Raw genomic sequence first — 144,179 nt, 5'->3', positions numbered from 1 at the left:
GTCTGACACATTAAAACAAAGAAGACAAACGAGTTGACCTGCCTGCCAATCAGCGATCAGCATACTTTGACAAAGATAAAGAGAGACTTCATTTGTAAAAAAAATCCACCCCTTTCGGCATCGATCCGCATATACGCGTATAAACGCGTTATAAATGGCAAGGAAATTCTGCGCTAGACAGGACATTTGCTCCTGCGACAGATGCTCCATTCTCATCTCCTCCAAGGAGTTTGGGTTAGGGTTGTGATAAGGTTTTAGTTTGCTGTGAGGATTAAGATTAGGGTTAGGGTTACGGTTATGTTTGTGGGTAGAATTTATGTTTTGCTTATCTCGCAGATAATTCATGGGAGCAATTGTCGCAGGAGCAAATGTCATGGAACTGATTCTGCGCAGTACCAAAAAATCACACAAACAAAAAACGATGGATGGAAATACCGCAGGGGAGAAAATCAGGAAAAAGAAGGGAGAGGCTGATGGATTAAAAGAAAACAAAATCATAATGGAATAATTATTGAACGCATAAAAAATATGAGAATCTTACTTATCAAATTATCGGACTTTCCAGCAAGAGTAATCCAGGTTTATTCCACTATGAATCCAACATTCGACGAGAAAATCGCTAAGTTTTGGGGTTGATGTTGCAGACCGCGGGTATCTTAGTGATGTTCTCCTAATGTGACAGACCTCATGAGTTGCGATGGACATTCGTGAAGTAATTATAGCAAACCTATAAAGACCCAAATCTTTAGGTCTATAAATAAACGGATATCCTTCTTCTTTTAAAACGTCATTTTAGTATAATCTTATGTTTGGGGGGAAGGGAAGAGGTAAATAATTAATCATGACGCTAAAAATAGCAAGCTGGGCCTCTGGTGGGCCATAGCAATATGCCAGCTCGGAACAATTAAAATCCGGGCTCTAGTTGAGGACCAGTGCAAAGCAATTCAGATTGGGAACAAACTTGGGAAGTACGCGGGGAAAACCAAAATATTGCACTTGATGGATTATCGAGGTCTGCGCTTGCACGCTTGCAGGCTTTGCGAAGAGCTCTTGAGCGGACTGGTTTTGCCATCCCCCAATGTCCTCTCTCAACATGTAGCAACTAAAGCCAATGACAGCTGACTTCTATGCACGCATTTGCAATCTTCGCAATCCTAGGGAGGCGTGAGCTCGACTTTCTTCCTCCCTCCAGGGCTACCACCTAGCTTCCTGCTAAAACATCAGGGCCCCATTTCATAAAATATGTTAGGATAGCAACTCTTGCTGGCATGGCAACTTGCCAGCTTACCATGACAATTGCCCTCCCAGCAAGAGTTGCTATCACATCAACTTTTTATGAAACGGGGCCCCAGGTTCCTCAGTGAAAAGTTTTTGAGCTGCAACATTGTGTCCTCCAATATGCTTTAACACAATTATCATTATAGGCCTACTTACCTGTATCAGGCATAACATTCGTTATAAAATGCTCCAACTGGAAATAGACAACTTTTTGATATACATGATATTGGCATACTGTTTTTCGAATGATCCACGTTTTACAAGCTCCGCTTTTCAGTAGATCACGCTTTTCCAGAGCAATACTTACATTAAATTATACAAACATTGATTAATTTTTGTATTTTCGCAAACAAACAAATGCCAAAGAATGCATGCTTGATGCAGAATGGAAATGGAATTAAAAACGTAGAATTCATGCAACCACTTTATTCTAAACTTTTCTCACTTTTTAGTGTATACATTCGACATGGCATTGCTTTATATCTTAACTTACAACGTATACGCGTACGTCTTCCTCAATTAATGTAAAATACCTATTGATACAACACAAAATGTGTGTTAATTTTACAAACACTGAAGCCGAAAACTTTTATGTCCTTGTATCACTGTGAAACGCAGTCTAAATAAAACTCTAAAACTGTATACTGAACAACAATGTTATTGACATTAATGATATAATAATTACAATATACCGCTAACACAATAACAACACTAAAATATGCTTGAACATTGAACAGTCACATCAACACCCACACCCACCCACACACACTCCCTCCTTCTCTTTCTGTAGAGGCCTATTATGATTATGTACACTGAAAGATAGGGAGAGACGGAGAGAGAGGGGGGAGAGGAGTAGAATTTATTTTGTTCTTCAAAGGATAAACATTATGTTATGAAAAAAAATAAATGTCCCTATATTCGGTCGTCCTAGTTGTAAATATACATTCGGAAAACGAAAGCAGGAAAGCGTTGTTACACGGTTACGTTATGGTTTTTAAGGTCTTATGAAACTGATAATGGATAACAATATTTGATATCCAACTCGGTAATGAGCATTTAGAATTGCATATAGTATAAGCCTAGATAACGACATGAACGATACACATGTCCTTATAGATAGGCCCTATCTGAAATGGACTTTGAGTTGTTAGAAAAAACCCTCAAGAACATCTGATAATGTAAATAGAATACTAGCTATCAAACACTTTAACGACACTGTTTACGTCAGCCAATATCAAACGGGACAGGTCAGAATGAGTCCCCATGTAGTAAAACCCGTACAATATTTAGACAAAGGATGTCGTGACGGCGTGTAATAATTATATAAAAATATGTATAGGTAATAAACAGAATTATTTGCAGAAAAACAAAGAAGATAATTAGACAGCGCACTTCAGACCTCATTCAGCGATGGAGTCAAAAGGTAAGTCGTGATGAAAAAATGATATCTTATGAAAGACAGGTCATAGAGCTAGATCAAAACATTTTCATATTACGTATTACTATTCATTGTTTAGCATGTTTAGTATCTAAAGTGTTTGTGTACATCATAGTATTGTTTGTTTTCAATTAATGATGCTCTGTGCGCTCTAATAGTAAAGTGAAGCAAAGATGCAGATGCTGTATACTTGAAAATTCTTCAAATAGCAAAAGGAGACTTGTTCAAACTCCTGTCGGTCCCTTATGTTTGAGACAACTGATAACTGATATTTCGTACACAAATCATACAAAAACATGTATCCATTTGCTCCATTTTTTCATTTTGGCACACCTATGGCAAGCTATATATAGATGGGGGAGAACAGTGTTAGCATGGTTACGAGAGTTGTTTCTTCTGATAAAATTCTACTAGGCAGAAGACACACAAACACACATAAACAAACATTAAGTTATCGCCATCAAGAACTGGTCAACCTAGAGTCAGAGCGTAGTTTGTCGTGGCAAACTAATGGTTTCCCAGAACATGTCCCTAAACCTTTAGACAAACAGAACCTAACTTAATGTAAACCCGTACATGTGTGTTGGCACAAAGATCAGGGTACAAACATCACGAACGATAAATTTGAGGAAAGCGACAAATATTGACGAATTTTCGATGAAGCTAGGAGGGAGGGGATCATTATACCCCGAGATTCCCCTGTCAAGTCCGACAATTGGAGAGGCTGCTGAGAATGAGGGCATAAAATGGGAGCCACCTAATAACAGGCTCAGAATATGGGAGGAATACAACTTTATCGGTCAACATGACAATAAACCTGAAGAGCAGTCGCCTAAGCTTTGTTCAAATAGCATGGCTGGCTATTTTGAACAAAAACACAGCTTTGCCATCGAGACATCATTTTCAGCCTACACTTATAACCTTCAAAATGTTAAACAGAAGTAAAGATAGCGCGTGATATGACATGTGATATAAATACAATATTGTATATATATAATATATATATATATATATATATATATATATATATATATATATATATATATATATATATAAAATCATATGAAGGGAGGTAGAAAGGGAGAGAGAGAGACCAAACCTACAAATATTGAACAACAAATATTGATCAAGCAAATAATACTGGTAGTATACAATAGATCGAGCAAAGTGTAAGAAAGGGCGAATCACTTAGGTGTGGAGCACACCTCATGTACGGACACGTGAATTCGACCAGGGAGGTGAGACTTCAACGCTTTGTTTTGAAGCGAGTTCACTGAGGCGCCCCTAGAAAACGCCACTGGACAAACACACACAACAATAGACACGGAAAATTGGAGGGAAAGTGTGTTTCCTCTCCGTGCATGACATCTGCATTGCACTACAATGTGGTTCCATGGTACTATCACCGAACTACTACCAACTCAAAACGTATCCCAAGCTGTAGCATACTAGTAGTTAAACTTCGTTCTTAAGCAGGGCTTTGGTTCAATATTCATCAAAGTAAAGCCAGGACTCGTAACTTTAATCAAAAAGATTGATCGTGAGCTTAGTACATACATTAAAAAAACCCAACTATTATTAGTCATAGACAAGAGTATAATACACACACACACACACACACACACACACATATAGATGTATATATATATATATATATATATATATATATATAGGCCTACATATATATATATATATATATATATATTTATATACATATATAGGCCTATATAATTTAGATATTACAATATTTACATTTATGTTTATATCCATTTAGAGACTTATATGATTTGTGTTTACATCTATATTCCATATCCATATTCATATTCATATTTAAACATACATATATAAAAACATATGCATAGGCCTATATACAAGAGTAATGATCCCTAGATGAATGAAACTATTAAACCTCTAACTCATTACGTGATGGCCCACACGCTGTTCTTCGTTTCACTCTCACTACTAACTATATCCTGCCCCACTCTCTTCCTTGAAATGTGTATCAAATTGAATTTAATGCGTTTCGTCTTCAACTGAAATCGAAGCCACTTAGTGTTTCCCCTATGTGCATAAAGTTTGTGTGAGAATAGACACCCGATTCTTGATCTTTATAGTTTGAGTAGGACTCGGAACATTAAGTTCACTGAAAAAAAAAGGGTGAAACAGAATCAGCAATATTAGATCAATTTTTCATGCGTCTTCCTCGCTTGGTGATTATTTATGACGTCACACCTCACACAAGTTAACAATTTTATACCTTGGCAAAATAACGCTCTCAATCATACTGTGAAGGTTCCTCTAGGCTTAACCAACGCTGCACACTCGCACCGGTCCGACGGTCCCTGACCAGTAAGAATCACTGCTGAAAACTTTAGAGATTTATTAGCCTGATTTTGTCTGTCTGTTTGTTTGTTTAACTGAACCTTTTTTCACAATGCCCTTTCTTTTGTTCCAGGTCCCACACAGGTCTGTCGCATAATTTTCTACAGATACTGCTTGCATTCTCGAAATCAAGGCTCGATATGGTTTTGACCAAGGCCTATACAGGCTTGGACTTTGGGGTCTGGGTCTGGCCTGGGTTCGGGTTATACTTAGGGGTCTGGAATCGGTCTAGGCTCGAGTTAGGTTTTAGCGATGAATTACATAGGCCTATATCATGCGCGCCTCCCAGCTCAGCTTGGGTCAAGCTTGCATGGGCTAGACTGGGTCAGGATTGGGCTAGACTGGGTCAGGCTTAGGCTAGACTGGGTCAGGATTGGGCTAAACTGGGTAAGGCTTTGCTAGACTGGGTCAGGTTTGGGCTAGACTTGATCAGGCTTGGAGTAGATTAGGCTGAGCCTACCCATTATGAGACCAACAGTAACAACAACAAAAAGCGCCCAGTGACTCGTTACCAGGCATTCAAAACACTGCCTCGATGGGCTCAGCATGTCGAAATCAGTCGTGTCGTATCATTGATTGATTGATTGCTTGCTTGATTGATTTATTGAAATGGTCTATTGATGACAACATGGTCCCGACCAAAGGTCGAATTATTTCAATACAGTTTTACATCACATGAATGAAACATGAAATTGATCCAAACAGCTCCCAATTATTGAAATGAATACATTCATGATAAAACAAAATGTAACATATGAATTAATTTATGGAATATGAAACATTATATTTGAGGGACATCCCGAGAAGGATATTGCACTAAGTATGTATTGTGAAATGCTTGCGCAATATACAGATGAACAAAACATTTTGTCAATCACTATGGCACTCAATGGAACAACTAAATGGAACAACTCAAACGGAAGAATAGGCATGTATTATGTTCAGTGAATTCAGACATTGAAAATAATCATCACAAAACAGCTGAGATTCAATTACCACTCTTTTGAAAAAAAAAGAACAGGGGGGCGTTTCATCAACGAGTTCGTCGGAGGTTTTCACCGACAAATTTGCTATCAGCCAATCAGACCCAAGGATTTTGGTAGCTTTTAACAGTTGTCAGTGTAAATCACTGACAAATAATATCTCATAGGAGGTCATACGTGACAATCATTGTCACGACTAACTTTTTCCTTCTTGAGCTTATGTCTAAAACATAATCTTACTGTATATGATACATGTTTGACTTTTACAATGGAAATAAAGCAAACAATAATATGCAAAAAATACACGTGAGCATATCAACTTCCTCACATTACTGTAGAATCTACTTCCTCGTAGATTCTTCATATTTCACATGTTTAATTTTCTTAAATGCTGTATTTGACAATGCATCCATGCATCTGTATTGTTATGTTTATGGTTTATTTGTTGAAATGTGGAATATGGAAAAATTAAAAAACAAACAAACAAAATTCAAAGCTTTCTCGTTTTTGTCTGATTTTGTGAAAATCTATTTGAAATATACTAGTACACCATCTTCAAAGTTTATATATCTATCTATCTATCTATCTATCTATCTATTTATATCTAAATCATCAAACCATTTAATCAGTAACGAAAGGTGGCTGATTACTTCGTTATAATCCCCCTCTCGTTATTGCTCGTGTATAAATCCGACGTAACATTATACGTTTATAGTCTTGATGGTTCGCAGTGGTGCGTGACTGACTAGACACAAGGTAATCGCCTATTCTACAGTCAAACCTGCCTTTTATAGCGGCCACCTGTCTGTAACGGCTACTCTAATCGTCTCTCTTGGGTGGCCGCTAGAGACAGGTTTGACTGTGATCGTTACCGACAGGTGTTTCATACCATACTATACCATAACATACCATACCATACTATACCATACCATACCATACCATACCGTACCATACAATACCACACGATACCATTCCATACCATATTATACCAGACCAGACCAGAGGGGTATTATGTTGTGTTAGCAGGAGTAAAGCGTATGAACTGCCTTTACGTCATGCACAAAAACTTTCCCCGCGAGTTGTCCTTTCGAAACCATGCACTTTCCGATTTGAGCAACCTCATGACTAGCAGAGCTTCCGAGTTGCTTTCCTTCCTTCCTGCGTTGTTTGGTTTAATTTCTCTTTTTGGTTTTGACTGAACATTGCTCAGTTTAGAATGATGTCATTTCATGGAGCTGAAAGTGATGGGTTAAAAAAAAATAACTTAAAGGGATGATATAGTTTTGATTGAGATGGGGGATTCGGATTTCAACATTTTTGAGAAATAATGAGAGACCTCTTCTGAAATATGAAAGAGCATACAATTCTAAAAGGAATACAAAGTTTATTTGATGATAATCGGTTCTGAAATGGATGAGATATCGAAAAAGAAAGAGGTCCTAGTCAAGGTGGGTCCAACCTCATTACTAGAACCTCTTTGTTACAACATAGCCATTTCAACACCAATTTTCATTTAAAAAAAATGAATTCCTCCTAAGAATTTTATGCTCCTTCATATTTTATAAGATAGTTCTCATTATCTCACAAAAAAGTTGGAAAAATTTGGAAGCCCCATTTCAACCAAAATTGTATACCAACTCTTTAACACGTTTAAGTGATGACTTTCGTTTTTAAGTTCATAGAATTTCCATTTGTGTCATCTATCTTGTGGTACACTCGTGACAGAAAAGTTTCAAAGAAGGGACGGTGTGTTAAAGTTAAATTTATAATCCATTAAGAGCTCTTCATTATTCATTACAGAGAAACAATCTCTCTGGAGCAAATAATCTTATATGTTGTTTCGAAAGAGAAAGCCCACTTTATTCAAGTTGACTTGGGTAAATATGACACAGGTACTCAAACCACTGTCAGTGTCAACACAGACTAATTAATTACAACATGTGTGAAATCCTGATAAAAAGGATGTACATATTATTTTGTAACTATACACTGATATCAATCGTTGTCACACATGCATAAGAGATGATGATGCCTTGGCTATTTAAAACGAAAACAACTTTAACTTTTTACAAACTCGTTCCTTTAATAGAATTGACATGAATCAAGATGAAGATCCTTGCATTAAATCATTGTTAAATTGTAACAAGTTAATAATGATTATTTCTCACTCTCTGTCTATAGCTCTCTCTTGTTTCTCTCCTGGAGTTTGGTATCGTTGCTAAATTATTAACAAAGTTTATGTGTGGGGTCCTTTTTTTTTCAAAGCAATGGAACAACGAATTTTTATACTTGGCTTCACTGATGTCAAGAACTTACAGAGTTGACATTTCTCAATCGTGTCGTAAGTTTGACAGCTGCAATGGATGAAATATCTATAAACAAAAATTGAATTGAGGCAGGCAACAACGAATTATGTCTCTTGAATTGAATTTACATTGTGAGATTAACTTTATTTTTCTCACTCCGATCGAGTCGATAATACTACTTTCTCTTTCGTGATCTCCGACTCAAATAAGACAATTATATCGAGTCACTACACAGCACATGAAGAACAAGTATAGCCAGAGCAAGTGCAAAGCGAAATACAATTCCTGTTTTGATATACTCATTATTCTGGCATGTCTGACAAGTCAGTGTAAAATAAATTTCTTATTTCCCCTTGAGCTCATACACACTCAAACGAACATACAATAATATAAATGCACATGCGCACACGGAATGATATGCATTCGTGATAATATGTAGATAATACTCTCAATATACTACATACGGGACCATAAACGTTATTATACATTTGAAAATTCTGTGCAATATACACTTCTATTGCCCAAGACGAGAAGTAGTGAGGCATCAGTCTGTGAACAGACAGAGTTATAAGTATAATGCCTTCTCTATAAGACAGAATCCAGAGGCGCGAACAACAAATGTGTCATCATGCAAAGGACAAAGGAAATGGGCAGACACAAAAGAAATTCGGAGAGACAGGCAGATGGGGGGGGGGGGGGGGCATGTGAGAGTGATGGTCAACTTCACTGTTAACATAACTTGATAAATATAATTATACCCCACTGGACTTCAAGAGAGGCACATGCATGGAACAGAATCTCTCTCAGACAGACCGCAGCCTATAGGACGGCAGAAAAGGAGTCATTTCTGTAGTCAGTCAAACTTAATTGAATGATTGAGAGCATTAACATGGAGCTTCCATGAAGACCAGATCATGCAAGAGGCAGTGAGACCAGGGAGGTGGAAGAGAGATGAGACTGATGATGAAACCGACGATGACGGCGGAAGATACAGAAAGACAAACAACAGATAAAAAAGAGAGAAAAGATAGATTAGAGAAACGGAGACCGAATGAGAGTTAGTGTGTAAGATAAACTATACGAGTTAATTCTGTAAATATCAGCAAAGAAAATGAGCGAGGTAATTAAGAGAACGAGAAACACCGTTTGTTTTTCTGTTTATGATCGAAATCATTGGTGGTTCTAGTGTTGATAGTGCAGAGGTAAGTAGACGATAGAAGTTAGGAATGTAATTCCGTCATGTATATTCCAACTGGAAGCCATCGGGGAAAAGTTCCATAATGAGAATTATAAAGAGGAGAAACTGGATTGAGTAAAGCTGGAATCGGTTGTTACGAGTTAGTTGACAGAGAAAAGAAACGCAGGATGACGGGGAATGGAGCATAGCAGTGAGTGCGTTTGGCTCGTGACTGAATGATTATAGAAATGAAGTCACCTCGTGTACGGTAAATTCTGCTTTCTGAGCTAGGTCCTTCTTTCAGCTGATGATCTCCTCTAGACCAGTGTGGAATCTTGGGTGTCCTGTATGATTCACACAGCTGGTCCTAGCCTGTGGTGACTAACAACAAGCTAAAGCCTGCCACGATACCAAGTCTCTCGTGTCTGGATGACTCACATGCAAGTGAAGAAGATGTGCAGTCCTCGGTGTAGCTATAAACAAAGCTGTTTCCTGGTCCTGGGTACTTGGGGCGACGCACGGTAGAATCTGCGGAGTGCATTGTGCAGCTCCTGTAGAGCATGCACGACCCGCTTTTTTCCCCGACCTCCCGAGATCCAATAGGCGTGGATCCATAACGTATAGGATACAACCAATACTAACAAAATAGTAGTAGTCCTCACTGCCCACACTGGTATTCCCATCAGGCACGCTCATCTTCTGTATAGCTATAGACAACGGTTAATTGTATATCTTTGTACTTTGCAAAGTAAAGAGTAACTGAAACATAAATGAAAACAAACGGATCGATTTCTGCACAGGACAAGCATTGGCTGGGTTTTTGCGAGTATAGAAAGCGCAAATGGAATTGATGATGGACAATGCTATAGTTGTTATGATGATGATAATGATGATGATGATGATGACAACATTACCAAGAACAACACCAATAACATGATGGCAATGATAACAAACATAGTGCTATTAATATTGATAATATCCGACGTAAGAATGATAAAGGCAGTAACACAAGAGAATGAATATACCCAATGATGACAATTATGTGTCATTATGATAGAAGCATAACTTGTGATCTGATAAACATTTCATTTTTAAGTCTAAAAAAATGTGGCATCAGAAAAGAACTTACACCATTATGTTTTCTTAACTTTCCATAATCATATACATGAAAAGAGTCAAAGCTTCAACTGTCTATCATGTTCAGTTTTGTTCAAGTTTTGCACTGACCTGGTGATCCTACATTCCAGGAAGCAAAACCACTTAGAAATATTAGGTCATTAGGATTAAGTTTTGTTTTGTCATCACAGTCGTTACATTGGGCATTTTCTGTTTGTGTTTTAAAGAATAAGACAGAATTAAGAGTTTGAATAGCCTTTATCTGAAAGGCGGGTGCTTTGATAGGATAATAAAAATCTATAAAATTGATACTCGCTAACATGATCAGTCTGCCAGTGAACATTCTGTGCAACCTGGCAGGATCTTTGGAAGAGGGCTGTTGATACTATTAAAGTACTTACCTTGGACAATCTAGAAAAAAATTTCATTATTATCATCATCTTTATCATAGTTGATTTGATTTTGATTAGACAATATTTTCCAGTGAATTGATAGAAGAGGTGTGATTATCCCTCTATGAGGTCTACTTTGAATATTAGAAATATAGAACATGAATTTTGAAGGACGCGTATTATCATTTGACCCAACAGTACCCTCGCTTATCAGCCAATGAGAAGGGACACCCGGGCCACTCGCTAAATGCGTGCTTCCCTGGGATTCCCAAAGCCTTTATATTTAGATGTTCTTTGTACACATTCATTGCGCATGAGCATGTCACACAAAAGATATCGCTCGTAGTCCCAATTTCCCCCTGCTAGTTTGTGTACAGCCTCACATCATGCATGAACACTATTTCACCCCCCCCCCCCCATACACACACAAACAAACTCAACCAATGGCTGTCGACAACGTATATGGGTAGCACTGCATGTAAATATCTGTCAAAAAAGCCATTGTGCGTTGAAGAATAGGTTTCATGGTTGGTTGGACCGTTTATCGTTTACCTTCTGCTGAAATCGCACATCGGAATAAAGGACGGGGTTTCCCATACTGGCCCCCGTAAACGATCCCGCGAAAAACACAGTACAAAAGCTCTTTCTTTTCATTTTATTAGGTGATCCGAGTATCCTCTCGGATCACCTTCTGTATCTGTACGGATTCTTTGTTCTTCTTCTTCTTCTTCTTTCTTTATTTCTGGACAAAAGTTGTGTATCTACGTACTCAGAAAGTACTCAGAGTATCAACTTCAAACTCATACCATATATGTATCATGTCCCAAAGACGACAAATCTAATGTATCATTGTGATTGGTTGATCGTGACGTCACTATGACGTCATTATATGAAAACACATTCTCAATCATATCTCATTAATGGAATGGAGTTTTTCAATGAAATTTACGTCACATATATTTCAAGTTATGCACATTCTACTCATATTCTCAAAATTCATATTTTCTCCTAAGACGTGCGCGTACGCGCGCGTTGAAATATTTGTATGCTCAAATCGAGCTCAAATTTTTTTTGCATACGTTTCAGACCATTTGGAGCATTTTTTGAAAAATTGAAAAAATTGGACGGACGCGTACGCGCGCGCTCATATACGCACGCACAGCTCACATGCAATAGAAATTTCCCGTTTTTTCACACTTATCGGCTGCCTGAAATGTCAAGGAATATTTCTACCAAGTTTCAAGTCAATCCGACTCAATATGAGGTCATACGGGCCCATCAAAGTTGAAATTCCGCGCGCGCGTCAATGGCGATATACAGTACAACTATGCCAAAAAACTGCCAATATTAAATCCGATTTTACTCGTCAGGATGGACGGTGACCCTCCATTTTCTGTACATATTTTGAAAGCTGATGAGTTGTACATGTCATTTCATGGGGTGGCAATGCTGACAAAATGATTAAAAGATATCAAATTTCTTAATAAAGTAAAAAAAGTAAATTTTCAAAATGACGTCATCAAATTTCAAGTTCATTCGAGCGTATCTCACTAGTCCTTTGTCAATTTTCACCCAGATTTCAGTATGATGTAGCTTATTAAATGTTCTTTCAAACATAAATTTACAATATTTTGATTGGATAATGGCATCACCTCGTAAAAATGGATTAAAAGTAATCTTGTCAAATTTGACCAGTTTACGTGTTATCTCTATGGGAGTGCAGTTTTTCTGGAAATGAAAATTGACATGACTATCTTTATCGAGCACTAGCTCACTTAAGCTTCGGTAAATTTCTCCCAGATTTTAATATGTTGTAGCTGAGACTTTACCCTACCGTAAGTGTGCCCTTTGTTTTTTCATACGATGTCGGAATCACGTCAAAAAATTGGGTTGAAAGTCAGGCTTATCTTCGATGTATTGAGATATTTCTTTCTTTCTGCAACTTTCTTTGCAATAACTCAAGAAAAACGGCCTCTATCACTTCTATATTTTGCACATGTTTAGTTCATGTCACGTACATTATTTCATAAAATAACAACTACTTGATCGGACACCATCTTGGGTATGTAAAGTAGGGTCAAAGGTCATAAGTGTTTCACCCTGTATCTTAGTGAATACATGTCCTATCTTTCCCATATTTTGCACACGCAAAGACCATGTTACAAGGATCATTTCACAAAATAATCACTTTTTACTCAGATGCCATCTTGTCGTTGCAAATTGAGGTCAAAGGTCATATGTACTTCTTTTTGTATCTTCGTTATGACGTGTTATCTCTATGGGAGGGAATTTTCTTTAATGTGAAAATTGACATGATTGTCTTTATCGAGCACTAGCTCACTTACCCTTCGGTGAATTTCTCCCAGATTTTAATATGTTGTAGCTGAGACTTTGCGCTATCGTTTTATTTCATTTGTTCTTTCATACGATGTCGGGATTACGATAAAAAATTGGTTGAAATTAAAGCTTATTTTCTATGTATTGAGATATTTCTTTCTTTCTGCAACTCTCTTTGCAATAACTCAAGAAAAACACGCCTTATCACCCCCATATTTTGCACATGTTTAGTTCATGTCTCGTACATTATTTCATAAAATAACAACTACTAGATCAGACAACATCTTGGGTATGTAAATTAGGGTCAAAGGTCATAAATGTTTCATCTTGTATCTTAGTGAATACCTGTCCTATCTTTCCTATATTTTCCACACGTATAGACGATGTCGCGAGAATCATTTCACAAAATAACCACTATTTCATCAGATGCAATCTTGGGAGTGCAAAGGTGGGTCAAAGGTCATATGTATTCATTGCTGTATCTTCGTTATTCAGTGTATACAGAATTTGGTACCAAAGATGGCAGATATGACTCCCTTTTCTAAATGAGAATGCAAACATCACACGGCCAATGTCTCTAAACACAGATGAAACTTGTATGGTCATGCCTATTGCGATTAGGACTCGAATCATTGATAAAAAAAAAATCGGATCACCTTAATTTGTCAGTGATGACAAATTACAATCTCTAGTTTTCTTTGCTCTTATTTGCTCAGAATGGGATAAAAAGTGCTAAGGCCTGTTCAAAAAGGATTATCAGTACGTAGATCTCTACGGGCCTCCCTACTATATACTAATATGGCATATGCATACATGCAGCTGTAACAAGCTAGTGATGTGTTTGTTTACTCTAAGGCATGAATTTTATTCTAGCTTCATTATGTTACACGGCGGACTCAAGTAAATCTCTATATGGCCTAAACGTGCATTGACACTGCTTCCATATTAGGCGTATATATGCGTATTATGTGTACCATACCCCACCACCATCGTCCAATCGTTCCACAATGAATGATACTAGTTTTTGCAATCACTTTCACTTTTCTATATATCTGTATTGTCTCCCTCTGCGAGGAAAATAAAACTGTAAAGGTATGGTATGATAACTATAAATATAACGCAGCGATATGACCAATATAAAAATATCTACCCCGACAAGTGGTAAAGTATGTATAAGAAAAAAACAACCCAGTGAACTAAGTCTGAATTAAGTGAGTCAATAGGCTATCAGTACTTAGACATGATACAAAATAATAACTATACTATAAGCACTGAAAGTTGTATAGCGTGAAAAAGAAGAAAGGCGATTCAAATTTTTTTTTCAATAGTTTATTTATTTCCATCATCACAAAGAAAAGAAAAGAAAAAGTTGACATAATCCAAAGTGATACAATTTTTTTTTTCATTTCTCTTACACTCGTCCGATAAAGGATTTTTTTTCAATACAATATAAATTATACACGAATGATGTCGTAAAAAAGAAACAATGCACTTTGTCATGGCAACAAAAATAGTAAATAATCACAATGATGGAAAACAGTGTTCCACTAAAAAAGCCACGCTTGTAAAACGTGGAACACTGGAACAAAACAACAACAGTACCAATTTGTTATACCAATAAGACATATTCATTTTAAATTCTTCTATATACTATTGTACATTTTACTCATTGATATAATGATGTTGATACTATGAACAATACTTACTAGGATTTTAGGATGCAAACGTATAAACTATATAACATATCACATTTGTGGCACAGACACTATGGGGCCAGGTGTGCCAGGAAAATTGAACTGAAAGGAAGATATGCAATCGGCCACAAAAAAAAACATAACGACGACAACAACAACAACAATAACACAATACACAGAAACAACAGAATTTGAGGAAATGCACTCAGACAGATACTGGACAACGAAGAACGAGGAAAAAGGAGCAGGGAAGAATAGAGAAGGAAAAGGAGAGGGATGGAAAAGGTCTGTGGACACACTACAAAATCTCAAGGAAAAGTGAAACATGACGGGTTTTTTCATTGAACAGAATTAACTGGTATATTTAGAAAACAAATATTTTTTGAGTTTATACCTAAATGTAATTAACTTCACAGATTCTTTTAGATAATTATCTAAGCTATTCCAAAATCTGGGTCCGGTATAAACAAATGTATTTTGAGTGTGTACAGTTCTAACTAAGGGAAGATGAAATTCTTTAGATTGTCTAGTGGGATAGTTATGTACGTGGCTGTTACGGTGAAATAAAGAATAAAATATTTTGGGTAGATGATTGCAGTTGTAATTAAACATAAATTGACCAAGTTGAAACAAATACAACTCTTTTATTTTCAGAATTTTGTGCTCAAGGAAAAGCTTGTCAGTATGTGCTCGGATATGAAGGTTAAAAACGATTCTGAGCGCCATCTTTTGCAGAAGAAAAAGTTTATCTAACAATGTCGAATATGTATTCCCCCAAGCAAGAATTCCGTAATTCAAGTACGGCAATACCAAACTTGAATAAAGCGTAATCAAAGCCGAAGAAGGAAGATAATATTTCAATCTATTCATTATGCCTATGTTACGTGCAATTACTTTACAAATATTGTTTATGTGACACTTCCATGATAACTTATTATCAACACAAACACCTAAGAATTTAATAGACGAAACCTCTTCTAGGGGATTAGTGTCAAATATAACATTACCTGGTAATCTATCTAAAGAATTACTGAAAAACATATACTTTGTCTTCTCAATATTCAGTGACAATTTATTTGCATATATCCATTGTGAGACATTCTTCAATTCATCATTCACTGTACTAATCAAAGTATTAGGGTCAGGGTGGGAATAAAAAAGATTGGAATCATCCGCGAATAATATGAAAGAGAGTTTATCTGAAGATCTATAAAAATCATTAATGTAAACTATAAATAACAGTGGGCCTAACAAACTTCCTTGCGGAACACCACATTCTATTTTCTTCATAGAAGAATCAAAACTGTTCACATGTACATATTGAAATCTGTCAGATAAATAACTCGTAAACCATTGCAAGGCTTTTCCGCGAATACCATAATGGGATAACTTAGAAAGAAGTATACCGTGATTAATCGTATCAAAAGCCTTTGAGAAGTCCAGGAAGATGCCTATTGTATGCGAGAATGTATCAAGTGCATGTGTAATCTTTTCCACAAAGGTAAGTAAAGCGTGGGTGGTGTTGTGATTTTCTCTGAATCCAAATTGAAAATTCGTAAATATATTACTCATATTGAAAAATTTTACAGTTCGGATATATACTATTCTTTCCAAAATTTTAGAAATTGAAGTTAATAACGATATTGGTCTGTAATTATTGACATCATTTTTCTCCCCTTTCTTATATGTAGGTATAACTTTGGCAGTCTTCATTTGACTTGGTACAAGCCCAGTACTAAGTGATAGATTAATAATATATACTAAAGGATCTATTATTTGAAGAATTATATTTTTCAACAAATAATTATCGATTCCATCACAACCTGGGCTTTTCCCTTCTTTCAAATTATTAATAATATCAATAACTTCTTCGTTATACGTAGGGTCCAAGAATATAGTTTTAGGATTAGGTATATCTAAAAAATCAAAAAACACTTTATTAGATGAAGGGATACTTTGTGATAAATTTTTCCCAATCGATGCAAAAAAATCATTAAAAATTTCGGCCATACCAGCAGGTACATTGCTTGAGGTATTACCCCATCGTACTTCTGAAATACTAGATGCATCATTAGATGTATTCATAACATCTTTTATTGTTTTCCAAGTATTCTTTATATCATTTTTATATTTCATTATCTGGTTGACATAAAATTTTCTCTTTTGTAAACGCAATAAATTAGTAAGCGTGTTTTTGTAAGTCACATATTTTTGTCTGTTTTTATCCGTAGGGTTACTCCTGTATTTATAAAACAAATTATTTTTTCTATTAATCGATCTTAAAAGTGATTGGGTTATCCACGGGAGTCTTGGAGTTCTTTTATAAGAACTTTTCCTTGTGCAAAACGGAATATGTTCATCAATTTTAGAAGTGATAGTTTTCATAAAATAATCATAACACAAATCAAGATCGGTATTGTTGTATACAAAAAACCAATCAATATCTTTTAAACTATTTTGCAAATTAATAAGATTATTGGCCGTAATCTTACGACGTCTCTGATAATTATTTTGCCTAGGAGATAACTTAATTGGCACTTGTGTAAAGATTGGATAATGATCAGAGATGTCAGATAAAACAATACCAGACTCGGGAATTGGGAGAATATTACAAAAAATATTATCAATCAAAGTGGCAGATCGGTCAGTAACACGGGTCGGCTTAGAAATTAACGGTAATAAAGAAACAGACATTAAGGTTTCTACAAATTCTTGCGAAATATGTTGGGAGTTACATTTCATAAGATCAATATTGAAATCACCCATTAAATATACATGTTTATTTGTAAAAATATAGTTCTGCATTAAATTTTGTACATACAACAAAAAATCATTCGGATTCGATCCAGGGGGTCTGTAAACAACTCCAATCAGTATGTTTTTCCCATTCGGGTTTACCATTTCAACAAAAAGAGATTCAACTACATCAGTCATGACATTCAATTCTTCGTGGATAGAATATTCAAATTTGTTGGGGATGTATAAACCCACGCCACCACCCATTCTTTCTTTTCTATTTCTGTACACGAAATCAAAGCCGGATATAGAAAATAAATGACTTATATTGGGAGTCAACCATGTTTCGGTCAGACCTATAACAGAACAGTTATTACCAGAGTTTTCTAAAAATAATCGCAACTTATCAAAATTTCTACTTATGCTTCGTATATTCAAATGAGCTAACAAAAGATTGTCATCATCACTATTCATAACATATTGTTCATACTGATTTACAGTCAGATAAACACATAATGAACTTTGCACAGGATCTTCAGGATCAAAATTATATTCAAATTCTTGTGCTGAAGCATTAAGTTTGTTCGATATGTATGCTTCATATAAGGTGGAAGTTTTGTTTTCCTGCGCGGACGTAAAAGAGCGCCCAACTGTATCATAAAATTCATCATCGTTCACAGAGTTGAAAACAAATGTTGGATTAGCCATAAGTATAAAGAAAATCACACCGGAATCGACAAAAGTTCCACTTAGACCTAGACCTGGAGATTGTAGTTATGTAGGAATGTACAGACCTGGAAGAAGAGAAAGAGAAACGCATATACACAAACATGAAACACATACAAGAAACACACACAAATGACAATCTACTGTGCATAGATCTATACATAGACACGAATCAACATTACAGTAATCATGCATGGTAAAGCATACAAAATCCCTCTATATACACCTCGTTATTAATTTTCGGACGTTCAATATTCCAAAGGTTCCTTCATTCTATGGTTCATCTCAATTTCGGAGTATAGCGAACCCTATTTCATGTTACGGATTAACTAAGCCTATCTCATCTTCAGATTTGATTTCGACCAGAATAACGAGCATTATCCGATCTTCTCTGAGTTCATCAGGCACTTTATAAAATATTTCTTCCCAAGACTTTACTTTATGTTTCCATAATCATTGCGACGAGAAATAATCGCCCGTGATTCGAAATCAAGAGCCATGTGGCTGTGATATTATTCTGTTATAGTATGCATTATGAAGTCCTGAGTTTCTGAGGATTTGTAGGTACCCTACTGGAAGGAACACAGTGTCACATAAGTGAGAAACACAGTGTGAAATGCCTTCACACTGTTAAATTCGAGCGTTTTAACAGTGTGTACACAATGTGAGTCATCAATTCACAGTGTGAAACAAAGCATTACTATGTGAACACTCTGTGAAAACCACACCACAGTGTGAAATTATCTTCATGTATTTTCACATAGTCGACTATGTGAACACACTGTGAACACACTGTGGGACACTGTGTTCTTTCACATAGGGTAGGCCAAAAAACAGAGAAAATAGAAGAATAAAAACAAAATATTGGTGAGGAAGAAGAAGGAGAATTAAAGAAACCCTTCATATTATGATGTGTGGTTACTTACTTCATAAAGATAAGACATTCAGAGTAAAATTGTGCACAAATGTCATGAGTCTATATTAAGTAGGCTTATCAATGCCTGTTGAGAAGTGCAAAGGTTTGTTAGCATGCGCTTGATATCATTATCTATAAACATCAGCAGCTTCGATATCCCGAATACATTCTAACTGTTGGTCATCAAGAGCACGATTGAAACGAATACAAAACAAAACATAGCGGTGGTTTTCCCCAGCTTATTATAAGTGTTCATCTCATTTGCCAACATCATTAATTTGTCTCAAAGCATTAACGACAAACACAAGGACGCACATGATGTAGTCTCGATCATGTGTTACACTACAATATTATTCAATTAAGCGTGCATGGAAAATCACCTATTTCTAGCCCCATACCATCAGCGTAAAAAAAGAAAAACTCCAAAACGAATAAAAACAAAGCAGGAAATCAACAATACAATGTCAAATAACACATGCATAATCTATACGGAGCTAAATTAAATGGTGGTAACCTGGTGCTGCACAATTAAGGGAAATGACAAAACGCTGAAAAGCATAAAGGTAGATACAAATAAAGTACTTAGATTATCATATCATCCGCCAACATGCGTGCTACCCCATTTCTGTACATGTATCCTATGGCAATACGTTTACAAGAAAACAAAAACAAAAACAAAACAAGACAAGACAAAAAGCATGGCCCATAGTTGGGAACATAGGTGATAGGGGTCTTTCAGTGGGTGAGTCGGAGGAAAGTCTGATATCGGGGGGGGGGGGCATTTCATAAAGCGTTTTGTCCGACAAAGTTGTCAGACAAATTTGCTCTCAGCCAATCAGATGCAAGGATTTCAGTAGCTTTAAGTATCTACAAAGACTTACAAAGGAGGTAGTGTCGCTGTCCGCAAAGCAGTAGGTGACAGGTTAAGTCCCACTGGGAAAGAAACTCACATCTGAACCTTCGGCCCTCTGAATGATATCTTTCTTTTATTTAAAAAGATGTTTTCAGTTTGTAAAATTTGAGCTGCCTAGGCCCTGTTTTATAATGAAGAGTTATAATTTATCATATAGTCGATTTCTCATATCATAAGTCTATGACAGCCTGTGTAATAAGGGATTTACAATCGATTATATCTTTTGATAAAACGGGGCCCAGGTCCTCCGTGCGACTATATATTCTGCGTAGTATTCCCTATAAACATGAAGTTGCGGTGATAAAGACTAAAACATCGAAAATGCTGTGTTGAAAAAAAAAGTGAGGTGGCTTTGAGTGTGCGAATAACTCTGATTTTTCTTATTTCCTTACACAGTGTGTGAAAGATGGTGATAATGATAAAACAAAAAGAATCTGAAATAGTTAACTATTTAGGGGAAATTTGTCAATAACATCTTGACAATGTTGACCGTGACAGCAAGAGTTTCAAAACAGTTCCATGCTTGATTGTTCTTATCCGATTAAGCAGCGCTCTACAGGTCAGTCAAAAAAAAAATCATTATTCAATGGTTTCTTTTTGTCATTTTTATTCGTCTTTTTTATTTTGGTAGCTAGACAGTCCATGTTAGTTTTTCTTCACTAGCATTATTCCCCTCACCTTCCTTTGATGTCCTCTCTTTTCTCTCTCAATTTGTGTCTTGGTCCTGAGACGTCTCCTCTTCCTCATACTCTCCTTTTCTTCTTCTTCTTCGTTTTCTTCTTCTTCTTCTTCTTCTTCTTCTTCTTCTTCTTCTTCTTCTTCTTCGTCTTCTTCTTCTTCTTCTTCTTCTCCTTCTTCTTCTTTTGTATGACACCTTTACTATTATATTTGTTTTCATTGTCTTCATTTTTGTCTTCTTCTTCATCAAATTTCTACATCGACATTATTGTCGTCCGTATTCCCCTTCCTTTTCTTTACTTTTCTGTCTCTCCTTTCTTCCTTTTCTCTCGGAGTTTGTCTTGACAATTCATCGTCCTTCGCCTGTGTTTTCTTTTTTTCTTGTTTTAGTTCCTCTTTTGCTCTTGCATATACATTGTACATTTGTTTTTATTTTGGTCTTTTCCCCTAACCCTGTTTGCCGCTTCTCCTCCTGCCGTCAATCTCTTCATCCTTGTCTTCGTTTTCTATCTTTGCTTCTCTGTTAATTTTGGTCCTAATCTTTGCACTTTCCCATCTCCTCCCTTCCTCCTCTCCTGTTTGTCTCCCTTGTCCACTGTTCTTTTCTTCCTTTTTCCTCTCCAACAAGCCCTTTTGCCTTCGTTCTGTTTTCTTCTTCTTCTTCTTTTTCTTTTTCTTCTTCTTCTTCTTCTTCTTCTTATTATTATTATTATTATTATTATTCTCCTCCTCCTCCTCCTCCTTCTTCTTCTTCTTCACTTCTGTGACATTCTTAGTCATTATCATATCACGTTCATTATCACCTTTGACGTTGTCCATTTAATTCCCTCTTTACTACTTCCTTGTGTCTTTTCTCTCAATTTTTTGGTTTTGGCTCTTGAAATTCCCCTCAACCTTGTCCTCATTATTAACCTGTCATCCCCCATTATTTTCTTGTTCTTCCCTTATTCTTCTTCTATTTGTTCTTTTTCAGTTAATACTTGTGAGCTATTCAAGGTGTGATATCAGACAGTGTAGGTTCGTTCATGCTCTAACGAAATCCCCGAGAAGATGACCTGAAATTCAAATAAAATTCAGTGTCAGCATAAACAGTCAAGTTCCACATGAGTCGATATCGTGGGATGAGTCAATACAAGCTCTACGAGGATACCAAGATACTCACCTTTACGAAAAAAAGGTTTTCTTCACTTGTTCGTCAAGTTTGTCTATTATTTGACAACCCTGCATTTATTCCTTCAGTGATATGTGTAGTGAAGTGACAACATCATTTCCACTGCTACAAACACTATTACCAGGGCCCCATTTCATAAAGAGTTGATTTGATGACAACTTTTTGCTGGAATGACTATTGTCATGGTAACGACAAGAATACAGCTTCCTGATTGACTGTTTGCTGTGGGAAGTTGTCATTCCAGCAAGAGTTGTTATCCTAACATCTTTTATGAAATGGGGCCCAGATTACCAGTTTGGCGCATGTACTTGTCATAACAATGATGACGATAACGGCGGTGACAATGAAAAATAATGATAATGATTTGATTGACAGCGGTGTTCATAGTGATGATGATTATGATGACATTTATGAGGATAATTATCGTAATGACAATAATATAAGCCAATGAATACTCTTATCACTGATTTTTGTTCCAGCAGAAATTGGATATAAAAAGTGAAAGAGATTTTTGTGTAATCATTTCCGATTTATCTAACCACGTACGGTGCATGGCAATAACGTACAGATATGATCAGTATATTATCATCCTTGAAGCGGGAAATTCACCACGAACAAAAGCTGTTTGCCATGCTTGCTTCCGTTACATTTCTTTCAGCCTTTTCCTCGAATTGATTGAAAGGCAGCATGGCTCTCATTAGGAAGTATTCGTCAAAAAAAAAATCCAGTTCAGACAATTACATACGTTTCCAGTTAATTGCATGAATTACTCAGTGACGACAAGATAAAAAAGGAGACAAATCAGTGTAGGGCTTAAATGTTTCTTTTTTTACTTTTTTTTAAACCTCTAACGACACCGACAGGAATCGAGGTTGCTGTTAGATTAACTTTCGATCTGATGATTGGATAGTTTTGGAAGCTTCCCCTATTGCCACGTCATCTTATTATGTAATCTATTGAAAAGAGTGAAAGCCATACGAATAGAAATTCAGGTAAAATCTTATCTTTTTTCCCCTTAAAGTGGAGGATTTGATCAATTAACTTGATTGTTCATCTTGTTTGAGGTTTATCGAACCCGTTTCCGTACAGGAACCTGGTGGCCTGTGTATCAAATCTATATGGGCATTTCAGAATAAAGTACTTATAGGAATGGCTTAAATCACTTCCATAAAACATTGAAAAACAAACATTATAATCAATTATGTAAATGAATGAGTGTTACGACAGAAACACAGAAACAAGGCAAATTACAATATGTAAGGAGGCAAGGAGGAGGGCAAAGCATTTAACTAATACATTTCTCTCTCCTAATAAAACAGTAACATTAATATATATCATCATGAATTATATATGTTGTTAAAAGCTATATGTTTATCATATTCCACAAAATATCCGTATACGCCATAGACATTATAATGCCATGGTGTGTAAGCAAATACAACGAGTCCTATTCACAGATTACAGATCCTATTCACAGGGTAACTCAACAAAAAGGGATTCCCGAAAACTCTGCACAATATCCGGTGTACAAGGACTCGAGCATTGAAATCGACTTTACCTTTCATATCATGCCTGACCTAATTTGCACGTCATGATGATTTATTTAAATACAGGAGCTTGGGAAACCCATGAAAATGCATTGTTGGAAAAGGAACGAGTGGAGAAAATGGAAGAAAAAAGAAAGAGGAAATGAAAATTTTCAAACTAATCATCTCCCCCCCCCCTTTCTCTCTCTCTCTCTCTCTCTCTCTCTCTCTCTCTCAAGTTATGCTATATTTCTTTTTCTTTTTTTTATCAAGAAGTTACCGGATAGCAGGTTTGTGGGAAAAAAATGATATAAGTTATTTTCAACACGAAAACAGAATTTTGAATGTCAACTTTTTATTTTAAAAAAGGAAATGAATATACGCCGATTATAAGTTGTTGTTGTTGTCCTTAACATGAGAAGACCCAGTGATTTAGCACTCAGCTTTTATATGACCTAAGTTGCAAGGACAACTGCAAAAAGGGGGCATGATGAAGAAGCAAAATCGGAGACTGCAGTCTAAAAAGATCACGTCCAGACATTGGCAATTTTCAATCTAACCTGTGGTGACTCTGCGATTGCAAACAGGAATACATGTATAGTTTGTTAATCTACCTATTATCAACAAAGATCAGAAGGGAAAATAGTGAAATCTTATAATCCTGGTTCATCTCACAACCATTGAAAAGAAAACATTCCCTCTATTCCCGCCTCCCCTCCTCCTAAAAAAAAAAAAAAAAAAAAATGAAATGAAAAACAAAATGAAACAAACACGGATGCAGGATCTCCTTTACGGACATTCCCATGCAAAGCCTGTAATATTTTCGCTTTATAATGAAAGCGGATATCATTACGTCATTCCCACACACACTTTAGTAAACTGTGGTTATCCTCAATGATAGTATCTGAGTTTCAAATTAACGATGGTTTTAAACGTTGATGGTGCAGATGTATATATATATATATATATATATATATATATATAACACAGTGCTTATATAGCGCATATCACTATTTTTTATAACACGTGGTGTCTTGTTGTTTTTCTTGATGATTGGACTCTTTCGACACAACTTCCAATCAGCAGAACGAAACCGACTGCACACAGCTCCACCTGCTGTGGGAAACAAACGCCCTGAAAAGTGTGCGCTTATTTTGCTCAAGTGTGGTAAAGTACGATGTAATGATAGTAGCAAGAAGTACATTTACAGGACGGTATGTTGGAGGTGTGTTAGAACATCAATCCCATGAGTGTATGAGGGCAGTACAATTTCAAGACGCACAAGAATCTTTCTGGCATTTAGAAAATCGTTTTACAATTCCTTACGGTTCCATTTTCAATTTGCCTCTACAAAATAGAGCTCATCGGGCCAGCAGAAATGGAGAAGTTTGAAGTTTTTAATTCATTTCGTAAACAGAAATGACAAAAATTGTATATTTCAGCTGTATAAATGTAAAGCTTGGCTTAAAACCATCCAAAATGAAAAAAAAAAAACAAAAACAAAAACACACGAGTGGTAACTGTTATATATCTTATATGGGAACATTCTTTTACTTGGATTTGCTAAAAATAACAATTTTCCAAAATTCATATACAACATACATAAAATTTGTGAGGGCAGATATGACATCAATAACTCGCTCATTTGACTGTGTTCCGAAAAAAAAAATGAAATTTCAAAATGTCACATTTTCCTTATTTCTCATCCCATTTTTGTCATTTTTTATATCGTTCTGCAGGAAATTATTTTTTCATGGCCAACCTTACACGAATTCAAAATTTAGATCGTGTAGAAATTAGAAATTTAGAAATATAGTTTCTGCATTTTGATAAGATTTATCACACTGTTGAAACAAGCTGTGTGTGTGTGTGTGTGTGTGTGTGTGTGTTCTTTTTTGTTTGTTTGTTTAATGCTCAGAAATAGTCTTGCATGTTAAAATTGGTCTTAGTTAGGCATCCAAATCTTGAATGTAAGTAGTAAACACTATTGATTTATTTGATTTATTAGATTTATTGGTGAAAGTCTTGTGCGGTACGTGAGTTAAAACCTATCCCGGTATTCGTACCAAATGTTATTCTCATTGGTAAAAAAAAGAAAGAAAAAAAAACTTTTAAAAGTATTTGATTTGAGTGTTTAAATTTTGAATAACAGTTCATGCGCCTTCATGCATTTATGGCAACATCGAAATTGGTTAGGTATACATTTGCCTCCCTCTGTTGTTTGTTTCTTTGGTTTACCACCCTGGTCATTTTAAGTCCGGATGGAAAAAGGACTGGTAATCCGTGTATATCCTTAATAATTTCCGCAGTCGCCTACTTTCATAAACAATCTGGTTTTGATATCATTTGATTTGCCTTCCCATATATATTGCTCTTAGACGTAAGGCTGGTGCAATACATTTGTGATGTTGAATTCTAGATTATTATATTTTGTGTAGTTACAGCTTGTGTCTGCAAATATTTTTTTTTTTTGTCGAGGTTATCACCTGACTAAATGAAATCGGAAACTGTGCGTATAAGACATTCGAGAATGTAACATTTTTACAGTCACAAGATTCGTCCCTTCTTAATTCGTAAAACCTAATTAAATTTTGAATAAACAAAACTAAATACCCAATATCAGTGAGTGTAATATCAATTGCGGCAGTCATTTCGTATCACTTTAATCACAAGATTCGTTCCTTAGCAATTCTTGAATTTTTATGACATTTTGAAGGTGATATCTTCATTTGAAAAGTGCATCGATTGTTGATATTCTTGGTTTTTTTTTCATTCTTTTTTGTTTGTTATTGTACCAGTCGGTCCTGTGCTATTTCGTCTGTTTGTTGTTTGCATTTCAGCTACGATATCAATCATTATTATATGCCAGTGAATTAAAACGGCAATTAAAATGGTTGTGGTTCGATTCAGGCATTTAATAAGGATTATAATTTCTAGTTGGGTCCATTATGGCTACCTATACATCCTCTTAATGGTCTACTCCCACCTTCTGGTATTTTGGGACGCTTACTGTTGTTGTTTGCTCCTATTTATTTGTGGATTTTCTAGGCCGAGGACCCAGTAAAATTTATTTGCTTGTTTGTTTGCTCTTATTCTTATGCCTCCGCCAGCGAGGTGGCCGGAGGCATTATGTTTTCGGGTCGTCCGTCCGTCCGTCCCGTTTTGTTTTTGTCGATATCTCAAGAACCGTGTGGTGGTTTTACATCAAACTTGGTATGAGGGTATATCCTGGGGGGATGATACTTTGTTTGGATTTTAGGGTCACGGGGTCAAAGGTCAAGGGTCAAAGGTTAGGGGGTCAAAGGAAGAGGTCAACTCATCAAATTGTCATTATTTCCCTCTCATCTATGCAATGCCTGTAGAATTTTTCCTTGAAACTTAGTGTATGCATGTATTACCCAATACAGATTCTCTTGGAAGTTTGTCAAAAGGTCAAAGGCCAAAAGGTCAAAGGCCAAAAGGTCAAAGGTCAAGAGAAAGTGCTAAATTTCACTTCTTCTTTAAACTTATAAAAGGGTCAAAAGTTGGGTACAAATCCCTAAATACCTGCACTCTTATTAGACAGTATAGCCATTCATCCAAATAAACCTAGTTCAAGGAAAGTAAACATTCAATGCATTTGTGACAAACCTGTCATTCTTAATATTTTGCCAGTCATGTGAAACTGTCATCACACATTGTCAAGACATTGTGCTATAGGCCTATTCGGAGAACCATGCATTATGGCGGAGGCATACCAGTCGCCATAGCGACATTTCTAGTTCATATAATGAAATTGTGTACACTTTGTATTCATAATTCTGTGTTCTAATGTTTTGTAAAGCTTCAAATATTTTTCCATTTGCTTCAGTGATTAAATTTGATTTGATGAATTCGTCATTGGGATATCAAATGAAGATAACGGGTAAGGGAAAATAAAGTTATCTAACTTGCTCAAAATTCCAATTAGGTAGATAAGTATTGGAATCCGGGAGTATCCTCCTTCCCCCCCCCCCCTCCATTTTTTTAAACCGATCGTTTCAATAATGCATTCCATTACTCTACATGGGTAACCATTTAGATGTAAATACATGTACGTGTACTTCAGTATTGCGATCGTTTTTTCAAGGATATGCTGGTCATTTGTTGCTGGGGAATAAGAAAGAATATCCTGGGATTATCACCAAAATGTGAATTAAATGTAACGTTTTAACAATAATTGCTGTAATTCCATGAATTCACAGATAACTTTCCACGGATCATTAAGTCTCTCTCCTTTTCCATCACACATATTTTTGAATAGTGAGTCAACACATACACTTCTCTCTATATCTATCTATCTATCTCCCGATTTTATATATATATATATATAATATATATATATATATATATATATGTACAAATATATATATGATATACAAATACATAGCATACATATATAAATAGACATAATATATATAAATATATATAATCATATATATATATACAACATAATAATGTATGTAATTAATTATGTTAATATGGTATACATACATGGTATATTATGCATTCATTAGTCTGTGGGAGGTAGAAGGAAAATTTTATATGTATAATTATACATGAATACATATGAATATTTTGTATTCACATGATTATGTATGTATATCACGTAATATGTAAAATATACTAAAATGCATGTATATCATATATGTGTATTTCTGTATATACAGATAATATTGTGCTCCCACCGCTCTCATTGACAGCTAAAATGATGATGTCTTGTGATGACGTCAGAGGCCCCCTCGTCTGCAGTTAAGTGGCCAAGTTCAGGATTTTTTGAGAGATGTTACATTACGTTGTAAACTATCAGCTCAAATGGATGTGACAGCAAAAGACGAGGTAAAGACAACGTACTTTATAGAGCTTTGTGGTGTGTAATGCAGAATTACTTTTAGAAATGTAAAAGGCTCCGTCATCAATAATTAAAAAAACAACAACAAATGTTTAATACAAGTAAATGAATAAAAATTATCTCGGAGAAAACAATATGCTGGAATGGTTATAGAGATACAACATGTACAGCAAAGTCTATTCGGCTCCCAAGGCTGTATAGCATAAATTACATGCGGCTTCTACGATCTAATCAATGAGGCATACTTGGATTAACTGTCCATTATCCTACTTTCACTTCAGGATTTTTCTTGATCCATCTCGCCAGAGATTATGGGATCTCAATGGATTCTACGAACAGTCTGTAGAAATTCATTCATGCCTATAATACGGAACAGGTTAGATGCTCTTGGCGAAGATGATAATAGAGATACATATACAGCAAAGTCCATTCGGCTCCCGAGGCTGTATGGCATAAATTACGTGCGGAATCTAGGATCTGCTCAAAAGGTATACAGGTGTACTTGGAATAACTGTCGATTATCTTACTTTCATTTAAGAATCTTCCTTGATCCATTCCGCCAGAGAAGAGATTCTGACAGGTACTACGCACAGTCTGTATAAATATATCATTATCTAGTACGGGACAGGTTAAATGCTCTTGGAGAAGATCCTCTCGTCTCCTAACTAAACTAGCCCCGTTGCCATTAACTGTCTTTGAATCACTGGAGGGAGGCTATAAGAGTCACGTAATATTTCACGGGGTTACCTTTACTTTTTTTTTACTGCATAATGAGAACCCATTTAAACCTCATAATACCTAAAGGTGAATAAATGAAAGACTTGGAAAATCAATATGATTATTGTTCGCCACTCAGCTCGTCACTGCCTTTTGATAATGTCATTTCAGTTTTATCGGTCGAAAGTTCAACAACATGAAACTACCAAGTAGTCTGTATCACAGCAAGATAAACGGGGACAGGAAAGGGAAAAAAACAACCAACCAAACAAACAAACAAACAGAAGCTCCACACAAAACACTTTCTCTGGCAAGATAACGCTCACTTTCCTTGAAACACTTGCATTCAGGTGTTCCTGCTTGGCGCAAAACGACCCGTTGCATATATATCTTTACCACTGTTCCTTATATATTTTTAACTCTGTCACTGCAAATGACAAATCTACGGTGTATGATATCTGTGACTCTTCTTAGCAGTTGTCTGCAGAGGATTAAATGGTGACGATAAAGTCATGGGAAAGGCAGTGTCAGCGTGACATGAATACATTAGAAACGGCGCGAAACACCGGATTGCAAGTGAAGCACTATGCAGGGCTCGGTTTCATAAAAAGCTGTTAGGATGGCAACTCTTGCTGGAATGGGAACTTCCCGTAGCAACAACCAATCAGGTAGCTGGATTCTTGTCGTTGCCATGACAAATGCCATTCAAGTAAGAGTTGCTATCATAGCAACTTTTATTATCATATTTGTCGATATTATCATTAAATGTGGCTCAGAATGGCTGACCCGCTGTCCATCTGAACGCGGAAACTTAAACCACCAAAGAAGAACTATATGGAAAAAAATCGGTGAATTATTGACAATGACACTACAGAGAGCCATATTTTTTCTGCATCCCTTAAGAGTACCTTAAACGCGTTGCTCGATGTTACAAAGGCAGCTTGCGCGTGCGGGGCAAGAGATATTAGAGAGAGAGCTTGTTTTTTAACATACCAGCCAGAATGGGCGAAGCACGTTGTACGCGCATGCTAATATAAGGACGAGGTTGTCTGTTTTGATAAGAGAATAGCCCCACACCTTCCATATAGTTCTTCTTCGGTGAATTGAAGGACAGACTTACACCTGCACAGGAGGCTTCTTTTCAGCTGCTTCTATCTCTTTTTCTTTCCATCCTGTGCTACTTTTGCAACCAAAATAATTGCGGAGTACGGGCGGTGCGTAAACGGCGCAAAACAAAAATAGTATCACGGTCGTGATCGACATGATTACGATCAAAGCGATGAATCCTGGCGAGGTAATACTAACATCCCCAGCTTGCTTGATATCGGGTTCGTCATTACCAGAGCGTGGTTTGGCATTGATTTGATTGGTAGATTCCGCGCGAAGTGGGTCTGTTGGGGGCGCCGGGGTTGTACAGAGTGTGGCCACGGAAACGATTGGTCTTTGAGCCATGGTTGGGGGCTCGCTGCAGAGAACGGTCGAGGCCCTTTCTCCCAGCTTTTCGGCCAAGGCCTGGCGAAAGGGATCGAGGGAGCAGTCACACAACCAAGGGTTACCAACAGCTCCAATCTCCTCCACTCCCTCCAACTCGACTTCGGACAATGAGAAGGTGGACAGGTGATTGTGGGAAATGTTCAGACGCACAAGATTGATTGAGGAAAACGTACCCGGCATGACACTAGTGAGTCTATTAACTGATAGATCGATCGTCCGTACGCTACTGAGCCCGGTGAAAACACCTCTGCGGAGGACTTGCAACCTGTTGTACGACAAATCGACAAAGTCGAGTTTTCTCAGGTCTTTGAAGATGCCCTCTGGGAGATCTTCTATGAAGTTGTTATCGAGGAGTAGCCTTCGGAGGTTCACAAGGCCCTTGAAGACATCCTGGTCGAGGTGGTGCAGCTTGTTGAAGTCTAGGTGAAGCATCTCGATCGTGGGGGACTCATGGAAGACACCAGTAGCAATGGATCGGATGCGGTTGTGGCTCAGGTACACCCACTTCAGACTGGAGGTGTCATTCAGGGCGTGAGCCGGGATGACTTGCAGCTCGTTCCAGAGAAAGTTGATGCACTTCAACCGATAAGCCCCGGCAAAAGAATTGCTAGAAATCTGTAGACAGTCAACACACACACACACACATACATACACACAAAAAGAAACAAAATAGCAGTCGTCAGGACATGTAGGAAACACATGGTATTCAATTATTGACAGATAACTTATTCGTGATGGCAATACAATTTACATCTCTCAAAAGAAAGCTACGACGTTCGATAGTTACAGATCATCATTCTTTCTCGTTCACTAAGTATGTATTTTACTGAACTGATGGTAAAGGCTCCAAGAGAATGAGACAGAAATAGACCGAGGGACAAAAAGAAAGACAGAAAAGGAAAAACCTGGGTTCCGTTTCATAAAACTTGTTATCAGTGACAACTGCCACATTTCTATGACAAACTTGCTCTTAGCCAATCAGATGCAAGAATTTCAGTTGCTTATAACAACTTTGACAACTTGTCACTGATGACAAGTTATATGAAACGGGCCCCTGGTCTCACACTTGGAACTTTCTTTACCGTTGTCACGTGGTTCTCCAGTATCTGTAGGTACTTCAAGTGCGAGAAGGTGCTGAACGTCCATGGTTGCACGGCGGTGATGTTATTCTGGTTAAGGTTGAGCACCTTCGCTGCGGAGCATTCCTGTGGGACGCTCATCAGGCGTCTGCGAGAGCAGTCCGCGTTTCTGGCCCATGAGACGTAGTGGCAGTGCCGGTTGCAGGGGTTTCCATCAGTGGCCTCGATCAGAAAGATGTTATTGTCGCACAGAAGTAAACAGAGGACCACGCGCAAAGCAAGGAGGCGAGATGTGAAGACTTTCTTATTGGGATTCATGTTCGACCTACCGAATGGGGAATTAAGAAGCAAAGTAGTATCATGCATGAGGAATATACACATACACAGACACAATCATGCTGGCATTTTATGCATACACACTCACATGAATGAAAGGCGACCACTTTCACAAAAACATGGTCGCATCATCGTACAGCACTAGTTACCAAGGTCACAGATGGGTATTAGCCAATCCAATGAGTTCCGAGTATTTTAGGTGTAACCAAGGTATCTGCAGTTTACTCCACCTGGGCCCTAATGCATACAAAAGTTGAGGCCACACATAAATCAGAAATTCAAATTCAAATCTTTGAATACTCAATTCTGATTGGCTGATGCCTGGTTATGTTTGATTTTCTGACTACCGTTTGATTTACATCTTTTTACGCAATAAGGCCCTGTTAGAAAAGGTTTTGCTTATCACATTGTGTTCTTTCAGCGTTCTGCACCCCTACCTGAAAATGGTACACATAATGTCCATGATTGTAATCATCATTGATTTTATCATCACGACAGTACGTATACTGTATATACCTTCGTAATCTGCTAGACGCTATTTTGATTATTAAGTTTTTCTTATCTCTCTCACGACCGCACGCGCGGCACCCCAGACGACACGTACGCATTAACGTTCACAAAAAAAAAATAATAATCTTATTCAAATCGATATGATTGACGTGAACCCGCAGTACTTGAAGGAATTTGCTGTTGCGGGAGATCCTGCACGAATTCAAATTTAATAATCATTGACATGGGCTCTCCACAGAGGTCCATCAAAGCTCCGAGTGGGTTTTCCCACTGCAAGTAAACAAGATTAGAGGAAGCCACTTTAACAGATTTCAAAACAATGCGACGAACGTTTACAGGCTAACCAACTGATATGTGGTGTGTGGTGATACATCTCAGATCTCCCACTTGCGATGTTCGTGTATGTTATCATGAATCCGACGTTTAAAGATTACTAGTGTAGTCACGACGAACTAACATCCTTATTTACTTTAGGCAAAGCATTATCTGGGCGGGAACACAGACCTCGCACTTCGCCATGTGATAAATAAAATAAGATAAACTTTAACCCGTCCAGATTGAATATAGTTACTTTCTTGATAAAAACTCACCAATGTGCACGTTGTTGGACAAAACAATCGAGAAATCGTGCTTTACAGGGGATGGTAACTGATCAGTGAGAATCAGTGGGAACTGGGGGATGATTGTTCCAATCCTTGTGGGATTCATTTAAGAGTACATTATACATCTATTGTTTTGTGAAAATTATTTGCTTCAGAATGGTCTCATATTCACGTAATGTGCAGTTCAATGTTTCCAGGTTAGCATGCCTGTACGGTGACGGGGTGATCGTTAACGGGCCGGGCCGTTAATGATCTCTCCGACACTGTACTGATCACTAGCGACAAGGTACGGTGGTTCTGGATAGATCAAACCGTACGAACGTCGTGGTCTCCACCAGCTACCGTTTTTAGGGCATGTTCTTAGTGGGTCGGATGTACAATTACTATGTATCGTATTCGGAACCACTCTCAATTTGTACGTTTTCCCTAGAGTATCAGCCCCACCTGACAGTACGAAATATGTAGCTTTTTCGTGAAATCATAGTGTTCCTTAAATTGCTAAAAGACCTCCCACTTAGATCTATATGTCCGGACTTTTTGGAGCAATATAAGCTCATTAGTGTACTTTATCGGAGCTCTCACGCGATGAATACGAGTAACATATGACTTTGGCTGGGTGTTAAGCGTGAAACATACCTATAGGTGTAGGACATCGTCGTTGTACACGTACGGAGAAGACAAAGTTTTGATGGGTTCACCTGCATCCCCCCCCCCCCCCCCCCGGTCCTCAACGAAAGAACATATAAGTAAAACAGGAAGGTAGAAAGAGACAGCCGCCCCCACTCCCTGGTTCCGCTGAGTCCAAATTTTGTTCCACTTCTTTCACCGCCGTTTTATTACGGAAACTTAGGCCTAGCGCCAGCTGTATTTTGAGCAACAACAAAAAAAGTCTCCGTTTTCAAAACAGCATCCTCGTAATTCCCAGTTCTCATGAGAATGAGCCAGTTCGTAATTAGCTCAAGTACACATTGGTACAAATGACCTTTCCTTTTTTCCTCTATTTTGGTTAGGCACTTCACTCGTTTTCAAAGCGACATAAATGCATAAGCTTCCCCGACGTATAACAATTTATGGAATTTATATTCAAACAAAGAATGAACTTGCGTTTATAGACCAGGTGACCAGAATGGCCGATTGACATTTCAGGACGCATCCATTTCATTGTTTTGTATTGAATGCATTAGCAACATTTTCTTCTGATATTGCCAAATACCAGCCTTGTTGACACAGGGATATATATGCTGCGGCAAGCACCATCTATATCAACATAAGGATACATGAATAATCATCACATCACAGATGCTTATCTCAGTGAATTTACAAACCAAAATGCCTGTTGGTACAGTACTACAACCATGGACCCTACGCTATAACTGACCTTTTTCTGCTCATGCACAAAGTGGACCTAAGAACTGGTCTATTGAGTTTATACGTGTAAATGGTTTTAGTAGGTATACGAATACGATGTTTACCCAAAGCAAACTTCCCCCAGCCCGTCAGCTCTGCCAACGCGTTCTCTCTAACCTTTAATTATGATATTCAACGAACCGCATTCTGCAATGAAAACTTCGATGCTCTACAACATTGTTGAGCTATAAAGAACATATCTATCAGCATGGACAAGGCCTGTTTTTCTGCCTTGACTTATGGCCACTTACCACCGGAGATTTCTGTTGCGTTGTGGGTTTATTGGTTGTAGAATGTTTCAAGCTTTTCGGGTTAGTTGCACAGGAGAATTCACATCGCGCCTTCTCTCCCTCTCAGCAGCTGCTTGAATAGGTACAATCAACGGCCACCCAAGGCTGCCTATAAAATCCAAACAAAAGGCGCGTCTCCCTACCATCGCACGCAATCCGTTCCGACCGTTGCACCTGGTTACACCATGCAGGGAGGTGAGAGACACGGTCTCACCTCCCTGCACCATGGGAGCTCCATGGTTGCACGCATATGTGCAGTCGTAAACAAGGTTCTGTTATTGACAGTTTGAATATACGCAAAAAATACGAGGGGAAGCCCCGACGCCGTCATCAGTTTCTGTATATACAGAGTATATGCCGAATATTTCGAGAGGTTTATTTTCGTGTTGGGCAACATGCATCAATTCCTTTTTGATAAAAAAAGTATCATTGCAAAAAAAAAGAGTCGTTGAGAGTAATCTCTAAAACCCTATTCCCACCGGAGGGGGGGGGGGGGGCATTTTGCCACCCCCGCTGAACCAACAAATGTCAAAACGCCCACTAATGTAAAAACGCCCACAAAATGTAAAAATACATCGCCCACAAATGTAAAAATCGCCCACAAATGTAGAAAACATCGCCCACAAATGTAAAAACTTCAACCACAAATGTAAAAAACGCCCACTAATTTAGTAAAAAAAATCATACATCAACCACAAATGCATAGAAAATTTCTACATTTGTGGTTGACGTATTTCTACGTTAGTGGCCGTTTATGGTTCTTTTTTTGTTCTTCTTCTTCATTTTTTTTTTCTGTTAATTTTGGGGGTCCTGAACACAGGGGCTGATCCAGCTGAATTCTGTAAGTAAGGGTCGGGGGAGCCTTTACAAATTTTAAGGCCCTGTCACACCTTTCCGGGCAAGCTACGCGGGCTTGTTGCGACCTGTTACTTGCGTGTATTCCGTGTGACCTGCGTGAGAGCTTAGAAACCGATCCGTTTTCAGTTACGAGCGCCATTCGGGGACTGTACCTGCGTTACAGCTGCAGGTACCTGAGTGGGATTTGCCTGCGACTGAGGTGCTGCCGCCATAATTAAGGGCCTCCCACTGTTCTGCCTGTACCTCTGTGGGCAAACCCCCGCGAGCGAGTTTTTAGCATGCTCAAGGCCTTGTCACTGGTGTCTGGGGAAGCCTTGCGGGTTGACTTGCGGGGAAATTTTTTGCCTCCGGAACTCCCCGCAGTTGGCCCACACCTGACAGTAGCCCAGCGATAGCACGTATCTCGCCCGTACAGTTGCCCGGAGGCGCGCACGCAAGTCCGATTTACCAGCAGCCAAGTTTTGAGCATAACCAAAACTTGTTGCGGATGATTCGCATGGGGTCTGCCCGTAGAAGGTACATGCAGAACACCGTAGGCCTACAGGAGGCCCTTATAGCGTTTACAATAGAGCAGCGAAGTACCTTCCTCGTATGTCGCTTGTAAACTGAAAACGGATCTGTTTCGAAGCTCTTCACGTCACCGCAGGTCACACAGAATACACGCAAGTAGCAGGTAAGTAGCACGCATCTAGTAGGTAAGACGCAAGTACGACCTACGGAACTCGCCAACATCCTTGTCCGCACGCAGAACGCCACCTGCGTGCTGGAAAATCCCTACTGTACTCGCAACAAACCCGCGTAGCTTGCCCGGAAAGGTGTGACACGCAGCACACCGCAACACATTTACAGACATGCATACAGACACACAATGATCTCCCCACCGTACGCACACATGCACGCATAGTCGTACACATTATTTTACAAGCGCAGCCCTGCTAACGTAGGTCCATCAACGTATTTGACTTTTTTACATTTGTGGGCGATGTCCAATTTATACATTTGTGGGTGATTTTCTACATAAGTGGGCGATGTATTTTTACATTTGGTGGCGTTTTTACGTTTGTGGGCGTTTTTACATTTGTGGATTCAACAACCCCCCCCCCCCCCCCGACGTTTCGCGTAGTTATTCCGCAACGCGTGATACTCTCGCCGCGACATTTCATGACTTTTTTTCTTTCAAGTATCGCGCAACTTTTGAGACCAACGCCCCCTTGAAAATAATTTGTCGACCCAAAAATTGCTCAAAAACATGAGTTTGTGTACAAATCCAATGTAAGTTGTGTTTTTGCAATAAATTCATATAGAAATAAATATTTTTACTTTCAATGGCTGATTATGATTTATTTTAGCCTGATTATGCTTCAAAAAGTTTTTACAACTTTTGACGAAAAAACAACAAAACAAAAAGTAAAAAACAAGGAAATACATAAGAAATTCAATAAACAATAGAATACATAAGAAATTCAATAAACATTAAAATACATAAGAAATAATTATGAAGCCGAATTTTTGCTTCAATATCATTGTTGAGAATATTGAAAAGAATATGTACACCAAAAATTAAAAGTCTTGGAGCATTATCTTTTCATTTATAGGCCAAAAAAAATATTTTTGCATAAATAGCATAAATTAATTAATATGAAATACATAAATGGGGGGGGGGGGGGGGCAAAAAGCCCCCCGTGGTTTCAAGTCCCTCAAAAAACCCGATGGGATTAGGTTTAAATCCGCGTGCTCATACTAAGAATTTGTTTTGTGATAATGACTTATTAAAGATAAATTATTTATACTTATCACAGTTTGAATCTTATCCAAAATAATGATGATGAAGATGAGGATAATAATAATAATGATAATTATAATAATTATAATAATAATGATAACGATAATAATAACAATAATAATAACAATACCACTACTACTACTACTACTACTAATAATAATAATAATAATGATAGTGCATTGGCAGATAAAAATATTAAACATTATGTTCCATATTTGTATAAACTTTTATATTACAAAAGTGATTATAAGGGAATTATAAATTTACAAGTCAACATGCATTTGCATCGCATAGCTCCATTTTAAAGAAATTCGAGTCAAATAACCACCCGCTCCTTGCCGCAGTGAAACATGGATCTAAAACATGACAGACAAATTATTAACATTTTTGTATATTTCATACAATTTGTTGAAGATGTTGCTTTCAACATAAAATATCTGCGTTGAGAATTATTTACCATCAATGCAAGACCTTAAACAAAATTCAATTTTAGAAAGGAGGCGTGAACGGTACTATGATAGCTACACCACAGTTGGATTTTCACCTTCTGGGAAAGTGCTCCTGACCGTGATCTCCAACCTCAAATTACAACTGCGTACCAGCCTATTAACCCCAGCATTCACAGTTACATACGACGAAAGTGGATATATCTTCCTGGTTACACCCTCTATTCTGTCATCCATTTCCTACCCCCACCCCTTTCCCGGCTCTGTCTGACTGTCTGTCTCTCTGTTTGTCTCTCTCTCTCTCTCTCTCTCTCTCCCTCTCTCCCTCTATTTCTCTTTAATTTGTGAGGATGGCCCAATTCTACTGTTGACAGAGAATGAAAAAAACACAACAGGTATTTTCTATCGTGTATTCTTCTTTTAACAAATGTACACGTCACAATAGAGTATATTGTGAGAGTATGGTGTAATCGATAATCACTGAATACAGCTAGCGTCGCGAGGACCCCGGGGCGTAACGTACATGATTGTATTGTTCTCAGCGATCACCATCTATTCATGCTAAGATAACAAAGGACTTTATACCAATGGAAAAAGAAAGTGACAGGTTGTTTTTTTTTCTGTGTGAGAACTATTTTTGGTCCCAATTTAGATTATGAGTCTCAGGGTCGACCATTTGGAAGGGAGGGGGATTCCCTTATACGCCACGTCATGATGACATCACTCAAAATCGGCACAAACATGAAGAAGGTTTATCAAGTATAAATATAACGTTCTTATAAGAGGAGAAAGATTGGGGAAAAAAGAAGATAGTCTAGTATCATTACAACATCAACTGCATGCATGGCTGCTAATGATCAACAAATCATCATTTAACAAAATTTAACCCGTTCCATTCGGGATCCTGGTGGCCTGTGTATCAAGTCTATGGGGACTTCAGAATTTAGTATGGAACTGGTCAAGTTATTCTGAATTTTCAAGTACCTTTACATTACTATGTATTTCCTTTTTCAGAGTCTAATGATACAGTCTTTAGCTCGCATGCGGTTCTATGAATATCACAATCTGTGTAATCATAAACAATACATAATCATACAGAAATCATATACACAATATTCATACACAGTGTATCTTTTTTATCTATCATTTGTTCGTGGTTTATATGTAATTTTGATTGTTGAATGTGTATTTTATTAGGTATTTAGGTATTAGGTATTTAGGTCTGTATTTATTTTTGTCTTTCCCTTGTGTCTTCTGTTCAATCCAGGATGCAACCTAGGCCTTTCACGTCTAATTGGTTATTTATATAATAAAGAACGTCGAAAAACACCATTCGTTAGTATTATGATTCAATCTGTCCTCGCTTGCAAAAACATTTGACTCATCTATAACATTTTGACAATGACGTGGAAATCTACCCTCCATTATACGGCGTACAAGTCATAGCCGCACGAGGAGGTGAGACAATACTGGACCTACTCGAAATAATGTTGGGGAGTAAATCGCGGAGTAAAAGGCTTTTTTTAACACCGATACTGAAAGAAGTCAAACAAGGAAGTACATACCAGACATGGTTTGGGGCATGCTCATCCTCATTAATGAGTATACACGTATCGTCATTGATTGTTTGAGCGGGTGCTCTTCGTTATTCCGAATGTTACCACGTTCTGCTTTTTTTTTATCAGGGTAGTAAACTTTTATCTGGTCAGGTATTCTCCTCTATTAACTAGACTCAAAACGAGAAGATGAAAATGGTCAAAGGTTATTTCGAACCGGACAAAAAAGCAAACAAACATAGAACGTCAAACGGAGTTTCACAGACATTTTAACTAAACAATTATGCTGGTTGCGACATGCACTATAAAATTACACTGTAATTATGCAGCAGGGAACAATATTTTTTTCTTGTTCTTCCAGCTTTTACTTTAATATGAAGTAATAAAACAAAACTATATGCCAGATATGTCCGATTCCCGTTGAATGTTAAGTAAGTTGGCAGTTCAGCAAGGGTACACCTTTTTGAATGCAATACGATAAACATTAACATACCTGATTACTAGGACACAAATCAATCTTCATTAAGTGAATGTAAGTGACTTTTCTGAAATGAAATTAAGTGAAATCAGTGTATCAGCATTGTATAAAGGAAAAATGCAGTTATTTAACTGTTATCAAAAAGAGTAATTTAAAATCGACACAAGGTAGATGACGTCACTGGCTCTCTTAATGTGCAAACATTGTTGTGAAAAGAATCCCTGTTCCATCATGGAGCTGTTACATATTTATAGTATAGCTCCATGTTTCCATGGAAAAAAGGGGGGAATTTTCAGACATCCTACTTTCTTATTTTTATGACGGTTGTCTTTTGATGAGACATCTGTCATTTTTTTTATTCGTGTACAATGTACTTTGATTGTAGACACGAATGTCAATGTAAACATGATGTAGTATTGCCCTTTAAACTTTACTTACACTCATTGCAATGTTAAGAAATCGTGTACAATGATATCACACAAAAAATACCATATGACAAAATCTCATAACATGAAATGCCCCCCCCCTCACATTAACACTCACAAATAGCATGTATGTCTATGAGTACTCACGCATGATAATGAATGCATGCATGCCTATAGTGTATGCTATAAAATTATGTACTCAAGCATGAAAATGAATGATACTTGATGGTAATGTTATTGCGTCATGCACACGAAGTTTGTGTTTTTTATACAAAAGTAAAACATTATTGCAACAGACTTGCACAACAGAGTTTTAATTTACGTCAAATACATATCGCACCAAATATTGCACAAATATTGCACCAAAATGATCAGTCACGTTAGATTCTCGACGAATATTCGGCTATTGTGCATGCAGATACAGAGGCCTCGACAAAAATGTTCTCTCTTTTTTAAGACTGATTTGACACTGTGTTTGAAATGAGCCTGAAGTCCACCACTCGACATGCCAACGAAATATATATATATATATATATATATATATATATACATATATGTATATATCTATATATATATATATATATATGCATACATACATATAACTATATATGTATATATATATATATATATACATATATTGGCGTACATATTATGTATATGCACACATACATACATACATACATACACTATGTACAATATTCTAACATAAAAGAGTTAATCACCAAGGTAGACTCTTCGCAGCTAAAAAGAATGTCTTCTCAAGGATAATGATTTTCTTTCTTTGCTTTTGTTTGGTTTGTTTTCTTTTTCGAGGAAGGGGATTTCATATTCCTTCAAGGGGGGTAAGCTATCCAATGGGCTGCATTTGAACAGGTTTCACAATACCACTGCTATTGATCGAGGGGATGTTCGATAGGCGTCGATCCGTTTTCAGGTTGGCGGGGGAGGGCGCAAAACTTGGATGATGATATGGGCTAATTTCAAAGAGACCGATCTGGGGGAAGTGTGTAGGAGGAGGATACCCCCCCCCCCCCCCTTTGATAAGCACAACTGATATGTGCCTCTAAGCATATTCATTTTAAAAGTATTTCATTTTAATGCTATTTTTTCGCGTAGTTGTATATAAATTGTAGTATAATTATGTTCCTCATCTCTCGTGGTCTGACCTGGCAAAGTCCGAATATTTGATGTTTGTTGCATGCAGTTCGCTTGATTCACTTACATGTTTTATCAGTTTAGGTGTAATATTTTCCTAACATGGTGGATGGGGTGCAAAATAATAAATGTATTTGAACTTCTTACCCCTGAAAGGTTCTTACAAGGCTGGGATTCAGATAGTGGTTGTAAGACAAAATGCTATAAAGATTAATTTTGTGTACCCTTAATTTATAGAGGCTTGATGGGTGTTGACATTATTTTAGTTACAGTTTATTATTCAGAAGGTTCGTTGGTCTGAAAGTTTGTTATTCCGAAGGTTCGTAATTCCGAAATGAATTGAAAGTCGTTATTCTGAAGGGTTGTCAATCCGAAAATGAAATAAGATACGTTATTCCAAATGTTCGCATATCCGAAAAACGAAATGACGAAGGTTCGTTGATACCCACCTGTTTGCTTGTTTGTTTGTTTGTTTGTTTGTTTGTTTGTTTGTTTTTTGTTTTTGTTTGTATTTTTCTGATTAAGGAACCTTCGGAATTAAGAATCTTATTTCGTGTGCTGATAAACCAGACTCTTTTCATTTTCGGAAATATGAAACTTCGGAATATTGAACCCTCGGAATGTTCGGATTCACGAACCCTATTTCATTTTCGGTTTAAATTTCTGTGTTCCGAACAACGAAATTTCAGACTAACAAACATCATCCCTTTATATTATCTCCTGGTATAATTTGCTTGATATGCGCTTCTCGTACTACATGAAGCTCTAAACTTAAACTTTGAATCGATATGATTTTCTTAATTTATTCCTCAAATTGATATCATACAATACCATGAGCAATGGATGACGTTATTATTCAAAAAGAAAATGACCATGGCCGATGTCAATTTCAAAAATATCTTACCATGAATGATATCATGTCGTTTGTGGGTGAATTTTTGTATATCCCTTGAAATTCCCGGATAACTGCTTGAAGTTTTGCAGCTCATTGACCTGTGTTTTCATTGTGCAAACCAATCTGAAATTCCATCACCTTCATATTCAGTTCTACATGCTTAATTAGGATTAATTGGCATGATTGGGGCATATATCCTCACAGATTGTGGTGCATTAAAGTTAATTGAATTGACTGTATCCTTGATAAAGTACAGGAGACAAACATGACAAAGGAGGACGCGCTGTTGGTAAACCTGCTTCTCTTACCATCTGCTATTCTGACACGAATTGCTTTTATAGTAATGCCAGCAGTCAACTCTGGGGCATATGATTATACAACTGAATCAGACTTGCAAAGCAACAACTTATTATGAAAACATTATTTCAATGCATGAAGGTTTGATGACAACGGTTGATAATATATCAGCAGTATAAGTACTTGGGTTTACTTGACTTCAGCGACCTAAATGAAGAGGGTTCAAAACAGTTCCCCTCACAACAATCAAAAATTATTGGTAGAAAAAAATCCCCCCCCCCCCCCCCCCCCCTCGGCAGCAAAAAAAAAAAAGACACAAAAATGGCGCTAAAAATAGCACTCAATATCAAAATCAAGGCATTTTATATGTCGTTTGAGAATAACAATATGAGTTCATTCCTCTCCGCTGTCACAAACATCCATTGTCCATTCGGACTCTTTTCACTCTTGACTTGTGATACGAATCAAACTCTATTTGAATAAACACCCCCACATTATGTCCTCCCGCTTTGTTAAAATTATTTTCCATCACACCCTACCCACGCACTGATTACACAATCCAACAAAAGAGTGTGCTGCAGTTTATTCTTTGATCAGAAAAATGTGCGTGACAGTTTCATGGTCGTCAAATGCGTTTCCCTCCTTTGATTTTTTTCTTCCTCTGTTCTTTTTATAATATAGATGAAATGAAGGATATTTATAGATTATGACTGGCCTGGGAGCGAAATTGTAAAGACTTATTCATCCGAAGGCTTTGATATAAATGAGCAAATGAGCAAATAAGTAGATAACAAAACATATATATATATATATATATATATATATATATATATATATATGTGTGTGTGTGTGTGTGTGTGTGTGTGTGTGTGTGTGTGTGCGTGTGTGTGTGTGTGTGTATGTGTGATAAAATGGCAAAGGATGTTCGAGGATGTCAAGTATGCACAAACAGATGGAGTAATACCATTTTTGTTTAGAAATAGACATAAAGGGAAGTGTATGTTAAAAAACATTTTCATGTGAAATATAAATGCTCTAGCAAAGATGACAACAGCTCGTAAAGTCAACGGCACATTGTATCGGCAATATGTCACCCATTCCTTGAGGAAGTTCATACGGGCTTTAAGAAAATCAAAGAGCAGTTTGTGTGAGAATGTGTCTTGACACTTCTGCTGTATTGATCAGGGAGCATCAATAAAACATTAGATTTTTTTTTTGTTGAGAATCAACACCATGTTTTTCCGTAATTTAGACCATAAAGTTAACCATCGCGCTCATCACACATGACTTGCACAAACATTGAATTTAAAAGCAAACATACCCTGTTGGTACGAATGACCTTTTTCTTCTCATGTGCGAATTGGAACCCAGACTGACTTATAAGATCCATAGAGGGCGCTGTGTGTGCTCGGCGTGTTTTTGTTTTGTTTTGTTTTGGTTTTGTTTTGTTTGTTTGTTGTTGTTTTTTTTTGACGAAGTGACACTAAGGAAAAGATGAAGCGGTAATGAAATTTAAAGAATAAGTGGTTATTCCTAATTTTGTTGTCATTTTCCTCCAAAACGACGACCATAATCATAATACTCTCATGACTTATCAAGAATCAATCTACGAGTAATTCAAATATGAACGTGCCACACTTGTCATTTTTAAGACTTCTATTTCAATCTCCAATATCATAATGTTATTCTATCCCGTTAAAACTGAAAATATTCTCAGAGTCTTTCATGTGACTTCTTCTTGAAAGGCACGCACCAGGCGACCGTACATGGCGAATTACAGTCAACCTTGCCTAACATGCCTCAGTTGAGTCACACAAATCGAAAATTTTGCTAAGTCGAAGAAAAATTCCATACCTGGATGGTTATCAACATGCAATAATTTATCGTGTAAGTGAAATTTCCCGTACATGCAAAAGTTTTTTTTCTGATCATTTTGAACTTGACTATTCAGGGGAAGTAAAAACTCTTTGCTACGTGATACGAAAAGTGTCATTTTTTATTTGTAAATCAAATTTACTGTTCTTTCATATTCCTTGTAATTTTTGTCATCTATCTATTTTTTGTTGTACGGTATTGGACAGTATTTTTTAGGACAGTTATGTCAGATTTGTATTTTGTAAATTTGTTCTGACTTTGTTCAGAATGGGTGTTGATGCAAGCATAATGGTGTGTAAGCAAAGACATGTCCCTGCAGTCGCCCTTAGAATGCATTTTTTATTTATGGTTGATTTGTATGTGTTTTATCGAAAAATGGAAACGCGTCCAACAAACTCTAGACTCTAGAAAGTTCCAGTGATCGAGAGATTCGCTACTGTCGTGCAGACTGTTGGGTGATATATATATATATAATATATATATATATATATATATATATATATATATATATATATATATAATATATATATATATATATGAATATATATATATATATGAATATATATACATATTCATATATATATATACATATATATATATATATATATATATATATATATATATATATATATATATTCAGGAGCACACGTATACTCTTGTGTGTATGTTCTGCTTCAGAAACGGATTTTTAATCTAACATCACATCGCATCCTGGTCGCTGATGAAGAATGCGATGACTAACCTGTTTGGTGTCTTGTTCTAAAACATGCGCTTTCCTCGCCAGGATAAAGCGTTTTAATGCCAGTTTAGGTTTTAATCTCATATATATATATATATATATATATATATATATATATATAATATGGTTGAGATTATACGCATTGCTTGCGCGAAAAAATGAAGAAACAAACTGGTAATGCATTTTGGGCCAATAAAGCATGAGTTTATTTGGCTCAAATTTTCAGCGTCCTACCGTCCTTCTTTGTCAAGACTCCTGAAGAAAAAAAAATAATGCATTACAAGTTTGTTTCTTTATTTATATATTTATCTATCTATATATATATATCTATATATATAGATATATATATAAATATATACATATGTATATATATATAAATATATATAATATGTACATAATATGCATATACATGAAGCAGTTTATGTTTATTTCTCTCTCTCTCTCTCTTTCCCTCTCTCTGTCTGTCTCTGGTAAGCAGTTAAATATTTCAAAAGATGGGTTTCAACAATTTAAAGATGTATTCTATTTATTCATAATATATGCAATTAAACAGTACTGTATCAGAAATAGTATCCAATTCTAAAGCTTCAGTGACTTATATAAAATTGCACATTTTACATATACAACGAGATTATGATTACACATACAGGATAAAGTTGAAGAAGTAATTTCTAAACTTCGACTAGGATTAGGAGCATACATCTCTCATATATCATCATAAATATCAAAATATCATGATCAGTCGTTATATATCCTTAGATTGTTAGATGTCTTCAACTTTCTAAAACTTCCGTTTGAAACGGCATGTATTACATGGCAAGAGTTAACTAGACCGCTCCTTTTTCCAACATCGAAAGAGATCGTTTATATTATCAATCAAAGAGGAAGAAAATTAAATTTCTACACAATAAAAAAGTAGAGCCAACGCCATCAAAGCAATATCAATCGGATTCTGAAGCATATTGTTGACGTTATTAGCACATAGTAGTCCGACGCGAGCTAGTTGCAAGTGCAACTATTTGAACAAACACAAACGCCTCACATTCACTAAGTGATTGCCGAACATTGATTATAGACCAACAGCAATATTGCTAGGTAAATCACAAAGTACAATCTGAAAGAGCAGGTACACGAGGTATATAATAATTATGTGCACGTTAAAGTGAGAGATCTCAAATGTGAATAATCAACCATAACTTTTTTTAAAGCACATTGAAAATGACATTGGATATCAGTCTCCCTCGAAATGACACGTAAGTTGGTATAAATGAAATTTGGTGAAATAATGAATACACAGACGATCAAAATACAGCAATGCCATCCGTGGGATCAAGTGATCTTCTCCAGGTATAGATCGAGTGCTAACTGATCTAAAGAGATGGTAGAGTTGTAGGTTAGATAAGGTTTCATGTTTCCAACTTAGTTGTGAGATAATGAGAAACCTCCTATGGAGTATGAAAGAGTGTACAGTTCTAAGAGGAATTCAAAGCTGTTTTTTTAATGAAACTTGGTTTCAAAGTAACTGAGATATCCAGAAACAGAGGTCGTAAAAAAGGAGAGACCCACCTTTTATTAGGACCACTTTGTTTTACTTTTTTTTTGATATCTCAGCCAATTCAAAACCGATTCTCATCAAACATACTTTGAATACCTCATAGAATAGTATGCTCTTAAATATTTCATACAAATAGTTTCTGATAATCTCGCATAAAGTTAAAGTCTGAATCTCCCATCTCAATCATAAGTATACCGTCCCTTTAAATGCCGGTAAAGTGGCGAAGCGGTGCAAATTTCACCCTTGAAAAAGTTAGATGGTACATCACACAAACAGAATGTATCCCCATCATCTCTCTCCGATTTGAAAAGTTACAGAAGTGATCAATGTAGCATCGGCTGTTCATTTCCTGGAGTGTAGGTGACATCTGTTATATCCATGTCTCTTGATTTGTATTCCCTTATGACGACAGTCTTTTCTTTGTATTGTTATGGATCAAGTGCCAAGAATATTTCATTGGAATTTGGAAAACGTATGGTTTTTAATCGCCAATTAACATAAGCCTTTGTTGTAATCGAATGTACAGATGAAACGGAATTTCCCCAAAGCCGGATTCCGATTCATCGGATGTCATCTCCCTGTAATTTCATTTGCTTGATTTTTAACACAACCCGACAGGACATCCCATTTCCTCAACCCTGAAATATTTTAGGGTGAAAAAAAAAATCCATTGTCGCATCGTGGTCGTTAGAAATGAAAGTAAGAGGTCAAGATGCAATAGATTTCAAGTAAAGTTGAAACAAAAGTGCATAATGACTCGACCCTTTTGCAGTTGCCATGGTTACGGTGCATGCCGATTTGGGAAGATGAATGGTGCATCGTTGGGTAGTGATTGATAAACATTAAAGTAATAATGATACGTAAATACACTGTACGATGTGAAATAACTTATTCACCCTTAAACATGAATAGGTCTATGAATACATGTTGAAATATTGCATGACTGGACGGTATTTTTATTGGTTGAATACATGCTGTGTTCATCCAATTAGCGCAACACAAAACACAAGCTACAAGTTGACTGATGGCGACACTTGGAGTTGACCAATCAGGAGAGGAGTTATAGCGGATCTGACCAATAAGCAGAGGGGCTATAGCGGACCTGAATTAGACAACGGGTGTTGCCGATTTGCAACAATGCACTTCGTCACTGATTATGATCATGAAGTCTCTGCTATTCAAAGTGATGTAGTATCCTCTGCTCGTATTCCCTCAGTCGACTTCCTTGGTCGTGTAGAGCGGTTCTCTGACGATCTTTTCGTGCAAGTCGATGAAGAGGGGGATGTAGGTGAGGAAATCCAAAAAGTCCACAGTCCCTTTCCCGTTACGATTGAATTTTTCCATGACCTGGCAGATTGGAAGCAAAAGATGGGGAAAAGCACTGTCAAATGTAACTGAAACAAAAGCTGTGTGCAAATGCCTTAACTAAATCATTGCAAAACAATTTCGTCGAATTACTGTATCGAATTATCAAATCATAAAGTAATTATAAAGTAAATATAATCCCAGAAAGAGAGTGTACTCACAAACTATGTATACACAGTATGCTACACAGAAATATCGATGTTAATAAATTACTTTTTGCAATGGGAATCTCTAACACAGACCTCTGTACGTTTTGTTTGAGCTCCACATTTGTTTTGGGAATGCGATGTTACACCAGATTTGTTTCCCATATACAGGAAGTGTTATAAAAATGAAACTCAAATTACTAGAGGTACTTTTATATTTGATTCTACAGAAACCCTAAAGTGTTACAATGTGGTTTATTTGTATGCAAAGTACTGTACATTTTCTGCCATCATTAGTTTTTCGCTAATTTTGTCAATTTCTAAAGCAAGCAAAAAAAAAGTAAATGAATATTTTATCTGGAAAAATATTAAAGGTTTTGTATCTTATATTAACTGGAATCGTTTTCATATTATTCAGACTCTTTGTAGCTGCCTTTCAAATTGTATTTTTTTTTTGTCTTTATGTGTCATATTTTTACGTGACATTTATTTGTACCTGAATGTGAAGTGAATAAAATTTCTTTGTGAAAAAAGCCCAAAACAGTATGCCTACATTTAATGCGTATTAATGCGCTTAGAAACGTCAGTATTAAGCACTATATATAAGTGTTATTTGTTATTATTATATTATTATTATTATTATTATTATTATTACTATTATTATTATTATTATTATTATCATTATTATTATCATCATCATCATCATCAATATTATTGTTGTTAGTATTATTATCAACATACTAGTCACAAAATCACCAAACTCATTGCAACAATTCAAGACCTGAACAACCTTCCCAGCCCAAGTAACAATAGATGACGACAGTAATGCTTATCATTACATGCAGTTTTTTCTTCCTCTTCTTCATGCTGACCTACTTCCGTGAATGGTTTTTTCATTGTCTCACACAGTGAAAGTGAGGCATAGTCTATGACCACAAAAGTCACACCACGATACAGGGCTACATAAGCGCTGTACACATTTTGTAGTACAGGTTCTTGTCAGTCAAAAGAGATGAAATTTGTAAATTCCTGGTGAGTTGATCTAGCTCACTCATATGTATATCTTCCCTATGATCAGTATTTCTTTGTTATATGTACATGTTGATCTTTTTTATGTAATTTCGAATAGTGTTAACCCGTCAAAACTTTCCTGTCATTACATTTTGCATTTTGAGCTTACAATTTTCTATGTACCTTATGAATCATCAGATGTCAGGTTCTTTCATGTAATGTCGACCTTTACCCACAAGTATGGATATTGGTACTCAGTATAGCATCACTAAATTCAGCGAACTGTCTAAGACACATCCAAATACATTATTTTCTTTATTGCACATTAATTGTAGAAGTTTGAATAGGAACTACAATGAGATTGAAGCTACGTTGAAACAGATTGACTGTCCATTCAAGGTTATAGCACTTACAGAAACTTGGCTTAGTGACAATGCTCTACCTCCTCATATGTTCCATGGTTATACATTTGTTGGATCAGAACGTGAGCATAAAAGAGGAGGGGGTGTTGGATTATGTGTTAATAATCAATTGTTTTTTAAAGTCAGACCAGATTTAAGTATATTTGGAAATGTATGTGAATCGTTTTTTATTGAAATACCAAAACCAAATAAAAGTTTGCTTGTAGGGGTTTGTTATCGGCCTCCTAATCAATCTGTATTAGAATTTAATGAAAAATTAGGAGAGTCTCTGAATATTATTGATAAAGAGGGAAAAGATTGTGTTATACTTGGTGATTTCAATGTTGATTTAAATAAAGTTGATAGTTGTAATATTGCAAGTGAATTTTTAGAAATATTAGTATCATATTCATATGAACCTCTGATTGAAAGTTCGACAAGAATTACAGAAACTTCCAAAAGTTTGATTGATAATATTTTTGTGAATAGCGTATGTAATGTATCATCTGGTTCTATTGTCTGTGACATTTCAGATCATTTTCCTGTATTTTGTTTTCTAAATTATTCATTTGTATTGCAGAGGAAATCAAGTTATATTAATAGACGTATCATAAATGAAGACAATATTTGTTTATTCTTGGAGAAAATAGATGAAGCTGATTTTAAAATTTTATCTGATGCTGATAAGATATCTTCTACATGTACTGATCCAAATGTTCTGTATGATATGTTTGTCGATATTGTTTTGAACATATACAATCAGTGTTTTCCATATAAGAAAGTTTGCATTAAGAGCAATAAAAATGAATGGTTTGATGAAAATCTTAAAAAAATGTATCGAAAGAAGAATATATTATACAGGAAATTTGTAAATAATCCAACTGAATATCGTAAAAATGTTTATGTGACTTACAAGAACAAGTATACAAATGCTGTTAGAAATACCAAGAAAAGGTTTTATACTCAAAAGTTTTTGAATGTGAAAGGAAATAGTACTGGAACATGGAAATTAATTAACAACATACTTGCTAAGAAAAAAGCTACGGTATCTGAAGATGTTGAAAATCAAAGATGACTCTGGTATGATTTATAGTCAATAGGAAATTGCTGAAAATTTTAATCAATATTTTGTGGATATAGGTAAAAAATTAACACTTAGTTTTGCAAATACTGATTTATCTGTTCATTCTTACCTCAAAGGTTCATATATTAGGTCACTTTTTCTGAAGCCAGTAACAGAAAAGGAGATTATTGATATTGTATTAAGTTTTAAAAATGGTAAATCTCCTGGTTGTGATTTTATAGATATCAAAGTTATTAAAAGAGCAATTCATGTTTTATGTAAACCTTTGAGTATTTTGATTAAGTATTGTTTTGAAAAGGGGGTCTTTCCTGATGCAGGCAAGGTATCAAAAGTTATTCCTGTATATAAAAGTGGTGCAAAAGATGATTTTACCAACTATCGTCCAATTTCATTGTTAACATGTTTTGCTAAAATTTTTGAAAAATGTATAAGTGTGCGATTACTACGTATTGCAATTTTTAGATAAAAATGATGTTTTGTTTAAGAAGCAATTTGGTTTTAGAGAAAAACATTCTACTCTTTTAGCAGCTTGTGATTTTTTATGTAATTTAAATCTTGCCTTAGAACAGAAAGAATCTTTATTGGGGGTATTTTTAGACCTTAAAAAGGCATTTGACAGTATTGATCATGAAATTTTGTTGTGTAAGTTTTATATTTACGGTATAAGGGGGTCACCATTACAGCTGATTAAAAGTTATTTAGAAAACAGACAACAATTTACTACCTATAATTCATATTCTTCGCAAATGCAAACAATATCTTGCGGTGTTCCGCAGGGTTCAATTTTGGGCCCTATCTTATTTCTCATTTATATAAATGATTTGCCTGCTGCCTCATCTGTATTGCAGTTTTTGATGTTTGCTGATGATACCAACATATTTTTGAAGCATAAAGATATCAATCAAGCGGAAGATTTGATGAATATTGAATTGGCTAAGTAAAGTTAATGATTGGTTTTCTGTAAATAAATTAGTTTTGAATGTCACTAAAACACAATTTATGAAATTTGATAATAGTAATTCAATTAATGTTGACACAGACTTATATATAAATGATACAAAGATAGAACACGTGAGGTCTGTAAAGTTCTTGGGAATTTTTCTTGATGAAGAAATGAAATGGAAAAGCCATGTTGCTCAAATTCTTAGCAAGGTTTCAAGAAATGTTGGTATCATGGGCAAGTTGAGAGATTGTCTACCTCAGAATATATTATTGTTGCTGCATAATACATTGGTACTACCTCATCTTAATTACTGTATTATACTTTGGGGCAAGTGCAATAAGTATCTCTTAAAGCGATTACATAAGCTGCAAAAAAGAGCTGTTAGAGTAATAACAAAGTCATCATTTCTGTCTCATTCTAGACCATTGTTTATTAGATTGAATATTTTACCAATATATCAATTCTATGAGTATAATCTTGCCATATTTATGTTTTTATATAGCAAAGAATTATTACCAGAGTTATTTAGTTCATTATTTGTAAAGAATATTGATATTCATAATTATAATACAAGATCAAAATTTCATATTCGAGTTCCATATGGACGAACTAAATTTTCACATTCATTTATAACTTATCAAGGACCAAAATTGTGGAATGATTTACCAAGTAGTATAAAAGATTGTTTAACGTTGAATTCATTTAAAAGAAAATTGAAAAAGAACCTGTTGACAAAAATTTCATAGAATCTGTAGAGTTTTCTGTATCTGTAATGATATCTTAATTTGTTTGATTTTTTAAGTGTATCCGGTTAAATGACATCTACATACCCCCCCCCCCCCCACACACACACACACTGTAATACTCTCTTTTATTTCAGTACTCTTTGGGGATCTTACTTATAAGTTTTATGGAATCTCCATAAAAACTTCCCATGATCCCTCCACAAATCATCCATTATGTTGTTATTTCCTTTCTTTGTAAGTCACTTTGTGTTTGTTGAAACACCTTTTGGTGAATATGGTATCTTATGTGTATTGTTCTTTTACTTTGTATACTCCAATTGATGTTTATTATATCACATTTTATGTATCCTTTGTATCCTTTTAATGATTATGTGGAAATAAAGTTGAATTGAATTGAATTGAATTGAATTGAATTGAATTATTTACCATCTCCATGTGTTCCTTGCTGAGGCCTCCAGCCTCCAGCTCCACGGCCAGATTCTTGATGGGGACTTCCCCGGGATACCCTCCTTCTTCCTCGTCCTCCAGGAGGTAAAAGAGCGCCTTAGCTCGATCCATCTTCACGTCCAGGGCTTCGAAGTTGAGTTTGTTGATGAGCTTCTTGATGAACGGCCTTCGGAGGGAAAGATTTCAAACAAAACATGTTATACACAAAGATTAGATAGATACAGTATAGATAGGTTGTATTCCTGTAAAATGCTACCAGTAATCTATTCATTAAAGGATTATGATCTTCTTGGGGGGGGGGCGCTGTGGCATAGTGGGTGAGACTCCCGACTCCCAATCGGAGGACCCGAGTTCGAATCCCCCAGTGCTTACGTCCTTGAACAAGATGTTTTTATCCACTACGTCCCTCTCGATCCAGGTGTATAAAAAATGTAATGGGTACCTGCAATGCTAGGGTAATTAATAGCAGGGCTCTCTGGTAGTGGTAGAGCAGTGGCAATACTGAAGAGGCTACCCTGGGTAAATAAGACCTTATTATTATTATCATTATTATTGTTATTATTACTATTATTATTATTATCATCATTATTATCATTATTATTATCATTATTACTATTATTATTATTATTATTATCATCATTTCAAGAATTACTATTGCTATTGCTCAGGTAAGCAAGATGTAGAATTTACAAGTGGAAATCCGAAGTATTCATGGATGACGTTCTTTAATTGGACGAATTTTAACGGAGAAAATACTCCCTTTGAAAAATATTTCTGTTGGAAATGTACTGAATATTACATAATTCAGAATGTACGATTAAACAAAAATCATGATGGGTATGATTACGTAAATTGAAAGAAGAAATATTATGTAAAAAAAGATAATGATCAAAACACTTACTCGAGCCTCGAGATCTTCTCGGAAAGAGCTGCAACAATGGTGAAAAGTTTGAAGTCGATTCGATGTCTCTGCGGCAAGTCAAGCACCTGTTGAGATAATAAAAGAAAATCAAATGTTACGCAACAATAAGATCCCAAAATAATATATTACGGACACCATGTCCGTCGAGAGACGGTGAATTTTGGCCCAATCCGACCAAACCTTGCATATATATTCTGTTCCACTTCGTTTTCATCCAGGGTGTCTAGAGAACAGGAGGGTGAGAAATCCTCAGCACTTCAAAAGAGTAAAACTGAGTTCTAAAACAATAAGAATTTTGAGCTGATGATTGCCATAGAGAATTGTCAGAGCCTCGAGTTTCACGCTGAAAAGGAAAGAGAAGATGATAGCTATTTTTATGTCTTCCCCGATTTCGTTGAAACATTTACCCTTTTAAACTTACTCTTGTTATTCATCTCAACTAAACCCTGTCTGTGCAAGAGACTTTGGACAGTACGTAAAACTATTTGCATTTTCTGAGGCCATCGGCACTCGAAGCACATAAAGGGGTCCACATTGGAGTTTTATTTTAAACTGGGAGAGAGTAGGCCGACATGTGTATTTCTTTATTACAGAGGGCGTCATCTCTGCACAAGTAATGTGCATCCCTTCTCACCCATACGTGATACTTACGTGGTAGACATATTGGCACTCTTTGTCCGATATGAGATGGCTGTTGATTTGATGTAATAACCTCTCCACTTTGTCTGTCTCCACTTCAAAGTGCTGATGGGGAACAAAGAGGGCAGTATCTAATTGAGTAAAATTCAGTATGGTCACGGAGGTACAGAAAAAAAAGCAGAAAGCGGGAAGAAAACAATCCTTTTCTCTCTCCCCCCCCCCCCCAGAATACAATCTTACATTACAACCAACACTGAATAGATACACTTACTGCAGGAGCTAAGTGGTGGGTTAAGTATATGGATCCCTTACAATAATTAAAAAAAAGGAACGAAGAATGAGCGTATTTAAGGAATCAATGATATACATAGAACATTAACAATTTACTCATGTCAGAACTAATGTCCTAATTAGTACATCCACTCATTAAGGTTAATGGTAATATTTCTTCTCTGTTTATCCCAAAAAGGCATGCTCGGAAGAATGAAAGATTGTTTTGCGGTGAGACAATGTGTATCAGATGTAGTCCTTGAAAGAAGAGCTGTTTTGCGAAACTACACAGAAATAAAGGAGAGTGGAGGAGGGTAGCTAAAAGAGGAAAATGTGACGTTGAGAGTAATGAAGGTAGATAATGAAAGTCAAACAAATCTCGAAGGGCAGCGGTGAGTTGGATGTTGAGATTGCGCTAAGGGAAGCTGGATGATATGTGAGCCAGGGACCATGATGGGGACAGTTGTAAGAAGAATAGAGCGAGAATCACGCTAAAGGTTTCAAAGTCTATGGGAGGAGAAAGATGAACCAGGGAGGATAGAGGAGAAGGGGGATGATGTGATGCGAACTTTCAAGTTAAAAAAAAAGAGAAAAGCATAACTCCAAAGATTCCAATCCGCATACTCCCAGAGATTCTAATCTGTATCCTCCCAAAGATTCCAATCCGTATCCTCCCAAAGGTTCTTATCCGTATCTTTCCAAAGATTCTCATCCGTATCCTCCCAAAGATTGCAATCCGTATCCTCCCAAAGATTCGAATCCGCATCCTCCCAAAGATTCGAATCCGTATCCTCCCAAACATTCTAATCCGCATCCCCCCAAAGATTTTCATCCGCATCCTTCCAAATATTCCAATTCAAAGATTCCAATCCGTATCCTCCCACAGATTCCACTCCGAATCCTCCCAAAGATTCTAATCCGCATCCTCCCAAAGATTCTAAATCCGTATCCACCCAAAGATTCTAATCCCCATCCTCTCAAAGATTTTCATCCGCATCCTTCCAAAGATTCCAATTCAAAGATTCCAATTCGCATCCTCCCAAAGATTCCAATTCGTATCCTCCCAAAGATTCAAATTCGTATCCTCCCAAAGAATCCAATTCGCATCCTCCCAAAGATTCCAATTCGCATTCTCCCAAAGATTCCAATTCGCATCCTCCCAAAGGATCCAAATTCGCATCCTCCCAAAGATTCTAATCCGTATCCTCACTTCCTCCTGGTTCATCATGTTGTAGAGAGGACTCTGTTTCCGCCTGAACTCTGGTTTGGAGGCGTCTCGCGATGACGAGACGTTCTCCTTCAACCGATCCTGCAGGTTCTCCAGCAGTTTGGTCTCTCCTGGAAAAAGGGAGAGAATTCGGAGAGGACTTTAAAGCAGACGGTCCCGGAGTTAAAGGGATAATATAGTTTTGGTTGAGATGGGGCTTCAGCTTTTTTGCGAGATGATTAGAAATTAATTATATAAAATATTAAAGAGCATACAATTCTTAGAGGAAATAAAAGTTTATTTGATGAAAATCGCTTTTTGAAATGACTGCGATATCCAAAAACAGAGTGTTCCTAATGAATGATGGGTTCCACGTTTTATTAGGACCACTACGTTTTACTTTGTTTTTTGGATTTCGCAGCTATTTAATTGCAAAACAGAATTTCATCAATTAACTTTTAAAGTTAATTCCTCTAAGTATTTTCAGATGAGTAGTTTATAATATCTCGCAAAAAGTTTACATCTGAATCTCTTACTGAATGTTAATACAACATGTCATGGCTGACTTTAAAGAGGAGGCTCATTGACTGCAAATAGGGGGAACATTGTCGTCTGCAAAGAGACAGGGAGCTGTGATGTATACGAACCTTGAAGCTCTTTGACATATTTAGCCGCCGCTTCCAGTCGCTCCTCTGTGATTTGTTTCTCTACCGACAGTCTGCATACACTGGCATCGCTCTCCGCCTGCCAGAGAAAATGATACACACGTAATATTTATAAAATCGTGCTGGGGGAAAAGACTAACAATAAGGCAAAGACTTCCAGGCAATTTTTCTAAAGAGTTCGTTTGCGGACATTCAACTTTTCGTCGTCACAAGGCGTCGATAGTTAATGCTCTTCACGCGAGTTCTTTACAATCCCGAAGAGCTATGTCTTTCTTTATGAGCATGGAATTTGTGTGTGCGTGTGGATCACAAAGTTCATTTCCTTTTATTTGAGAGTATAATAAAAATGTGTGAAGGGTTTGGGTCATAATCCAATGTTTACCCCTGTGGTGTACAAGCTAGTTCGGTACTGTGATATTTGATATGGTTGCAATGGATCGAAATCCATTGAAGTTGGCTATTTCGTGCGTTTCTTTGAGCCAAAATCATTGTAGGGGAAACCACAAGCCTCCAACGCCCTCTTTTAACCAACAGTCATATCCATCAATTTGATGGAAGTCCGCCATCTTGCAACCGCGTTTCTAGGAAGATACACAGTAGTCAACTGACTATTTCAGATGAGGGCACCCGGCTATGCTAGCGTATTACTGATGGCACAGCCTTCTGGGTACATAGTAATACCAGTAAATACTGCAGACGCATGCGTAAATAACGCCGTTATAATTTATTATTCTGATCTTCATTTTCTATGTTTGTTTGATTAACTCAATCCGTCAATGCGTACCATGGCGTATTGTTTGTTGCTCATCCGACTCAAAACCCACTCGTCCGTGCCGGACTTCAGGATCGGGAAAGAGAGCTTGGTTGCCGGCTGGGGCAACGCCGCCCCGGCGGTGGTCGAAGGCGTGGGCGAGCTTTCTCCCGACGTCGTCGCTTCTTGGTCGATGACGACGGTCTTATTACTTGATTGCTTCGAGTCTGCTGATGGTAAAAGGTATAAAGAAACACTAATGATATGCAATGAAATACAGAGTTTCATTTATTGTTGTCTGTTCCCACAACGAGTGCGCAAACAGAGCCACGTAAAAATCAAGTTTAAATTAATCAAAATTTTCCAAATTCATGTAATTTCTATACGAATAGACTTTTAACCAAAATTGAGGCATTTCGCACATATCAACATGAGAAAGAGTATTAAAAGTGGTGCCTCAAGATCGACTACTCCAGTCTTAAACGCGTGTTTTTGGTTTTTCTATTAATGTTACTTTTTCTGCTATGTGATAAACAGCGGTGAAACTGAATAGTTGAGTTAATCACAACTGCCAAGTAAAGAAAGCATAAAGAAATGTACTTTCAATCATCATTATATTAATTTGTTTTATATTTATATATTTATACTTATATTAGTATATTTGTATTTTTTTTAATAGATGGTAATGTGCTTCAAGTCACCTTTGTCCTTCTTTTTCTTGGATTTCTTTCCCTTCTTGCTTTTCTTCGCCTCGGCGTCAGCTGCTACCGGGTCCCAGTCGACCCGAAAGATTTCCAGAAACTCGTTTTTAGCGATATTCGCAATAGCCTTGTTTCGAGACGCTAGGATAAAAAAGCAAAGGTCAAAGGTCAATATACAATATGTTTAGCAACTCATATCCTAAGTTAGTATTCTGTTTATTTTTGTATAGATATAACTAAAGCGTATTTGGCTGTATCGCGTCTATTTTGCTTTATACACCAAACGTGTCAGTTACTTCATTTCAACTGGGTCAACAACATCAAACTCTTTTTATGTCTCTAACGAAATAATTCGTTTATCGAAAATAAATCACAGGAATACATACTAACCAGATCTAACAATATGATATGAATAAGCAAGATATACAGCTAAAGTACTTTTCATTCTAGCGATAACTCATATTTTTATTTTTTTTCCCGGCAAAGAAAATGACTATCACTCCTGTCATGGCAATATGACACTAATTTTTGCCGACTCAACAATTTTGACTGCACTCTGCAATTACATTTGATAAATGAAGGCCACATTCAAGTAAACTGTCATTTGACCGCGATTTGAACGTCATCCGCATTACCCTGGACATGTAATTTGTAAACAAGCTTGTGGGCATAATTATATCTAAATACTTCTTTGACAACGATCCAGCAAAGATCATCGTACACCGTTCAGCTATTTCAATAGTGCTCTGCTCGTGCTCCGAATGATGAACCGTATAACATTTTTGGAGTTGTGTCCACTATACTAATGTTATTATCCGATTATCTAGATAGAGCATTATGGTAAAAAAAAGGACTCAATGAAGTACCAAATGTAACAGACATTTTTTTTTTTTTGGGGGGGGGAGGGGGGTATATGAGTCTTGCCTTTTCTTTTGCAAGTTTGTTCTCCTCCTCTTTTTCTTTTCCTTGCTCTGCTTTTCTCTACCTATCTCTGACTGTTATTGACTCTTACTGTATCAATTCGGTACATGATTTTCATTATTTTTCTTATGTTTTGTATATACATTGTATTATTTTTGTATTGTATTGTAAATTCGGGACTCTGTGGAAGAACAGACATATTTTGAAAATATGACTGAACAGGCAATCCCCCGTTTCCTCTGTACGTATATGTAATGTATATGCAACTTGTAATATGTGAATTTTTATATGAAGACGGAAATAAAAACAAACAAACTAAAGCGACTCTCACCTTCAAGTTGCTCCATCTTTTCTCCCAGAGTTGCCACTTTCTGAGTTTGTCTGCTCAGCATGAACCGTGATTTGTCCAGCCGCTGCTCCACGTCAAACTACAGAGAGTTTTGAAAAAAAAAAAGTAAAATAAAAATGTAACTCAGATGGATTTTATCGCATCGAATAAACACAACGAGCAGTTTGTTCTTATTCTATAATCACTTGTTACACTCTTGACTCTCAACTGCTGCAGAGCAGTGAAAAATGATATCGATTCTCAAGGTTAAGAAATGTATTTTGATTTCAAGAAAGGGGAAATTGCTTATACTAAACATGCTGAATCATGTTAGGAAAGCAAAACACTTTGAAATCATGCTTTCGCACTTTGAATGGAAACAATACAGAGTAAAACACCCTTCAAGTAATAATAGAATGGAGTCACCACTGAAATTCAGCTCTGCAAAGACTAACAGTTGCTCTCGGCTCTGCTTGTGAAGTGACGACGATTTAGCTGAGGTAATTTAGAAATCGAACAAAGTATCTTGTGGAAGGACGAACGCACAGGACGGGATTCGAACCTGGAATCTTCTCCGTAAAATCCAGAGACTTAACAACAACACCGCGATGGTCCCGACCAAACGGGGTAAGATTTAAGAACGGTAAAAACTTGTCAAAAAAAAACTTTTAAAACACACAAACACACGCACAAATCAAAACACGTACCACATCTTGTATGGCGTAAGACGCTATCTTAGCTCTGAGGAACTTCTCCGGCGGCCCGTTTCCGTCAAGTCCGCTATCAGAATCATTCCCTACACCCTCATCATCGGCGGCTTCATTTCCGTCGACGATCTTCTCCGGACTGATGTAGTCGTCTTCGTTGACCTCGATCGGATTGCTGCCGAAAGTGGTTCGGAACTCTTCGAAATCGGCCTTGACGTCGCCGGTGATGGTGGCTGACCGGCCGACCGTACTGCCGTAGCCGGATGATTGTTCCGTGCCCACGGATTCCGCGTCCGAGTTGTCGTCCCCTGCCGCGGGGTTCGCCCGCGGAGCAAACCAGTGCCTGATCGGCCGATCCGCCACTCTGAATCCCTGGCTTCGCAGATGGTTGTTGAAGACACGCTGGTAGTGCGGAATACGCTCCTTACTGTTAAGATTAGAATATCAACGAAAATATTATGCCGTCTAGCATTCACGTAATGCTGTATACATTTATAAATTTCATGTAATGGAATTAGTTATGAATGCCCGTATGCTACTCGTACTTTCTTCCTTTCTAACTCCACATACATACTGACATACACGTCCAAATCATGCATACAGACAATATTAAGGGGTGGAAATGTGCTCTTCTTACTCACAATTACAAAGTTGTAAACCAGCTGAGTTCATATTTCTGTGGTTCTAGATTTAGAAACAGAAGATTCTGCTTTTATAAAGCCTGTGTGGTTTGATTGGCTCCTAACACATTTGTTTTGCTCATTTTGTTGATTTATTAATGTTAAAATTGTAAATAGTTTTGTCGAAAGTCCTTCTGTTCAAAACATTCACAATTCTGTCCCCAAGAAAAATAAAGAAAGAGAGAAGAAAAATGAAAATAGTTTCTCTTGCGGTCGGTGACGTAAGCCTAAAATTATACTTACAAGACGATGCAGTACTTGGCGAGGTAGTCGAGCGGGTCCCTGACGGTCGGATCGGGACTCTCCGGGGGTTCGCTGGGTTCCGTTTTCCTCCATTTTCGCTTCTTCGGCCTTACAAGTAGAAGAGGGCAGGACAGAAAGAAAAGAAGAAAATAATTTAGCGATACTCACTCACAGCAACATAATAAGTACGTTATGACTTTTTTCTTTCTTTTTAAACAACAACCTCATATCATACTTTAGAATACCGTCTCATTCTGTACTGAATCAGGCAAGGAACTTTGTGATGAGTGACCCATAAAAGCAAGGAAGATAAAACAAGGAAGAACGTCTGTTGCAATGCTGAACCGGTATCTTTCTTCCCTCTATGAAGCGTAATTGTATTAAAATCAATCAGCTTGAATACAGCTATGCCTTGGGACTATGTGTAGAGGCCTCGACTAAAGAATATCCCAGTGATTATGATAACCATGACGATGATGATGATGTTGAAGATGATAATGATGACAGTAGCAATAATAGCATAGTAATAATAACGATAAAAATATCAGTAACAATAAATGATTATAGTATTGAGATTAAACTGATGATAATGACCATCACTGTAGTCATTGTCATAATGAAGATAATAATTTCATGCGAAGAAAACAAAGAAAAGAGTATAAAGACGAAGGAACTGAGGAAGAAATAAATGAATGCATTTTCCCCTGTCAAACAGCGCTTGACACCAAGCTACATCATGTCATATAGCCAAGTAACGCAATGATTACATTCAAATCCACATCCCTATTCAATTCGGCATCAGTATACAGACACACCCCCCCCCCCCCCCCCTCCCATGATGCTCGTTATTGTACAGGGGAACCGTGGGATACAATAGCTCGTTATTATTAAAGTACACAAGAACCGTCGCCCGTTTACCATAGAGACCATCTCCAGGGAAGAAACCAGGCACATGGTTGTTATTGCTCCGATTTGTCACGTGATCATTCCTTTGGAGATTCCCCAAACAGACTAATCGATCACAGCACATTGGCACATTATGTATACTCTGACACACATTGTTGCCACACAGCACTCAGCAAACACCATTTGTTCGATCGCGCTGTTGATTGAACATAAAACCATCGCACGCAGCTTGAGTTGATACTTTTTGTTGTTCTTTATTTGAACGGGATCGTAAATGCATTTCGCAACCTTGGAAAGAGTCAGAGGGATATTAAAAGAATTCCCCGCACCTGTTGCAATTGACCTTGATATACAAACACAAAATGTAGCAATTTGTCGTAGATGGGGAAAGCTGAGGGATTTAGCCGTGCACAAGTCAAAAACCAGTTAAAAACAGCACTGTTCCTCTATATTCTGACTGTCTTTGCTCCAAACCTGCCACATAAGATTGTAATAAATCTTATGATTATGTCGGACTACTTTACAACTACACTTACTGATCATTTCGGTGTCATTACGTTTTCACGTGGGAGAACGCACATTTCGGTGTTACCTCGTTTTCTAGTGTTTCAGAAAGTTAAAAATAAAAAGATATGTATTTTGATAGTAACTGTTCATAGGTCCGCAATTGTTTGTGATTTTCAAGCATCTCTTGATAAGTGAATATGATAACCGGTCATTATATTGGAATATTGGAACATTTTCGAATATAAAAGATTTCTCTTTCAAGATGAAATGCCTTTGTTAAATTACAGGAAGATTTAATGAATGTGGCAGGTTTCATCTCATCTTTCCCCGATAGAATAGAAATGTGAGAGAAAAAAAAACAATTTTAATCTAGTGTTGCCATTTTCATGGTTACAAAATGATAAATTTCTGATACGAAATTTCTCAAGGAATTGACGATATTAAACCATTGCATTTTGATCACTTGTTCGTTGAATCAATAAGGATATCATATGAACAAAGTAAATGTGATGAAGAAAATGGGCGAGATGTGTATGTGACAGTAAGATTTCGTGACACGCAATAGCTCATATTCCACTAACAAAAATGCATGCGCACGCAAAAAGCCTACTAATTAATAAGAAACACCGACTGAAATGAAGACCATTTTGAGTCCCAGCCTTAGTGTATAAGTATACGCTCGGGTTCCATGCACTCTTCTAAAACTCAGCTACTATTATCCTCGCATGATGTGACGTCATAAAAGACCCTGCTTCTCACTTGGAAATGTGTGCGTGACTTATCGGGTGCCATACACAATGAACATGATAATTATATTTATTGTACACTGCAGGATGCCCTGCGTGTGGTAAAGTCATCCATGCGCCAACACACGAGCAAATAGTGCACAGTACCAAGAGTGATTAGATTAACCCATGCAGATAATGGGTTTGACATTACCTATAGAACGAAGGCATTGCGAAATTGAAAAAAAAAAATAAGTAAAAAGTTGAAGAAACAACTAGTAATCGACAAGAATTTATCCGAAGGAGCCTACTTTATTACAACTTTACCATAAATTCTTAATCTTATTATGTAATATCTATATCGAATCAATTCGATTTACCCCATAAAAAGTTAAAGCGAAAATCATACAAGTGGCTGCAAAGTCCCCAAAATAGAATGGCAAAAATAGATACTGTTGGACTGTTGTTTGGTAGGGGGCGTAACGCACACTAGGCAATGCATATTGATTTTTAACTGTCGAAAGTTTAATCGCTCTCGCTCCTCCGCCACAAACACATACTGAAAAAAAAACCAGGCCCACACATACACAAACACACTCACACCAAACTCCAAGCAATACTACACTCGTTCAAATACCCAATTGATAGCAGACTACAAGAAAGTGTTGTTGTATCTGTTATTCGTGAATTCTATCACAATTTCATGCACGCATTTGCCTTTCCCCAAGAAATTATGATAATTATAGTGTTTCGTTGTGCAAAAACTTAGCAGTCCACAATTCATCTACGGACATGGACAGTGAATAAACTTTTTCAAAGTGCTTGTGTTTCTTGTAATTATGCCTTGTTGTTCTGAATCAACGTTTTAAACTTTTTAAGGGGCATTGAAAAGGTACAGTGTGCGAGCTTTAATGCTGTGTAGGAATATGTCTTCTGCTATGTATAAGGTTCCTTATACACCACAATCAGATGAAAAGCCAGAACATGTGAAAGTGTAAAGGAGAATGTGTGGGAAGCCACTGAAAAAAACAACAACAACAAGCAATTTGCTTCAGTCCCAAAACCGTGAGAGAAAATTGCATGTAGATTGAATGAGATGCAGACACGCTCAAAAGAAAATACTCCAGAAAAAAGGGGAAAAACAATCTATGAATTTGTTGGCATCGCAGTATACCTGTCCAAATATTCGGAAATCTAGTTTGCGTCATGGAACCAGGCATGCTTCTTAGTTTTGTGCTTTATTCAATCGTGGTTTGTGGGATTATCAAAATTTATAATTCAAACCAACAACGACATCCCATTTTTATTGGTACTTCATGTCGTTTGAACGAAGCGGAATGACATGAGAATTCACTGTTATGTGTGTTTAAGTAGAACGTCAGTTTCTTACTGGACGTCTGTTTGTAAGATTTACGTGTACTTATGCCAACAGGTTCTGGACCAAAAGAGCGAATGTGGGATTCCGAATATCTTTGACGAGTTTACTGCTCTGCCGAAGTCAAATTGCAGGAGGATTCGATAAGTTGAGCGTAAGTTCCTTTTTCCCTCTCTCTCCCCCTTTCTCTGTCTCGTGAAATATAAAATCACAGGATAAATTGAAACATTGCACCTGTGCAAAACCAACCAAAAAACTTCAACATGCTGTTAATACTCAGTGATAATGCTTGATAGTTTTGTCACCTTAGCGCCTTTTGGAGAAGCATTTCAAGTCTTGAGTGAAGAAACAGTGAATAATTCAAAGTAAAAGCGTTAAGATCAAAGGAACAACGCTGTCAAGCAAAAGACCTACTTCAACAAAACGAACGAACGTTTTTATATAATATGCATTGAGAGAGCATTTTGGTGGATTCTAAAGCCCTCATGAGGATGCGCAATAACTTATAGGCGATAAATAGCCCCTTAAGTTATAGAGTCATGAGAGTTGAACAATATTGTTCAACACAAACATTATTACACAGGCGCCCGTTTCACTGATACTCATAATATTGCTTACCAATGCCACATCACAAAGTGAAAAAGGAATATTCTTTGTGGCGTCACAGAGGGTTCGTTATCATCATTATCATTCTTCTTCTTCTTCTTCTTCTTCTTATTATTATTATTATTATTACTACTACTACTATTATAACTATTATTATTATCATCATTATTATCATTACGATTATTGTTATCATTATTATTATGGACATTATTTGATTTGGTGTTGTTATTGCAAGAGAAGCTGCTCAATGTATATGTGACAACATTTAACCTTATACATTCAATGCGACCATAATGTGACTTTATCTAAGTAAAATAAAGATATATACAAGTATAATGTGACTTTATCTAAGTAAAATAAAGATATATACAAGTATAATGTTGTGTTTGTGTTTGTGTGTGTGTGTGGTGGGATGAGTTACTTCTTAACAAAATGCAATGCGTGATTTGTTACTGTTTCTGCCTTTACATCATATACCTGCCACTGCACCATACAAAATCATGGTGAAGCTATTCTATTCTATTCCAATAATTCTTTGAAATACTCTAATAATTAACATTTCCAAGGTAACGTCAACATGACGGTTTTTCTATTTCCTTTCTGATGTCGATGCTTTGAGAGGATAAGTAAATCAAGCGAAATGGCCAGATTTATCAAAGTTTTGAAGGAAAAAACGCACACAAGAAAAACAGGTTAGATACAAGTTACCGTTATACCATAGAAGTCATGAATACAGCTGAAGAAACACAATTTTGTCCATCCGTTATAGCAATGCGTCTCACAGAATTTGGAGAGAGGACTGTATTCGAGACAAATATTTCTCTATCTTAGGAAAAGGATGATTTTAGTTACCAGATATCCCAGACCCTTGATATGAAGAAAATGAAAGAAAAATGATTTATAAAAAGACTCCCAAAAGATCCCAAGATAGAAAAAAAGAGCTTTGACTGTTAGAGACTGTTAGAGAAGTTATTATCAATATACACGAAAAATTATTTAATCCACCAAAGTACTGGTATACATATTCAGCGCATTAGCTATTAATGAATACCTTATCCAATGTCTCAAACTGTAAGTTTTATCCTACAATTGACGTGATTGAGTGGAAGTCTTGTTTCAACTTGCAAATTACCATAATCAGTTAATTACGATGACTGATATTCAATCGAATAGCGAATTTCGACGGCCTTACTTGTACTCGGGTCTCCTTCGCCAGATGATTGGCTCGGGGCGTGGGAGCGGGAGCGGAAGCTTCTCCGGTTCGGGACTCGGCTCCTTCGCAGGCTGCGGGTTCTTAGCGGGAACGGAGATGTCGGGAAGAGCGGGAACCTGCGGCTCCACCAGGGGGAACGTCTCGGGAAAAGCCGGCATGGGCATGTCCGGCATGGGAGCGCGTGGAGGCATGACGAACGGCGCCTGTTTCGGCGGCTGGAGAAAAGAACGAGATAGGAAAGGGGGCAGAGAACGATTTTGATGTCTTTTCGTAATTTGAGTGATGTTATAACATTGTCTTTCAAACTTGTTAACAACTTAAAAATGCCATCAAGCCATTCTATCATCTCGCCATATGATCCTAAACGGTCTTCCATCCTAGTCGGTTGTCATAGTGATTGCACATCATCCAGGGGCGCATGCTATACACAACGACTATAGTACTGGCACTGGTATACCTGATCTGTCATTCTTTTCTTTCTCAATCTTCATCCTCCGTCCATATTATTATGTCGATACTTTAATATTTTCCATCATCATTGTCCTTGCCATGATGCTATGAGAGACTCTGTTTAATTTCATTCTATTTCATCTACTTCATTAAAACAAAGATAATTACTGTAAACATTTAACATATACATGGTTTTAAGAAATCAGTGCAGCTCTGCATTTATTTCATGAATTGCTTACCTCTTTCTAAGAATTGTTTATTTTTTCCGCATATTGCAAGCATATTCCTCTATAGTTGTCAAGAGGCAGCTTGCTGTGTAACCCTCTCTCGAAGTTGACTTATTCAGTGTTGGGCAGAGATTGTTCAAGCAAAAATGCTCGATCGAAAAGGTTCGAAGTAATCCCCAAACTATTATGCAACTGACACATGAGTTTGAATCCACGTGTTCGACAGACTGGAGTGCTTAGCTCCTTATGGCAAAATCCTCCGAGCTGCATTTTGGAGGCTTCACGGCTCAAAATAGCCGCAAGCTTTAAAGTCTGGAGTTTTTGGACTTAAGCTCGGGATTACTGTAGAATGGAAAGGTAGTTGGTAATAAATGGTACGAACATCTTGTAAAGATAATGATTATAACCGTCAATACTTTTTTGACTAATTCATTTTCATTTGGCGCTCTGAATTCCCTTCGTTTTCATCATATGTTAGTTTTTTTGGTTTGTGTTTTCTTAAAGTCATTCATGTTTTTTCCCAAATCCTTTCTGTTACCCCCTCTCGCTTTGTTCCCTCTATCTTGCATTTATCATTTGATCTCTTGGCATTCTCTGAAAACTCTTTTATCTAGACTGAATTTTCCTTTTTCTCCCACCATAAACTCGTTTACCCAAACTATATCTTCCTCAAATAAGGACGTAAACATGGCGATGTAACTTGTAGCAAGTCGTATATCAGATTGATAAGAGGGGAAATTGTTTAACTTACCCGTTTTGGCATGGGCTTCGCCTTGCCCAGCGGTTTGGGTTCTTTCTTCTCGTACTTCGGCAGCTTCGGTTCCTTGGGCGGTTTCTTGACCGGTTTTGGCTCCTCCTTGCTCGCCTCCACTTTGGTCTCTGCGGGGAGAGATGGACCAAACTTAAATGGGTGCCTGTGCTGGCTTACGTCAATCCTGAACGTGGGACTGTCGGCCAATTTGGGCTGCCTATCTTCCATTTTGGGTGGCCGGAAGTTCACAGAGTCGCATATACAGTTAAACCCGTCTTTCGCGTTACAGCGCTCGAAGAAAAATGAATGCCGAAGCACCCATTGATGGCAGTAGCACTGATTTTTGTGCGGATGCCTTCGCTTCTACGAACACTTTCCACTGATTGATCCTTCAAAATTCATTTTAACTTATTCAGTTCTCAAAACACGATAACGATGTGCAACATCGTCACCAGTTCACAGTCTGACAGTACAAAGAGCAATGCCTTCTACACGAGCGATTTAAACTACAGAAGAGTGCAGCGCGTTGACAACGCTAATCCGGATCAAAGTCTATCATCCAGAAGACCTTGAAGTTTCTCAGCCACACGAGGGCTTATTTCGCGTATGCAACGCACGCATTATTTGCCAAATGCAAAAACAACAATAATATAAAGATAGATAGACTGAAAGGAAGACTAGTAACATCGGGTCGGCGCGGAACTATTGGTAAAGATATAAAGTTGCTGCAGTCAACGATAAAGTGGGATATTGACAAGCGTACATTGATCGCTCTTTGACCGCCATTATAATTATGACTCAATTATAGACCATTTACAGGACGAGCCTATCTGGATACCGATGATCCCATCTGCGATATCGGCGACCCTATCGATACCGACGATCCTATCTAAGGTACCGACAATCTTATCTAAGATGTTGGCGATCCCAGGATGCCAACGTTCCTATCTAGAAGATACCGATGATCCTGTATAAGAAACCGATGATCTTATATACTGATGATCCTAAGACACCGACGATCCTATTGATCTGAGATACCGGCGATCGTATATCAACAAGATACCGACAATATTATATACAGATTTTTAACTCCACCACAATTCACAAGATTGCAATCATGTTGGTGGAAAAGCTAAATAGAAGTCATGTCGGACCATGAAGGTCTCTTTATTGTGGTCCCACGAAATATTCTTTTTTTTTTCTATTCTTTTTTTTTTCTCTTTCAGACGAGCACAATGTCCATACCCATCCACGTTTTTTTTTTTTTTTTTTTACATTTGATTTGATATTTGTCAATCCAATATCACGTAGGCTAGCACATTAAATCTATGAGCCGTTATAAGGTGCGACAGATCAACAGGGTGCCAAATATAGACACACAATGCCTCGTGACCCCCTCATCGAGAATGAAAGAAAAATACTTTAGGCCATAAAAGTTTAATGCGTGCAGCGCAGATGTTTGGTTTAAGGTTTCTTAATTTTTTCGTCAAACTTCCGGATCTATTCAATGAATAAATGTTCAGTTGAATAGATGTAAATGATGTATACGCTTTGGAACGAACGCAATCAAGTTATGCTCCAAAGAATACTAAATTTTAATAGGTCTGGAGAGAAAAAAATGAATAAAAACAGTGCATACCCTGAGGATTTACGGTCGAGCGAACACCTGCGAGCATGAACGACGATGAATAGCAGTGAACAGGCTACGTCATTTGGAACACAAACGGGGATTTTTGGGGGGAGCCGATATGCACTATATGGGGTAGGGTATAGGGTTTAGTCAAGGAGGTACTAGTACCTCCTTGGTTTAGTGAACTCATTTTGGGGGCTGCTTATTGTTCACACGGAGCAATACCAACGTTATATGCCCCAAAAAAGGTTCGTCAAGGAGTATAATTACGACAGGTTCGATTGAAGTGCAGGCAGTTATGGAGCCCAAAAGGTTACAAAAGAGTTTGCCTCAAAGACGCACCTCGTTTCCCGCGTCCTTGGTCTCAATACAATTGTTTTTTTAGATTTTTTTGTTTGGTTGTCACGAAAATTCCCAAAACTGTACCAGACTGGACGTTATGGCATCAACTCCCCCTCCCCCCACAAAAAAAACCAAACAAACAGAAAACAAGAACAAAACAGCAGCGGTATTGGTTACAGGAACAATCTGGGATAAAAGTATGTCTTTTTCACAATAAATCCATACATGCAAAACAACTTCCACCCTACCCCACAAAAAAAGAATGGACATGCAAAACAGTAACTTTGAGCTACGATTATTTTTTTTTGCATGGTGAATGTCTAGTAGGTGGAATATTTAAATTATAACTGGAATTTGCTTCAAAATGCTTGTCTGGGTATATAAGGTGTCAATCAACTTATTTGCAGACTTCGGGGGATATCAATTTCAACTTGTAGATGATGCTACAAAGTCAGACCAAAAGGGGGCTCGTTATGTGTTGTTGTTGTTGTTGTTGTTGTTGTTGTTGTTGTTGTTGTTGTTGTTGTTGTTATTATTATTATTATTATTATTATTATTATTATTATTATTGTTATCGTTGTTGTTGTTGTTGTCGTTGATGATGTTGTTGTTTTTAAGAGCTCTTTACACTGGCAAAAATCGAACCAAAAATGTCACCTTCGACTGGGGGCGGAGATGGTGGTTTCTCTTGAACTGCTTCCGGTTCGTGACCTGGCGTGACCTCCGTTACCGATGGGTCGAGAACGGCCTCTGGTATCTGTGGCGGTGTTGGATCAACAGCAGGAGGCGCTGGCTCCGTTTCTATGATAGGAAGTGGCAGAGTTTAGTAAAAAAACTTGCTAAAGATGGCGGTCTTTATAGGAAGCTTCTTCCCCCCCCCCCTTTTTTTTTCGGGGGGGGGGGGGTTGACGAAAAAGCAAGAGTTATTGAAGTTTGCGTAAGCATACGTAGGTATAATCACTGTTTCATCGGTAATAGCAACGATTATGTTCTGAAAGGTGTTAACATTTCAATTTTGATTTATCTCATATTGCAAACATGTCGTCATTTTGTAAGTTGTACGATTATTCCAACGGTGACACCATCTCCATGACAAAGTATGAGTTTGCTCACCTGGTGCCTTGTAAGGAATGCGAGGAATGTCCACGAATTCCTTCGATGCCGATTTATCTGCACAGACAAAACGTAGTACAGCAAATAATGAATAATCAAATGCACATGCCAAAAAAAATGATAATAAATACATAAATAACTAAATAAAAGAAATATAAAAATGTGCGGCTATAGTCACCCCAAACATTACCAGTTAGAGTAGAACGCACTTTTCGGAATTGTCAAATGGCTTAGTGGTAATGCAGTATGATCATTACCCAGTATACCAATAGGACCTCTAATACACGAAAACGAAAAACAAGACTTTTACTTACAGTGTACAATGTATGTTGCGATTTTATGCATGGCCATCTTTCACAACTGCATTATTCATACACCACTATTCAAGACACGTGAAACTCGAAGTGAGTCCTCCAATGCATGTTGTTCAGCAAGACATATTTCATGTGTCTGAATATGATATCTAGGCCTCTTACCGTATAAACCCTAAATGATGTGATTTTTTTTCTTCAAATCACTGATAGTGATTGAGTTTTTCTTTGTCTTTAACAGGACAAATATTTGCCTCTTTGTGAAGTATTAACTTTGTTAAAACAGGTAACTGTAAAACAACAATCAAGATCTTTAGGATTTGAAAAGAAAAACGACGTAGAGAACAGGGAAAAATAACTTGATTATTCACAATCTCTATGAAAGCAAGAAAGCACTTGCGCTCGTTCATTAAGTTGTGTCTTTGTGAGACATTTATTTTCTATTTTCGACTAGAATATTACAAACTGGAATTCATCATTTTTATTCATGTGATATGGATTCGAGTTCACAGAATGAAGATTCGGAGGGGACGAAAGGAAAATTCAAACAACTTTGAATTAAGTTGCCACACCGATTGGTAACAGCAAAAGATTGTGAACACGATTAAGATTAGCGTGCATAGTGCTTTGAAGAATTTTCGTGAGTGTTAATTAGCGCATCCCATCACCAGAGTAGTGAAACATCCCAAATATTTCAACCATTGAAAAAATCCAGACACAAACACCAACTATACTGCTACCCTATCATGCGCTACATGAGTGAAATATTGATAACATGCTATGGAGTTGTGTGTTTTTAGATTTGCTGTAAAGTAAGTTTGCCTGATGCACCCTTGCCATTTTCCTCACTATCAATTGAGCTTTGTAAAGGATTACGTCATTCAGAATGTGTGTTTTGCAACTTTATCTTTAAACAAGTACATTTAATAAGAAAGTAGATGAATATGTCTGAAAAAACTAAAGGTTTTGCATCCAATATTAACATGATTAACTGGAATCATATTCATATTATTTAGACTGTTTGTAGCTGCCTGTCAAATTGTATTTTTTTTTTGTCTTTATGTGTCATAATGTGGCATTTATTTTTGTACCTGAATATTAAGTGAATAAAATTTCTTTTAAAAAAAAAAACCCTTCATCTTCAAACACACTAAAAAGGGTGCTTAATGTTGAACAATGTTGAACCTTTTCATTAATTGATACTTCGGAATTCAGTTCAATTCTCCATTCATTTTTGCTGTGTTCAATTATCTGGTTATTTAGAAATTGTTTATATTTTATTGCATACAGAGGAAGCGATGCCATTGCATGACGATGTCGCGCCATGTGAGGATGGAGAGTGACCTGTTTACATTATAGGGATAAAATACTGGTTGCTATTGGGTGGTGACATGAAGGGTTTTCATTTTTCTTTTCTTTTCTTTTTTTTAGAGATAAAAATTAGCTGCTGAGATCTGAAGAAGTTGGAAAGTGATATGAAGTAGAGCAGACCGCATTGGTCATATTATTTCGCAGTGGCTAAATCCAAAAATTTCATGGGGATATCATAACTGGAAGCCCGCCGCACACTATACGAGTCACGACTTATACGACTGACAGACTTCGGATCTGAAATAAACACGCGTGTTTATTTTGAGGCTATTTGATTTATTTCGGATCCACAGTCTGTCAGTTGTAAAGTCGTGCGTCATATAGTGTGCGGCAGGCTTTACTCTTTAAAGTTAAAGCGTTTTGATAAGGTCTATCTAATCTAGAGCGATGAGCAATGGACAGAGATGGACTGAATAGAAAGAAGAAGATGACGACAACTCTACGCGCCAAGCTTGTCACCATGGCAACAATATCTTGCCATTACAACTGTCTAGGATATTCGTATCGTATTACCGTAACCCACTAAGGAACGCTGCTTTGAAATACCAGTGATATAGTGATAAATATATATATATCTATATATATATATATATATATATATATATATATATATATATATATATATATATATATATATAGTTCCACTGGTAGCTAGTGAGTTAAACGTTTTGAAGATCTCTTGGCCCTTAAGCAAAATCCAATGCTCGTTTTCCGGCTACGCGGCGCGTAAATTATTTACTGCGTTTTGAGGAATAAAAATAAGTTTCCACCGGCTTCCTGTGAGCGGTGACACAAAGAAATCGATGATCATTAAGCGTTTTGCGTTATATACTGAAGATGAAAAAAAGGAGGAGATATCATTAAATGTATTTTATTTCATGTGCACAGCGCTGTGAGCAGTGGGGGAGGGGTAGATATATCATGAATTATGAATACATGCTGGAAATATGCTTCTACTTCTCTGGTTGAAATATGTAGATCCCCGAATAGTACTTTGATATCAAAGCACTACATATTCTTTGTTATTATTTATAATGGTGCTTGATACACATACGTCACTTCGTACCAGCGTACAATAAACATTGCTCTATCACTCTCTACATGTATACTGATACTATACCCCTTTCATGATGAAATGTAGTGTTTTTTATCATTTAAACTAAAAGGAGGGTTCCATCGTGATGATCTAGTTGATAATGTGGGTTAGATTGTGGAAGCACATTAGGGAGCTTTAGATTTCTGCGACGGGGACGTACAGAGGAAAAAAAAACCCAGAATCTAAAGCTACTTTTCAGCAAGACGCAGGGGAGAGAGGAGAACGTCTAACACAAGCGTCGTCTCAAACGTCCGCGCCGCAAATCTAAAGCTCCCTATTGTCTTGCTAGTGTCGCAGAAAGTTTGGTGCAGTGAGTGTTAATCAACTCATGGAGAATCCCGACGATGATTATTGACCGGATGTGCGAAAAGACAACTGAACTTACCCGGTTTCTTCGCTTTAGTTTTCTTTTTCGGTTTTAGGGGTTTCTTTCTTTCGCGTCGAGGTTTCGTTTCCTTTGGTGCGGCTGATAGCGTTCAAATGTATGGAGGGGATTGGATTAACACTTCACAAACTTACATACGCACGTAAAGAAAGGACACTTGTGGTACATATCAAAAGAAATTATGATGCCATACAGTCAACGAGTTACAATTATGGTGCAATAGACCTACGATTTTTCTCGTCGAGGTAGATAAAAGACGTGTAATGATGACGAACCATACTTTTAAGCTGCGAGAAAGAGGAAGTAAAGGAACTCTGTTCACTCCATTCAAAACATTCGAATAATGAGTACTACAGTGTATATCTTCATATTTATTGTGCTTTAGTTCGAGACAGATCACCGTTTTAAGCAAGGCTCACTTTTCGTTGTTGAAATAGTTGCATTGAGGAGCATACCTTTTGTCGTTTCCACAGGCGGGGCCGGAGGTGGTGGGGTGGGGTCTTTTGGTTTAGGTTCTGGGCTTGGCTCCTTGGGAGGGGGCGGTGGTGGCGTGGCCTCTTTCGGTGGCGGGGGTGGTGATGGGGGAGGAGGGGTGGGATCTTTAGGTGGTTCTGGGGGTGGCGTCGGCTCCTTGGGCGGGGGCGGGGTAGGCTTTGGAGGTGGGTCAACTGGAGCTGGGGCTGGTTCTGGCTCCTCTTTCGGAGGTGGGGTCGGCGTTTGTGGGAGGGGCGATGCAGGGGGAGGGGTCGGAGTAGGAGAAGGGGAGGGCGAAGGTGAGGGGGAGGGGGAGGGGGAGGGAGAAAGGGACGGGGATGACTCCGGCGAGTCGGACGGTGACGATTCTGGAACGAAAGAGAAATTGTTGCTATTTCAATTGCAGTCATAAAGGGATTCGCTTTAAATCGAATTAGCGAGGGACACTGTGTTATGTATCATTGTTTGAACAAATTGTTTGTTCTCTCTCTCTATTTTGAATTATGATGATAATTTTTACCAGCGGAGACGTCACTTGTGCATCCTCTGTACTTAATGGCTCGTTCTTCATAATACACTTAGTTGAAATTGAAATTTTTAAAAAGAGTTTATCAATTTTCAGTCATTCTACGAACAAACTTAACAACTGGGATGTGCTGTGAACCTCAATCAAAATCATTAATATCCCTAATGCATGCTTAGAGAGTTGAGTGCTACGCAATACGTTAACGAAGACAATATATTTGGCAGCACGCTGTGAGCGTAATTGATATAGGGCCTGCATTGAATCTCAAACATAAGAAGCACATAGTTGAGAAATTGTGTGAATCTTAAGAGTGATACCAAAGAGGCACATATCTGAATCAGTGATAAATACGTAGTAACTTATATATTATGCTAAATAGAATTCTTTATATGAAAGACGCTTTATTGAGATTTAAATTAGTAACAGATAACCTATGTACTTTTCTGTAATAACAGCGAAGAAACAATTATGCATATATTTTGTTCTTGTCGATTATATTCAAACGAAATATGGTCAAAACTTGAGCTTTGGCTGCCCCGTAATGCTATTCATATTAAGCTTACAAATCAAAATGAACTATTTGGTTTTTATGTACGTAATAACAGTGCCCTCAATTGTATTATGATTATAGTAAGGAAAGAAATTTTTACAGCCAAATGCAAAAATTGTTTGCCAGTTTTTGAACAAATATTGTCAGCGATAAAAAGTTATTATGATATGGAAAAGTATATATGTAAAACAAATCTGAAAGAAAAGAAATTTATGAAAAAGTGGTTACATTTTACTAAATGTTTCTGATTGTGTTTTCTTATGAAATGATTTGTCAGGTAATTTTCTGACACTTTGAAAAGAATTTGCAATTTATAATTTATTTTTGTAACTGTTTGCTGTTCTTATTGTATTTAGAATGGCCAAGAATATCATGTGTTAAATCTGCATGTACATACATATCTCTTTTTGTATATATTTGTGTGTATGATATTATTTAATAAAGGAACCCTGTGGAAGGGGGAAAAAAGAAGTAATTTATTCAACGAAAATAAAAAAAGTAAATTCATGAAAATGAACTTGCCACTTAGCTGTTAAAAATGAACCATCAAACTAATTTCACATTCTTGATAGAAGTCTTCTCAAAGACGTATACATGATTCAACAGACAAGAACAAAATGGTAAATTGATGACGTGACAGGTTTTAATCTTACCTGGTGTTTCCTCTTCCGGTGAATCTCTGCCGGGACAAAGAGGGGGGAAATAAGTTCGAGTTAATATGCGAGTTATAGCGAGCCACTTCTAGGTCTACTTGAGAATGTGTGCTCAAAGTTGGCAGGACAGAAGTTAATCAACCTTAGAGTTATTTTGAGCTAACAATCCGATGGATATAACAGATATTCCAGTATGTAAGAAACAAAAATGAATTCTGTAAATTTATAGTAAATTCTATGTAGCATTTGATATATCTTTATTAATCGCATAACAAAAATACATAGCATGATAAATACAATCTATGGTCAAATACAACAAATGGATTGCAATGTATTTTAATGTAATGTAACACAAAGTGAGACGATATCACAGAAAATTACATCACATGTATGAAGGTAGCGACAGCAAGCGTAACGTATTATGACATGATTGGTAAAGTACATAATAAGCGTTAGTACAAAATACGTATACGTAACGAACGTGTACAAGCATTGCATTTTGGGGCTTTCAAATTCATTAATGATTTTCGACCACCTGCATATGCCTCCGTACTCGCATGATTGCGACTGGATCTGGATTCTCATTGGCCGTAGCGTTAATTCTCTGAGCGTTAGTGGGCGCTGTTACTACGAATGGGATGTGAACGCTACACATTGTCCACATTTGGATTGTGAAATTCATCCTAGCCGTGCGTGCGTGCAAGTTTGTGGGATATACAGGGGATATACAATCCCTTTGGAGCTGTATATACTTAGTACATTTTGGCATAATCGCGCGCGCGTGAGTGTACGTTTAGAGCCAGAGATGGGCCAAAATTTCAAGCATCATAAACAACATCATGGAGTAGATTTAAAAAGACACACTTTCGATGACCTATTTGTTTCAGAATAGTACCAAACGGCACTAAACGTCGCATGATGATGGAGTGACCACCGCAATTGGGAACAGCAATAAATGAGAGATCGTGAAAACTTCAAACGTGGTTTTAAATTACAATATCACACAGAATATATGCATATACACAAACACACACACGTACACACACATATTTGTACGAGAATGAATGAGAATGGTTGAACTGTAACGCAATTGTGATCAAACGCGACTCAACACCAATGTGTAAAAAGCACTGAGAGGGATAAAGGAATTAAGGAGAACACGGATTGTGGGTGTGTTGGGGTAAAGAGGAGGGGTGCTGTGGAAAGGCAGTGTCATGATGATATTTCACGAACACCCCCTAACCGCTGGATGGGTGTGGTTGGTGGTACGGGTGTGTGGACCCTCGTGCAACTGATGATAAACTTTTTTCATTATTACATATTGTTATATATATGAAAAGGAGAGGGATAATAATTGGTAGCACAGGGATTGGATAGGGGAAAGCTGGTGTAGGGTTGGTAAGGTTCAGCGTGTGGGGGTTGGCGGAAAAAACACTGTGTGCACGGCAATGACATTTTGGTGATTATAGTGTGGTGCAGTGTTCCCGAATACCATGGTGCGCCACACTCAAGCGTCTCAAGTGATGCGTTGCCATGGTTACTCACACGGGCGACACGTCCTCATCCTGTGCATCCTGTGCACCCTTGGTAGCTGCCGCTTTGGATTTGCCCTTACCGGCGTCTGCTCTCTTCTTTTGCGCCCCCTTAGCAACCGAGGACATTTTCTCCATCATTTCTCGTCTCAACTTCTCCTTCTCCTCCTTGCGTTTGGCTAGTCGCTCCTGCTTCTCAATCTCTGCCTTTTTCCGCTTTTCGGCAGCAAGAGCCTCTTTCTTCTCACGGGCCTCTTTGGACTTGGAGCTTACTTCTGAATCTTTAGCTTTCGCGCGTTCCCTCTCCTTCTTCTCCATCTTTTCCTTCTCTTTCTTCTCCCGTTTCTCTCTTTCCTCCTTCTCCTTCTTCTCTTTTTCTTCCTTCTCCTTCTTCTTTTTCGCTTCAAGTCTGTCTTTAAGTTTCTGATCATCTTTTACCGTCTTTTCAGTAGGGTCTTCTTTGGGTTTGGGATCCGAGTTCAGAGTATCGGGTTTCTTGTCAGGTTTGGGCTCACTTAATGGTTTACATCAGGGGGAAAAGTTCGGGTGAGTAGGTAACAAAAGAAATCAAGATGCATGCAATATAAAATAAATACGTCGTACAGAAAGGAGAGGTTGGTTAATAAATGATATGATACTTTTACGGACTAGGAAAAGAAACCGAGCATTTGCCAGGAAAGAAATAGACCAAAGGGAATCGGAAGATTCATATATCTTATTATTGTTCACTCGTCTGTATACTTATCTGTTAATTAGTTAGTTAGTTTGTTTGTTTGTTTGTTCTTGATATGTGCCGAGAAGATCAAGATATTCAAGAATATCTATTTGGAATTGTAATATTCGAAATCCTACCATGTGGGTATGATCTTAAATATCTGCTTGTATCGATGGAAACGACAAAATATTTCCTTATAACTTCTTTTTTTTTTCTTTTTTTTTATCGAGCAAAATAACAGTGCCATCAAAATTGTAGAAATTGGTGATGCGATTTCCCTGGTGTAAATCTCTCACAAAAGCAATCTGGCTTAGAAATGAAAATCATAAGCTTCTGGAGAATGGGGAATTAAGGATAACCGATCATTCCCAAGTTTCCCTCTGATACAACCCGAACAGTATATTGCAAAGGGGTAAGAGATCTACTAATGACAGTTGGTTAAATAAAAAATAAAACGACAGAGAATAAGGTGAAAATGTGCAGATAGCGTAACGGTTATATTAAGCCGTAGAGTACTAGATGAACGGTAAGAAATTGACGGTATACAACTTACGTTTATTTGTTATTGATTCAGAAGAAAACAAGGGCGAACTTAAAGGGCATCACTAGACTTTGAAATAGAGAAGGAATATGAATTACAAGTGGACTAATACTAACAGTGGATTACTAGTAATATCAACAGTATGCACAATTGAAGGAAAACAATTATCATAACTCTTACTTCTTAGGTGGTGCTACGGGCACCGGTTTCGCCTTTTCGACTTTCTTCGGAGGTTCCGGTGGTGGTGGATCGGGCTTTTTCGGCGGTGGTTCGCGCTTCTTCTGTTCAATCGGGACAGTCGGCTTCTTCCCCTTGGGAGGGGGCGGAGGTGGAGGAGGCGTAATCGGTCGCAGACGTTCGGCTCTTTCCGGCGGTTTCCAGTCAGTCCTGGTCGTCTTCGTTTCAGACTTTTTCAGTTCGAATTTCTTCACTTCTTTCCACTCCGTCTCGTTGCGCGTGTGTTCGATGAATTTCGTAGTCTCCTTCTCCGTCTTCTTGAGCTTAAAGCCCTCGCTCTTCGGAACGTTCAACTTCCGATCTTGTGAGAAGGGATCGGACGCTTCCGTGAACTCCTTTTCAGTTTTCTTCAACTGAAACGCTTTTGGAGCTGAAGCGAAAGAAGAAGAAGGAGTAAAGGTATGATTAAAGCAATACGTGGAGTGTGACAAGACGTCATCGGCGAGTTCCAACCAGAACATGGATGTTTTGCTGTTGGATATCGCGGAATCGGTACATACCTGATAATGTATTGTCGTCAAAAGATGTTTATGACGGCTAGCAAACAAACTCTTCAAAGAAAGCGATCTTAACTATTTTCAAGAGACCTTTCCATTTTTTTAGATTGATGATAATTCAGTAGAATGCCCGGGGTTTTTTTATGCTCCGTCGAAAGAACTTCATCGCTAGAGTGAAATCGCTGACATAACTATGTCGAAATACGCGTGACGTAAGTATTTTACCGGAAGTGATAAGTTTTGGAACGACAAGGCTTCTTTTCCATTTTTGAATCTTCATAATATCTGCAACAAAAAAAAAAAAAAAAATCTTGAGAAGAAGCTAACTATGACAAAAAGTTGATATTCGGCACGTTCAGTATGAAATGAAGAGAATTGTGCTGACACTGTTGCGATTGAGACTAGACAAGAAGTACAAAAACGCGCAGCGCCATTCATTCTCTCCTCCGCGCAGAAAGAAAACAAAACATGGTAAAACAAGGCAGAGCGGAAACAAGGCAGACATTTTATTTTCTTTAATACAAGCATAGAGAAATAGAACGAGGAAATCCTCACGTTTGTAGAGATTCTTCCTCCGTTCTGCCTCCTCCTCTTTCCTCCTAGCCTCATCCTCCAGTCGCCTCTCTCTCGCTTCCTCCAGCTGGCGTCGTCTTTCCGCTTGGCGGCGCTCTTCTTCTTCAATGGCTATAATCGGGAGAGCAGCCCACAGCAGAATTATTATTTTTTGTGAACCAACATCGGGACATAGTTGAAGTAGAGCTAATGATTATGGCAAAAACGGATTGAACTATCTAACTACTTTTCGCTGCGACGACATCCACACTGCCCCTTCTCTTCCCCTCCCTCTCTCTCTCTCTCTCTCTCTCTCTTCCCCTCTCTATCACTCTATTTCTCTCTATCTTTTTTTTTGGAGGGGGGTCTAGCTGTTTATCCGTCTATATCTTAAACCTATTTCTCGATTTGAATACATGATATACTACACTCCTTTACATAAAAGAAAAAAAATCACAATATAGATTAATTTCGGCACTGCTTACTTTGGCGGTTAAATCCATGTTTATTTGAAAACCGGTTTAGACGGAGATTGATAAATTTGAACTTTAATCTGAACAGAAAAGCAACAGGCTATTACCCATTTTTGTTTATTGCAGCTCTGTCCTAATTGTAATACACTTTCACGCATGAGCTTTTACTTGCAGGAATTGCTTGACATAGTCTGCGATATTTGTGTCATGATTATGGAACCATGTATAATATCTTAGTCATTAGCTTCAGTGACATCGTCTGAAATAAAGTCTAAACATTTAACACTTTCACCACGTAAATGAACAATAAAGATATTCAATGTGCTGCCAAAAATGTGGGAAAATGTATATGTATGAATAATTCTCATGAACAACCAATGGGAAACTAATGACCAAGAGGAAAAGGATAAAACTGAATTTAAATTAATTAGACAGGAAAGCAAGAATGGAATAAATCATACTTTGTGAAGTGATGTGACGAAAATAGCATACAATGTGTTTGAAACGTGTTGCAGACTTTGACTACACACACAAACATAGCGTATCTCGTGATCAGAAATTGAATACAAATGTATGTATTTCAATCAAAAGGACGCAAAATGAACATGAAATGAGCGAGGGGAGGGGTTAAAAACAAAGTAAAGTTGATGATTGATTTATCAGAACTATGATGACCTTCCGAAGTGATGGACGTTCCAACACCGGACGTAGAGCCGTCCGAGCCAGCGGCTTTCTCGATGAAGTATTCGGGCCAGTACCGGCGGAGGGCTGTGGTGGGAGTGGTGGGGTGTGAAGTGAGAAGTTTGTAGAGGGTGGTGTTTGGAAGGGGTGGTACAGACAGCGGGGGTGGGTGATGGGGAAAGAAAATAAAGTAATTTATATGTCGAAACAGATATAGAACGACATTACCGAAGACTGAATAAGTGAATCACATTCATATTTACGATTCTATTCTACACTTACATACGTCAAGTCATTACGCCAACTTTAATGATAAACGGTTTGGATAGTAGCTTTCTAAATAGTTACCGATTCAGATTCCAAGTACGTTTGAAATTACCGGAAAATGTTTGAAACCTTCACTTGTTTTCTTTTTGTTTTCATTTTCACAAGCACTGTCTACACATTAATAAAAGTCATTTTCCGTGACAACTATTGGAGAATGGATATTCTAAAATTCTGACATTTGCAATTATAGTTCAGACAATGAAATAATTATAGTTTGACCAAAATGTGTACGGGTTCTTCTGAAATTAGACATTCCAGGTGTTATTCATTTCACTTTCCTCATCATCGAATCACAAGACCTCATCATTTTTTTGTCTTTCTATTTTTCTATGAATGCTTAAAATCACGAAGTCCCTGTACTAAAGTAATGTTGTGATTATCGTTTCAGTTTAGCAAGTTCACAATAATAATTTGTTATCGATAACACGTGATTATAAGTTTCTGAAGCCACTTATACCGTGAGAAATAACGTCATTATCGCTTAGGAATTTTTTTTTTCTAGCAAACTCTTTAATCACAAGAATTATATCACGGTTCTAATCGCTACCTTTCACACACCGTTGCAGACAGCCCCATTCTTATTTTATTTTCCGTATTCCACTTTGTGATATGTTTAAGGGCTCTAAGCCCATAACTGTTTCTTTACAGGATTTATTCTAATTTTGTGGGTGATTTATAACCAGTTACATAGCTTACCTTCCATACACGCGTAGCAGTGCACTGTGTGGAAAGAGCAAAATGATGTCACGGTTGATTACTTCAAATAAGAAAAACTACGAACATATCACGACTGATAACTCAAATAATAATATGAATACATAAAGATAGATACAATGATTCTTTTGTTTTTCGAATCATGCTCGCACACAGAATGTTGGAAATTCATTCATCAACTTCATGTAGTAGAGGGTTTTCTAGCAATGATGATTACTAGGTATGATAAATAAGACGCACTCTATGACGTCATTCAATCAATATTGAAAGCTTAAAGTAAATCACGGATCACTACACAGCTCAGTCGTTGAATTGTTCTCAACTGCAGTCAAGGGAGCTGTTTTACGTATTACAAAATAGCGCCATCTACTGAGCACGGGGCTCGGACCTCAATTGCCAATTCAACGCAAAACAGTCTGAACTGCAAGCTAGAAAGAACATTAAAGCAATAGGAAGATAACGCTTAATTTTGACATAATACCAACTAATTACATGTTTCACAGGGCAATAATGTTTCTGTATTTATGGTGATATTCTTTAAAGTGAATAATTTCGTATGGCCAATACAGGATATTGTGTAATATTGATATATTATTCACTCTCTCTTTTTTTTTTATCATAGTAAGTATAATGTGTCGCATGTTACATTTGCCCCTGATCTTTTATTGCAGAACACTATATCACTATCTATCTAACTACATTATACATCTATTTATCTTTCTATCTATCTTTACCCTCGTATTCATAGATTTAACTGATTGTCTGTCCTTCTGTCTGTCTGTCTGTGTATCGATGTACAATGCATGTGCAAGAGTACGTATGATATAGCATTTGTTTGTGTTTTAAGTCATGTTTTAAGTGTAGGCCCTATACTACTCACTTTCATGAATCTTCAGCTTCGGCGGTCCTCTTTCCCGAATATGCTCCATGACGCACTGCGGGACTGGCAGGGGTTTTTCCCGCGGGATCGACGGGAGGGGCAGCACCGGGTCGGCGAGCTTGGAGACGTTGAGCTGGAAATCGCCGATGCCGCTATCACTTTCGAACTCGTCATCATCCGCCTCGACGTCGCTCTCGAGTTCTTCCTGGGAAGCCAGGTCTGCTGCGCCGTTTTGGAGGATTTGTGGAAGGTAACGGATGGGGGGGGGGAGGGGGAATGGGGTGGATGGGGGAGATTTGGGACAACAGGTGTAATATGGAGGAAGAATGTGTGAAAGTGGAAGGAGTGACCATTGGAAGGGAGAGTGACTAAATCTATAGATTTGGAGGTAGGTATAGTCACATGAAATGCTCTAGATTTGAATACAATGCAGTTGATTTGTACCAAGGTAATGAACGACAACCCAAATGGAAGTGTCTCTGACAAACAAAATGTGGTAAGAGAAATGAATTCATGTAGGAAAAGAGAGACTGCATGCAATGTGTCGGATGAATGCAATTGACGGCAAAATCTTATTAAAAAAAAAGAGAAAAAATCTACTGAAAATTCCCGTGAAAACGTTCACAAAAAAAAAAACAACAACAGGCAGTGCAGATATGAACTACTTTTAGGTGCTTGCTTTTTCAAACTAGTTTTGTTCTTTGGAAGAGGGTGTGGCTCCTAGTACAGGTAATGGATGCTAAACTCTGAAGGTGGGCATTTCCTAGGGTGACGAAACCAGGGGGGTGTTTCATCAACGTTTGTCAGCGCTGACAATTTCAGCAAAATCCTTGGTTTTGATTGGCTGAGAAGCTCTGGTCACTGACTGTTACTATGGTGATTGTCAGCGATGACAACTTGTCAGCGCTGACAAACGTTGATGAAACATCCCCCAGTTGGTATGAAAAAAAAAAGTGGTTTTGTGTTTCTCATGACACGGAACAATGAATAGAGAGAAAGACTGACATTTGATTACTAATGAACGTTATAGGGAATGTCGGATGAAGATGGATTGGTATTTCTGGTAACCATAGCAACTGCAATAGACATACCGGACGTAAGAGCAGACGGATGAGGCGACGTCGGCCTTCCCTTGATGTGGGAGTGGACCTGCTCATCATAGGGCTCGACCACGTTGTCGACGAAGGTGTAGCCACCACCCACGCGTCTGGGTTTGATCACGTGGATGCTTCAGAGGGGAGAAAGAGAGAGAAAATAATGACAGAATGTAAAAGAAAACTGCAGCAATAAAAGTGAATGGCAAGTCTACCTGACATGCTCGACGAAGAAAAGCGACGTGACGTGGCCAACTGAGGGCGCCCTTTCCAACCTCCTCAGAGGACAGGGGAATAGAATCAGTAAGAATGGGTTCTAAAGATTGCTTTTGAGAACGAGACTGCATGCGACTGTATTTGTATTCTGTGAGAAGAGATTGGGTTGGGTCATATCTCTTATTTTCATTCTGACTGTTGCGAATTTCTGGAAAGGAGACGTGTAAAACTACTATGAGACAATCGTGTAATCATCATCATCATCATCATCGTCATCATCATTATCATTATCATCATCATCATCACCATCATCGGTACGATAATGATAATAACAGTAATTAGCATGCCGATGTACTGAAGCAGTTTTTTTATGTGAATTAATGTTACTCTTACAATTGTATCATAATTGATTATGGTGGTGATGATGGTGGTGGTGGTGATGATGGTGATGATGATGAACATTATAATCCTTTCATTTTTCTCAACACCATCCTCAATTATATTGACATTTATTATCGCGATGACTGCACGTTTTATTCAAAACATGAAATCAGTGTAAGTATTTCTGACCATGATGAACTCCATAAAAGCGTGATTTATCGTCATCTTTCTGAAGTCAAACAATGCAACATGACTGGCGTAAGTCTATCCCCACTATCTCGTCGTATGCATATTGCATTCTGCATCAACCCAGGAATGGCCTTGTCGAGATTGAAAGAGAATCCGAAAGGAGGCACCTGTTTTCTCAAGAGCCCAATACGTCAGCTTTTCTGGACACACACTACCTGACCACGAGCATGAATTGATTTCATTTGACTGGTACGTGCATGTTATTAAAACTAGATGAATGAGGTAAGATTGATTGCTGAAAAAAAAAAGAAAAGAAAAAGAAGAGAAATACAAAACTCACTGCGGTACACGGCAGCGCGAGCACCCGTCGCAGATGCGGCTCTCCGCTACGTGGGCGTGTTCTTCCGTCGGCGCCAAGCGCGCCTGCGCAATGTCCCCTGTGACGTCACTATCTTCTCCTTCCTGGTCAAGGTAGACGAACGGACCCTGTTCGTAACAACAAGAACAACCCTTCGTTGGTACATTAAAACCACTATCTAGCATTTGCAGATGAGAAAAAAAAAAGTTTCAATTTTTTTTTCAAAATAGTTCTAAAAATGTGAGTTATGAATAGAAACAACCACCGTAAAAAAAAATGTTAATCAGTATAATCAACATTAAAGTACCGTTAAATATACACAATGTGAACAACACTTTTGATAAAATCGTTTCTAGAATAAACAGTCTACAGTAATGATTTATTGAGAAAATTAGTGATATCTCCATATATTTGCTGCTTTATTGCCAATTCTTATACTCTACTGTTTTGTGATACACCTGAACTTTATGCATCAAATGTGATAATTCGAACGATTTTTTAATCACTGCTTGCCAATGGTAAACAGTGGCTTTCAGAAAAATGTCTAGTGGCTTTCAGGCAGAGCTAATCGAAGGATAGGATTATTGTGGGTGCAGGGGAGGGGTGGTTGGATACGTAGAAGCTACGTAGTTACTAGGGGACTAATCATTATAGTCTTGTCAATTCATGAACTGTTCATCACTATACATAACATGTTGATGGAGTTATGAACGATAAAGAATTATCAGGGGTTTTTTTTCTTTTCTTCCTACTCTTTTCCTGTGATGCCGCAATGATCTATGACATAAACTGCATACCCGGGTAATTCTGAGCATGATAATGAATCTTGGGGGATTATTGACAAGAGAAAAATGTATTTTGCCGAGAAATGGCTCGGAAATCGCAGCGATGGACGAAAGATTGCTGGGTGGCTGTCATCTTCTCAATGCTCGTCATTGACAATGTAGTAATAATCATAATTATGTTGTACAAAATGCATACAGTAATATCAACAACAAAAATGCATGGACTCTCATGTACAAGCCTTACAAGGAAGAACTAATATTAATGGCACCTTAACAAAGAAAAGTTTGATTATCCGTATCAAATAAAGCCACATTTGTGAACAGTTTGTGAACAATTTTAACTAATTGAAAGTTCATTCTAAACAATCTATATGGTATTTAACCGAAAGTCTAGGGAAATTAGGTAGGAATAGAGTGGCAAAAAAAAAATACCGTATATTCTCCCCGCTTGTTCATCCGCTCTAATTCGGCGGCGCATCCGTAGCAGAACTTGGGCGGAGGTTGGCTGTCGTCCCGCCTGACCGTGGGCGTCAGTTCCTTCGGATGAAGGTTGGCCGACCCGGTGAAGGGCAGGTACGTGCTCTGGTCGTACAGAGACGCTGGAGCGGCCGGGGCACCTGCCGCCACTTCCCATCGCTTGCGAAGGAGGTGCGACGGGTAGCTGGCTGAGAGGTTGGCGAAGAGGCTGTCGTATATTCTATGGAGAATACAATTAAAAAGTGAAACTTTGTCAAAAACCATGTCATTATTCTGTCGTTTCGTTTACTGTGTTTTGTGTGTAGTATCTTGTTCCAGGTATAGATGTAGAAAGGGCAGCTACTTTATATGGTAGCTGAGTATTTGCTGTAGAGAAATAAGTTCGATTTAATCTCTGGATTTTTTTTTTCATTTTACTTATGTAACGCAATATCTAGTACCTTTCCCAGATCTCTAGCTGACGGCGCCTCGACCAGTACTGTCTGTGGCGGATGTATTCCGTGAATACTCGGCAACAGTATCGATCGGGCCGATCGGTCTTGATCGCTGGTAACCTAACGTCGTCTGTCGGCTGCTCATCATTCATAGCAGATAATGCCGTCAACTTGCACAGCGGTCACTATCGGTGCGGGTCAACCGATAATTCGGAAGAAGTAATTTGATGCACAGATTATTTAGCGCGATTGGAGATTTGGACAGCACATACGGTCATTTACTCAAGTCGTGTGAAGGCAGTCAAATCAAGTATGTCATGGTTATATTAAATCAGTGCAGAAATCACAAACCGTCGTTTCAAGAGAGATCGTTAAAATTCACCGGACAGTAATCATCTTGAATCACAGAGAACTGAATCTTGCACACATCTTCTCAGATGGAAATAAAACAAACAAATTCCAATCAGGTATAACGTCATCATTAAGAATGTTTCCACCTCACCGTCACCTAGCGATCACGAAATTCTTCACGTCTGTTTTTCCTGCTTCTTTTCCCGAAACCTCCCATTTTCTCTCTCCTCTCTATACCTCTGTGTGATAGCGGTGTGAATAGAGTCGCAGACGAGCATCGATTATTTTCCCTCCGTTGCTACCCGGGGGCGGGAACAAGTGGTTTTTCACCTGCTCCCTGCCACCAATAAATTGATTTCATCGCACCAAATAGCGTGAATTATTAACTCCCTTTAGTACTCAAACTAATCAGGTTCAGAGAGTTTTTTGTTGTATGTGTGTGGGGTATTTTTTCCCCTTCATTTTAGGGAAAATCACGCAATGTCATTTTCAGTGCTCTTCCAAATTCAATGGTTTTTTCTCACTGTTAACAATAAAATAGTACAGCTGTATTAATAGTTGCGATGCTTTTTTTCTGTTTTTGTTCTTTTCTAAGAAAGTATGATGCTGTGGGGAAGTGCATTATAATAACAGTTAATAATTCTTCTTCGTTGGATCAATTTTTGCAAATGAATATCCAAAATCTACAGGTGGCATTTCAATTTCAAAAAGTCACTCGATCATCATGTAAGTCTGTTGAAATTACAACTTTCTGTAGATTTCTTCTCCATCTCCTCGAGTGCTGAATCAAGCATCTTTTATAACAAGAAAGGTAAAATGCCCCTGTTTGTATGGGGAGCCCTTCCGAATTTCACCAAATGTACCTTTAAAGGGGATGGCTAGTAACTGATCAGTGGGAATCAGTGGGAATGCTGGAGATGATTGTTCCAATCCTTGTGGGATTCATTTAAGAGTACATTGTATATCTATTGTTGTGTGAAATTATTTGCTTCAGAATGGTCTCATATTCAAGTAATGTGCAGTTCAATGCTTCCAGGTTAGCATGCCTGTACAGTGACGGGGCGATCGTTAACGGGCCTTTAAAAATCAAATCATTCTACAATGTAACAACATGCCGTTTTGTAATATTCTTGTTTCACGTTAACGAACTTTCTACCCGTTCAATGTGTTTGATTTTGTCTATTAATAAAAGCCGATACACCAATAGAGTTTAAATGAAATGGAGCAGAAACTGTTTTTATAGATTTCATTAAAACCTAGCGAGAGCATGAGATATAAATTGTCCTTAAAATGGTTGGCAGTACGAACAAGGAAACCAGGTCACGTTCATGGACGTGCAGACGACATTATGTTTATTTTAGGCGGGAAAAGGTCCTGGCGAGGTCTAACGTCATGTTTCAAAACACACGTTGTCATGTTTGTTGCCTAGGAGCTGGATATCGTGCCCAACTTTTAATTTGTGCTTAACAGTTGTTTATACGACTATGTAAACTTTCAGGTGTACGGTTTCATTCAAATGATACGCATGTTTATGCCAATGGAGAGGTTTGTATAGGGACCGGTATCTTGAGTTGAGAGGTTGTTTAACATTGGTGAGGCAAAATGCGGAAGGTAAAGACAAGAAAATGCACGAACGCACAAACTTCTTTCGCTGTCCTATCTTTGAAATCAAGATGAAGTATTGACATATGAAAAGACAAAAGGGACTTTTTGAAATTTCATTATCTGTTATCCCTTTACCCGGTTACCGTGAGAGATTTTACGAAGTGCCTAATCTATACTGGCAAGTTGCGACCTTGTTGACCGTTTATATAGGGCCTACTCGGTTTGCCGAAGGCAAAAGCATTTCTTATTATATTACAGTTATGTCTAGGTTAAAAGATCATACACGATTGAAATGACAGACAATTTTGAAAGGACAGATTAGATATATGATATATATACATGCATATTAAATAGTCTACGGAATACTGATCGGTAATGGGTCATAATGCAATTGTACGTGACAAATGCAGCGAGGATCGAAATTGTTACATTGCCTTCCATGCCTGCATTGACACCTTAGTTGAAATAATTCTAGCATTTGATTGGCTGCCGACGCAGTTGTATTCATGTACCTGTAGATCATAATTAATTATCATAACACTAAAAACTAATATTACCTTGCCTATCGTTGTAATGTAACTCCCAGAAAGGCAATATCTGTGTAATATATACACAATATAAACGCATATTATATCATTGAATATTATACACTATATATCTTCCGTTCTGTATTGTATATTTTATAATGATTTCAAATAAAGATATTCCAACTTTCTCTTCTGACTGAATTTATTAAGCTAAAATGCTGAAAAGTAAAAGCAATCCTTAACCCATTGTGAGGACGAGTCCCGAGTATAATACTCCGGCAAGCGTCTATGGGAAATGCGTGTTGTAGCAAAATCAGCCCGTCCTCAACGGGTTAAGATGAGTGTACTCACCTGTCTATGGGAGGAAGATGAGCTTGTCTGACTGCTGCTTTGTTCTCCTGTGACAGATAAATAAATACAACGACAACAAAAATCACTAAATCAGTGCATTCATTGTAACATGTGCTATATTAGTAGTGATGCATGGAATTTGTTATCAAGTTCGAAAGAGAGAGACAAACATTCAACGAAACAACATTAAAGTATAAACATTCAATTGTGATCGAATACACTATCGGCAGTAAAAAAAAAATTGTCTACAATTTTGTCATCCATCTGGACGGGAAAAACACTTTGGAAATTTCATGAATTCAGAAATGTTAAGGTTGTGTTTGAAAATGTTTAAACATTCAAATTTTATCAGTATATCGGTGCCTAGTTGTAACACAAATACTGAACAGCTGCACAAGGTTGTGTGAAAAAAAACCCGAAATTTCCTCTGCAGATAGGAAACTAAAACAAACATTTTCCAAGCGGCTTTTTGTCGCAATATGAATTCAGACCAATAAACTTACCACATAGAATGTGCTTAATACAGGAAACTTAAATTCATAAAAGGATAAAGTCGGAACCTGCACTGTTCCCCCGTACGCCATGTTTTCGATTATGTGTCCAAAGTGATGAATAACAGTTTGTAGACTCAACAAAGTCTACATGGTCTAGGTTTCTAACGTAACAAAGTCTACCTCAACGCCTTCATGAAGTTATACCTCTGCAGTAAATAACACTTTCTCCTTTGTAAGGAATGTATCAACTTGTGACAGACATAGAGACAAAGAGAGTCACAAAGAGGGAGACGAAATGTAAACACTACATAATAGGGTTTTACAAACATTTAGGCAGAGAATGAAGTCGGATGTGGACCGACTTTATCCCCCGATACATCAGTGCTTTTAGCGCCACCATGCTGTTTGTTCTCGTAGAATCAAGACACCCCGTTGGTTGAAAGGTGCAACGAAGTTGAGTTACGGCAAGTCAAATGCGCATGAGCAGACGACCAAATTTACTTGGTATGTCGTGCCTCTGACGTAATAATCATGCACTCATGCATTCGAACTGTTCCTTCTCAAGCCCAGCCATCTTTTCCCTAATCGATTAGCTCTCAGCAGTAGACCTACTTCTTGCAGAGTAGCAGTATGGATCACGGAGACTCTAATACATAACTGATGGACAACTGCTTAGCCTCTATGGAAAGCAAAACGTGGATTTAATTTCATTTCTTTAATCTGCTTATTTTAGCATTTTGTTGTTTGTTTGCTTGCTTGCTTTTATCTATTCCTTTATACAAGTCGGCCAATCTGATCTCAGTCCTGTCATGTTTGTATATCTATTAAGTGGGGGCGCTGTGGCATATAGTGGATAAGACTCCCGACCCCAAATTGGAGGACGCGAGTTCGATCCCCGTCTAGTGCTTACGTCCTTGGACAAGATGTTTTTACCCACTATGGCCCTCTCGACCCAGGTGTATAAATGGGTACCTGACAACGCTGGGGTAGTAATGATGGCAGGGCCAACACTGAAGAGGCTACCCTGGATGAAGAAGACCTTAATGTTATTATATTATCATAAACATGCTAGAGCATTTCTGAGATGTGGCAAAATGATTAATACGGAAATATTTCATTTCGGTGATGATCCTACGACACGTTGCTAATGTGAATTAATAGACCATAGCTATGTAAGCCTACTTCATTTATACCCCCCCCCCCCTTCTCCTCAGTCAAGTGATGTGGCGGTAGATATCATTTCATGTAAACGTTCCAATGAAGGAAAAATCATTTGGGCATCGGAAGAGGATGTGAGTTGTCTTAATATTCACACTACAATGATGTTCATATTTGATCAGAGGATATGCCAAAACACACCACGCTTGACACTGTCAAAGGGGGAAAAATAATCATTGTAACGTGGTTCGTGGAACCTAATATACATTAAAACTTCACTTTACATATTTTTGCTTTTGTTTTACTTTTTAGTATATTGTGAATATTCTAGCTATGTTTTATTAATCATTTCAGGAGTAAGTAGGTTGTTTTTGTCGAACGTGGAATGGTGATTGTGCATTATGGGAAAAAACAACAACCCATGAACAAGAAAAATATCATATCGCAGGTAGGTAAATCCGATCAAAAGTCAAGTGCTACTCCAATCGACCAGCGATCACAAAGTTTATATCAATATGGTATCTTAGTTTTTTTTAATCATTAATAAAATTTCTCTCTTTTAATGGGGATAGTGTATCCAGGTAGGTCCGATCGTATCAGAAATGTAGCAATCATTGAGAGTTGTAAAGTGTATCAAAGTGCACCGTTTGCCAGGATATTAATTCTAAACATGTCAAAGCCCCCCCCCCCCCTCCCCCCCCCCCCCCCTTGACTAAAATGTAAAATGAACTCGTCGACTTTCGGAAGCTTTTATCCATGTCGCCATTTCAAGGCATAACAAGTCCGTTACATTCTGTGTGGGGAAAAATAAATGACAACAAAAACGACGTGAAACAAAGCATGTATTTCTTCTTTAACCCTTTTCATGGCCTTTTCTTTCTTTAAACTGGTCAACCCGAAATACCACTCGCACCTGTCTTGGTAACGAATATTATTCCGTCAAAAGAATTGTTTATATATACGATATTCTAGACTATCACCGGTGATACAAGCCCCATTCCTATACCATCAAAAAGTTTATTACAATGTATTGCAGTCGGGAACCACTACTGCTTCAAGTATATTTCGTATATTTCAGTTAGAATTTAGTTTGATATAAACTTAAAAGGGATGGTACAGTTTTGGTTGAAATGAACCATTCAGATTTTAACTTTTTGCGAGATAATTAGAAACCATATCTATGAAATATTAAGAGCATATAAATCTAAGAGGAATTCAAAGTTTATTTGATCGAAATTGGTTTTAAAATGGCTGAGATATCAAAAAGCAGATTAAAACAAAGTGGTCCTAATAAAAGGTGGATCCCACCTCTTATTAGGACCTCTTTGTTTTTGGATATCTCAGCCATTTCAAAACCAATTTTCATCAATAAACTTTGAATTCCTCTTAGAATTGTATGCTCTTTCGTATTTCAAAAGAAATTTCTCATTATCTCACAAAAAAGTTGGAAACCTGAAGCCCTATCTCAACCCAAACTAGAGAATGATCTCTTTTTTGATAATATATTATTTTGATGGAATGTTGAAGAGGTCTGTATGCATTCACAACATAGAATTTCAGGATTTTTAGAGGAAACTTGTTCGTGTGTTAAAAGGTACTTCTGGTCGTCTGATTTGGCCGTGCCTGTTGAAAATGTTTTCTTTTTTTTTCTTTAGATTTCTATTTTACACAACCTGTCCTTGACTGCTCATGTTATCTCACAGGTTTTCTGGAGAAGAAAATATCTAGTAGACATATTCATTTTAAAAGATTTTGACAGACTATTTAAAGACTTTGGATGTTATCAAATTCTCTCCTTCTTTCTCTATTTGTTCATAGACAGCTGCAATGTCCGTAAGGATTAACAGTGGCGATATTTCACACACGACCTGGGGGAAAGGAGATACGCATGGAATAATGGCCTATTGTCGTCATAACAAGCAATATATTAGTCGACGTGTGTATCTGAATAGAACGATAGGACGTAATCGATCGGTGACGTGTTTCCCTATTGAGGGGTCACTACTGAAAGTGACCATCGTCACGCGCGATGCGGCCAGGGCAGACAGCCACGAGGCGAGAAAAGGATCACCACTCCCGTTGTCCGGGGTAACCGCACACGCTATATCGACCCGCCCTCTCCACTCAAAAGACCGGTAACGTGCTCACGCATACCGCGACTTGGAGCCATGGACAGAACGACCGCTCTCTGGGGGGAGTTTGCTTGACCTAGGGATTACAGCCCGAATGCCAACAATCTGAGTCAAAAAGAAACATTCCGCAGTACACTTGTCACCAAATTGTCATGCATATAAAACTAGGCTCTCGATTCACAGTCGTGTTATCTTTTCTTTTTCTTTTTTTAAAGAACGCGCGTTCTCACACTTGTCGTATATATATACTATAAATTATGGTAGCAATTCACTGATACACTTACAACTTTCAAGTTGTTTTGAGGTGTTAGGACGAGGATTATACGTTTATATGGCTTCCTATAGAATCTTGATAACTTGTCAAGAATAGTTTGGTGAGGACAAGGCAAAATCCACACATTCTGAGACGGAAACGCCAGACATTACCCAGTTTCCTATGTTCACAGTTTAGTCTCAGCACTATTATAATTTTTAGAGTAGCCTTTATCTCCTATAATTGCTAGCGAAACGTAACGTATCTCTTGTATTATGAATAAGTGCGTGAAATATGTTTCATATACGCAATTCATTTGCTTCAAGCAACGCCAACCCCTTGGCATTATTATGCAGTGATACATTTTACGTTGTAATAGAATGTTTTGTGAGTTTTTACGACGTGTATAGTGTATATTTGTGTAGGTGTGGATACATGTGTGCAACATAATGTTTCAGCATGAACGCTATATAGCTACTTTTCTTAATGTTATGTATTCTGTGTCAAAATTTTGTCTGCCGTGTGTGACGTAATAAGTAAAATACCATGTCGCTATACGACACATCTTGTAGCTCCATGGTATGTCTAGTCCTACATCAAAATCTTCTGGTCACTGTCTTATACGACGCTAAGAAGTGAATGACAAAATAATCATACTGGAGAAAGTGGTGGATGGATTAAGAAAACGAGCTTGAGGTTGTCGATTTTCCTGTTTTTTACTTTGCTGTTGTATCTATACCATCGCGCGTCACTGGACGGTGGTTCTTGTAAAACTAATCTGGCGTTGTCAAGGACTAAACATGATAAAAACCAGCTCTGTGCAAGCAAGCCCTTATCTGAGTACACCGGTCATTAATGGTTGTCAACGATCTCAACTCAGATATCATTGACGAAGGGAGTGTGGATCGTTTTAACATCTCTGACATTTGCCTGAATTCGAAGCTCCTTTGCTTTATGGGGTCTTTTTTCGGGTTTTTCTTTTGATTTGCGGCTCTTATGTCAGATTGAATTCTTAACAAAATGTACATTCAAATTAATAATTCTTGCGTCTAGTTGTTTTTACTGCAACTAATTGACAAATTAACCTTCATCGACATAAATACACACAACGGGTTTTTTTTTCCTTTTTAAGCCGTTTGTTTGTTTCATTTCTATCTGAGAAGATGGCTGGATAGCCCATATTCAGCTGCAATAACTGTTCTTCCATGAGGTCCAGTTGGATGTAAGGCGGGACCACTTCACCGGGTTAAACACCCTGCTCTTTGCGATATGAATATATGAAGCGGGGTATTTTACGTGCATGAGTTGTGACTATCTCCACACAATACCTCCACTTTTATCTATCCTATCCGAGGGACAGAGTGTTTTGCCTCTTACTAGAGGGGACGGTATGATTACACACGACACATTTTGCTCAGTGGGACCCGGGAATCTAACCGGGGTCCTTAGGATCGTGAGGCAGACGCGCTACCGACTGAGATAATTCACGCCCTTAAGCCGTAAAAACCATATGATAGTTGATGATGGCAATTAGTCAACCAGTTGTAAAATGTACGCTAAATGCTTCACTACCCATGCAGTGGCAACTGTCAAATTTCAGTCATCCATAACCTACATTATCCTAATTCCCACCATCCCATTACGTGTTAAACGAAAAATCCAGTTAACAGCGGGACTTACTTTTTTATTTTACTTGACAGATAATATAAATTTATTAGGATCAAAGTTCTGCTTCAAATATTCTACTTCAAATTTGTTTCCTTATCAAAATTAATAAAAGTTGATATGATGTTATACTTTATACATCATTTTGGAAACTTTATCAATGAGAGTAATTTGATGTCAAAAAGGATGCAAATACTAAAATCGAACTAAATTGCATTCGTCAACATAATTGTAATCAAACAAGCGTATCAATGTCCTCATCCTATGACACTGAATTGAAACGTCCTCCATTTTCGAATTACAGCTTTGATGATACATAATTGAATGAAATCACAAAAAAAAAATAAAGCAGAACAGGAAAAAGTTCCATCGTCCTTGCACTCTCCTCTAGGATTTCAAATTACGTCACAATATCCAAAGCTTACTGCCAACCGTTTTCTATTTCAACCAATGGAAACAATCAGACAAGAAGAACGGGACAGAAATTTCAAAATAAGTGGGAATATATAACTTTAAAATGTCATAACATTCTCTTTTTAATGCCGTCATGCACCGCCATTCGTTTTCTATACTTTTTTTTTTGCTCTATTTATCAAAACCAACTCGTGCATGGGGCAGAATCGAATTATGATGATGTATGATAATGGATGTATAGATAGCATGGTCGCCGTGAAATGCAAACATGCACGCCATCATCTATCGTAGCGGAATCGCCCGTTTCTTGTCATTTTTATGATGACGGCATGTGTGTTTTGGGAAGTTAATCGGATTTTTTATGGCCATTTGAGACGGTCTTTCAGTAAATAGTTAATAATTTATTTTTTGAGTGACACAAAACTTCCAACACACGCATCTGTTTTCCCCTTCCGTTTTGGTCTATTGCGTAGAATATACAGTGTACGTTGCCTCAAAAGATGAACTTTCATTAGTTTGTTTGATGACACAAGAGAGACGAAGAAACAAAATAACAGCTGCTCCATTTGTTTTGTTCACACCGAATGTTGTACCCTTTAACGTTAGATCTCACCAAACAACATCATTTCTTACACGCAATGCATGCATTGATTATATAGGACTGCTTGTCTATGTTTTGTTTTTATATAGAAATCGAAGATCATGGTATGGCTATTACGAAAGGGGCACATGTAAACGTAAATAATCATAATATATAAACACATTCATATTGGGGTGTTTAAAACAATAATGACACCGATAGTTTTCATGGTCTTGATAGACAGGGTAACCTCTTCAGTTTTAGCACTGTCTTTCCAGAATGTCCCGCCTTCAACACTACCAAAGACTCGACATATTATCTTGTCTAAGGACGTAATCTCTTTGCGGGATTCGAACTCGGGACCTCTGGTTGAGTAGTAAGAGTCTTATCCACGTAACCACATTGTTCACTATCACCTGACAATACTGTGTGACTGAATACTGTATAATGAGGGGTTTCTTTTTGGGTGCTGCATTATGAGAAGTGTCTCGGAGAATTCGACGAATGCAACAAAATAATTCTGAAAACAAGCTGTTTCACACTCCTCCATTACCTATTTCCTGCACGTTCTCAGTTTTGCCTCGGAAAGATTTTAGTCCTCTAAAAATACCATTTAAAATTACGCATTTCTATTACATTATCGTCAGCGGAAAAGATTTTCCACCAGCAGTGCCGCTCTGCATATTTGATAAGCCGTTTTCCCCTTGTCAATGCTTTGACAGTTATTTGTTTGGCTCTACCATTGAAGGACATGAAGAAGTGAGCGGCAATCAATCAAGTATCGATCCGAATCAGAGTCGGCAGCAATAAAACTAACTCCTCAGACTAAACCATGCAGGTGAAATCTCGGACAATGCAAGTCGACTGACATTTTACACCCATCAAGACATGTTGCTTTGCCCCAAGACAGTTTCAATAATTTGTTTCTTATTTTCTTCCCCGTTCTCATGTTTTCTATACATGTGTTTTTCTTGACGCGCCATCGCGGTACCGAAAGGTGGACCTGTGCGGTATACATGCATCCAATACTCATCAAGATCTGCTGCAAAAGTTTGGAATCTATACTTGTGGAAACGTGGTATGATTTAAATCCTTTTCAGGACCACACTTAATTCCGGAGAGAATCTATGTGATGGGGTGCATCGTAAACCAAACAGAGTTAACGCCTATTACCATGAAAACATTCATAAAATTCATGTCATTTCTGTCTTTGTCCCTTTTTTTGCCATGGAAAACTTAAAATGATGTATAATTCGTAGATGGGAGTGATAAAATTGGCATATCGTCTGTTGAGAATGAGAAGGGCGTTAAGTGGTCCTGAACACTATGGGTTTAGTGGCAACTTAACGCCCTTATCACTCTCAACAGACGATATCTTCTTAACATTATTTTACATGACAGTAATTGGTAAAAAGGTATAATGTCCTCGGAAAGAAACACCTTTACAAGTGTATACCTTATTTCACACCAAAATGCAGGTCTGTAAAGTTGACATTTTGTAGCGTTGAACCCATGTGCTGTGACTTCTTATGTTCTGCCTTGAATATGTCTATAATAGCATGTATAGGTTCAAATGGACGGAGATACGGATGACGTCATAATCGATAAAAGAAAATGATTAGAAGACCAAAAGATCTCTTTTAATTCCTACCTTGTATAGTTAATGATAGTACAATGTAATTATGAAAGACTATAAAAGGACGTGTCAACTAAAAGTTCCCCCCCCCCCCCCCGCCGCACATTGGTCGTTCTCATCTGGGTTTTTGCGCTTAGCAAAATGTCCACAGGGGACCAATGAGGTAAATGGTATAAGTTGCCGCTCTAAACAAAGGGGAAAAAAAATCGAAACTTCCATTGTTTAATGTATATTTCGTTGGCCTTATTACAGTCATTATGTGCTCCGTCGATCGTCACGATTCATATAACATGTTTGCTTGTTGATTTGTTTGTTTGATTTTTGAGGAATTGTCCTTATGTATGTCAAGAGTTGCGGTTGTGCGATGGTTTTCAAATCCAGATAATTCGATCATTGTCTGGAGGTCTAAGCGAAAATACATCCATTTGCTCGTGTGAGGAGATGATTTTTAATTGTGTTCAACAGTCATATAAGTTTTGAAAAGACTGCAATATACACAAAGGCGTGTGGCTTGCGGTTATTGATAAACAACGCCCTTTTGTCACGGCCACGAAGACAAAGCCTTCATGAACATGAATCGATACAGAGCCTTGCATTTTCTTCATTCCTTTGCGAGGCAAGACGTGCTTATTTGCGGCTTTCAACATTACTCATGTGCGTAATCGGACGAAGATATGGATGATGCAGGGATCGATAAAGAAAATGATTGCGTATCCCAAAGATCTCATTAAATTTCAAACATGTTTCAACCTCTTTATAGTACAATGAAATTATAAGTTTAGAAAGTCACCTCGGCCCCCCCCCCCCCATACACACACACACACTCATTCCTTCCCCATGATCCACATCATTCCCACTGGGATTTGTGAATCACTAAGTCACATCCTCTGTGCTCAGCAAAATATCCACGGGGGACCAATGAGTAAAAGTTGCCTCTCTAAACCAAAGAAAACATCGAGACCTACATTGTTTTAATCTATATTTCATTGGCCAATAGACATCACACTTCGTCGATCGTGATGATCTAGATAACACAACTGTTTGCTTGTTTCCTTTGTTTATTTGTTTGTTGTTGTTGTTGTGTGTGTGTTTTTGTTTTTTTTTTGGGGGGGGATGCATGTCAGTATAGTTGCGGTTGTGCGATGGTTTGAAATCCAGATAATTCGATCGCTGTCTGGAGGTCCTACGAAAATATATGTACATCTATTTGCGCTTGTGAAATTACTTTAGCTTTCATTCAACATTCATACAAGTTTTGCAAAGACTGCAATATACACAGAGGCATGTGGCTTGCGGTTATTGATAAACAACGCCCTATTGTCACGGCCACGGAGACAAAAGCCTTTATGAACATGAATCGATACACAGTCTTGCATTTTCATCATTCCTTGCCGAGGCTATTTTAAGACGATCTAAGCTAAATTTCACTGTATGATTGTGCTATGGCTACCCCGCGCGGGTACCCTAGACATTTATTGTGCGATTGTGAGTGGCGAGATCGATACTCTCGATCACAGACTGACGAGAACGAACAATCACAAAAAGACGTCTGCTTAGAAGCGTCTTTCGACTGCATTAATGTGACGATATCGATCGGGGTGCATTTTGGAGTTGCTTAAAGGAAGTGATTTTACAGGTGAATAATACGGTATTCACGCTAGGAGAAAATAGATGGAACCTAAGATACAAGCAAAATAAGATAGTCTAGAACGATAGGAAGTAACGCGCAGATTGCATTACTAGGAAGACGTTTACATATGCGATTGATCATTTATCTCATATGAGTTTCCTGTCTTACTGTATTGGAATCTACCCTTCGATTTATCCTCCTTTCATGCTATATTATTATACAACATTAACTTCATACAGAAAATAACCGCATCTTTGTTCTGAAAATAAAAAACACAGCTGGAAAGTTTGGAAATAAATATGTCTAACTCATGTCATACACTTTGTATTGTAAGCTTTACTTTGTTTAGTAGAAAAAAAAAGCCCAGTCTCGAAGTGAAATCACATTAATGAATTTCGTGGTGTGTTTCTACTGTGCAGCTAAAAAGCTTCTCTCTGCTGGCGTAAACAGAGACACAATGCATAATGAAAGGTACGATGACAAGACAGTTACGGAGTAGATGCTTAAACAAAAGGCAGCACTTCAGAATTACTGCTCGTCAATTCATCTTAAAGCGAAAATAGCCCCAGATATCTAGCGGCGCGCACACTTATATACACCTGTCTTTTGTCTATAGTGTTGTCACGGCGAAACGGAGTGACCAAAAGTGAGATTTCAGGGTGCGAACCGCTCAAACTCTTTTAAAAAGCAAATGCAAAGAAATGCAAAAGAAAAGAAAACTCATCCGCGCTTAAACGAAACAAAGACTGCTATTTGGACACAAAGCGTCTTGAGTTTCTAAGCAGATCGGACGCTCGATGGGTGTGGAATTAAAAACAGTCCAAGAAGGCTTTAGATGGAAAAGAAGATTGAAAAGGAGATGCAGACGCTTCAACAGTGAGAACTCTCCAAGCAGATTTACCGCCTCTCGCTATCCCTTTCTATCCAAAGAGCACACAGTATTGTAATCCGGGTTTTTTTTTTGTTCGTTTCCTTTTTGTAGTTCCAACATCCTCTTCAAGTGGATATAATATTATTATATAAGATGAGTTTCAACTTTATTGTTCATGCCAAACTGACAAACGTCGGCATAGAATTTATTCTGTTCTTTTTTTCTCAAGAGACGTAAATGAAAATGCCATCTCTTGTATATAGCCTTGGCAAATATTATCTACTCGAACACACAATAAAAATGGTGAAACTATTTCATGCTTTCTGTCCCTCTTGTCCCTTGAACGTTCGTTGCTAAAGTGTGCCATATCTTAATATCATGTCCTCTTGAATAACTTGATTTCGAAGAACCTAATCACTTGTATATATCCTATCAAACAACTAAGCGCTCTTCTCAAAACATTTTGAAATGTAGTGGTATGAATTTATTAGATTGGGGTCCAGTAGGTTAAGTCAAATATTTAAAAGCGTTTGATATATTGATATGCATGCACTGAATTAATCATCTCTTTAATATTATCATGGATATGCCTCACTCGACAGACGAAAGGAAATGTTGATATCTATTGGACCATATATCCATCCGTTTATTCATCTATTTATCTTACATGTCTTATATCTTGTGTGTTGCAAGAAAGTTGCAATCAATTGCAACTCCCCAAAATCAATCGCAATTGATTGCAGCTCGACTTTCTTGCAACGCTAATTAACAACATTAATCTATCAATATGCGTTCTTATAATTGCAGCAGAATGATAGAGAGAAGGGGGAGACAGACATACAGACAAACAGAAAAAGAGAGATATATATATATACGAGGAGGAGCTATATAGATAGTGTTGGAGTGGTAGTTATCGATCGATATATTGCCACAATAAACAGAAATAATGGGCACGCTTTATACTTTATACTCATACTTTGTGATTTATCATTATCGATTCATTGCTCCCTGTGAGTGCGCCGTGTGTTCTGCAGCGAGAGATATGAACAAAAGGGGGATTCCTTTCAGCCCTTAAACAAGATTCTTATTTCATTATTTTGGCCTCAATAATCAATGACAATGTTCTTCGCGCATCGCCTGCGATGAATGCGGGATGTTTTCGTTCGTTGTCAAGCTCGACGTATGGACATACCATTGAACTAGAAAAACGAGATAGATTGAAAGAAAGTGAGAGGAAGATAAAGAGATAGATAGATAGATAGATAGATAGAGAGAGAGAGAGAGATAGATAGATAGATAGATAGATAGATAGATAGATAGAGAGATAGATAGAGAGATATATAGATAGATCGATCGATCGATAGAGAGAGATAGATAGATAGAGAGAGAGAGAGATAGATAAATAGAGATATAGATAGATAGATAGATAGATAGATAGATAGATAGATAGATAGATAGAGATAGAGATACATGTAGATAGATAGAGAGATAGATAGATAGATAGATAGATAGATAGATACAGAGATACAGAGATAGATAAAGAGAGAGGTTGGAGACGTAAGAAAGAGAGAATATGCAAGACAGGGGTAGTGACATGGGAGCTGCCGACGAGATGTTGACATTTAACTTTAAAAAACGAAGCATGCAATTGATGTCTGATGTGCAATCCCACTATGGATTGAAGAGAGCCTCTACAATTCCTATTAAAGTCATTGAGTCACTGTCTTGTGAAGTATTTTTTTTCTTTGCTCGTCAACTTATCGACATCACACAGTGTCAACATCCTTTGAGCAAGTTGAGGGTAGGGAATGTAACTTACTTCAATTTTGGGGGTTGGGTGATGTCTTATGTTATCAAGCCATGTGCATGGCAAATATAACCCTATCCACAGGCTCACCATTTCAAAGTATATCCCAATCCAGGGCCGTGCTGTGTGATGATGATATCATGCACAGTATAGTGTCTCTGTCAGCTGGCGTGTGAAAGTTCAGGGAAAATATTTTCTTACCGCTTTAGTGATAATCGTGATAGCTCAAAGCGTGTTCAATTTCAAAATATGGGCCTGTCCCATTGCGCGAGGGTTAGAAAGGTTATCTCCTCGAAAAAGATTCCACACAATTGTCAAGGGACGCGTATAGATCGAGTCTCATGAATAACGTGTCATTTCCTTCCCATAGGAACAATGGGTGTAGCGTTGATGCTCATAATATGAAATTTTTGGAATACACAAGTGGCGGTCCTGTTGCAAAAGACTTTAGGTCTCGATAACCTTTTAATTCCGCGCAGACACATTTCCTTTATAACCCTGTCAGTAGCAAGCGAAATAAAAAAATAAATAAATTATTAATTTGGTAAGGCTCAGAAGAAGAAAATCATCTCGAAAAAAGTTGCCGAATCAAATTCTTCACATCTCGAAATATGACGTAATAAATTTCTCAAAAATATATATAATTCCAAATTACCAGTGTGCATGTTGCATTGTCTACCAAACTTTCTCGTCTTTTAGCACCTTTCATATTTCTCTGCTATGCTTCTTGACAAGACTGCGAGCATAATGGGACTTTATGTATGGAGAGCTCAAATCAGAAGGCAAATCTAATCAGTTTCATGTTTACCCTCATGTTTAATCATCAATAGTTCATAATCTGTGCATTCCTTGTAGCATTCTTAACCGAAAGCTAGCAGATTCAGTTAGGGCACAGATAGATACCTTTGAAATTGTGGCAAATTGTTAATATCATATTCCTACAGAACCGGTATGACAAAAAACCCCAAACAAACATAATTTTAATTCAAAATACTCTAATCTGAGCTAATCTAATCTAATCTGATCTACTATAACCTAACCTAATCTAAAATGGTTATAATCTGATGTGATTCTCATCTAATCTTATCTAATCTTAGCGAGTCGAATCGGATACTATACTGATATGAATTACGTTCATCTTATAGTCACCATCATGTCACTGTCTGCCATTGGCAATAGTTCATGTACAATGCAATTTTGCGAAGGGACCTCTTTCTTTTTCTTTTTCATATCTCCTTTTTTTTTTTTGCTATAATTATGATGCCGTGCAATTCAACTACAATGCATTCAGTGTACGAATTACGTACAGAACCACTCAAGGAAAAAATCATTTACTAGATTGTGGTAGCAGTTGATAACGTTCATATTGTCGGTGAAGATCCTCACAATAATTTGGACAATCCGAGGTTTTCTTTCAATGAGGTGACGGAATCCTTACTTCTGTTTTCGTATTATCCTTCAGTTTGCCATTGATAATAATTGTGTTTGGATAATCCATTTACCGGTACATATCCATTTCAAATGCCAGATGGCATCTGCACATATTTTTTGTTTACATTAATTTCGTATCGAACGAAATCAAATCAAACGAAATTAAATTAAATCCACTTTCCTATCCATAATTTCTAATTGATGGGATACATTCATGTGTCATGATCTTTATTGTTAGTCGCATCTATCATTATGGAGTCGATTTTCCCCAACATGTGTTCTTTTACTTTTGTTTTTTTTTTTCTCATCGTCCGGTGTTATGCTCATTTTGACATTCTCCCCATGTAGAGCACCATTTTTGCCCTTCATGACTGCCGGACACAAAAGACAGAAATACCTTTTTGCACAAAGTTCCAGTAGTTTACCTGTTTCGCAATATTGAACAATCTTAAGTATCATCAATTTTCTCAGTCTTTTAGATTCAGCCTTTTCAGTCTTTAAGATTATGGATTGAATGGGTAATTACGGCAAAATTAGGCGCCGATAATAGGGTATCGTCTGTCATTATCTCATTAAATTGTGTGCTTCGAGTTGAAGTCAGAGGTGTAAATCAAAACTCGGGTAACGTTCTGCTGTTAATTGGTGCAACAATAGGATCGTGTATGTGTGGTAAATTAGGGGTGTAACGGCTCTTTGGCTGCAAGAGTGCGAAGCTGAAACTTATTACAAGATGGACTGGTCAATAGATCGTACTGCGCGACCAAAGCCTTGTTTTGTAATGTTCGTTCATCTCAGATATAGGAACATAGATATTCATATGGCACAATTTGCGAGCACATATGCAATGTAATGTATCATTTTTTTCGTGTGTGTTTGTGTGTGACATCATGATGTTGTGAAATATATGTGATTAATTAGAATTATCTTATGGGTGTATAATGATCTTTTTTTTTTTTTTAGATTTTCTGTTCAATGCACAAATTACAGACTGATTCTACGCACTACCAGAACTTATAAACTTACTGAAACAATTACAGTTAACTCTACTCCTTTCGTAGGCGAGAACCATTTCGGAAAAAAAATAGAGAGCTAATGAAGAAAGAGCGATCGACCTATACATGCTAATAAATTCTTTATGACGGGTTTTATGTAGGGTTTACCCTGCATGGGTAAACGTAACAATTCGTTAAGAAATCGAAACATTGATCAAGTTTATATTATAGCCAATGGTAGTGACTTCTCGCTTATAAACTTTCTTTAAAAACAAAAGCGAGGAGGGAGCCACAGTGTTTATAATTTTGGACGGATGTAAACAGGCCCATTATACTTATACGCTGTGCTGTCAGCGCTTTCTGAAGCTTGATAAAAAAAGATAAAAAGATGTCGGGGATTGACAAGCAAGGATCTTACTACACCATTTATCTGCAATTTAAACACTGTTAAAGCAAAAAGCGCAAATGGACATGAGGCATGAGAGTTTGACAACGCCCTCCAATAAGAAGAGAGGAACAGAAAGAATGAAAGTGAGTGACATAAATTTTTCTCATTGAGTGTGTTTGAATGATCATTTAGGGGGAAACTTACCTTGCTTGTTCCTGGAAAAGTTTCACTTCTTGTCCGAGCTTCTCGTCTCTTCCTCTGGGTGACGAGGTAGCCACTGGGGAGGGAGAGTACTGGACCAGTTCTAGTGTAGTCGGGCTTGGCTGGTAGTGGGGCATTTGGTAGCCGCCATTCCTCGGGGTCCTGGGGCCAGTGGCCCTTGGCTAGTCGGGCTCTCGCCCTGGCTAGAGCTTTCTGATAGGTGTTGTCCAGCCATGATGCTTTGATGCGAGATGTCGCAATGTAGACGGATTTCTTCGGCACTGGGACGCTTAGGTGGTGGGCACTCGACACCGCGTCGTCCCCAAAAGATATGACGAGTTGGTCCTGTTCCGAGGTGGACCCGTCGATTCCCTCGTCATCGTCTTCTTCGTCGGCGACGCCGTCGCGGTTATCTGCCCTCGGATCGCCGATTAAGGTCGGACCGGCCTCCTGTCTGGTGTTGGGCTTGGCGACGCTCTTCGTCGTGTTCGAAGTCAAGGAGGTGATCTCCGAGCCGGCAGCGATTGGGTCCACGGCAGTGCTGTCGTCGGCCGAAAAGCCGCTGTCGCTGCCGAAGCTCCGCTTGGGAAACACTCCCGAGGGAGCCAATAGTGACTGCAGCAGCGCCATGATTTCCCCCGGCGAGGAAAAATAAAACGTGCGACAAACTTTAAATGTTAAAGTGCTACATTACACGTTCGCGATCTTCCCCAACGACGTGAGTGAGTAAAACCTTGAAAACAAAACACGAGACTGGGTATTAAAGAAAGCAAAGACATCCATGTCTCATGTTCGAGAATCGCTCGCATTAATGAGCCCCACGCATCTTTGTAGACGAGCCGCCGTCCTATGGTTGTTGTTTATCCCCATGGAAGTTTACGACAATACCCCTTTACAGCTTGGAAGCCGATTGTCACACTCGGGCAAATTCCTTTTGTAGCCCTACTATTTGGGCTGTTATCACTGATCTTTGCTCGTCGTGTCGCTCTGCGGCGGCGGAGTCCACAGCGAGTGGTTAGACTGGTAGCCGTTCATATCTTCGAAAGGTAAAGACTGGCCAGAAACGATCATTCGAATCAGGACAGCACTGAATCTGGCAATACGTATAGTCATGAAGATAGTATTTTATTCGCGTGTTGGGTTGCTCGTGCATGCTTTATATTCTCTTGTTACACTATATAAATAAAGGAAATAAGAGAGACAGTTGACAGACATGATAGAACAATGTTTAGTACATTTTTTGCACATCATATTGAAATTGAATTCAGTAAAACTATACGACGCAATAACTGAGTTTCACTAAAATTGAATGACAGAATTTCATCAAAAATGGTCTTGAATAATAAGAAAGTCATAAGTTTTTAAAGTGTCCAATGTTTTCCCTAATGTGGGTAACATAAAAGTATTAGATAAAAACATGTTTTTGTTGATAATTAAGCAACCACTGTTCTGTTCCTTTCCCCCTCAAGTTGTTACTGATGGGTTATCAAAAGATTACTTTTTTATTTCGTGGGAAGGATAACACTTATCAACATCAAATTTATGTAAAATGGAAGCTACATCAAGATTGTGTTCAGGTAAATTGGAGACTTTTGAGGTAATGACAACAAGCCCCCCAACATCCAGGGTTGAAACGTAATAATTTCTTAACTTTTTTATACTATGTCCAATTTTGATGACGCCACTACCAAAATGTCTTTCTCTGGTCCGACTCCACGCCAGCTATTGAAATTAATTGTTTTGGATAATAGTTGCTAATTGAATGAAAATGCCACTCCGTGATCAAATTAACTGCACCCAACTGGTGAAATCCAAATTTGCAGGATGACAGAAGTTTTAATAGGAAATAACATTACAAACAAGAGGGGCAAAGTAATATAGAAATTACATCAGTGCGAAGATCAGGCATTAGTTGCGTAGTCATTAAGACTTGTGAGTTTTGAAATCGCAGATTGTTTTGTCTCCCATGAAGAGATCCCCCGAGAACAGGCAGAGAGATAGATGAGGGAGATTTATTTACTGCTCTTCTTCAATCACGTGACTTCTTTTACTTTGACGCTCTGACTTGGTGCGCGTCAACTACATCACTCCAGCCACTAGAGGACAGCAGTCAAGCTGCAAAGAAAATAATAGTGAGTCTCTCATAAAGTTCTACGATTAACCCTTTCTGTGCCAAATGAGTCAAAATGTGCACAACTCTCACACACAAACCTATGGACAGGTGATATAATGTAGGTAATAATAGGTATAGATAATATAATGTGGCACCCATAGGGTTAATGGATCGTGTTGAAAATAATTATTAACAAAGAGGACAGCACCATATCCTATTTTATTCTCAAACTCATACTAAATGTATCTCGAACTTGTATTGTCTCCATGCGATCTTGCTCAGCACAATTTCGATATGATGTCCGAGCCCCGTCTTATAAAGCCTTCAAATCAATCACAAGTCCCCAAATCAATCGCAACTTGCATTGAAGCTTACATGAAACTTGTGATTGATTTCTATCACAAGTCTTTATAAGACAGGCCCCGTTATGACATTGAAAGCTTGCTTTATTTCTTTCTTTGAGCGTTAATTTGCTCTTTTTTTTTTAAATCTACAATATAAATGGATATTCAATAGTTGCATTTAAGTTTACAATGTCGTTTCTTTGAACTATTATTGAACCCTGACCCCGCCAGGAGCAGGTATGTGAATCCCGCCCCATACACCATAGGGTAATTCCTGTACACACAATGTATAATAATTATTCCATTCTGAAGAGTTTAGATGCAAAACCGATATCCATTTTTACCAACTTTAGATATCTCAGATTAAATCTGCTGAAAAACAAAGATGATAAAATGTAGGCCTGTATGTGATGATTTTAATAACATCTTCAGTAATATTTCTTGCTGAATGAAGGGAGTGCCATAATCAGTGAAAAGATTTAATTTTTATCTGTTTGATAATGACGAATATGTCTACCTAAAAGAAAAAAAAATGAAAATAACGCTTAACTGTTTCTGCATTCAAACTCTTCACAGTATAGCGTATACACTTCGCCATTAAATACCATGGCCAGCGGAACCGGGGGGGGGGGGGGGGGCACTTTTTGTGCACCATACTAAGGAATACATTATGGTGTCATCACTTTGGCGCCCTTGCCCCCCACATTTTCAACCCGGAAGTATGTAAGTATAGCACTAAAAAGAAATAGAGATCTTGAAGAATGAGCGCGGTAAGGTTATGTTTCTGCGCTGAAGACCCCCTTTTTTTTTTTTTTTTTTTTTTTTTTTTTGTCAAGAAACCCGGGAGTGGAAGGAGACCTTTTTTTTTGTCCTTGTTAGCTCATGAAAACCCGGAAGTGCCCCCCCCCCACCCACTTTTGAAAACGCTCCGCTGGCCCTGATAGGCTAGAACTTGTGATGGAATAGAGATCGTGATGGATGGACCTTAATGCATTTACCGTATAGGCCTATATAAGGAGCACATCCATGTTTAGAGTGAACGCGGGTACAAAATGCCACAGAACTCAATAATTATTCTATAGCGAGTCGGACATGATTACAAAGTGTCGATAAGAATTGATTTTGTTTTACAGTCAATAAGTTGGCCTTAAATTCTTTACTTATAAGTTCTCTTAAATGTGTTTGAGCGAATAGCGGACATTGAAAATTCTTATAACAAAATGTTTACAAAAAACCTGAACAGAAAAGGTAGCGCTATGTGATTCATCTTTAATCACATTAAATGTGAACGCACAATTCTTTTGACTATATATTAGGCCTACTTTGTGACTACAACCAGAAATTTTGAATTTGATCGTGATTACTGGGTAGACTTGTTAAAGTTTTGCCAGCAAACTCTAAAATGCAACACACAGCCAGCGTAATCATAATTGTCACAAATATTAGGTCCTATACAGATAAACATGTAAAAACGCTAAGAAATTCGCATTTCACCGCGGATTTAATAGAAGAAGATGTCAACTTATCACAAGGTTTTATCGCGTGAACTGTTCGAAATGTTCAAGTTAGACATTTTACAGTACAACATAAATACGAAATTTGAGCCCCATTTGCCGATTTTTTCTTTGTCGTCCTTTCGGTAAGAATGTGTATGGTGAATCGTATATAGGTATGAATTGTGATTCTGGTGCAAGGACAAGGTGCGAAAGACGTCGATTATTCCATTTTATCATGTCCGGAATTATGATGCGATTTTACACCGCGCAAAAAGACAACTTTTTGGAAAGGGATATAAATTTTGAAGTCTATTTTCCAAAAATCGGAGTGAATAATTTTCATAATTTGCCGAATTCGTAATTTCCAGAACTTTGTGAATAACTGATGCTACTTTTTGGCCGAAATCTCATCCTTCATTCAGAGCCACGAAAAAAACCCCAAAAAACAGAAAGCAGAGAGAGAGAGAGAGAGAGAGGGAGAGAGAGAGAGAGAGAAAAGGGCGTCCGATGATGCGATCCACTCGAGATCCTTCTTTGTCGTCCTTTCGGTAAGAATGTGTATGGTGAATCGTATATAGGTATGAATTGTGATTCTGGTGCAAGGACAAGGTGCGAAAGACGTCGATTATTCCATTTTATCATGTCCGGAATTATGATGCGATTTTACACCGCGCAAAAAGACAACTTTTTGGAAAGGGATATAAATTTTGAAGTCTATTTTCCAAAAATCGGAGTGAATAATTTTCATAATTTGCCGAATTCGTAATTTCCAGAACTTTGTGAATAACTGATGCTACTTTTTGGCCGAAATCTCATCCTTCATTCAGAGCCACGAAAAAAACCCCAAAAAACAGAAAGCAGAGAGAGAGAGAGAGAGAGAGAGGGAGAGAGAGAGAGAGAGAAAAGGGCGTCCGATGATGCGATCCACTCGAGATCCTACTCGTATTTCATGACATGCCCGCGCTTGCCTAGGTGACGAAAGCATTACTAATTGCAAGATTTTTCCGTAGTATAGATTATACATACTGTAAATGAATGAAAAGTAAAATAGCTTGATAAAAAAGTGTATGGTGCCTATTGGTGGTTAGATTTTGAGATCAGTGTTTGAGACTGTATATATAGGCCTAGATGTTTTCTTTTTTTTTTCAACAACATAGGGCATATTTACACAAGTTCACATAAATGCACAGTTCAATAATATAGAGAGTAGGTAGAAAACTACTTGATTAAGGCAACACTAGTAGGCCTATAAGGGCCTATGACATTAAAAAAACTTTATGGATCCTTGAGGGGAATACAAGCTATTAAAAAAAAAATAGGGTTAAGGTACAACATTTTGAATAACAAAATATCTGTAATTCTTGAGGTGGACCTCCGGCAATGAAACCAAGCTCATTTCTTTCTTTTTTTCCCACTAATCAAGATATGCCAATGACCCTATTACTCGATTTTTCTGTAGTTTATCATGAATGAAATGGAAGCAGAAACTTCGATAGCATTTTTTTTTTAAAATTTGCATCTGTAAAAACAAACAATTCGAATATATGAAATTTCGGTGAAAATCCTTTAAAAAAAAGTAATTTACAGGTAATCAGTTAATAAATCGATGTCCTACTGTTCACCCAAAAATGAAGCTATCACGGCAGGTCAAAGGAAAAGCAATTCCGCTTGTTAGAGTGTTTTGATTACCGTTATGTTTTTTAGGTTTTTTTCCGCTCTCCTTGATAACATTCGGGATGGGCTAGATTCTAAGTGACATTTTTGAGATGCGAGGTTGGCGCCACCCCCCACAGCGCAATGTCGTAGGTATACTACGGAAAATAATAAGGCACATGTTTGGTGCATTTATTGTGCTCAGTTTGTATGTGCAGCGGTAGTAGGTGTCTCGTACCTCGTACAAAGCAGCTTGTCTAGAAGCTAATAACGACTCTGAAACAGAGCGAAGAATACGCAAAGGATGGGTAGTAGAGAGAAGGTAAGCTATGTGTACATTAATCAGTAAAGTTCTTGTGGATTCTAGTATTTTCTCAGGTCACTCCCTCACGTCTGGAAGACTGCCTTCTTCCTTAAGTCGTTGAATCGTGTAGTGAACGAACTCTTTCCTGTAGATTATAGTTACACGCGTAGTAGCGAACTAAAATGGAGTCGCAAATTTCTCCGTGTGTTATTTTGCGCGGTGGTACAATATGTATAGAATTGACAGAAAGATCCGTCTGTCCGGAGGAGTCTTTTTTTTTTTTTAACGTTATCACGCTTTTAACGTTATTTGCACGCACATGACATTTTATTGTAAATAGTTACACCTGCATAATAGCACTTCAAGCACCGTCGGCCAACGTCGTCATTGCACAGCCCATCCCAGTTTAGCTTCGACGAGCTGCTACAGGGATTATTATTTCAAGACTTCAAGACTCAAGATCACTCTCCTCCGTATGTACTTTCTATAGGAGGGGATCCGTGATTACTGCTGAAGCCAGACGCAGTCCCCGCCGAACATATCCCCGACGACCGGATACAGACTGATCTTTCGGTTAACAATTGTAAACTACTGTAGTGACTTGTTGTTGTTGTTGTTGTTGTTGTTGTTGTTGTTCTTCTTCTTCTTCTTCTTCTTCTTCTTCTTCTTCTTCTTCTTCTTCTTCTTCCTCTTCTTCGTCTTCTCTTCCTCCTTCTCATCGTCCTCATCTTCCTTGGAAGTTGTAGTCATTCTTCTTGTACTGTCTCTAATGAAGTGTAGACGAAACTATAATACACAGCCCTGTCGCTGTAGTGTCAGTAAACAAGTGTTGGCGCACGGGGAGGCTGTGTGGAGCACGGTGTCTGGTCAGTCAGGCTAGTGTAAACGCAAAGACAGTGACTTCCCTCTGCAAGAAGCAATTAACATTTTAGGCAAGCAATTAATAAGAAGCAAGTAAGATGAATTACCTTTTTCTCTGATCAATGGTGATTTGTTGGTACTATTGAGTGCAGTTTTCTTGAGAATACTGCCTGCCTATCACAGTACTAAACTGTTCTGCATGCACTTTCTCGCGAGTCCTAAGGGTTTGTTGTGCAATGAAGTACGAGAATGCCGATGGAGTACCAGGTATGAAACTGTCTGGGTAGTGCAAAGACTGAAATCTATAGCCCGGCCAGACACCGTGCGAACGACACTTGTGTGCAGCAACAGGGCTGTGTATACTCCTACAATGTAGCTAGAAATCTATCTGCTTGTTAGATATTAAAATGTTTTCATTCATTTTCTTTCTTTATTAAATGGGATGTTTGATTGATTTACTGAAATACTATCTTCCACCACAAGTACGTACCTGGTAATTTACACTGGGCGACTGGTACAGTGTGAGTCAATTGCAAATGCGAGTCGATTTTATATTCTCCACCACAGGAAGCCATTGTAATCTGCCTAGATGTAGGGCCCTCCATGAACCAGGCTGCCCCAGGGCACTGCACCAGTCTAGAGACAGCTTGTGATGTCATTACAATGATCCTGCAACGCAAGGTGAGCCTTTCTTTTGACTTTTGTTGTTGTGTTGTGTTTTATTTGAATGCTTCTGTTAATCATATGTTTCGGGTGATTTTGTCCTTTTTCAGCATGTTAATAGTGTATGTAGAGTCCACTAACTAGGCATTTTGTCTATATATTCTAAATTTCTATGCTTGAGTCCAAAATGCATTGTATGTATGTGATAATAATCTTTTGGCGAATGGTGATCTTCATTTGACGTATATTTTATAAATTCAAGATTCGCTTCATAAAGCAGAGATTGAGCAAGGAAACAGGAGTGCCCATGACAGCCCACAAAATACAGTGGCAATAAAAGTTGTAATGCATGGATATCACAGTGGATATCAATGAACTTTACCATTCTCAGTGTGAAATAACTGCTTGAAAAAAGAAAACAGAACATGAGCTGGACACAGCTGTTTGAAATTTTCTGTATGGGTGGAAACAAATACGAGTTGAGATGGATTTATTTAGTATGACCGGTAAGGAAGAAATGAAAAACATCAAGCGATTACTGTTAAACCAGAAATATTCATGGCATGAAACTTTAGCGTATTGCCACTAACATCCATTGTGTTGTGTAGACAAAAAACTTACGCTTGCATTTTGCAAATCTTGGCTCCTTACGAAATTGGCGAAACTTTCATGCACATGAAAATTTCTAGTTTTACAATACTGTGGCATTATACAGAATCTGCTCAACAGCAGGTAAGTCCCTCCTCTAATTTTTTTTTTTAATTTGTTTGTTTGTTTCTGTTTCACTGAGTATGTTAGAATTATTCTTCATCTGCATTTGTTGGTGTCTTGATAGGTCCTTGCAGAGTCCAAAGATGAGATCGCCCTCCTCCTCTTCGGTACACCGGGCACCGCCAATCGCCTTAGCGACGAGGGGTATGAGAACATCACGGAGGAACGCCCCTTCAAGACGGCCGACCTGGATTTCATCCAGCACATCCGTACCAACATCCACCCGAGCCCCGTGTCCGGCGATTGTATCCTTTTAACGTTAGCCTTGAAAGTGTAATGACGGTAATGATAATGATGATGATGATAATACTGTATACGCTGTCATTTCGGTGTACTGATATTTTCGCAAAGGAGGAGTTCACGGACATTTCCGCGAGATGTTGTTTTCACAAATTGACACAGAGGCCTTGGTAAGCACACTATTACCTTAGCACAAGGTGACATTTTCGCATGTTGTTAAATTCGCGGTCCAACTGATTTGCGAATTTCGTTAAAATCAAACCCTCGCGAAAATAACAGCTTATACAGTAATGGTAATGATGTTAATAATGTTGATAATGGAAAATCAATAATAGTGATATTGAGTTCTTGAAAATGCCTTGTACCGTAAGATAGGCTTAGCATATATTCAAACAAAAATTTCAGTGTTTGTATAATAGTAGCATACAGTTATCAATATCACTTATTTAAAAAAATAATAACTTTTAATGCAAATTTGAGTGAATTTATCAAAATCTGTTATACAACTGTATATCAAGTGTTAAGGAGAAGACTATTCTGTATAATGCTGGTGCCATTTTTTCAAAAACCCTATACCCTTTATCTGTATTGTGAAGTTGTAAGTTTGTCGTGTGTGGATGTGCATTAGTGCTCCAGGTTTCTAATTTGGTAATGGTGCATTTGAACATTTGACTTTCTCAATATGCAGCTTGTCACTGGATTTATTTGAAGTTGCCATTCTTGTTACAATCTGTCTATACTGCATTGTGCTTGGTCACTCTTTTTGTTTTGATATGCTGATTGGGTTATTTCAAATATTTGTTATGTGTTGTACAGCTGTATATCTTGTTTTATTATTATTGTCCCATTTTTAGTGTCAAAGAACAGATGGGGCACTGGAAAAATAAAGCATGAGATTGAAAGGTGATTGTGAGTGATTTATTAGGAGTAAAATAAATGTAAGTAAATTGGGTGACAAGTGAAGTCATCATGCTCATCAATACAGCAATGAGTTCATTAGTGAACTTACAGATAAGTTCATTGTATGCAAATTAGTATTCTATGTTCCTAGGCCTAGGGGTAAGTTCATAAATGAAATCATTAAGTCACTATGGAAAGCATAATTGTGTCATGTAATATACAGGCCGGGAACGCTGCACATTGGCACTGATCCGACGGTCCCTCATGGGGACATATGAAAATGTTGTCGTAGAAAGTCACCATGCCATTCCTGCTGAGATTATCCTTGACGACAAGTTCGCTCCCTGACACACATCAGGCATTGATGCGCTGGTCGTTGCCATGGACATGATCCACACGGCCATCAGCGACAAGGGGGCAAAGTTCACACAGAACCGCATCATCGTCTTCTCTGACCTAGGAGGAGAGTTCGCTGACGACAAGCTCGAGCAGGTCATCGGAGGGCTAAAGTCCATGAAGACCGAAGTCAATCACATGTGAGTCCTTTGGGTACAAAGACCAGGGATCCCGCTTTTCAGACAAAAGCCTGGATTCAGGCCCTGGCAGTGTCAAATTTCAAGTGCGTTCATTTACAGACCAGCTTCTTGCAGCTCTGATTTTCAAGTCTTCTCTCTCATTCCTAGTGGTCTCCGTGGAATACATTGCATTAGGGTAACATGTCATAGGATGGCCATGTAAAGATGCAGTCTCTTTCTTAGAGTCTTCTCAAGGTGTTTTTGTATCTTTGTGTTAGAAATGTTTTTTTTTTTTTTTTCAGGAGGCAGCGAGTACCTTCAGAACTGCATGTGTTACACTTTGAAAATCAAATTGCAACTTTTATGCGTAGGAAATAAGTAGAGGAAATATTATTGACCTTTCTATTTCCATCAAATGCTTCTAGATTTGAATGACTGTGGTACTGATAATTTTGATACGTTCATCATACCAGTCTTTTTTTTTTTCCAGCTACAATGATGTACCTTCCTGTTGTGGACCAACCAAGACTTGTACATTCTTCTCTACTCTCATCCAGTTGTGCATAATATGATACTGCCTTAATGCAACTGATTGACAGATTGCCCTACATCGATGTAAATGGGTACTGAATTGATCAGTGCTTTAGTAGAAGCCATGATTTTTAGCCATCTTTTATCATGGCTACTAACTGATACTTTACGGAAGAATTTCATGAATTTGAATGATACTGCTTTTGCTAAAAAAATTCTGTAATCCTTGGTCTGATCTCTGGAGTCACACTTCTCTCCTCTCCCCACCCCTCTAGAGGACTCCAGTTCGAAGAGGATGAAGATGAGAGTGAGGACCACGATAGACCCTCTACCAGCTCCAACAGCCGAGGGGGTGGTCAGCAGAAGGCAAAGACCCCCCAGCAGAGGGCTGGAGAGCAGCTGATTAAACACATCCTCCAGCAGGTTGATGGGCAGAACTACACTTTCCAGTAAGTTTAGGCTTTATCTCAGCAAAATGAAGGTTCTCTGTGGAGGGGTGTGTAACTTCTCCTTGGTGTGACGCAATACATTTGGCTGACGCAATTCCATTTGGCCCGAATTAATGAAGGTGGTTTCAGTTTAAACCATAGTTTATACAAATTTCTTCTGTGTAAAATATGATTGACAGATTGCGTATACCAACAGATCTCCTGTAACAAACACGTGTTGATACTCGCGTGTAAAAGGTACCCTATTTCATGCTTATTTTAGACCATGGTCTAAATTTATACCACAGTCTAAGTTTAAGCCACCTTCATGAATTTGGGCCAAAATGTTTGGAATATCAACAGAATGATTAGATAAGCTTCAGTTGTAAAGCATGCCTTCTGATTTCGCAAGTATGCTCTGATGTAAAGTTTAACAATACATAATTTGATGCAGCAAGTGTATTATGTCTTTCCTTCTTTCCAGGTTGTACTATTTTACTATTTCAGAATTATGACCTCAGTTTTCTTTTGTTTCCATTCTCATTTTAAATACAGTATATCTTGATAGATGTCTATGTAGCAAAGACACTCCATTATTTTGATGCTCAAAGGTTATGTGTAAACATAGATATCTTTAATAGATTTACTCCTTTCCGCTTGCCACTTTGTTACCAGGGAAGTGATACCAGCCGTCACTATGTTTGAGAAGCGAGCTGTTCGCCCAACGCCATGGAAGGTGAACCTTGAGATTGGATCTGAGCTGAAAATACCGGTGTCGGGATACCTCAAGGTACTTTTCTTCACTTTCTCCACTCTGTACAGTGCACATCATGTGTGCACCTGCAGCACAGCTTTCCCTGGTCATTTGCTCTGTGACAGATCTTTTTAGGACTTGATGGTAGTGTGGATAATTGCCTAAGGATATTTGTCCTTTAGAGTGATACATTTCTAAGGGTTGATACCATAATGTCCATTTAAGTAGGAGGGGATGTGGGGAAGAGTAAAAAGTTAGCTGTTGACCAAAGATGAATTTTTAGGACACCTCCATTTATGCTTAGTGTTGTTTAGTTCCATAAGTCATATATTTTCTTTAAAAATGCTATACTTATGATATAATAGTGTAGACATATAGTATTTAATTAATATACTTTTATATTTATATAATATTGGATGCACTTGAGTGGTATATCAGATATATTGCATTCATCAACATGAATATCTGATGTTTAAATATAAAAGTTATATTGTTCCTTTAGCCATGTAACGTTAAAGTGTATAGTCTAAGAATGAATCATATGTCGTGTTACTAGCAGTATGTCACAGGTGTTAATCAGTCATTGCCAATTTGGGATTCACATGATTGTCTTCCTTGCACCCATAGGTGAAGGAGACCCCAATGCGGAGCTGGAAGTCCACTTACCAAAAAGGGCCCAACCGGGAGTACACGCCCAAGACCATCCGCTCCAAGCATCTCAACGACGACGAGGAGACGGAGGTGGAGAGTGAGGACATGGTGGAAGGTATGCCAGTAATGTCTGTTTCTTTTGATTGCAGGTTAGGGTTGAGTGTCTCTGTATGGAGGCAATGTGGCATGAGGAATCAGTCACTTCAGTCGGCGATCCTGAGTTTAAATCTTGTCAGGTGCTTTCATCTTCTCCTTCATCTTCTTATGTTCCTCCCTCTGTGAATGCCGGATATTGGAGAATGAAATTCGCAAATAAGTCCTAAGTCTGGATTGGAAGTATTCATAAAATAGAAATATGTTAAAGAGCAGGGTTGGAGAGGTTGAAGCTCAAATGATTAATGTGAAGTTTCAAAATAAAATGAAGGGAGCACATCAGAACATAATCATTGATAGACTGTAATGGAGCACCATGAGTAAACTGAAGTACGTCTGGGTGCAGTAATCATTGGTACATGAGGGATGGTCCTGCAGGCACTTTGTTTTCCGTTGGACAAACTCTTGATGAATTCCAGAGGTTGAGTGGCAGGTGACAACAAGATGGACTATGGTCTCATCATCCTCATTGCAGAGTATGCATGTGAGGTCCAGTCCACTCTTTATCTTGTGGAGTCTTGTCTGAAGCGGGTGAGTCGATGTCAGGTTTCTGGAGCTGGGCTCTTGCTGTCAAGGCCTAAGGAATGATATGGGAGTGAGGGTTCAAGATTAGAGTAGTTTTGGGTTGCTGTGGGTCCACTGCACAGAGAGCGTGAGTGAGGCTTGAGAGAGATTGTATCTATGAAGTCCTTACAACTTGTCACTGTTGTAATGCTGTTTTCAATGTGATGTTTCCAGTAGATATATGCCATGGGTTAGGTGATGAGTTCATCAAGCTTGGGCAGGTTGTACATAGCTATAATAAGCTTTAGAGCAGAGATAGTTGGGCTGCAGCAGCTAACGGCATGAAGGAAGGTATAACGCTCATACCTTGAGTAGTCTAGGTTGAGGGTTTGACCAAAGCAGACGGAGTTTTTCAAGGTCAATCTGTCGGGAGAATTGGACAAGGCTGGTGAGGAGATAGACACTTTCACCCACAGAAGTTTTAGAAAGACCAATTACTTGCTTGACTGAAGGTGTTCGTGCTTGATCAAGTTTGGCAATCATGTTTTATGAGACATGGTATATGGTCACTCCACAAAGCATGCCAGATAGGCAGATTACTCCATAAGATGTTCTGATAGTATGGGGATGAGGCCAAGAGTAAGGGCTCCAATATCAGAGAGGGCATAGGTTGTTTCCAGCCCTCTTGAAGTAATGGTGTCAGTTGGGTCAACATGGGTCCCAGACTTTTTTATTCTGAGATGTTCAAAGGAGGTTTTCTGTTGAGTGGGTAAGCCACTCATTGTCCATTGCAGTCGGTTGTCCGATATGTTTCCATTCATCACCAGTATCGATGAGTTGATCTTGTAATGACACTTGGCAGGATATAAGACTGTGTCACCATCAGTATCTCCTGGAGTTCTCTGGGTGTAGAGCTCAGCAACGCTACGTCATCCACCATAATGATAACTCTGGAGTATCTGTTGAGGGAAGGAGCATCGGAGGTCTCTACTGCATAGTTCTTTGATGAGATCATCAATGAATAGAGTATATAGGGAGGGCGAGAGGACTCCACATTGTCGTACTCCCTGGGTGATGTGGAAGGATGATGAGATTCTCTCTTACCAGTAGACTCTGCTTGCCATCCCATCGTACATATTTTGAATGTGCATGCATCTATGCTAGCAGTTCTGAGTTTTCTTAGAAGTCCCTGATGCCACACTTTATCGAAAGCCTTTTCTGCATCAAGAAAGGCAATGAAAGTGGGTTTCTTGGAGACACTGTTTAATTCGATGACAAGTTCAAGAGTAAGTTGAGTAAAAATTGGCAGGTAAATCCCTTATGAAACCCAAATTGAGGTTCATTAGGTATACCTGGAGATGAGAGCTGTTGTTCAAGGTGCAGTTTTATGCAATGCTCCAGGAGCTTACCCATGACGGAAGTGAGTGTGATCCCACGGTAGTTTTTTGAGTCTGTTAAATCCTTGCCTTTACCTTTGTGAAATGGGAGGATAATGCCTTCCTTGAGGGGCTGTGGGCAACATCCCTACTTGATGTTGGCATTCAGCACTAGTAGAAGAAGCCTCCATGCCCACATCCCCAGAGTTTTTAGATGCTACAGGCTGGTGTTATCTGGGCTGCTTGCCTTGCTGGCCTTTAGTCCGTTGATTGCCTTTCATACCCTCTCAAGAGTAAAATTTAAACAGCCATTGGGTCTTTTCTCTCCAAAGACCAATTAGTGTACAAGCCATCCTCCAACCCTCTGTCTCGTTGCTTGCTTCCCCATCGCCAGGCCATCGCTACGGCAACGACATCATCCCCATCTCGGAGGAGGACAAGAAGAACATGGACTACCAGAAGCCCGGAAAGGTCATGCAGGTCTTGGGGTTCACCAAGGACACCAACGTAAGTCAAATTTCACTGTACCTGGTCTTCTCCTGGAAGCACCTGCCACTATAAGGGTGACACTTCATTCCAGTTTTTGCATCAGTGATGGTCCTTTATATATATAACATATAAATACATCCTTGAAATCACCAAAAGATGGTAAATGCAGTGGATGCCAGATATACACACCAGTTTTTTAAGTGTTTAAGTCTTTCTCTTAAGGACTTCATGATGGGGCAGACAGATATTGTAAAGCTTCTCCCTGTATTGTTCTTATAATTATTCTGGTCATGTAAATGCATTTTTTTTTTCACAAAAAGGAGAGTAAACGGAAGACTCTTTAAACTTTCTTTCTTTGTTGTCATAGTAAATGTAAGTGTTGAGGTGGCCTTCTTTCGATTTAAATTTTTCTTAATTCTGAGAACTTATCAATTGGCCACAAAGAACCCCCCTGCCCCCCATCAAGATTTAGTTTTATATGTGCCTTGTCATGTTTTAATGATGATACATTGTGAAAATGAGATTTGTATTATGAGATCAATTGAGAAATTTTGTGCTCTTTTCTGCCAGTTAAACCAGTTGGATTAGAAATAGCCGCTGTCTTACTGTGCAGTCAATTATTTAACAATTCCACTCTCCCCCAAAAGAAAAAAAAGATCAATATGATTTTCCTCCAGTGACTGGAGTTTAGGTAATTGTAATTAATTCAATCTTAGCTGTACTTGATACTTGTGTTTAATTCTAAATTTTCCACTTAATGTCCCTCCTGTGTGACTCAGTTCTATTTTGAGAAATTGTTCGGCAAAGAAATACTTTACCAAGGACAGTAAGGCCATAACCTGGGCTGCTACCCTATGAGACATCGGCACAATTACAGCTTTGATTAGTTGCAGTTAGCATGGCAGCAGTTTTGAAACAACCAACTGACTGTGAGCTATGTGATTGTTCCCATAGTCACTGCAATCTTAACAATGAACAAGAAATCACATGGCCTCTGGCTGACGTGTTTCTGCCAACTCCTTCAACCAGGGTGTTCTAGATTCAGTGTCTCAAGTACTGATATCTGAGAACAACCCGATGAAGCTCCTCCCATTCTCATATCTGTCACCATGGATACCCAGATCAAGAAGCACTACCAGATGGGTTCCAGTGTGTACATCTTCGTGCCGCAGCCTGACGACCAGGCGGCGGCAATGGCCTTCTCCGCCTTGACCAATGCCCTTTATGAGACCAACTCTGTGGCCATCATCAGAAGGGCGTATTCGGCCAGCAGCAACCCTCGCATCGGATTCCTGGTCCCGCACATCAAGGCCAAGTATGAGGTCAGTTAGCGGTCAGCCCTCATCACAAACAACATCAACAACAATCAAGATTTTTGTACACTGTAAGAGCTGTTATTTTCGCAAGGGCATAATTTTTTTTTCTGCAATTTCGCGAATCGTGATCAGGACACAAGTTGAACAACACACAAAACTATCACCAGGTACAGTAATTGGTGGAGTGAAGGAGAGCATCAGTGTCAAAGCACAGAAATGTCTCTCAATAATGTTTGTGACCTCCTCGTTCGCAAAAAAAAAAAATATCTGACTGTACGTGAAGATTCCAGCTTTTACAGTATATCTCAGAATTTCCCTGTCCTCATTTCTGTTACAAAGTTCTACATGGATTTTTTCTTGCATCCGAGACTCTCTTGTTGGTTGATGTGAAGGGAAAAGAATCACATATTTCGTGAGTGTAATGATTTGCTTATTAGGATTTGTCAAACAATTTTGTGAGGGGATCAGGTGTTCTATTTGCTGTTGAGAACCATAATGACGGAATAAAAAATATGTGTTTTCCCTCTTTGGAGAAAAGCATAGTGATTTCCCAGCTTGGAGACAGTATTAGTCCCATTATTACAGGATGCCTAATGCAAATGGTTACTTTTGTGAATATTGGTTGACCCTAGCACTTCGCGAAGATTAAAATGCTGCAAAATGTACCGTGAAGACAGGACATGTCTGTATGATTAACCCGTTGAGGACGGACTGATTTTGCTACAACACGCATTTCCCAGAGACGCGTGCCCGAGTATACTCGGGATTCATCCTCAACGGGTTAATTACCCTTATTTGCTTGTCCGTTTCCCTTCGTAGGGCTTATTTTACATTGAGCTTCCCTTTGCCGAGGATCTACGTATGTACACATTCGCCTCACTCGATAACAACAAGAAGTGCAAACCAACTGGTAAGTTCAGTTTTTGTCTCCCCGTAAATGGGAGAAAGAGTATGAACAGCACCAGCAGCTTTTTCATGTACTCACCCATTCAATAGTAGGGAGCTTTAGATTTTAGACGCGCGGACGTTCGAAGGAAAAAAACATGCTCTGAGCTTGTGCAGAAGCGGGCGTCAAGTCAATCTATTTTTAGCTTTCGTCGCCTGAGTTTTTCACTACGCATACTGGGATACTTTTATGTCCGCACAGTTTGCAACGTAGAGAGCTACTTCATGCACCGATCATATGGGGGGCGCGATTTTAATTTTTTATACCTTGCGTCCCAGTGTAATCTAATGCTACTTTTCAATGCGACGCAGGGTAGAGGAGAACGTCCAGCGCACTCGTCGTCTCAAACGTCCGTGCGTCAAAATCTAAAGCTCCCTAGTGTATGTATGCTGATGCAAGTGTAAGTGTGCATTTGTGCGTATGTGTGTGTGTTTGTATGTGTGCTGATATACATGCATAATGCGTTTTCACAAAAGCCGTACAATGTTCAGAATGGGATTGTATCCCCCGAACAGAGTTCGCAGGATACTATGGATTTGGCCTCGTTGCGCCGCCGCCGCATCGGCCGCAGAGATTTTCTTGTGAGCACTCTATCAGCCACATTTCTTATCAGATTTTCTTCAAATTTGGCAAAAAGGTGCATTATAGTGAAATGAAGATGCATATTGTTTTTTATGGTGGCGCCCTTGCTTGTTCTGTCTTTATACACGAAGCGGTAAATTTTTCAGGGTCTGCTTGTGTATAAGATCCTGGCTGTGTTTCTTGACTTATTTTTTTATTTTTTTTTTCAAGTTTGATATGTAAACATATTATAGTCAAATATAGACACCTTTACATATTGATACTGCTGCCCCACTGTTCTATCTTTTATAGGGTCAAAGATCACCCTGATCAGGACAAAATTTGCAAAAATGCTTATTTATGCAATAACTTGATTTTTACTCACTGGATTTTATGCAGACTTGCGAAGGAGGTGTATGAGTGGTCATTCTATAGTAGGACACAACAGTTTGTGGTGACGGTGTCCTCAGTGTTCCAATTTGGATGCCATGTCTTATTTCTTGTATGTGCTCTATCAGCCACATTTCTTGTAGGATACCGTTCAAACTTGCTGTGGAGGTTTATGGGGGTTATTCTGGGTAACAAAAGTTTTATGGAAAGCGCCCTCATTACCCACGCCGATGAAAATCGGCAGGGGGTTATGTAAAGGGTTCCGTATGTTTGTTTGTTTGTTTGTTTGTTTGTTTGTTTGTTTGTTTTTTTGTTTGTTTGTTTGTTTGTTTGTTTGTTTGTGTACAAGATAACAAGAGAACGGGTAAACGGATTTGCACGAAATGTTCAGGGAATGTTTGGATAATGACAGGAAAGAATCGATTAGATTTTGGTGATAATCGGTTGACCCTTGCAAATTCTGTGTGACCTTGAAGTTTTGACCCCATGGTATAGTGACCATTCCGAAAATTTCCCGTTTCTCACTTTGCGATTTTCCGCTACCATACGAAGACATAAACTCCCCAACGATCCGACTTCGCTGCTCAAATGTTCGTAAGAATTCCGAAATTTACGTTTAGGCCTATTTGAGGGACTATGTCCTTCTAGATTTATGAAAGTTCGTTCTCCGTCATCACAAACTGGCCCGTATTTTGATGATTTTTCAAATTAACATTGATTGTTTTTTTCGTTGGAGGAGCATTTTGCTCGGTCGCAGTCACACTGCACGATATGCGTGCTCAATGTCAATGCGTGTGCAAGGCCGCTGAAAATGCATCGCGCTCTACACTGTTGGTGCAAAATTGCACCGGGGACGTTGCGGCGCTCGTTGGTGGCCGAATACTGGTGCAGTAGACATTTGCATTCAACCCTTGCATTGAATAATTCCCGTAGACACTAATCATAGGGGTAATTGCCTAGGGGGTACGTAAATTTTGTTTTTCTTTTTTGCTTTTGTGGATACCATCAAAGATCGTACACCCATACGACCTTTGATATTTGATGATTTTTCAAATTAACATTGATTGTTTTTTTCGTTGGAGGAGCATTTTGCTCGGTCGCAGTCACACTGCACGATATGCGTGCTCAATGTCAATGCGTGTGCAAGGCCGCTGAAAATGCATCGCGCTCTACACTGTTGGTGCAAAATTGCACCGGGGACGTTGCGGCGCTCGTTGGTGGCCGAATACTGGTGCAGTAGACATTTGCATTCAACCCTTGCATTGAATAATTCCCGTAGACACTAATCATAGGGGTAATTGCCTAGGGGGTACGTAAATTTTGTTTTTCTTTTGCGCTTTTGTGGATACCATCAAAGATCGTACACTCATACGACCTTTGATATCATCACACTCTCGGCTTGCTATAATCAAAATATCCCGCAAGAAAACGGCGTATTTCTCGATTTTTAGCGCTTTTTCCGCGACCCGTCGCGTAGACAATACTCTTAAAACTGGACTTAATTCGCGCGCGCTTGGAAAAGTTCCGATTCTGCACTTTTGACGGTGGAATTTGGGATTTTCGATGGATTTTTGGAGGAGACTTAAGGACTTTCCTGTACGTGAATGAGTGTTAATACCGTATGTGTAATGATGTGATTTGCGTGTGATGTGACTGTAGAACCAAAGATCGTACACTTCAGTGTACGATCTTTGGTAGAACTCACTGGCTGGTGATAAAGCACACTGGCAATTAAGTGGCCGAATTCTGGTAGATGACCGAATGCACATTATGTTTACCCCGACTTTGTACTTAGGCGTGGGTCTGCCGCCTTTGACGGCCCCTCTCTAGTTGTTTGTACATTTATAGGATGCCATGTCATATTTTTTATGCTACACCAGCCTCATTCACAGAACTATATAGGTAGAATGATCAAGTGGGGTCTGAAAGCATAGCCAGCGCACGCACGCGATCTCCGCCATTTTGGTTAGTCTTTTGTTACGTCACGGCTTGCGTGCGCAGAACAGGGTTTGCAGAGTTACAGCATAGCGCAGGCCTACGCTGACTTTTTTTTTCTTCTTTTTTACCTCCCCCTACCCTGTTCATTGCAAGCCGTGACGTAACAGAAGACTAACAAAATGGCGGCATGTAATGTGCGCGCAACTGGCTATAAAGCTAAGCATGGGTTGTGAATGGGCTTGATCAATCTACCTATTTATATCTGTGGCCTCATTACAGTGATCACGACCCAGTGTATTTGAAGACTCCTACTAATAACCCGTAGTGGCACAAGGTAAATTCTGTGAAAACAACTGAAAAACACCCAAAGTGCAAACATTGGTTCCCAGTTGCCATATTATTCAACAGTATATCCAAATAAAAAAATCATCCAAATGGGGTATGGGGAGGGGGGGGGGGGATTGGGGGATACATGTACTCGATCGGATCCTCCGGCCGAGTGCTCTAGTTTGTTTTTGTTTTTTGCAGATATAACTTTGTCAGATGCTAAGCTCTCAATTGATATATAATTTGCTCTGCTTCATTACAAGGAAAATATTCTCAAAAAGAATTTAGTGTTAGAAATCTGTAAAGGTTATATTGCCAAAGTGGGCTTTACTTGCATTTTCCGTCATTTTATCGCGATGATGCACCACATATATTTTGGGTGTGTGTGTGTATGCAGATGTGTTTTTTGGCCATGATTTTGCAAAACAATGTATCAGTAATTCAAGATATCCATGATTTACAATTATATACAGTTACCTCTCCAGTTGAATTGTTTTCCAAGATACATTGTCTGTTAGTAGTGGCTAACAGTCTTCTACTATCTAGGGTAATCAAGTAATTGTGATGAAGTTTTGTTTTGTTTTGTTTTTTTTCTGTAATCTTTTGGACTTCTTTTTCTACAGATGAGCAGTTGGAAGCCATTGATGATCTGATTGATGAGATGGATTTGATGAAAGCCAAGGAGTGAGTATATAGACATTAGTTTGGCAAATTCTTTTATATTCTTTTTGCTAGGATCTGAAATTGTGAAAATGTTTCATGCATGTGGATCAACCATATATCAAAATTAGGAGGGAGAGGAAGAGTGAACCTAAACTGGCACCTTTGTGACACTTTTCGCAAAAAAAAAAAAAGTAGAAGAAAGAATTGCCCTGGAACATCTATTATGAGAAAGCTTTATACGTGTGTTATACATGTTTGATTTTTCTTGCATTGATTAAGATGGTAATTCAAAATTTTTGGCATTTTTTAGGCAAAATAGAGATAAATTAAGAATCAACAGGGTTTTTTATGTTACAGAGCACATGTTGTAAGGGGTGGGATACTCATTGATTTGTGCAGTTTATTGGTTATTTCTAATAGTCTTTCCATCACTGTGCTATGATGTTTTAATAATAACTGATACTTTTTACATTAAATTCATTTCCATAGGGATGAAGATGAGGATGAACCACTGAAACCCAAGAACACATTGAATCCATACACCCAGAGACTGTGCCAGGTAAGTCCCATAGATTTACCTTCATGGAGTGTGAACGCACCCAAATAAGAGTGAAAGCATCGTTCAATGGATTGTTCACTCTCACATTCCATTCAATGCCTTCCATTTCCAGTCATTTACCTCTGTGATAAATTTCTGTGTGGTCTGTTCTCAATTTGGTCCATTTCCTACAATTGTACTTCATTCACTGGTTTTTAACCCTGTCTATGCCAGGGACAGTGTGTACAAAGTTCTGGGGTTTTCTTTACCAGTCAGCATTCAAAGCACAATATGGGTTTAACTCTTAACGTGCCATGGTCGCCGAACGGCGACCTTAGTCCTGACGTGCCATGGTCGCCGATCGGCGACTAAGAAGAGCGAGAAAAGCATTGGTCATTTAAAGGGGAAGGCTAGTAACTGATCAGTGGGAATCAGTGGAAATGCTGGGAGATGATTGTTCCAATCCTTATGGGATTCATTCAAGAGTACATTATATATCTATTGTTGTGTGAAAATTATTTGCTTCAGAATGGTCTCATATTCAAGTAATGTGCAGTTTAATGTTTCCAGGTAAGCGTCCCTGGTCAGTGACGGGGCATTAAACTGCACATTACTTGAATATGAGACCATTCTGAAGCAAATAATTTTCACACAACAATAGATATACAATGTTCTCTTGAATGAATCCCATAAGGATTGGAACAATCATCTCCCAGCATTTCCACTGATTCCCACTGATCAGTTACTAGCCTTCCCCTTTAAGTTCTTATGGTACCGTATTGTGTGACACCAAGAAACTGCCAATGATATGTACTGGTAGCTAATTAGCATAGCCATCGTTTCCACTAAAAATATGAGCATGCTTACATTGGACAATTTTGAGTAAATACACAATTTTTCAGCTAGATGTATTTTTTTCTTATCGAGAAAATCTGCAGCGAGCGCACCCTCTGCGAGATGTGTATAGATCAAAAGTCTCATTGGTAAACCACACGTGTGTATGCTATTGGAATCTGCGTGTATTGTCTATGCGGTTTCACTCGCATTGTTCCGCTTGGACGCTGTCCTGTGGGAAGCTGCTTTGATTTTGTCCCTCAAAGAGGGTCAGCTTAGGTTCAGCTTAGGTCAGCTAAGGTTCGTTGGTCAAGTCTTTCATCCTTTTGTTTTGGTGAACGTCACTAATTGTCCCCACGCTAGCCTATAAGAGTACCCTGCCCGCGGTCCAGTTAGACAAAAGGAGGATTAGTAGATTCTTCCTTCTCAATTGGACAAAAGACACTCTTGAAGGGCCCGGGACAATTACTTTAGTTTCAAATACAGGATCTGGGACTAAAGGACTCAGATTTGGGAATGTATTACTGAATCAGAAAGAGAAATCGCTAAGACAAAATAAACTGCTAGTATCTTCAAAACCATACAATTCTAGAATGCAATTTTGTTATCATTTGAAAGAGGAGATGTTGCTCTAAAACTTTCTCATAGAGTCAAGGGAGCATTCTATTGAAGGAAAAACACGACTGACTCTTTTTTTTCCATACTGCACAAAAATTTATAATAATTTTTTGATGTATCAATTATTTCTGCAATATTTCAGGTTCAGATAGATATTATGGCAAACTGACTACATGATACGAAAGAACAAACATTTCTTGGTACATGTTGTGTAGAACTCGATTCAAAACAGTCAATAGTTTCAGAGATATGGTGGTTTTAAATGTCATTGTCAGTCCAGTTTCAAAACTTTCTGATGTTAGATAAAAACCTCTTGCATGTTAGGGGTTTTGAGACTGGCACATTAAGAGTTAAAATAATCAGGAGGTGAGAGGGTTAATCGTGATCTGGCAGAGTGACTTCTTTTTGGCCTTTGGATTTTGATTTTTGGTTGTGTTATACTGTCAGAAAAATGGATGTTGCAAGGATGACATGGGAGTGGGGTTGGGGATGAGGGATTAATGGTACAGTCCTAAAGTGCCTTGATCCAACTCTAAAGTTCCCTAATACTTAGAAATCTTCTTAAATTTGTAGGTGTACTGACATAGAGTGTACATGGTCTTGAGCCCAATGACCATGCTGATATTGTTGCTTTGCCCAACCCAACACCCATAACATGAGAAATTCTGTGGATGGTGTCGAAACAATTCTTTTTTTTTAAGTATGTTTTTGTAAGTATGTTTCTTCCCAGGAAGAACAGTACCTGTTTATTGATGGGGCTACCCTGTTGAAATAAGACTGAATGAAATAAATTAATTAATAAAATGAATAATTCATAATATCATTCATATTCCCTCTCTGCCTGTGTGTTCTGTCCAGTGTCTGATGCACCGTGCCTTGAACCCCGATGACCCCTTGCCGGACATCCAAGAGGCCATTGCCAGCTACCTGCAGCCCCCCAGGGCAGTGGCCGTCCGCTGCGAGCCCCAGGTCGAGAAGGTCAAAGGTCTCTTCAAGCTGGAGAAGGTCAAGGCCAAGGAGAATGTGACGGGAGACACGCTGTGGAAGGCAGGGTGAGTCACAGGGTTTGCTGGGACTGCATCCCGGATCCAAGTTTGAGAAGACGGATGGGCCGTGTTCAAACGCTCGAAAGTGAACTGAACCATACCATACCTACCGTACCTTTGCCAGATTAGGAGCGTTTGAGCACTGTGTGGAGTTAGCGTACCTCAGGACTTATTTTTGGACTGGAGTAATAGATAGAGGGGTATCATGTATTGTAGCAACTGGGTCGTGCACCTTGCGCGCTTTAATACGCTACATACAGGTCTCCCAAACAGAGAGAATCAACTTTTTGGTATTCTGACGTAATGCGTGTTACACGTATTCTTCTCATGTCAACAGCTGGTACGGTACGTTTTTGGACTACTTTTTGCCTATCAAAGCACTTTCTGGCATGGTACAGTATGGTATTTTAATACGCTTGTGGAGCACATTTGGAAGTGGTCCACTTTTGGCATGGTATGATATGGCAATCTTTGGGAGTGTTCAAGTGCGCCTCTGGTATGGGTACAATATGATACGTATGCTGTAGGAGAGTGCTCAAACACACACATAGACCTTGATAAAATGGTCTCCAGGAATGAAATGAACCAAAACAAAACTAAAAACCATTGCCATTAAGTAAAACAAAAATGAAACTAGGCCTCCTAATGGTTTAATCAATAGATATGAAACTGTTGATTTTGAATTTCTCTTAAATTATGTATGTATGTTTCTATTTCCCTCAATCAAACTACAGAGGAACTCTTCCATCATGACATTGTTGCAAGTGGGACAAAATTTACATTGCAAACCTCTCAATCATGGGCCTTAATAATCCGTTCGAGTTCCCACATCCATACATGTTTTCCTAATTTCGGTTTTCTGTAAGAGTTGAAACTTTTTCATGATGATATTTTTTGTTTGTTTGTTTCTACTGGGCCATTTTCAGATAACATGTTTGTAATACTATGGATGAGAGTATTTCTGTACAAATCTGATAATTCCAACAACGTTTCCAAAGTTGTTATTCATGTGATATTGCCATCAATAGCAAAATTTGCACAGAATTTCCACTCACGAAATATTCCGGGTTTAAGGTATGGTCATTTTCTGATAGCAACGAAGCTGGCCATCATGATCAATACCGACATTGTATATCAGGTAATAACATGAAAGGACTGATGTTTGATGCAGTGTAACTGCTGAGCTTGTAAGATCTGTGGTGCAAATCTTGTACCAGTATCAATTTTCTCTTCGGTAATATTGTTAACAATGAGAGTGGTGTTCCTCACCGACAGAGACCAGACCAATGGTGAGCCTGCATCCAAGAAGGCCAGGATGGACGATGATGCCAACGACGGTGACCTTACCCTGGCCGGAATGACCAAGGGTGCAGTGACCGAGGTGAGATTTGACACAGCAGATCTTGTTAACCCGCTGAGGAGGGACTGATTTTGCTACAACACGCATTTCCCATAGACACTTGCCCGAGTATATTCGGGATTCGTCTTCAACGGATAATAATGGTATCAGTAGTAGAAGTGGTGAGAATAGTAGTATTAGTAGTGGTAGCTCTAGTTGAAGCAGTAGTACTGAGTAGTAGTAGTAGTAGTTATAGAAGTAGCAATTACGGTAGAAATAGCAGTAGTAGTACTACGTGAAGAATAAGTAGTACATGTAGTAGGAGTTGTAGACTAGGTAGTACTTGCACAAGTAGTAGTAGTAGTCTAAGGAGGAGGAGGAGAAGGAGGATTATGGTAGTACTAATGGTACAAAGTAGTGTGAAAGTTCGCAGTAATGGTAATTTCTGTAGTAAATGCACACAATAGGAATAGGACTGTATATGTCATATCTCTCAAATACGGACTCTTATGAAAGTGGCTGAATTCATGCTCGAGATTCACATTAAAGGCATAATTTACCATTTGCAGATGAAACAAAAAGCCAGCTTTAGTGCTTCAAAATAGCTCTAAACTGTGAGTTAGGGATAGAAACAACCAATGTAAAAATTTGAATATGTATTTTAATGTTGGTATTGTTAAATATACAAAATGTGAACAATAGTCATAATAAATATGTTTCTAGACTAAACTATTACTAGTTACGGTTTATTGAGAAAAATAGTGATATCTCCTTATATTTTAAACTTTATTGCAAAATTTTTACATGGTAGGACGTTTTGTGATACAACTGACTTACACATATATGTATGCATTAAATGAGATATCTGGAACATTTTGTAAATCACTGCTCCCAAAGTTAAACAGGACCTTTAATTGAATTAAAAAGCATTATCATTTTTTGCAAAAGCAAAATTATTGGTTTCAACTGATTGGTTTCAACTGTCTTCTAAACATTTCCTTTTTTGGTTCTTCTGCATAGATTATATTAAGGCTCTCCTGTGGGAGAAAATTTATAGTAACTCTTTTTTGTGTACCATAACCATTAGTGCTGTTGAATGAGGACCAAAAAAAAAAAATGCTGTGGTGATTTTTCAAAGGCATGTGCTGAAAGGAATACTTTCACTCTTCCACACACTTTCTCTCTGTTTTTTATTGCTTCTTGAAGGTTGGCACTGTTGATCCATGCGGCGACTTCCGCGCCATGATCTCACAGAAGGACGAAGACAGATTCAAAGAAGGTAGGTTTTCACTGACATTATTCAATAATAAAGATAATAGTAATTATAGGATATAATCTATTTGTGTGTGCATAATTGCAATTGTATTTCCTTCAATATGTATGTAAATTAGTCACCTTTTTCCTGTAATTGCATAGTTATTGCTTTGGATAAACATTTCTAAGATTAATAAGTTAAGTCACACTATGCTGCCATGTTTTGTGTACCTCTTCTTTGCTATCTCTCCCTCTTTCTCTCTTGACTGTGAAGAAGTTTCTAAAGAGAAGTTACTAAATCTTCATCTTTTTTTATGGTATTTGAATTGCCAATGTTTGCAAGGCTGTACAGATTTCTGTGAGCATTGCAAGAAACTCCCTGCAAGCCTTGCAAGCCTAACTGCTGTCAGCTTCATGACTTGGTGAAATTGCACAAGATTACGTAAAACAGCAACAACTAATTACTGATAATGCTATTATTGTAGCTATCAGTTGGTTTGAAGTGCAACTTGGCAGGCATAGAGGTGAACATCTTTGTCGCTGCACTTTCCAAATAAAAAGCTAACAAACAAGAAAACATGCTAAACTGATTTCATCATCGTGAGTATTCTACCATCCTGTCTTGATGCTGATGATGGACATAATTATTATGATCATTTCCCATGGCAGCTGCCAAGCAGATGGGTGAAAGGGTTCTGGAGCTGGTGCGGAAGTCGTTTGGAGCTCAGCTCTACTCCAAAGCCCTCGAGTGTCTCCGAGTCTATCGCGAGGAGGCCATTAAGGTAAGCCACAGATGGAGGATTCCTGCGTGCTGAGATATCAGATTACCCGGTTCCATACTGAATTCTGAAATCCCCATAGAGTCAATACACAGGCCACCAGGTTCCCACATGGAATGGGTTAAAGAGGAAATTTCATCCTGATATTATGTTGCTTTGCATTAAAACGGACAAATCAAAGAAGTGCCCAATAGATCAGTTAATGAATATCTGGTGAATAAATCAGACACATAAATAGACATGAATTGTCAAAGTTTAGAGATGCCAACACTTTGGCATCTCAGTGTGATCCATTTGTTTGGCAGCTCTCCATTTAGTTTGTACACAAGATTTCACCAGTTTTAATTTTTCTCTCAAACAAAATTTTTCTTCCGACCCGTTCGTGGTATATAATGAGAGTTGTACATTTTTGTGTGTCCTCCTCAGATGAGTTCTATCAATGCCTATATCTTTAATTAATTGTGGAGAAATTTATGGACAGAACAACGTGGAGAGCTGCTCCCCACCTCCATCACACAGAGTTACAAATTTGATCATAATCTGCACATTGAAGATATTATAACATTAACCTAAGTGTCTGTCGTCTATTGGCACCTAAGATCTTATCAGGATTTATAGTATCAACACCCATTTTACAAACTTTCTGAGAGAAATGGAGAGTAGATGAGGTTATCTGGGAAATTTCTACCATTTAAATGCAGTGCTTTCCTGATTATCCAGTGAGTATAACTCGCATCGAAACTTCAACTTGTACATCAATTACCAGGTATGAAAGGGGCGTATCTGATTAAGCATTACCCAATTATGTGGAGACTACTGTATCAATATTACATCAATATTGCACAAGGGGGAATCTGGGGGTATCTTTAAGGCCTTCATAGGGGGCGTGGATGGCATAGTTCTATGCTTTTTCTATAACACATTTCAGTATCCCATATTCACATGAACCACTAATATTGTACACCCGTGTGTCATTGCATTGCCGATCGCAGTTGAGTGAACCGGAGACCTTCAATGATTACATCAGGAAGCTGAAGGAGGAGCTGAAGGAGCTTCAAAAGACTGATTTCTGGCAGGATGTGACCAAAGGTGTGTGTTGGGGTAACATATAGGAGCCTTTATGGAGGGGTTAGGGGGTAAGGAGGGGGGTAAGAAAGGGGGACAGTCTCCCAGTGAGGGGTGCAGAGAGGTGTTTTGGGGGTCACCTACACCATATGTCTTGGTATGAGCAAACAGCTAATCATTTCTTCATATCTGTCACAGTACCTATTAGAGAAGTCCTTTGCAACACCCATCTCCCATACACACCTCCCTGAGTATACTTGGGACTAGTTTCAACTGGTTGATAGAACAAAAAACAAAAACAAAATGTGCAGTTGAATGTATGAGCCTAACAGTCTGAAGTATGTTTCCTTTGGCTTAATATTTCAGATAACGTGACTCTTATAGACAACTCTGAATCCAGCGACAGTAAAGTAACCAGAGAAGAGGCCGAAAAGGTATGTATTTTTTTTTTCTCTCTCTCTCTCATTGTAGATATTGTAGAAGACATTTCTTTCCCTTTGTTGTTATAGTTGTGGTTTCTCTCACAGTGTTTTTTTTTTTTTTAATCTTTAGGTCATACAGTTTGGCTAGATTAACATACAATGTACAATTGTGCAATGTGGCTAATCAGCTGCCACAGAAGTGGTTTCCACACCTTTCCAGCATTTATCTGCTGATACAAGCAATATTAAGGGAAGTCTGCACAAACTTAATTATCATTCATAGAAGTAGCAGTTGTAGTAGTAAACGAAGAACAGAAGCGTAACCTTAAAAAACAGAAGTTGATATAAGAGTTAAAAATTTGATCTAGTCATACGACACTTCACCACTCAGTGCTCTCCTGTCAAATATTAGTGTAGAAAAAAAAAAAGTTGCCAACCAAATCTTTTTCAGTTTTGAAGATAATTCTTGCCTCATACCAAATGGAATGATATTCATAGCCTCATACTAAATTCCAACGATTTTCAGATGTGAGATAGAAGACTGAAGAAACATAGCAAAAAATCCACACGTTTACATGCAAATAATCTGAAAGAAACAACAGGATCCTTCAGTTCTGCTGTTCATTGAGCGTGGATAAAAATATCTTTTTAAACGTTGGGATGTATCATTAATGGCATGGCGATCAAGTCACTACATTTCGTAGTATGTGCTCTTTAATCTTGTTGCCATGTTCGAATGCAGTTTATCCAGGAGGAGGAAGTGCCAATGGAGGAAGAGCCAGCCGCAGCAGAGCCTGAGGAAGATGCAGATGATTTGGTAAGTTTCTGGTGTTTATGCTCTTTGGATTACCTCCTGCATACATTAAGCCAAGAGCAGTGATAAGAAGTTGGTATTATTTTGTATATTTCTACCTCATCATATACCAGGTTGATATACAGTACATGTACAAGGTGCTTCCTTTACAATGAACATGGTTATAATGACATTTCGTTACAATAAAGAACCCAAAATCATTATCATTAAAGTCTATGGTGCCAAATTTCCTGTGGCTGTTATGAAATTTTGATATAATGAAAGAAAACTGCTGGTCTGGAGAACTTGTTATGATGTGAGTTGTCGGTATATACAGTAGGACCTCGATTATCCGGCCATCGATTATCCAGATTCTCTGTTATCCAGACATCGACTGGATGACTTTTGTTTTCCTTATGTATTCATGTATTTTCAGTGCCAAATCTCACTCAAAGCAAACACCTTTTCAACCATATCATGCAAAAACACAACGAGACATATTCCAATCGTCGCAACGGACTGTAACTTTTAAAGTCAGTTCGTGAAACAATGTCAAAGACTGGTGCAGCTCTTGTCACTGGCACTGAGTGCCCAGCAGTGGTTATGGTACAATGCAGCGGCAGTATTCAACGAGTCACAATTTTGATCTCTTGCAGTCAATATCAATCAATCAAACAAGACATGAAGCAATATTTTACTTGTATTTTGTTTTATTTCCGTCTCAGTTTCTGAAGTATGAAACATGACAATGTCATGCAGATAATCATAATGTTAGTGAATTGGTAATAACACGTTGTAACATAATCCTTACTATGCTTTCTTTGCCAATTGAAACAGATGTCTAGAAACTAATTGTCAATGAAAAGAGATTACCCAATCCCCTTAGTCCCTAATGTGTCACCATGGCGTTCCAGCACATTGCCATATCTGAATGAGCTTGCTTTAAACTTTATGATTATCCTTGATAGGTCAAGTTTTGATTAATTAGTGAATGCTGATGATAAAGCTTGGCAAGTTAACCCTTTTAGGATGGACGGATTTTGCTCTAACACACATTTCCCAAAGATACCTGCCCAAGTATTCTCTGTACTTGTCTTCAACGGGTTAAGCTAAGCACATAAGGGTTTATGTGGGTGTTTGAAGTGTGCAGAATTGCAAGATATAAAATGTCCCTTGTATTTTGCCCCATCCTTTTCAGCTTGATATGATGTAAGAGACCCAGGAAGCCCAGGAATGAGAACATAGGAGAGAGGAGTTGAGGATGTTGGAGAAGAGTTGAGGGAACCATGGCAACAGAAATCATACCTCCATCACGGGAAACAGCGGCTTTACACATCATAGGCTCCCTCCACATCTCTGCTGCAGCAGCTCTTCTCTCGTAATGTCCCTACCACGTCATGAACACTCCTGAACTGGCATTGCTGCAGTGGACAATCAACACACCACAGTACTGGATTCATGGTTCTTTTGTCATGCGCATAATGTCATGTTGTGATATCAATACTTATGCAGAAGACAGGGACATGCCTTAGAAGTACACAAGAATTCTAAAAGTGAATGTAAATCCCTGCTCATAACTAGACTAGGGCTGCTATCTGGGTATTTTTTAAATGATATTTTGTATGGTTTTTTTTTCTGCTTCAAAAATTAGAAAATATGTTTTTGAAACTGAAAGATACATGTCTTTTTCCTGAAATTTCATGCAGCATGCAATGCGTGCACAAAAAGTTAATTTACCAACCAAAATGTTACTTTTGATTTTGATTTTTTTTTGTTGGTAGTAATGCAAAAACAGTAAATGAAAATAATGCACATTCTTGTGTTCTGTATTCTTTGCATTCATTCCATGTCACTATCATGAATAATACCCACTTTCATGTGCTAAAGGAGATTGCCTGACAGATGTTAGCACTGGACAGCTGCCTCAAAATGGTATTTTTTGTTGATATTTCGAGGGTGTGTTCACACATGAGATAACAACTAAGACAGCGGTTGATAGGTGAGGATTACACAATATTACATTGTCTTGGGATCACAGATGTGCTGATGTTACATGACTGTGCCTCCAACATGGGAAGATTAACTATGTAGATATTTTTACGTACTCAGCAATGAATTTTGTATTTGGGACTCAACACTTGCTAGAAGCATGTAGCTAAAAGCGTGCATCTCCCAAACTTGCCAATTTCCATAGGAGGCATAGAGTTAATTGTGCCGTTATTTGCGATGCCTTACCTCCTGAATGATCGCATGTGAAATATTCATAGGTAATTCTGGTCATGGCGGCACTTTTCCATCATGCAAAAATTCTGTGTAAGTTCTTGATAGAATGAGAAATTAACCATAGCAAATGTGGAGCATTTAGCAAGGTGAATTTACACTCCAGCATTTTGTGACAAGGTATACACTTGAAGTGTATAATAATCATCATTATTCAGATACATTTGTAGTTGAATTTTCTTGTTATTATTGACATTAAGTTCAAATTATGTTGACCCAAATGGCATATCATTTATGATAACATCTCAAACACTGTCAAAGCTGGTTGCTTTTATGTACCACAGTGCTACGATGTTGTTCCATGTGACTAACAAGAAAATCTGGTGGCTGGGTCACCTGAATGAAGCCAGCCAATCACCATCTACATCAGTCTATCTTTTTCTTATTATTTGAGAGAAAAGGATTTGAAAACAAAAGAAGAATCAAACAACATTTGGCTTTTGAAATCCTTGCCCTTCATTTTGATTCATAATTATGTGGAATGTGTTATTACATATTGAGCAGCCAGAGTCATTCTATTCATTTGACTTTCTCAATCTTAATAATATGTTTTCATTCTGTGTTATCATTCAGATTAACATTTTTGATTGGAATGCGACATAATCTGGATGGATGGGGAAACGATCTGAGGAACTTAAAGATGAAGTTGCCAATTTCAGTGATGACCAAATTAGATGAAATTGAGCATTCAAGGAGATATATTCTACTTTATGAGTATGCATAATGTCATATTCTTTCTTTTTTTTTACAATGGGTACGCTTTTAAACACCTTGCTTGCTACAACTGGATGCGCAATGTATCAAAGGTGCATCGCTATTCAATATTGTATTCGATAAGCCACCTATATATTTTTTTGAATTGGCAGATCATAAAGTTTGATGCAAATACTGTAAACTTCCCTTTGCCTGCTTCAGCGATTCAATTGATATAAAATGAAGACCACATTGGGGAAGGGGGATTGGAGTGGAGGGAGTGGGATTGTATGATGTCAGAATGAAATGAGCTCATTTCAATGTCAATGTCAATGTCAGTTTATTCAAAAACCAAACATAAATAACAAGATAACACAAATCGCTGATACAAAAATCTACATCGTTTTTTAGGACCCCGAAAGAAGCAAGGCTTGTGAGTGGGGCCCTATGCAAGGTACAAATAAGTTAGGACTCAGCAGCACAAAGGCCAACCGCCAATGGTGTAAAGTGACATTCCCCATCATAATAATCAGTTGAGAGAACATTCAGATCAGTCACTGAAACCACCGTAACAGCAGACCAAGGTACCATGTAAGTTCACACACTAATACTACGACATAGCAAGTATATATCAGAACAATCATAATGTATATGCAATGGCAACAGATAAAACTACGTAAAAATGGAGACCATAAACACACTAGCACACACACACACACACACCCTCACACCCCCATACACAACCACACCACACAGAGCACTCAAAACTAAAGTAGGCTGGCCAATCTGTATAACATCAAATAAATATTTAACATGTAGTTTAACAAATTTATTTCAAATTGTCTAATAGATATTTTTTACACTGAACTTTGAACCTAGAAAATGTTGTACTGTTCCTAATGTCAACAGGTAGATGGTTCCACTCTTTAATACAATTGGTTCGGAAAGAATTCAAGGAAATAGTTAATGAGCTCATTGTGGCTTTTGCTTACTCACGCCGAGGAGGTACCACAAATTCCCTCAAAGATGATAGATATAAAAGTGCCGGAGCTTTTAATGTTTCCTTCCACCTCTTTAGCAGGAGGTAGCTATTAGTGAGCTCTTTAGTTCAGCTTGTGAAAGTTAATGAAACTTTGGGTGGGCTTGCCTATTAAAAAATGGTGATTTCCTTTGATACGAGAGCTTGGGATAGCCCGACCAAAAAGTTTCGAAAGTTTTCTTCTTTTTTTTTTCCATATACATGAATACATTTTCCACATTGAAGTGTGATTAATTCTAATCCTCTTTTATAAAAATTCAGCAGCTTTTTCTCTTGAATCTGTCAATTTTGATTATGTCGCGGAGTGAAAGTTCTCAAGTGAGATGTAGGTGAACTCCACCTCAATTGATATCACTTGGTGTGTAAAGCCCCCTCGGGTGGCTCTGGTTTACTCATTCAGGTCCCTGATGTGTTTGTAATGTACACATGGCTTGTTGGCTGACAGTGATTTGACAGAGTATAAGGGGTACTATCTTGCACTACTATCTATACTATCTTGGTGCAGAAGTTGAAGCTGAAACACTGAAAGTTGATATATTGTCTCCTCTTTTTTTTTCTTTTTTTTTTTTTTGGTTATGTTTTCTGTTACCTCCTATGCAAGTCATCGTGACAGGTCATGATATTCATTGATCCAGACTTAGGATTTAACCCCAAAAATCATTATTCTGACACAATATTTTGAGGTTATACAGTACTCAACGTTGACAATATTTCCGCTGAAAACAAAACAGAACAATAAGAAAAACAAAACAAAACAAAAACAAAACGTGGGGCATCACTGTGGGAAAAGGTTACCACATTTGCAATTGTTACTGCACCAGTTCCCAATGGCTTCAGCTAGAAACTTGTAAAAAATTATCTAGATCATAAAATGCCGTCTTCAATGACTTGGCAAAAGAAGAAGAAGAATACATGTCACCAAATATCAAAAGAATGGTCACATTGGTTCTTGAATCTTGTGAGGAGGAGAATCGATGCTAATACTGTAGTATGATGGCAGCTTTCAGCCGAGCTTCAACGACAGTGTGCCCATGTTTATTCTTTTTGAATCTCTGTGATCCGTGTTTCCAGAAGCTTGTTAATCATGAAATTATGAAATTGTATGTTTTTGAATGGATACTCACTTTTTTTTTCCGCATGAAATTCCTTGCCAATTTGTTCTATTCAGTTGCTAAAATGAATGAGATTTTACTGGTAACTGATTTTCGTACGGTGTTGATGCAAGTCTATTTTGAAATATCAAGAACAGTAAAGTAAAATAGGAGTTGACATTTATATGACTGTTCGCTACATATGTATTTTGTGTGCCCGCACACACTAATTGTTTTTGTTTTCGGCACATTTACATTATTCTGTCTTTCAATATTTGCATTGTAATTTGGGATCTTGAAACAGTGTTGTTTCGATCTGAGAATTTAAGAAATATAGAATGGAGAAATTACACACAACACACACACACACACACACACACACACACACACACACACACACACTAAAACGCACACACGTGCACATACAACCGTACATACTACACCCGGGAATGTACTGGTTGTTCAAAATGCTTGATGCTAGACCAAATCAATTATCAATTCGAATTCACTGAAGGTTTGTGGCACAAATGGAATGCCTCTTAAGGCCTCTTTCCTTCACATCTGGTTGCATGTCCTTTGCTCTGTGGGTGTGATTGCTAGGCCAGTCAAGTTTAGGTCAAGAGTAAGGCAAGCCCTGGCATTATCTGGGAAACTTTCTTCTTCTTTTTTTCAGAAGGCAATGTGCGTAACTTGGATGAAAACAGGTGAACCCCCTGACATGAATAGTGAAAGGCAACTCCATGTGAAGATGATTACAGAAAGCAATGTAGGTTTGCCACTCAGTGTAACATGGCATCAATTTGGAGCTGACATGGTTAATGATTATGGTAAATTGCCACTTGGTTTAGTCCCAATTTGTCTAATGCCCGTTTGGTCTCTTTCCACATGGTCTAATACTGTTTTGTTTACAACAAAACATCTAAAAGCAACATTATTTGGGCTAATGGCCACCTTGCCTACTTACCATTTCGTCTATACAGTGTACCATTTAGGCTGTGCCCATTTCATCTTATACACAATTGGTTCATTACCACTTTGAAACTCCAGTCTATGTCGAGTAGATGAGGCGACAATTAAAATATTGGTTATTAGACAAAATGACTGTCAGCCAAAGTTGGTATTAGACTGTTAAGTGATTGTTAGACCAAATAACAATAATTTAGATAGACCAAACGGATCAGTCGTGTTGCTATAAGTCAACATAACAGTGCAGTGATCTGTCTTTATAAAGAGCAATGGTATTAACAAAAAAAAAACTACAGTATAACGATGTTTTCTTCTTTTCTTTTCTTTTTGCCCCAATATTATTCTGAGCTTATTTTGTAGATTTTATTGTTTTCGGTCCCTAATATATGACACATTTTAAATGTGACAAGAAAGTGTTATCTGTTCCCAGGGAGTATGTTGTAATGAGCGTCCGATGTTGTAAATTAGCATATCAGCGAGCTTTAGATCAGCGTCGCGAACGCTATTTAAGACGACGCAGCCTCCCTAGTTAGACAATAGAAACGGCTGTCTCGCGCGTGTGTAGAACACCAGTTTTTGCCTAATAAACGTCGTCTTAGTAGCGTTCGCGTTGCAGATCTAAGCTCGTTAATGTTACCGTATGTAATCGTTGACTTTTTGTATTCGTATTGTTTCTGTGTAGTTTGTACTTGTTCATCACGAGCACGTGATTATGAGCCGAAATAAAGAAATGCCTTTAAAAGGTGTTGTCATTTCTTACACAAAAGACTCATGAATTGACTGTGTCATTTTGAATGTTGTGGCGTGCACAATCCACTCAGTGCAGAAATCAGATATATCGAGTGAATCATTAAGAAACGAAAGGATAGAAGTTTCATCGAAATTGGATAAAGAATGATAAAGTTATGGAATTTCATAAAAGTTTCATCGTTTCACATGTTTCACGAATTAATAATATCAGTCACAACCACATTCGAAAGTTACATTAAAGTAATTTGGCAATATCCTGATGATAGGCCTATTTGAATGTATGCTTTCATGAAAATTGTTATTACATACGCAGAGAACAGAAAGCTTTCTGTGTTTGATGTGTAGCGGTATGTTGGCGCGCGACAAACTGGATAAGGGATGTTATTCATTCGCGACATGTACAATTGTCCACAAACATTTTGTTGTTGAATTTATTTTTTTTTTTTTCATTTGCGCCGTACAATGGAATGTTGTTTTGACGAAGTTTCAAAGTCGTAATTCACCGTGTGATCGCACTTTCGACGTCCATGGAATGCTAACAGGAGCTGTATCGAGATCTGAACGTATGAAATGAGAACAAGCTTCAACGTTATTGTTTCAAATATGAAGGCTCTGACTAGACATGTTACCCGATATCCTATGGAGGTAAATGTAGCTGATGGCAGATCGGATTTTTTTTTTTGTTATTATTATTATTTAACAAAGAGCTCTTTCATGAGAAGAGTGCGCATGCGCACTCCACCGATGAACATGCTGGAGCGGTGCCACAACGCACTTATTGTACTTCGGGGCAAAATAAACAAACTGACAATTATGCTGTGCACTGTAATTAAAGAGACTCTGATAAGATTGAAACACGCAGTTTCTCGGATAACAAAAATGTCGTTTATGCTCGAAAGTTGAGAGCGTTTTGTTGTATGCATAAATGTATGAAAAATCATCTCTCTTGGGGGTTATTTTCACTAACGTTCTCACTGACGTTCGCTAAATACATTAAGCATGCTCACGTCGGCAATAATATGTTTGTCAGGGAAAAAATACTATACTTTGTCCCTAGGATACGCGTGTCGATACAATGTATTTCTATTAAATCATACTCACAGATGTCACACGCATGGTGTTTTTCGCGGCTTACGATGACCTACGTTATGTCCGAAGGAACCCGAACCCTGCCAATAGGGTGGCGCTCTGAAGCCAGGCGCTCTGAACAAACTAAAGCCAACCATCATCCTCCATCTTTCTAATCTCGCTGTCTCCCTCCCTCTCTGCTCTCCATCTCTCCTTTCTCTCTCTCTCTCTCTCTCTCTCTCTCTCTCTCCCTCTTTTCCTCTCCCTTTTTACTCACTTTCTTTGAAGTCTTTTTGTATCTTTATCGACATGATATTTTCACAGCTGATATGTATATTCTTCTCCTCCTCTGTAAGTAAATGCTAACTCTCGGGGCATTTTCTCTGAAGGAAACCACCTCAGCCTTTTAAGTTTAGGAGCGATGTATTGTGGGAATACTAAAGCAATAAACCTCATCAAATGATCCGGATTTCTCGTATCCAAGGCAAACCCTCATCAGTGGGCGATTGACAAGATAACAGGTTTCGATTCCGCCGTTGATACCGTGACTTTGATGATTGTCGACAATATCTGCCGAAAGATATTAGAGCAAATTTAGAAGTATACCGGTAAAATAAATGGGGC

General features: G+C 38.1%; 4 protein-coding genes across 4 annotated transcripts in view; 1 reads left to right on the top strand and 3 right to left on the bottom strand.

The window, feature by feature from the left end:
* The window catches only part of LOC139729040 (uncharacterized), a 19,258-nt gene extending 9,197 nt beyond the window's left edge, over positions 1-10,061 (bottom strand). The window contains exon 1 of the mRNA XM_071639965.1: positions 9,823-10,061. The gene's annotated coding sequence lies outside the window, so the exon portion shown is untranslated. The remainder of the gene's footprint in view (positions 1-9,822) is intronic.
* Positions 10,062-30,414: 20,353 nt separating this feature from the next.
* LOC139729039 (uncharacterized) lies at positions 30,415-35,197 on the bottom strand. The gene is made up of 3 exons (XM_071639963.1): positions 35,036-35,197; positions 31,933-32,254; positions 30,415-31,465 (listed from the first exon to the last, which is right to left on the bottom strand). Exons 2-3 carry the CDS (start codon positions 32,245-32,247, stop codon positions 30,473-30,475), a joined length of 1,308 nt encoding a protein of 435 aa, XP_071496064.1. The 5' UTR covers positions 32,248-32,254; positions 35,036-35,197; the 3' UTR covers positions 30,415-30,472.
* A 13,151-nt stretch (positions 35,198-48,348) lies between these two features.
* On the bottom strand, positions 48,349-106,723 carry LOC139729077 (uncharacterized). The gene is made up of 30 exons (XM_071640000.1): positions 106,097-106,723; positions 90,442-90,488; positions 87,129-87,393; positions 85,894-86,039; positions 84,983-85,042; positions 84,765-84,901; positions 83,674-83,892; positions 82,776-82,799; positions 81,747-81,839; positions 80,602-80,730; positions 79,493-79,919; positions 78,495-78,570; positions 78,070-78,296; positions 76,525-76,550; positions 74,777-75,163; positions 71,159-71,215; positions 70,703-70,846; positions 68,074-68,201; positions 66,625-66,860; positions 61,314-61,421; positions 60,391-60,817; positions 59,687-59,783; positions 58,435-58,575; positions 57,767-57,960; positions 56,965-57,061; positions 56,321-56,448; positions 54,853-54,945; positions 54,181-54,266; positions 53,259-53,445; positions 48,349-48,483 (listed from the first exon to the last, which is right to left on the bottom strand). The coding sequence occupies exons 1-30, from the start codon at positions 106,721-106,723 to the stop codon at positions 48,349-48,351; spliced, it is 5,148 nt and encodes a 1,715-aa protein (XP_071496101.1).
* A 5,247-nt stretch (positions 106,724-111,970) lies between these two features.
* LOC139729038 (X-ray repair cross-complementing protein 5-like) lies at positions 111,971-137,243 on the top strand. The gene is made up of 20 exons (XM_071639962.1): positions 111,971-112,021; positions 113,432-113,545; positions 114,363-114,543; positions 115,797-115,974; positions 116,760-116,933; positions 117,588-117,702; positions 118,294-118,432; positions 120,745-120,857; positions 121,961-122,161; positions 122,975-123,065; positions 126,941-127,001; positions 127,470-127,539; positions 129,829-130,022; positions 131,292-131,397; positions 132,562-132,634; positions 133,279-133,391; positions 134,381-134,477; positions 134,820-134,887; positions 135,618-135,692; positions 136,867-137,243. Exons 1-20 carry the CDS (start codon positions 112,004-112,006, stop codon positions 136,879-136,881), a joined length of 2,196 nt encoding a protein of 731 aa, XP_071496063.1. The 5' UTR covers positions 111,971-112,003; the 3' UTR covers positions 136,882-137,243.
* The last annotated feature ends 6,936 nt before the right edge of the window (positions 137,244-144,179 follow it).

Source organism: Diadema antillarum, unplaced genomic scaffold (genome assembly GCF_040938485.1).
Source record: "Diadema antillarum isolate AM-2024a unplaced genomic scaffold, OU_Dant_1.0 seq00000217_RagTag, whole genome shotgun sequence".
In the NCBI taxonomy this organism is placed as follows: Eukaryota; Metazoa; Echinodermata; class Echinoidea; order Diadematoida; family Diadematidae; genus Diadema; species Diadema antillarum.
This window is presented reverse-complemented; position numbering and strand designations above follow the sequence as displayed.

Coding starts and splice junctions, on each gene's coding strand:
- LOC139729077 (XM_071640000.1), bottom strand. CDS start 106,723: ATGGCGCTGCTGCAGTCACTATTGGCTCCCTCGGGAGTGTTTCCCAAG. Junction 87,394..90,441: donor CATCTTCCTCCCATAGACAG/GTGAGTACACTC, acceptor TATTCTCCATAG/AATATACGACAGCCTCTTCG. Junction 78,297..78,494: donor AAGACCCTACTGAAAAGACG/GTAAAAGATGAT, acceptor GCCCGTGAGAAG/AAAGAGGCTCTTGCTGCCGA.
- LOC139729038 (XM_071639962.1), top strand. Junction 127,002..127,469: donor GATTTGATGAAAGCCAAGGA/GTGAGTATATAG, acceptor TCATTTCCATAG/GGATGAAGATGAGGATGAAC. Junction 134,888..135,617: donor CCAGAGAAGAGGCCGAAAAG/GTATGTATTTTT, acceptor GTTCGAATGCAG/TTTATCCAGGAGGAGGAAGT.
- LOC139729039 (XM_071639963.1), bottom strand. CDS start 32,247: ATGAATCCCAATAAGAAAGTCTTCACATCTCGCCTCCTTGCTTTGCGC. Junction 31,466..31,932: donor TGGAGAACCACGTGACAACG/GTAAAGAAAGTT, acceptor GACTGTCTACAG/ATTTCTAGCAATTCTTTTGC.